Genomic DNA, 144,179 nt, shown 5'->3' with positions numbered 1-144,179 from the left:
CTAAGACACCCATGTGCCCCCCCACAGACTTATTGATGGGGCACAACTGAGGAGAGAGACACCCTCTGGCTCCAATGACACAGCCAAGAATGGCATATCAGTGGGGGGGGGGGCAATCCTGACCTGTTTGCAGGGTCCTTCATAAAGACGAAGCCCCTTGGCTCGCAGATCCTACCATTAACCTTTCCACATGGGGGTTCAACAACACTGTTACAGACGGGGGGGATAAACTTTACACTTTGGATTAAAGCGTTCGAGGTGCTCTGAAGGAAGTGCCAAATGACATCATGGTGGGGGTGCTTTTGAATGTGCCCCCATTCAGTTCCTCACCTCTTGCCTTGGCCAATCTTCACGCTCCGTGCCAAGTGAGGAGGACTTCCTTTCTCTGTTTGAATACTGAAGCAGGTGTTTGTACAGGAGGAGACACACACACAGTAGCAGCTGTACAGTTATCAGGTCATCTGTGGGATCATTAGCCCTCTGCAGGATGTAGCTCTTGTTGCTTTTTGTGCAGACGTCTGTAAAGCTGACCAATCAGTGCTGTGATTAAGCAGAGTCCACAGAGCTTTATGCTCATCTGAAGTCCACTGCTGTGCTGGGACCCTTCTTCTTTACCAAGTGAAGCATCGTGCACAGGGGAGCCGTTTTAAAACTGACGAGCAGGTGGCGGAACATAGTTCTTTATTTGGTGTGTAAAGCAGAGTTCCCGTTAGAATATGTTTTCGCCGGTCAACATGTCCGTTAAAGTTTAAATCTTCCGGACAAAATTAGAAAAGTGCCGGTCAAAGGTCTTCTTGTTATGTATTGAGCTTTAAAACAAATTGATATGATTCGATATTAAACAAACTAATTATAGTAGATTAACTACATTATTCAAAGGTGTTCAGTAATTTACAATAACACGGGAATATAAACGGAGCGCTCTCCCTCTCCTGACAGCCCGTCAGTATCATGCAGCTCTCGCGGAATCCAGTAATGAAGTGACCCGACAGTAACACTAACATATCTATAACTAGTTTAGGTTAGTTTGAGAGGTCATTAAAATAGCTACGGTGTGATATTCTTAACCTGAAGTGTGTGTTTTTGTCCGCTCACCGGCTGCATGTGATCATGCGAGCTGCGTGTCGACTCGTCAGCAGCAGCTGATCTCTCTCTCCCTTCAGATTAGACTTCACTCGCGTTTATGTCCATATCGATCAGATCCAGCTAGTTCTAGCTAATGATATGACTACCTGCTTATTAAAAGACACCATAAACAATAAGTGTCGCTATGGAACCGGGTGAGGTCACAAAGTTATAGCGCAGCAGTATGCATTTGTTTACATGCCCACCGGAACCCCGAGGCATTACCAACAGATCAACGCCACAATCAACCCATACAGGAACATCTCTTTCTCCACATTAAGTGTTTTAGACATTAGAATGGACTATTCTTGTCTGTCACATAAATGGTGCACTGATGCGGTATTGCACTAAAGGGAAATTATTTTTGACCGGGACACTTTGACCGGAGAGATTCAGATTTGTCGGTCTTTCAGCATATTTTACCGGTCCATAGTCCGGTAATTACCGGGCTAACGGGGAACTCTGGTGTAAAGGTGGTTAAACAATAAGTCCGTCAATCAGAAACTAGCCTTCTGTGAATAGGACATTTTGAGCTCCCGTTTTTAAAGAGCTAGCTCAACTTTTTAGAGCTGCTTTGCTTTTTCAAAGTAAAAAATATAAGAATTGCATGTAGCAAACAAAAAATAGCTTTGTCTGAAAGGGAAATGAATCAGGAATAGTTTCAGCACTGATGCAGACTTGTGTTGAATCATAGAGCCAGACCAGGTGTTCTGCAGCTGTTTCTACCTGGAGCATTCCTCCAGCTCTGAACGCGGGCCAGGTCTGGGTCCACGTCTGGATCCACGTCTGGGTCCACGTCTTGGTCCACGTCTGGGTCCACGTCTGGATCCACGCCTGGATCCACGTCTGAGTCCACGTCTGGGTCCACGTCTGGGTCCATGTCTGGGCCGGAGCCTGATGACATTTAGAAATACAGAGCAGACCAGTGTGCGACACACTCAGATTTGTGTCAGATCTGCCCAACTGTTTGGTTGAACACATACCAACTGTAAGGGACTGTATGACAATGATTTGTAGTAGCTCTTTAAGGATCGTCTTTTTTCTAGCTGTTTTAGTCAAATACTTCTCTCATTTTCTCATGTCATTTTCTCAAAGCAAAGACTATCTATAATTTATTTAAGATATATTGTTTGATGTTTTCTCTTTTTAATCATATCTTCTAAATGTAAAGGTACACAGTCCTAAATGATTCTGTTTGTAATGCTAAATCCAGTTGAAGGAATTGAAGTTGAATGAGTTGAAGGAATGTCTGTTACAGACATTTAACAAAAAGAGTGTTTTACTTTTTGTTTTAAAGCCCACACCGATCCAATCATTTTCTCACACTCCCTAACAGTAGAGGAACTCCCTGAGGGCAGTTGTGTATATTTCTGGTGAGTATTCAAGCTGCCTGTGGCCACACATGTAGCCTACTGTACACACACTCACACTCACAGGTAAATGTGGACGGCAGATCGCAAAATAAAAAACTAAATTTCAGTTTGAGATTTCCTCCCTGTGTCCAATTTAATCGCTTATTTCCTCAATTCTATCATATCGTTTTCCTCTTTCATGGTGAAAGTGCTCTCTAACAGCACTTATAACTCTAAGTGCTGTTAGAGTTATAAAGTAACCTGTGGGGACTGGGAGCGAGGGAACATGTGCCAAATCTTATCAAATCCTGGATTTCTTGTTTTAATGATGATCAGTAGTTTCTGTTAGTTTTATTAATTTTGTATTTTTTTGTCATACAAACAGCAGAGAAAATGAGCCAGCATAATATTGTTTATTAAAATGAGAAAGGGCAACGGGAATGTTGATTTCAAATGTGACTTCAATACTGTGTGTGTGTGTGTGTGTGTGTGTGTGTGTGTGTGTGTGTGTGTGTGTGTGTGTGTGTGTGTGTGTGTGTGGTTGTGTGTGTGTGGTGTGTGTGTGTGTGTGTGTGTGTGTGTGTGTGTGTGTGTGACAATATGAATCCAATAGAGAGGTGCAGGGATGACGTATTTACCCGGAAATAAGCTGCGCTTGGGTTCACTTGACAAAAAGCAATGGGATTTCTCCATAGGATTTTGGAAAATATCAAAAATTGATAAATGCACATTTTGTTCAGCCAGATAATCTCAACATGTCTACCCTACTTTTATAATTTTTGAATCATATATCTTATAGCCAAAAGCAAAATGCTAACGTTATGCTATAAAAGCACAACTTCAACGTCACGCCAACTTAAGATCCATATTCAAACACACAGATTGTAAATGGTACAAGTTGAAGCGCTTGTTTGAACAGTTTGCAGGAGGCAGGTACTTGCTTTCAAGCAGAACAGGGCAAACACACTTAGCTGGAGTGTTTACGTGTTCGGCGTAATGACGTACAACGGCCTGGACAACTTCTGTAGTCCTATTCAGCCACTTGGTAACAACCATCGTTTTTCAGACACGTAAACTCTTCATAAATCACCAGCGGGGTCACTGCTGATGGATTTAATGTCGTAGAACAAAACGTGATCCGTCTCTTCAAGTTGTGTCAAACACAGACCTTATTTGGAGCTATTTTCCAAATCCTATGGAGAAATCCCATTAGCTCTGAGACGAGGGAACCGGAAGTGGTAAAATGCTGACTCACTTCCTGTTTTAGGACTCGTCACTGCACCACTCTATTGAAGTCTATTGTCTGCTGTTATGTTACCCCCCCCCAGATGTCAACCAGCAGTGCTCAGAGACAGGTGGATATGATTCTGATGATTCTACTGTTATCATTATTATTGATATTCTCTTGTGGGGTGACTTTAGGAGGGGACCCGCCCTCTGATGTTCAATATATAGACACACATTTGGAATAAAAAACAGTCAATGTGTACACAATGCTGATGGTGTTTCATTTTATTCACGTTTTTAAATTAGGTTTTAGGTTTGCTGCATACATTTTACAACGCAGCTTAAAGGATAAGACAGAAATAAAGTCACAGGCAGTTATTGTACATACATGTCATTAAAGTCAGATCTACTCATGATATTTTCCCTTGGGTGAATTATGACGTGTGTGACATTGTTGTAGCCTTATTCTCTCAGCTGCAACCCTGGCAGTGAAATTAAAACATATTTCACTGTTGTAAAAAGTTAAATTCATATTTTGTGATCATCTAAGGGAGTAAGGGATTACATCATGTAACAGGATTAGATAATCAGGGTAGAAAAAACGATTCCCTTACAGTTACATCAAAAAGACGCAATCAGATTACATTTGTAGCCTATACATTGAGGATTACTGGCAGGATTACAATGTTACACTATTGATCATCCTGTAGGCCTACTTTAGTTTACAGAACGCTTCCCCTGGCATTTTTTGTTTGCTCTGATTTTCTGTTTTTTTAAACGTTACTTTTACTGTTAGTCTAATGCAGGGGTCTCCAACGGTAGCTCGCGGGCAGCTTTTCAGTAGCTCGCAGCTCGATTATCGATTATAGCGTAGTAAGGTTGCTTCTTGATCTTTCGGCAGTGGCTGGACAATAAAGTTTTTTTATTTTAGAACTGTTACACGAATATAAAATTGGTCGGTGACGCAGTGATCAAGGAACAGACGTGACAGCGGCAGAGCGACACCACACACGGAGCAGTCTGCTTTCTCCACCAACACCAGTCCAGAACCAACAGCAGAATGACCCGCTCTGAATCAGTCCGTGTCGCTGCGGCTCAGAGACACACAGGGAGGGATTTGTGTTTTTGAAAAACACTCGTTATCATCATGTCAGGTTTTTGGTGGATTTAATCAAGTCTTGGATTGCAGAGTATGAATGTCCTCTTGCTATTTTCAGTTGATAAATACTTGCCTTAAGTTTTACAAAATATAAGTTTGTGAAGGCAGGAAGAAAGCTTCCGCGATCACCGTCTCCTCCGTTCCTCCAAACCCCGCCCCCTCCCTGAAAATAATGAGTGACAGGCTGATAGTGACCCGATAGAAACTTTATCATTCACTTAATCACTGATTGAGATGATGAAGCTAATTTACTCTCATACATTCATGGGATTTATGTAACAGTAAGATAGAGAATAAGTGTGCACCCACATGCACTATTTTTGTTTTTATAATGCTGTTGTACTCCTGTTGTCTGCTGTGTTCAGACTTAAATCCTGTGTGTGATGCCACATTCAGGACATTCAGTGTCCTTTCTTTAACAGAAGACCGTTGCTAGAAGCTGAAGCTAGACTGCAGAAGCATTAGTTTTTTGTTTTTGAGGATGGAACAATTTCACACACAGATATAGGGAGGCTAGACCCAGAGACGTGCACACATAGACTCTAGGTAGTGCTTGAGCACCTGCCCGTTTTGCCCTCTGGACAGCAATTTGTGCCCTTTTGAAAGTTCGTTTTTTACAGTTTAAAAAAATAAATAATTACAGTGTACTGTATGTGGCTCATGGTAACATCGATCAATTCTGGATTAAAAGCTTCTAATATATACAACAATGCCCCAAATGCGCGTTGTAATGTTATCAGACATCCCCACGCGTGCCCCGTGGCACTCCCGTACTCCCTGGCTGCAGCCCCTCCCTTCCCTGCTCTCAACGTGAACGCGCAGCGCGCAGAGCTGACAGTCAGTCAGACAGGCCACGGCGGGTGTGTGGTGCAGCAGCACGCAGCAACACGATTAAAAGTGCCCTAGTGACGACCAAGTAAGTAACCACCAGGTAACAAATACAACGAGTGTATTGTTTAATCCCCTAAATCAGATGCCAAACTAAACTATACAGGGTTCGTACCGTACGGTCATTGAAAACCTGGAAAAGTCATGGAAATTCAAAATGCAAATTCCAGGCCCTGGAAAAGTTATGGAAAACAATATTTTTCCCAAAGTTTTGGAAAAGTCATGGAAATGTAACTAAAGTTGCGTCAAATATAATTTACATTTTATCTAATCGCCTAAATAATCTGCGGTCGCGAGCTGTTATGTGCCATCATGACGCGCATGGTGTTATTTTTTAATATATGAAGCGCGAGCTGTGTGCTCGAGTCTTCTTGCCTGTCGGGCCGGCTGAACTCTGCTGCTCCGGGATGAGCGTCAGCTACATTAGCTACGGTGCGTTCGTTAACTGTGCGGAGTCACTGTGGCACAGACTGCACCGCTGGTGAACAGCTGTTAGAACGGGCCGTTCAGGTGTTCAGAGCAGAGCGACAGAGCGTGATGTGAACTGAAAAGTTGGTTATTGAAATAAATATATATGCAATTACGACATACAAGATGTGCCTTTAATAAATCTCACACTACTAAGGCAGCCGGCGGTTCCACCAGGGGCGTCAATCCCGGGGGGGGGGGGTTCAGATTGGACCCCCCTAAGTCATTTAGAATAATAAAAATAAATGTTAAAATAATAAAAATGTTGATAATAAATCAGTAAAATCAGGCAAAAATAAGAATTAAATAACATAACCCTAACCCTAAAACCGTAATAGAGTAACCAAAAACCAAAAAGAAACTTAACAAAATACGCCATTATCCGGCAAATTTTTGCGCACAATTTCGGAGCGCACAATTTCGGCACGACCGCCACAACGACTCAGAAGGTGCCCCTTTTTTTCTCTTGAGCACCTGCCCCTATAAATGTCTGTGCACGCCACTGCCTAGACCTATACAATTGATTTATTATGGTTTATAATTTCATGTCAAGACGAAGAAGAAGAAAAATATGTTCAGTGTCAATCCTGTGGAGATGGAGGTTATAAATCTCCAAAATCATGCTCAGCTTAAGTCTCGGCAACACTCACAACATTTCTGGAGCCTTGTAGACCCAGAAAACTATAAGAACATCACCAAGCAGCACTGAACAAGTCTGCTTTATTTGGCTCTACAGACCTTTGTGAAGCAGCTTTTTCTGACATGAATGACATCTAAATACAGAACAAGACTGACTGATGAACATTTAAATGACTCTATTAGAGTGAACCTAAGTGGGTCCAGCATACACCTGTATGGTAGACTCCATGCAGTGCCATTCATCTCACTAACTGTAAAAGAGTGAATGCACTTATTTTATACATGTGCCATAAGATGTTTGTACGGTGGTGATTAAGGTGATGTATTTACTATGTGGGCCATAATAATATGTGAGAAATTTTCGTTTTCTTGGACCTTGATGTGAAGTTAAGATTTTTGATAAGCTTTGGGTATTGATTTCACACGTGTACAAAAGTAGCATAATTCAACTGATGAGTGCTATGTAAATAAATGTAAGCGATACGATGCAAGTAGCTTTTGGCCACTTTAATTTTTTCAAAGTAGCTCTCAGATGGAGAAAGGTTGGAGACCCCTGCTCTAATGTGTTATTTGCTTGATTTTGCCCAGAGGACATATTTGTATACTAAAGATCTTGGTTTCTTCTCTTCTAAAGTGAGATCATTTTTTTGACCTAAATAATACACTTTTCAAATGTTTGTATACATATTATTTTGTAATCTGTAATCAGGTTACATTACTTTTATACTGTGATACTCAGGTTAGGCTGCTGATTACATGTGTCCACAGGTAACCAGTAAATGTAACAGAATACCTTTTTAAAGTAACCCTCCCCACCCTGCACACTGCATACTAAGGGTTGAATGACCAAGGCCTGTACCTTTTATTCTGTTTCATGGGAAGACATGGAAGCAAAACATTAACTAATTGGAAAACACGCATTTAATTAAAGTCAGAGGTCGTAGTGTTCTGTAGGAATGATCAGGAGGCAGCCACTGTCTGTAAGAGTTTCATATAATTAGTTCTGCAACAACACACCGTAGACTGGTCTTTAAACACACACCAAAGCATAAGATAGTTCTGGGCATTACCAAAACATGACTGACGTCACACACGTATCCCTACGCCTTGTATATTACAAAATAGTAGCATTACAGCACAGAGGTTTGTTTTTTGTTTATTTGTTTAATTTGAGTTTTGGATTGGATTGAATGAAGTGGAAAGAAAGTCTGAGGTAAGGAGTGTGTGGGCAGCAGAGAGCGCTGCAGGCCAGAGGAGCATCAGCACTGCACAGAGAGGACAAAGAGTGATGGTCAGACACTCAGCTTCACTTTATCATTATATCCATCATCATGTTGACTTTACTCTGCAAAATGTGATTCTAGGAGAAACTTGCAGAGAATGACAGATGATATCTTTGGATAAAAATATGTTCATTCTGAAATCTGGTTCCCAAAACATTTCTCAAAGTCACTTACATAAAATGGTGTGTCTTTTATTATTTATCCTGTTTTATATGTTTCCTTTGCAGACATTTCATTCTAAGAACTTCTGGAAATAAATGAAAGCAGTGCAAAAAAGGAACTGTTCACATTCAAATGCTTTTTGGAGAGATATTCTAACGATGATTTTCCTTTTTCAGGGCAATGCTTAAAGAGAATAACATAAAACTATTTATAGTACTTCCTCCTGTTTTATTATTATTTCTTAAAACACTGAGTAAAGCTTTTTCACATGATTCATTTATGTTTCACTACAAGCTAATGTTGCCCAGCTTGTCACATAAAAAATTAAGACTAAAATCCATCATCCAGTTAAAATGTTGAGTCAAAAACAACCAGGATGTAAAAAGTTAATTATAACAAAACAATAGACTGTTTAAAGGGCAATTGATGTCAGCCTGTGGCGGTCTCTACCTACCCTGGTGACAAATGTGTACAGGGTACGAGTCAATGTTCACTTAAATAATGGGATGCTACTGAAACACAATTATATAATTGACCTAGTAACATGTCTTTAATTGTTTTACAGATGAGAGGAATAACTTGGTGATAAAAGCAACCTTTTCTGAGACGGTGCCCGTTTGCTCGTGGAGAGCTTTGGGGGTACACTTTAGTATTTTGTTACCAATTATATGAAGTTTTCCATTATCCTTTCTCAGCACATTATCCTTTCTCAGCACATGGGACACATCACTATTCTCTATCCACAAAGAAATGATTTGCTGTGATCAATTTGCAGGAAGAAGGAACGCTTCGCCCCTCCTGAACCAGTAAGGAGTAACCTAAATTAAAAGTATTCAATGCAAAATGTGCACCTTTCTTTACCAAGCCTTGGTAATGCAGCAGACATTGTGAGGGCACTATATAAAAGGAAATATGAACTTGACATACAAATAAAGTCCCCTCAAATGTAATATAAATGATAATATCAGATTGTGATTGTGTAGTGCAAAGCTCTCAAGCATTCAGTTCGCTCTTGCCCCTATTTTGGCTCTGCCCGGTGTTGACCCTGCCTGCCTGGTTTTGGACCTCCAGTTTCCCGCCAAGTAAAGTACAAGATTTCCATGTTATGCTCCTTTGTACTTCTACCCAGGGCCGCCCCTCCCTACACGCAGGTCACGTAGTGTAGGGACCTGGGGGCCTCATCTTGCGGAGGGGGCCTCATTTTATGCGCAATTACTTGTGTTGGGCCTTGCGTAATTACGCAAGGCCCAACATCTTGCGTAGGGCCTCACGCTGGTCAGGGGCAGCCCTACTTCTACTCCACTACAGTTCAGAGGTACATGGTGTACTTTTCCTCCACGACATGTATTTAATACCTTTAGTTACTTCACAGATGTGGATGAATGATGTGAAATATAACCAAGTGTTAAATCAGACTTTAGTTCCACCTGGAGTAAATCCACAAGCTACCCTGCAGTATACAAAGTCATTCAAACTAGCTGCACCTTTACCAGCTTTGAGAACACTTTGATGATCAATCATTATAAAACATATCATTTCAATCAGGAGAGATGGTTTTCATGTAAGAATACATATTTATTGCCAGGAATACACAAATGAATGTACTGGAGTTTTGGCGAATAGGCCCGTTGTGTATCATTCGGGAGGGGAGAACCGATCCAATGAAACCCCCCGGGGTCTAGACACTGTTGGTGGTGGATGGATAGTTGGGTTTGGTCTGAAGGGGAGTGGCTTGGCTTGAGCCTGGATTCAGAGGGACAGGAGGTGAAAAGGGGGGAGGAGGGTTGTGTCGAGTCACCTGAAATGACAGCTGTCAGAGGGGAGAGCAGATTTAAAAGGTTTAGCGGAGCTCTATGATAGGCTTGTGAGAATAGAGCGAAGTGTTTGGTTAAGCTGGGGAGTGACACCCCCGATCACTTATTGAGAGGAGAGAGAGTAGTAACATGGAAATAGTAAATGAATGAGTAAAGAAGGTCTTCCTGGTTGAACTTGTGCTGAGCATCATTTCAATCAGGAGAGACGGTTTTAATGTAAGAATACATATGTATTGCCAGGAATACACAAATGAATGTACTGGAGTTTTGGCGATTAGGCCCCGTTGTGCAGGAGTATCATTCGGGAGGGGGGAACCGATCCGATGAAACCCCCAAAAGAGGTGAAGTATAATGAAATGAGATGTACTGGGTTTCTTACCTTACGAGCTGGCTGCGGTGATCTATGGATATAATGAGAGAATTGTACAGGGATGGAGAAGACGTGTTATTGAATAGCGTATAATTAAAGAGTGGAGTTGCTCTTAGGGAGCGGGCCTTCAGCTTGTTAAAGCTGAACAATAACACGTGAATTATAGCCTGATTCAACACAGGGTTAGGTTAGGGTACGATAATGACTCACACGAGCCTGTTAATGCATGGACAATCATATCCTGGCTCACACGAGCCTGAGACCCCTCGGTCATGAATGCGCATGGGTGACATGGGACCGTGACTTGAAATAAAACATGGACATGATCTTAGATTCAGTGATACAGTTAATTCAGATAAGATCATGATAAAAGATATGTGTGCTGATATGTTATTTAATACCACCACCATTATATAATTACCAGAGTTTAAGGTGGAGAGATCTTTGGATTGCCAGCACGGCGCTGATGTCCGGGCGAATGAAGGAGGTGTAGGCAGCGTAATGCACACGAGCTGTTAGCTTGAGTACAGTGATGCATGGATATCATATCCTGGTTTATCAGCAAGCCTGAGATGCAGACTCTTCTTGGGTCGCACCATGATATGTAATTATCAGAAATGGGTCACAGATAGGCGATGTCGTGACTGCAATAATAATAATACATTTTTAATGTAGGCGCCTTTAAACACCCGAGGACACCGTACAGTCTGGGCCGCCTTAATGCACAGGCTGACCTGGGCTGAAGCCAAGGGGCCTACGGAGATCAGGGGCCTATCATGAGCCAAAAAAAAAGAAAAGGGTTAGGGTTAGGGTTAGGGTAAACATTTTTTTTTTTAAATAAACAAAGTCTTGGCTTTCAGAATATGAAACGTTTATTTCCAAAATCACACGATAAATACATTTTTGAAGCTTGTAAAGGGAAGAAGACAGCTCTCCCTCGCCACTCTGCTGTTCCCCTCCCTCCGCTGACATTATGAATGTAAGCGTATAGTAATCATAGATAACACGGCAGGGTCCGTTACAGTTTGTTTTCATCTGATTTCAATTAAACAAAGTCTTGGCTTGTCCTAGCTGCACCTACTCTAAAGGTTTGCCCCCAATGTTTGGGGAGAATTCACTTTTTTACAATTACTTGCTTAAGTAATTATAGACTGTTTTTTTTCCAATATCAGCTGAAATGAGAATGATGGAGGGAGAGCTAGTGGTAGATCCAAACGAGGTATGATTATGAATGTGTAAGGCAGGGGCGGACTGGCCATCTGTAGAATCTGGAGAAACACAGAGCGGCCGGTCGTCAAGGGCCGTTGACGGCCGGCCGGCCCTTTAAAAAATAATTGTTTAACGTCATCCTTTAAGTTGCGCTGACGGCCGACAGAGGGCGACAGTGGCCGCTAATGCAGTTGTGTGGTTCTTATCTGTCAAATAATCACACACGAAGAAGAAAAAAGACCGGCCACACGAAGAGAAGGGATTAGATGCAAGCCCCAGGAAGTGCGCCGGAGTCTGATGAGAATATTCGTTGTGGCCAAACGGCGGTACTACACTTCCTTTAGGTTGCTGGGCCCGGAAACACTTTTTCCCATTGACTTACATGGGGAAAGAGTGGTCTGTACTAAATAAACAACCCAGTATGAACACTTGTATAGCCCTTATTAAAAAACATTCGTTCCTCAAGTTGTACAAATGTGCTAATAATGTTATTCTGAGAGTTATTTCCCTCCACATTATGAACGCGCATCTAACCCACGGGACCGCGCCCCCCTGCACATTCATGTTACGTGTTCAGCAATACATGCGTTTATCTTTACCCATGGATGCACAATAAGAACGGACCCATATCGCCTTACTGCCATCCCACGGAGCTGTAATAATGGATATATTGCACATGTTTGCTGTAGTTCATCATTTGTATAATATTATACTACATGGACTGTATGATGTAAATACATCTTGTACCGTAAATGTTGTATTAAATAAAGTTAATATTACCGACGTTAGATTAACGTCCCTGTAGCTTATTATTGCACTAAGAAGCTTATTGCACTGTATATATATATACAGTGCAATAATTATTTCATGCTAAATGAAGCTCTGTTGGATATCACTAGATCCTGTTACAGCGTAATATAAGTACATAACGATTGATGTGAACATTAGCATAATGACTAGCTAGCCGCTAGCTGCTAACTGCCGCCTCGTTAATATCAAATCCATCATAATAACAATCCATTACCATGCTGTCATGAACACACGGTGCTATTCCGTGTACGCAAATTGACGTGCTTGATGTGAACGAGCATTTTCGTTAAAGTTGCGCATGCTCTATGAGTGCACATACAGGTACTTCTCAGGCATGCCGGGTAATCTGTGACATTTCACTCTCTCAAAAAATGGGCCATTTTATCATCATGCGCAGCAACTCTCATAGGAATGAATGAGGCCCCGCCTCCCACGCTGTATCCAGTTCTTATTATACATCCATGATTAGACGCCGCGGCAGACAGGGGCCGTTTCTCAATGTCGAGTATACCTGCTTCAGAGCCACTAGAGCAGGGGTGGGGAACCTCCGGCCCCCGGGCCGTATACGGCCCGCGAGACCATTTGGTGTGGCTCTCAAGGTAATTTTATAAACACACGCAAAAAAGAATACAATTTAAGAAATCTAGACCGCAAACAAATTAAACAAAGCGAGTGCCTGTTTTTCCTGGCCAAGGTCAGGGTCCTTGAACACAACACGAGCCTTACGTGTCATCACGTGGTATATGTCTTATCTGACAGGAGTGCAGTTCTGACGGAGAGCACCAGAACGCCGCTCCGGCACTTCCAAGCAGTACCCATAAGGAGCCGTACACATGCTGCAGTTTCTGCGTGGCTGTGTCTTTAGTTGAAAGCCTAATGGCAATCTGCTCATCTGTCATACTGATCATACTGTAACGTTCACAAGGTGAGTCGGAAACAGGCTTCTCGTTATTAGGCTTTAATAACTCTTGTTCTTTACAGATGATCACAGGTACATGTACACTTTGTGGGTTCTACCTCACACTAACCTAACTCCTACCCCATCACATATATATATAGCCGTGTCTACGTCAAAACTCCCCGCCCTCCCCCGTCCGCTCCCCCAACCACAGGCCCGCACCTCAACCAGCATCACTGTGCAGCTCTAGGATTGGCAGAGAGACGGGGGATGCCTGAGTGACACCCTGGACATCCTATGCAGGGTCGCTACACTACCCCCCCACTACAAAGTTCCTCGCCCACGAGGAACAAATAAACACAGCACAACACTACATCTACACACTGTACTTTGACTAGGAAGGTCTGGGTGGACTACCATCCCTTCCAGTGAGACCAGGGCGCATTCTTGCCCTCTACAGGAACTGAGGGGTCTCACTATAACTTTTCTACCAAACAAAGTCTCTGAAGCGACCCGGGGGTCGTGTCTGCCTTCTCGGCAGGGGGACTGGGGTCAGGAGGACCGGGGTTGCCGGATCTGTCCCAGGCGGTGAAAAAATGGGGGGACTCTCAGTCCCTGATGGGGGACTGCTGCTCGGTTCGCCGGGGGGCCTGAGTGGGGATGTCAAGGGGACGGCTGTGGGCCCCGATGTTCCTTGGGTCTGTGGGGAAGCGACTCCTCTGTACGGAGCCAACCTGTCTCTGTGGAGCACCACTTTTCTCCCCTTTGGTGGCAGCTGCACCCTGTAGACCACTTCCCCCACCCTCTCCAGTACTCTGCAGGGACCAACCCACTGACTGTCCAGTTTTGGGCACCGGCCTTTCTTTCATTGTGGACTGTAGACCCAAACCAGCTCCCCAGCCCGGAAATGCTGCCCTCTGGTCCTGGTGTTGTAGTTCCGCTTCTGTCTCACCGCAGCACTTTTCTGCTGATCGCGGGCAAAGGCGTGAGCGGAATCAAGGCGGTCCTGAAGTCTCCTGGCGTACTCAGGACCTGGAGGCGTGTCTAGGGAATCTGGTGGCCGACCAAACGCCAACACAGCAGGGGTTCGAAGCTCTCTCCCCAACATGAGGAGGGCAGGCGAACAGGCTGAGGACTCCTGGACTGCAGACCGACATGCCATGAGCACAAGGGGCAGATGCTCGTCCCAGTCGCGCTAAAGCTGAGACGTGAGGATGGCCAGCTGCTGTCCCATGGTGCGATGGAATCTCTCGACTAGTCCGTCGCTCTGTGGTCGCAAGGGGGAGGTGCGTGTTTTGTGCATGCCCAGTTGTGAGCACATGGAGGCGAACACCCGGGACTCTAAATTTCTCCCCTGGTCACTGTGCAGGGTCTCCGGCACTCCAAAACGGCTGAACATGCCGGCCACCAAGGCATCTGCGACTGTCTCTGCTTCTTGATCAGGGAGAGCATACGCCTCCGGCCACTTTGTGAAGTAGTCTATGGCCGTGAGAACGTAGCAGTTACCCCTGTTTGACAAGGGTAGAGGCCCCACCACATCAACCGCTACTCTCTCCATCGGGGCCCCGACGGGAAACTGTTGCAGCGGAGCATGGGAACGACCAGGGGGGCCCTTCCGCGCCATACACGGATCACAGCGGCGACAGAAGTCTTCGACATCCCTCCTGCACTGCCCCCAGTAGCAGCCCTGATGAAGGCGCCGGAGAGTCTTAGTGACGCCAAAGTGCCCAGAGCCTGCCGTTCCATGCATGGCCTTGAGTACGACCTCTTGCAGACCCCTCGGGACCACCACTTGCCACCTCTTCTCCCCCGTTGTTGGCTCCTTCCACGCCCGCTGTAGTACGCCCTGATACAGACGTAGAGTCTCAAACTGAGACCACAGCCCCTTGGTTGCTTTGGAGAGCACTGCCACTTCCTCCCACGGTGGCCGCTGCTGCGACTCAACCCACTGCAGTACAGGCTGTAGAACGGCGTCCCGCTCTTGCTGTTTCTTCCACTCTGTCACATCCACTGTCTGGAGCTCCAGGCAGATAACCTCTTCCACTTGCTACGCTGCCGCACAGACGATGTCCTCCTCCAGCAGCTCCTTTTCACAAGTCTCTCTCTTCTCGCAGTAGTGGCATCCGCCGGCGGCACACGGGCGGCGGGAGAGAGCGTCTGCATTTGTGTGGCGCACCCCAGCCCGATGCTCCACCCTGAAGTCGAAAGCTTGGAGCTCTTCTAGCCACCTGGCGACCTGTCCTTCTGGCTCTTTGAACGTCATGAGCCACTGTAATGAAGAGTGATCCGTCCTCACCGTGAACACCTGCCAGCACAGGTAGTACTTAAAGTGCCTGATGGACAGCACCACTGCCAAAAGTTCCCTGCGGGTGACGCAGTATCGTCGCTCCGCTTTGTTGAACGCCCGGCTGAAGTATGCCACCACCCGCTCCCCCTCTGGTGTAGTCTGGGAGAGCACTCCGCCTACCCCAACGCCGCTAGCGTGTGTCTCCAGGGTGAACGGCAGCCTGGGGTTGGCTGGGGCGAGAACCGGGGATTCACTCAAGGCACGCCGAATGCCGTCAAACGCTGCTTGACATTGCTCAGACCACAGGAAATCCCTGTCCTTCTGCAGCAGCCGGAACAGGGGTGCGGCAGTGCAAGCAAAACCCCGTACAAACTTCCCGTAGTACGAGGCCAGGCCCAGGAAACTCTTCAGCTGTTTCTGGTTGCGAGGATTTGGCCAGCCTGTGACCGCCTGCACTTTCTCGTGCAGGGTGCCGATGCCCTCCCCCCCCACTTTGTGGCCCAGGAAAGTGACCTCTCTCTGCAGGAAATGACACTTATCTGGATGTAGCTTCAAACCAGCAGCTCTGATCCTCTCCAGCACCACTCTCAGAGATCCCAGGGCCGCCTCAAACGAGCTGCCATGCACCAGGATGTCGTCCAGGTAAACCAAACACTGTTGGCGGGGAATCCCTGACAGCACCCTGTCCATCAATCGCACAAAGGTGGCCGGGGCATTACATAGCCCAAAACTGAGGACCCTGAACTGCCATAGTCCCCGGCCGGTGCAGAAAGCCGTTTTTGGTCTGGCCTCTGGGGCAAGAGGGACTTGGTAATACCCGCTGCGGAGGTCCAAGGAAGAGAACCACGACGACCCTGCAACCAGGTCCAGGGACTCATCAATGTGGGGAAGGGGGTATGAATCCTTCTTGGTGACCCCGTTCACCGGTCTGTAGTCTGAGCACAGCCGCCAGCCACCTGTCTTCTTCGGGACCATGACTACAGGTGCTGCCGGAGGGCTCGATAATGTCTGCCTGCAGCATGCTCTGCACTGCCTCGCCGCAAGCCTGCTGACGAGCCAGGGGAAGTCGGCGCGGGCGACACCTGATGGGACGCGAGTCCCCCGTATCAATCTTGTGTTCCACCAGATGCGTTCGGCCCACCTCCTCCTCCTTCATGGCAAAACTGCCCTGGAACTCTAGCAGAAGCTGCCCCAATTGCTCTTGCTGCTCGGGATTTAGGCCGCCACAGTTCTTCCTCCACACCTCCAAAACTGCAGACTGAGCCTCTTCTACCTCCGTCTGGGGTAACTGGGGGGGGGCTGTGCTCGGGTGGCGCAGTCCGGGGGTGACAGGTGGGGAATTCTCCTGAGTGGGCGTCACCGGGGATACCGGAACGGAGGGAGGGTTTTCCTCGGTTTCTAGGGTACTCACGGTGGGTGTAGGGGGTCTCCCCGCGGGCTCAGCAGGGTTGTGAATACGGGTCATAGTAATCACAGGCCCCCCCGGAAACTCACTGTGCCTGCTTGAAGATCCAGGAGGCAGCCCGTCGCCTTCAAAAAGTCCAAACCCAGAATACACGGGTCCTGTACATCCGCTATCCACACGGGGTGCCGCACTTCAACTCCCCCCACCGACACAGACAGCACGCCTCTTCCTTTCATAGCCGCCAACTCTCCTGTGAGTGTGCGTGGACGCACCGATGTCGGCTCGAACATAGTCCCACTGGGCAACACATCTGCTCTCACCAGGGTTACTGTAGATCCTGTGTCCACCAGTGCAGCGCAGGGCACCCCTTCCACATCGACAGGGACATAGCAGGAGTCCCCACCAGCATGGCCCACCAGCATGGCCCACCGCGACGACAGGCTCCACGCCTGTGCTGTCATCTTCTTCAGGAGAGCGTAGAGTCTGGCTCCCCCGGCTGTGCTGTCGGGCTCCTTCCTCGGATGTCTGAGTCAGTGGCAATAGAGCTGTGGTTTGGTTGGGGAGTCTTTGGGCTTGGTTCCACATATTCTCCTTTATGCGGGCCCCCCGTCGTTTCCCTGGGCCCGGGGTGCCTTGGGGCAGTCTCCGGGCCAAATGTCCTGGCTGACCACACCCCCAGCAGACCCTGGTACTTGGTCTGTGTGTTGGCTGCAGAGAAACAGCCCTTATCATTTCCGTCATCTCGGTAACCCATGCAGGCTTCTCCTCATCCCTGCAGCTCCTCACAGCCGGTGCTGCCGGCACTCCGCTGCTCCTAGCAGCTCCACTCCACACGTTCTCTCTCTCCACAGCCATCTCCAAGGCCGCCTGCAAGGACTGTGGAAGCTGCAGCTGTACCTCGACCCTCAAGTCTGCAGGGCGGAGAGCCCTGATGAATTGATCACGTGCCAGCTCACTCTGCACTCCGGGTGGCATGTGTGCATACGCCAACGCATGCAGTGTCTCTCCACACTCCCTACAGCGGTTACTCAACTCGTTCCGGAGCAGCTCTGGCGGGAAACACTGTCCAAACCGCCTCTTCAAAGCCCCCGCTGACGCTTCATAGCTGAGTCGGTCCACAGGGCTAAGCAGTAGCAGACATGAAAGAGCCTCGTCTGTGAGGCACAAAGCTAGCTGTAGTGCTTTAGTCTCTATTGACCACCCCCCGGCATGTGCAAGTATTTCAAATTGGGCATGGAAAGCCTCCCAGTCTGCCTTACCCGAGTATTTGGGTGTTTTCACGGACCCGGCGGCGGCTGCTGCTGGTTGATGGGCGCCGCCATTGTTGTTTACATCCAGCTTGGAAATGGCGCGAAATGCCGCTGACGACGGCGACATTCCCGCGTCTCTAGCCATCTTCACCGCCGACTCTCTCAGGCGCTCTCTCGCCTCCTGTGCACTCATGAACTCTCTACTCATGTCCTTCGACCACCCGCATGCTCCATCTTCCTCTTCATCACTACTTTCCTGCTTCACTCCCATCTTGCTGAACTTTTCCATCTCCGCTAGCTTCCCGGCTAGCTCCGTGACGCAGTTACGGACTCCCGTCAGGATAGACGTCCTCCGTTCGAAAAGTCACTTCTGACACCAATGTAACGTTCACAAGATGAGTCGGAAACAGGCTTCTCGTTATTAGGCTTTAATAACTCTTGTTCTTTACAGATGATCACAGGTACATGTACACTTTGTGGGTTCTACCTCAACCTAAATCCTACCCCTACACATATATATATAGCCGTGTCTACGTCACAACTCCCCGCCCTCCCCCGTCCGCTCCCCCAACCACAGGCCCGCACCTCAACCAGCATCACTGTGCAGCTCTAGGATTGGCAGAGAGACGGGGGATGCCTGAGTGACACCCTGGACATCCTATGCAGGGTCGCTACAATACTGTCAATAACTTTGTTGTTATTAGCATCTGGTTAGCTAGCTATGCTAACGAATATAAGAAGCTTTTTCTACAACCAGTGAGGTAAAGGCACATCTTTATATGATCATTATAGCTATCAAAAAATAAGAGAATAAAGTAAACGGGTATAAAATACAATATGACAGTAAAAAAAAGTTGTTATTAATAAACAAGAATACAGTTTAAAAGAGGAGTGATTTGTAAAATATCCATAAAGAAAAATAAATCTGCTTACAGTTCTGTTTCATATGGGTGTTGAGAGATGTTTCCATATATCTCCTAATGTTGCTCTCAAAGTGCACCAGATTAATGCTTTTAACTTCAACATTTAAAAAAGCATCCCCCCGGATCCCCTAGAGGAGGTTAGGTCCCCCCCCCCCCCATTTAAATCACGTCCACATGGATAGGAAACTAAATACATTTGCACACATCTTGTGTCCATATCTTTCTGTTTGGGTGGTCATGCCACAACCGTGCACGTGCATGCGTGAGTCATGGCAAGATATCTGGATTAAGAGGTTGCTTTTTCTTTGCACAGCATGAAAGAAAGGTGAAATGAATGGGCTGTGATTTTAGTATTTTTAAGCTGAGGTCAATAATTTGTACGGCCCTCGGAGGATGTTGTAAAAATTGAAATGGCCCTTGAGAGGAAAAAGGTTCCCCACCCCTGCACTAGAGGCTTCTCAATTCTTAAATTTCCCCTCCTCGACTCCCCTCCTCGACTCCCATCCTCGATGCTTAGTTCCGCCCACAGGAGATGCAAGCCGAGGAGTCGAGGAGGGGAACCGAGGAGAGAGGAGGGGAAGCAGCAGGCGGTTAGAGAAATGAGAACTCCTCTCCTCTGAGCGGTCATTTTAAAGAGATGTCCATTAATGATGACAGGAGGCACAGCAGCCCTCTGTCTGATGGACAGATGTGTTCATGATGACTTATATATTTACTTTTAATTCATTCACAGTGCGGTATAATGAGACAATAACAGGCTACAGATGCGGACACACACACACATATATTTATATAAATATATACAATTTAAAGTATGAGAGCACTCTGTGACGGCCCCAGAGCCTGGGGCCCGTGAGGGTGTGAATGTTGTTGCAGGTCCAATCAACGTGATCGGGGACACCTGGCCGGAGGTGCTACTTAAAGCCCAGCTGCCCAGAGTTACACCCCGTCATGACTCTTTCCAAGCCTGCTGCGGAGGAACTGACCGTGATCCTTTCCTCTCGTCCACACTCTGCTGTTTTTTGGTGTTGCCGAATAAAGTGCGGAGATTGTTGGAAACTTTGAGCGTCTCTCCTGGTTTTTCTGTTGTGGCCAACGGGCCGGTCATAACAACTCTCATAATAACGTAACACAATCAGAGACTGGAGATATCCCCCCCTCTCTCTGGTCGCTGAAATGGGGAATTGAAATTACGGGCCAAAAGTTGTATTTACAAGTATTAAATGTAAGCAGAGGACACCAAACCGACTGAGACCCGTCTGTCCGCCGCATCTACGCACTGTACCACCAACCCAGTCTCACGGCATTTCGTGTTATAGTCACGACATTCAATCTATTGATTCGTGTTCACCAACACGATTTTCCCCTTTTTTTCGTGTCACACAGAACGCTTTTAAAAGCAATGTATTTCTATTGGTAGTATGTTTCGTGCCTGCAACACGTCTTTTTGTCCGGTCGGGTCTTGGAAGACCGGAAGCTGTGGGGTTCATAAAAACATGTTCTTACTCAATATCAAGCCACAATTATTGCTTTTATTTAAAATCGTATAATGCCGGACTTTTTTTGTCGTCTGTGAGGAAAATAAATGGGGCTCAGAGCCTCAGAATACTGAGATCTGTATTTTTTAAATATTTTTTTCCTTCTAATTTGTTATTCTTTTCTAAATAACACACAATTATCCATGTTTTTATTTATTTGTTTAATTCCATAATCTCTGGCTTTTTTGGCGTCCGTCAGGAACTGAATTTCAAAATAAGAATAACCGGAAACAGACGTAGGCCTATAAGGGACATTTCGAGCATCATTGCGATACACAGCCACTGAACTGATTACCCAAGATCCTCAGCTATGGTTTAAGCTCGCTGATTGGATATTTTAGCCGCAATGCATGTAGGGATATGGTGTTAATGCGATATGAAATCCGAAAAACCGAGTTTAGGATGGCCGAAGACACTACACTACCCATAATGCCCAGCTATCGTTTAGGACTACAGTCCCTGTGATTAATCTTCAAGCTCTGGGATTGGATGTTGGAGTGGCAGTGCGCCAAGGTTACGCCGAGCGTCAAACAGCTGTTTGAAATGGAACGAAACCACGCCAGACTTTTCCAAAACTGGAATCGAACGCCCCCCCAGAACTACACATGCTGGCTATTGTGTTTCGCAAAATGTTCTATGGGACGTCTCTACTGAACGTTTTTCCCACAATTAGAAGTTGCCAGTATTAAACACATTGGTGTTATCAAATGTAAAACATAATTAATAAATGGGTGAAAATCGCTTGTGTCCATAATGTGCAGCATTAATATATACCCACATGACAGCTCATTGTTACTTTGTAATTCTACTCCACTACAATTCAGAGGTTAACCTGGTATTTTTACTCCACTACATTTATTTGAGTTACTTTGCAGATTCTGATTAATGATGTGAAATATAAACAACCCTTAAATCAGACTTTAGTTACACCTGAGTAAAATTTAGGTAAGGTGATTGTCAAGTGCCAACAATCAGGAGAGATATTTGATAGTTGGTGCTTGAGAAGACTAAACATTTATCTGCAGATCTCTATAAAGTATATTCATTACTCGTTATTCTCTACTAATAGTTAATTAAAGACTGTATATTATGGCTATTTTGCACATCCCTTTCAAGATTTCAAGATTTTCTAAGGTTTATTGACATATCATATACACAACTAGTGTAGTTATGCAATGAATGAAAAACGTGGGTCACAGGTTCCTCAACAGCGCATTACAAGACATCTATCAATATGTGTGTACCTCCACCATTAAACTGTCAAATTCTGCACATTTCTTATACTATCTACATACATAAGAGTATAATTAATGTGTATCAGTTAAAATAAGTGCTTCAACATAGTTAACATTGCAGGAAAGCAATATATTAGACATTAAGTACTTTGTCAGGCTTAATATTTATCTGTAGATAGATACCCCCAAAGCTTTTTTCTTATTTGAAAGAAGACCTTAATCTAAAGTATTATTTAATGTTTAAATAAAGGTTAATTCGTTTTTCTGTTTTGCACATCCTCATATTAATATCTTTGTACATCCTGCACTAAACTGTTTTATTGTAGAGATCACTTATAGTATCTTCTTGATTTTTTATATTCTATATTTCTATCACAGACCTTCTACTTTCCCCCTATGAAAGTATGTACTCTTAATATTTTTTTCATCAAATATAACATAAAAACAATAATTCAATAATGTGCTTTAACCACTAGGCGGTGCACAAAAGGTACACACAGCCATAATAACTTTGTATTATTAGTGTAGGACACCCATGTATGTACAACATCTGAAGATGTGTAGTTTTATTCATGCTTTCACATAATTTTACAGCATATTGCTATATTATTTCAGACTCAGTATTTACATTCTTACATTCAAAGAAAATCGTCCTTTTATATCAGCTGTGCACCGTTATGGTGTAAATATAACCTATCTACGAATTAGATCAAATGTAAAAGTCAGCCGAATTAGTGTTGATACTGCAAGGAGACGTATTGTGTGAAGAGAAATTGAAGATGTTGTTTAATTGATGATATATTTATGATCCACGTCAAGTATTCAGTTTTGGCGGCATTTCTTCAGTTTTTCCAAAGGTCTTCTCATCAGGGCTCTATAAATAAAGAACTACGGCAGATCTGTAATATGTAATGCAGCCGAACCGTGTATTACAATGCCATTATGTGATGACTTTCAAAGAGAAAAGCAAGAAAAGTATTATTTTCTTTTAAAAAAAAAGTTTTTCGGATTTCATATCGCATTAACACCATATCCCTACATGCATTACGGCTAAAACATCCATCAGCGAGCTTAAACCATAGCTGAGGATCTTGGGTAATCAGTTCAGTGGCTGTGTATCGCAATGATGCTCGAAATGTCCCTTATAGGCCTACGTCTGTTTCCGGTTATTTTTATTTTGAAATTCAGTTCCTGACGGACGCCAAAAAAGCCAAAGATTATGGAATTAAACAAATAAATAAAAGCAAGGATAATTGTGTGTTATTGGTGAGTAAATAACAGTGTGTTATTTAGAAAAGAATAACAAATTAGAAGGAAACAAATATTTAAAAAATACAGATTTCAATATTCTGAGGCTCTGAGCCCCATTTATTTTCCTCACAGACGGCAAAAAAAGTCCGACATTATACGATTTAAAATAAAAACAATAATCATGGCTTGATATTGAGTAAGAACATGTTTTTATGAACCCCACAGCTTCCGGTCTTCCAAGACCCGACCGGACAAAAAGACGTGTTGCAGGCACGAAACATACTACCAATAGAAATACATTGCTTTTAAAAGCGTTCTGTGTGACACGAAAAAAAGGGGAAAATCGTGTTGGTGAAGACGAATCAATAGATTAAATGTCGTGACTATAACACGAAATGCCGTGAGACTGGGTTGGTACCACACACACCTACTGTACAGCTCCTAAAGCATATAATCAGGCTACAGCCGTTGTGTATTTTATTATGTGAAGCACTAAATGGTTTTAGACAAATATCGACTCTTTGTTTGTAGATATCTACTAAACTACAGCAAATAAAAAGAGAGTAGGCCTGTTATACTGAGAGATATATTATACACACTGCTCTGCTTTCTGCACGGACCTCACAGCTGTTCTCTCTGGAAACATCGCAACGCGATAAAAGCAGTTTCTAAAATAATATCCAGGGGATGCATGCAGAGCTGTCATTGGCTGAGATAAGTCCGGCCGTGCGTCAAGCCTCCACCATTCCCAGAAATGCATCCGCGGAGGAGCCGTGGAGGACCCATCAGTGTCTCCTCGGTTAGAGCTCCTCCAGAGAGCCTCCTCGATGCTCGATGCTCGATGTGCATTTAGAGAAATTAGATGTCCTTCAAAATGGCGCGCTGAAATCCATTTCCGGGTCACTACCGGAGGACCGAGGAGTCGAGGAGGGGAAATTTAAGAATTGAGAAGCCTCTACTATTTCAAGTATACTACGTCATCGAGTGGCGCCGAATGCTGGGCATTTAACATGCATTTCGGCCCATTCCCAAACCCCCCCTACACCCTACCCCTCCGTTTGCGCGTTCACGCGGAGGGTCCGCCATATTGAGGGCTGTTCCAAAGCAACGAGTGTGGAGCGGTGTGGAGGGGGAGTGGGCTATCAAGCCCTCAAACAGCGAGTCTGCACCGGTGCTGACTTGAGACCGGTCTCTACCTGACCGGAGTCACGCTGTGTGTGTCCGTCGGGAAACAAGCTGTTAACAAGTAGTTCCAGCAAACATCCACTGATAAACTGCGATGTTAACAACCTCATGATAACCTCATATGTTTTTAACTTAGGATCATACCTGTGTTTAGTCTAGAAAAAGGTAAATGTGTGCATTTTATTATAAAGTTGTGTATATTTACAGACCGTTGCAAAAACTAAGAAGCTTATAAACATCAGGTTTAAAACTAAAAGAGCTTTGAAACACAATGAAAGATGTTTGGAGTTTTATTTGAGTTATTCATTTAAACTTTTTGTCTAAGAGATGCTGATTTGAAACCGTTGTTACATACAGTTACGGCATTTCCTGTTTCTGCCGGAGAGAGGGGAGGCCGTCCCAAAGCTTGCTGCTGTATTTACTCCCTCCATCTGACAGGAGGGAGCCTCGTTGAGCTGCGAGTGTGGCTACACAGGGGACGGGTGGCGCAGTGGTCTGTGCATCTGATCATCAGATCAAGGGGGGTGCTGGGGAACTCCAGTTCGAAACCCGCTCCTGCCGCCACTGCGTCAGGCCGTTGGGTCCTTGGGCAAGACACTTCACCCGGATTTGCTCCTGTGGGTATTGTCCACAGTACATGTATGATATCAATGTGTACTTGTAAAAGCGCCTCGATGAATTCGAGGCGTGAAGATGGACGGTGTTGCGCAGTGCGCTGTGCAATGATCATCAGATCAAGGGGTGAAACCCGCCACTGCTGCGTCTGTAAAGCCGTTGTGTCCTTGGGCAAGACACTTCACCTGAACTTGCTCCTGTGGGTATTGTCCACAGTGGTGACCATTGCATGTATGATATGTGTAATGTGTATTTGTAAAGCGCTTTGAGCATCTGGAAAAGCACTATAATAAATGTAAGGTATTATTATTACAGACCGAGTTCACTCCGTCACGGAGGGGTACGGTCGAGGGAGTGGTTTGGGATTGGGCCTTAAACAGTCCTTCGGCGCCACTCGATGACGTAGTATACTTGAAATAGTGGCTCTGCAGCAGGTGTACTCGACATTGAGAAACGGCCAGGGAGAATGAAAAAACATGGATACAAATCAAAGAAAACGAAAAGAAAAAGGTGGGGCCGAGAGGGCAAGAGAAAAAAAGGTGAAGTCACTCGCAGGTGAAGCATATCAATGTCGCAAATGTTGCCATTTGACAGACCTTTTTGGCAGCAGCGCTGCTACAAGCATTATCAGCAGCATCTTAGAACACGTGCAAGATGATGAAGAGAATGATGAGGGTGCGAGTTCAGATATACAGCCAGCCTCCTGCGTTCATGATGAGGGACAGAGTTGAGCTGGTGGAAGAACCAGCTCAACTGGCACACGTGCAGGGCAAGAGCAAGAGGTGGGTGATAATTATCCCTTGAACTGCAGCCTAATAAACAGCTGATTTCTAATAACTAATAACAAATAGTATTGTATGTGTGTGTGTTTAATGTTTTATGACGTCCCATGTGTTCAGGGGCAGTTCTAGGGGGGGGGGGGCAGTGCCCCCCTAACACTGACCTCTGACCCCCCTGTGGCCCCCCTAAAAATGAAAAGTGAAAAAAGTGAAAAAAATGAAAAATGTATAATTTATTACACGATTTATTGAATGACGAAATAGGCGGAACTAACGTTATTCGTCATTCTAGTCGGACCCATTAGAGCGGTGTACTCAGGACCCATTAGAGCGGTGCACTCACTTTCACTGTCCGGCTGAAGCGTGCGAAAAACAAACACTTTTCATCTTGGATCATCAGAGGCTGTTGCGTCCAAGAAAGACTGATTGAAACCTACGTTTCGAGAGACTACCACGATAATTGAAGGTGAGTTAAACTATTGTCAGGACTGCACAGCGCAGGTGCGCATGCGCACCTCCGCCAAAAAAAGAGCACCGGGTCATTTGAAAAAAGGCGCATTTGCGTACCAAAATTGAGAGAGGGAGAGGGAGGGAGAGGGAGAGAGAGAGAAGAGAGAGAATGGAGAAAAGAAAAGAGAGGAGAGAGGAGAGAGGAGAGAAAGAGAAAGATATTTGCGAGTTGCATATGAACTCAGGGCCGGCCCGTAGCGCTGGCGTTATAGATGTTCACCTAGGGTGCCAGATCTGTGGAGGTGCTGCGCTGACAGCTCTGGGAGGGAAAACACATTTTTTGACCGTTGGGGCTCATCCTAATTTTCGGCCTTGATGTAACAATATTCATAATTAAGTAAATGTAACACCCTTTTCACCCCGGTTACACTTTTCATTTGCCCTGTACGATGGGCGCTGTAAGTGATGAAAATGGGGGATGTTGGCTTATCTGGCAACCGCAGCTCACAGCCAAAATGCGAGTGAGCGAGGGAGAGAGAGAAGGGCGCACCGCCCGGTGTTGTTATTAGAATCTGGTGCTAGCTGCTCTAACGGATATAAGAAGAAGATGTGTCTACAATAATGTGGAGGGAGAGTCCTCTCCAGTCAGACTGAGAGGCTGATAACCAGTGTTGGGACTAACGCGTTACAAGTAACTAGTACTCGAACGCATTACTTTTTAAATTCAGTAACTCAGTTACCGTTACTACATGGTGCGTTACTGCGTTAGTTTTTTTATATAGTCAACAGCCAGGCGAACAGAGATGAGAACTGTACTTAAGTACAGTACTTGAGTAAATGTACTTAGATACTTCCTGTGTCACATGCGGAGAGTCGGGCTGTGAGCGTGTTTGTGTTGTTTACTAACAAGACTATCATGGCGGCGGCGGAGCTCAAGTCTAGTTTCTCCACCTGGAGATATTCTCACTATTTCACTTTTGTCGAGCACAAAGAAAAGAACGTTTTAGTTAAATGTAAGTTGTGTCCTGGCGGGTCAAAGATCCTATCTACTGCCCAAACCAGTCATTCAAATATCTTAAAACATCTGCAAAAACAACATGCTGAGACGAAGCTAGTAGCTAAGACCACAGAGACTCAGCCGACGCCACTCCACCTCCACCTAAGCAACAGCGGCTGGATTGTAACCAAGGGACTGCTAGCCAGGGAAACGTCGATAAAGCCATTGCACGGTATGTTGTAGAACACATGCAGGCTATTGCTACAGTGGAGTCACCCGCATGATAGCATGTCCGGGCGGCACACGGCATATGGGACGGAACACTTTTTCCAACTACCTGGAGAAAGAATATACAAAAATGGAAAGCCAGCTAATATCGATGCAATCCAGATTGCATATAATGCATGTCAAGTTGATCAACAGATTGTATTATTCTCCAATGCAATAACAGTACTGAAATGAAGGCTATAAGGGCATTAATGGGAGCCCTTTTCACAGTAACGCATTACTTTTGGGTGTAAGTAACTAGTAAAGTAACTGAGTTACTTTTGACATGAAGTAACTAGTAATGGTAACTAGTTACTGGTTTTCAGTAACTAGCACAACACTGCTGATAACTACAGCTCAGTGAGGTAAAGGACTCTGAGTGTTTAGATAGTTCACTTTAGTCTAAATTCAAACAGTTTGGTCACAATTTATGTAAACACATATTTCCAAGACACTCCTTTATAATTATTGGGATAAACAGCTTTGAAATAATTCCAATGTATACTATAGGACAGTAACCAAAAATATCCTTTAAAACTGGAGAGATAAAAAATAAATGCATAAATAAATAAATGTTAAGGTAAAATAAGATATGAATGAACAACACAAATATTTATTGGCTATGGTAGGTTATTGGTTATGTTTAAGACATCTGAGGAGTGCCCTAAGAGAATTATCCCTGGAACTGCATAAATAGTAAACATGCAGCCTAATAAACAGCTGATTTCTAATAACTAATAGTAGGCCACTGTATTTTTTTTTCTGATGAATTGTGCTCAAATGCATTGCAATGACTTTGTTGACAATTTGAACACTAGATGGCATAAAGGGGCAACGCATGAGAGGATCTCATGCGCTTGCAGTCCTTTTAGCTGCCTCCTTCAGATCTCTCTCTCTGCTTCAGTCTCCTCTTGAAGGCATTCTTAAGCACAGAAATGTAACATTAGGCTATGCATAAAATAACCAAACGATTATCACATTAACTAATTTGAACAGTAATTCACATCTTCATCTCATAACAAAATAAGCTAAGGCGACTACTTGCATTCAGTGACTTGATTTTTTAAATGAAAACAAGGGACATTTTTAGTTTTTTATCTCATTAAAATATGTAATGTTATAACTATTAAACAAATGGGGACAATTCTGTTTCAATGTAGTTTGACCATTGTAACTGCTGTGCAGACATACTGATAAAATAGGGCTTCTAACTAATTACCTTAAATAAACTCACTAATTAATGAAACCAGTTCAATAGGCATTATTCTTATTCTTATCATTCTTTATGAGTGCAGTAACGGTAAGGTATCTAATTACTTATCTATCAAGTATTCCATCACTTAATAACAGAGATGGTCAAACTGAAGTAGAGACATTGCAGAAATCCTACAATGAAGCGGGACAGTGAAGTGTTCTCCGTGAGAGGGCGATCAAGAAAAGAGAGCGAGCGGTGAGGGAGTTTACAGATGAAACGACACAGAAAGACAGAAGCACAACAAGAAGTATATTTAGGTGTTTTTTTCTAAATAACCGACGGTGTCAAGAGGAAGATAAGTCCCCTGGTTGGTCCCCTATACTCTAACTGCCATGAGAAAACTCAAAATCAATTTTCCAAAATCCGACACTAGGTGACTTCCGGTGTGTTTCCCGCAGCGCGACGCTACAATACTAATTGTGGGCTTAGGCCTATCATGTTTATTCGGCCACAACAGAAAATAAACTCTCTCCAGAGGGGCAGGTCAGACAAAAATGGCAAACGGGCCGTTGCCCGGGCAACATTAGCCCGTACCTGTGCACGTCCCTTGTCCGTGCGTAGAAAGGGGGAACATTGTACGTTGTCGTGGCGGCTCCCGGACCGTAGTCGAGGAAAAGGGGGGTGAGTCTCTGCAGACTTCCGGGGCCGGAGCAAAACGGCTTTGGTTGATACACGATGAATAAGGCAGGCAGGTGAGCTCTTCCGTTTAGAATGGTAAAGTTAAACTGCGGTATTTAACTAATTTCCACTACAGCGCGGTTTAAGCGTGCCGTGCCCGGCCCGGCCCGTTTTTGGTTGCGTTTCCACTTGGTGTAGTTCCGGCTAGCAGGTACTTTTTCAGTTTTCTGGCTCTCCAAAATCGAGGTTCTTTCCGGGCCAACAACCGGGCTTAGTATGATAAACTAGTGAGAGAATCGCTGGCAACTACAACAAAATGAACATATTTGACCGTGATTTAATTGTAATACACGTTTCTAAATGATGCCGAAGTAACAACATACCTGTTAGTAAAAACCATGAATTAATGCTTTGACAAGTCTGCAGACAGACGGCAGGCGAAAAACCTTAAAATGCGTGTTTTCTGAATGGAGATCGGCTAAGCTAACGCAGTATATGCTCCGACCGTCCACACTCACAACAACGGCCTATACAGACATAAATAAACCAGCGACTGTATTCGCCATGACACAGACAGTCTGTGGTTTGTACTTGTTTAACTTTTGTCTAGTTTCTGAACAGATATGAAGAGCTGTGAGCTAAGAGCTAACGGCTGATGTTGGTTTTGTGTTTTGCATTGAAGATGACGTCACGGCTCCGCCTACGCTGCGTTACTATAGTTACTACCCAAGTTCCTAAACTACGGTGGCCAGCAGGTGCAAACGCGGAACAACGGCCAAAAACGCATACATAAGCTGGAAACAGCTGCAAATAATGAAATGAAAAACAAACCCCGAAAACAAACGCAACAGGAAAACGCTGCAAATACAAAAACACATACAAACCCAAAAACACACAGTGCCCCAGGCCTCTAGGGGGTGCCCTACATGGAACAGATTGACCAGACGGAGAGAACGAACGAGAGTGATGGAAATTGAAGCCGGAGCAAACAAAGTTGTTTAAAGTGGACAAAGTCGATATATAAGAAGGTAAGTTTTGTTTTGTTTTGATACAAAGAGCGTCATATTTACCCAGCTAGTGTTAGCGTGCCTACAGTAACTACTACACCAGCTGAGGAGAGGAGAGCTTCACGTGAAGAGAAGATACAGTGAGGGAAGAACATTGTTAAAAGAGATGACAGATCAAGTGCAGGTAAATAACACGGGCCATAGTGAGTACCGCGGAAACATTTGAAGAGAGAGAGAGAGACATCCTTTGCAGTTTGTTTATATGTATGTATTTGTGTATAGATGTTGCAACTATACAGAGCTTTAGCAATACTATATATAACTATGGTCGGTGGAGAAGCGATAAAATGTGAAGAAGGACAAAGTAATGACAGGATAGTAGTGTGCATTAGACATGCTCAAGAACAAATATAGAGAAGACATTCAAGGAGAGAGAGACAGAACACAGATTCAACGGTAAACATGTATCTTTCTATTTATTCAGCAAACCACTATTTAGACTGTGTTTTTGATTGACTTGATTAAAGGTGGGGTAGGTAAGTTTGAGAAACCGGCTCGAGATACACTTGTTGTATTCCATGGAATGCTCTTAACATCCCGATAGCAATGAATATCTGAAGTGCTTTGACAAAAAATCCATAAAAAAACAGTCATCTGTGGAACCCGTGGCGCTGTAAAAAGCACGACCAATCATCTGAGCCGGCCCGGCTAAAATAACTGGATGGCCTACCTGCCTGTCAGCCTTCCATCTGTGCACAAACTTATCTCGTGCCCTCATTGGTCATGTGTGCGTGCGTGTGTGTTGGAGGAGGGGCTCTGGAAGGAAGTCTGAAGGAAGTGGCAGATTTATTTCGGCTGTGTATTTTCAAATTCTAGCGCACTCGAGCTGGTTTCTCCAAAATTACCTACCCCACCTTTAATTGGATTTACTACATCAATGTATGTCTTTTCAGGCCGCCATGTTTTGTCCTTTCTGTGGCCAGCATCTGGGGACAGTTCAAGTGTTCTGTGGCTCCTGTGGTTGAACACAACAGTAAGTTCACTTTTTTGATTGTATCTGTTTCAAATGCAAGAAATAAGGATTCAACACACTGCTCTGTTTAGAATACTAATTGCAGATGCATACACTAGTTATCAGCATGAAGGACACATTTTTTCATTGTCTGTTTATGTGAAATATGTAGAAGCCATCATTACATTGTAGACCAATGCATGATTAAATACACAAAACATGTGTATTATATTATACATGAATAATTGTGTATTAGTTGTATCTTTATAGAGAACATTATACATTTAGAATCAGATTTTGAGACAGTGAGCGGCAGGAAAGTCACACTGCCATGGGGCACAAACAGTTGCTGACATGATGTTTTCTTCATTCTCAGGCGTTCCATAAGGAGGGTCAGGAACTCACGCTTGGGACCAACAGTGTCCCCTCCATCCTCAGTGTGTCCCTCATCATCAGTGAACTAACTGATGTCTCATGAGAGGGGTCGAACGAGGCACCTTTGAAGCCATGGATTGCTCCATCCCACACATTGGCTCTATTCATATTGAACCTGCTGCAAGATGTATTTGTTCTTGTTGCAGAGAGTTCTGCAACAATTTCCTCCGCAGTCAGGTATTCTGTGCTGGGAAAGACAAAGTGATGTATTGTAATATTAAATGATGAAGCTATAATAAGATTTACAGTATAGAATAGAACAATTAAGTGTTAAAGTAACAATATACCGTTGCTCCATTTTGTCTTCTGGCTCAGACTGGCTATCAATAGTGAGAAGTGCATACACAGTTGTGTAGTTGCTGCAGTGAGAAGACAGTTGAATAATTACTTTCAAATACATAATATATGCATGACAGTCATATTTACAAAAGGATGTCGATCCTCTTCCTGTTTTCTCAATACATTGGGTTCTAAACTGACAACAGTACTTTTGTCATACTCCTGCACAATCCTTGTAAACATTTGAAATGGATGCAAGAAACAATATCTGATCTTTGAAAAATATCTGTGGGTGTTTTTTGTATCGTCTTCAGTAAGATGTCAGATGTTGTGGGTGTCATTTGGAAATGTATGAAAGTATAATTGTTCTGCTTCCTGGCAATGTTACCCACTGTGATTGGAGGCTATACAAACAAACAAATGTAAAATAAAGATACACAACAAACAACTGTGTCACGATGCAACTGTCAACCTCGTTTACCTATAGAAGTGGTTCTGACCCGGGGCAGACTGGACCTCTTCCTGGAATGGGGTTGGTGCTCCATCCTATTTTTACCCAGGAAATAAGTGCACACAAAGGTATTTATTGATTTCATGTTCACAAATTCAAACCTGCATTGGTATAATTACATGTTTAATTAGTCTTACCCGATCAGACGCTGGTTGTGGGTGCCTGAGAGGTCTGATAAAGGTAAACAACAAATATATTCAAACTACTGTACTGTTAAAACATTCTGCTTCTTGTGGCACAAAATAATATGTTGACAATGTTTTGTTTTACCCTGGCAAACTGTTGTCCATTCGTGGAGTGCCCACTTTAGGAACATTTGGAATGTCCCACAACTGCATACACACAAATGAGTGACTGAAACATCTCCCTAAATCCATTAGCGTAGCTAGCTAGCACCAGATGCTAACAACAACAATAAAAGTAATCGGTGCGCACGCTCTCTCTTTTTCTCTCGCTCGCTCGCGCCACGGGAAACCTCCCGGTCCCGGTTCAAATTGTGTGTTATTGGTGAGTAAATAACAGTGTGTTATTTTGAAAAGAATAACAAATTAGAAGGAAAAAAAGATTTTAAAAATACAGATTTCAGTAGGCTATTCTGAGGCTCTGGGCCCCATTTATTTTCCTCACAGACGGCAACAAAAGTCAGAAATTATACGATTTAAAATAAAAGCAATAATTGTGGCTTGATATTGAGTAAGAACCAAGGGGCAAACTCTGAGGAATAGCCGGGACGCCAATACGGAAGTGCCACACACTGCAGTTCATATATTGGCCGATAGGCGATGGCTGCAGAAAGGAGCAATTTCCATAGACCCCCATGTTAAAATGCCCAATTTTACAGCAGAAAAAAACATGTTTCTACCCCTGGCTCCATACATTTTATTATTGATATAGTTAGATTCCACCTTCATGATTATGGATCTGTGAGTGAATTGTTTTCTAACACGACCCTTTTATTTATATTAGGTCTTAACGTTTTTGCATAAATTAGGGCGTGGTCACATTGAGTGACGGCTCTGTCAAGTGACTGCTGCTGCTAGCTTCTCGTCTCTCTGCTAGCTGCTCCGTGAAGCTAGCTACAGGGACTCTGTCTGGTCAGTTCATCCAGGAAACACAACTTGAAGCCGGCCGTGGTTGTTTGTTCTTCATGCTTATATATCGGACTATTGTGACTCGCTCTGCGGTTGAAACAGACGGTGGATGAATGCGGTTTTGCGGTAAGTGAAATTCGAGTGCATTATTTATGTGTTAATGATTTCAATCAGCTATGTAATGAATGTTAAGGCTTGGGTTAGCTTGTAGCGAGTGGTAGCTACATCGGTGCTAACAATGCTAATCGTAGCCTCCAAGTTAAAATAATAGACTGTATATATAAAGGTTAAAACGAAATAGACGTTAAGTGGGATAATACTGTTGAACAAACGGCTTCTGTTTGAGGTTGATAAAATAAGGTCATCCTTGTAACGTAGAGATATTTTATTATGTAGGTAGGAACTGTATGCATCGCTAAGGTTAATTTAAATTGGCTATGCTCAAGTATGTAGACAAGTTAACGTCGAAGTAGTGTATGTGAAATCAACCTCACAATAAGATGTGTGTATATTACAATTATTAATGTCATATTTCAAGATGATTACTTAGATATTACAATATGGTTGGTTGAGCTGGAGTTCATTATTGAGCTTACACGTTAACGTCACAGTCATCTGAAGAACGAACCCAAACCTTGTTGTTTTTATTAATTGCATTACCAAATGGGTATCAAATAAACAGTAAGCATTGGTGTGAGCCTCTCCGCTCACACAGGGTTCAAATATGGACGGAAAGAGCAGGTTCGTGTAACACAGGCGTTTATTAGCTCCACACAAAAGTATCCACGGGTCTCCAACGTTGCCCGTGTGGCAACCCTTTTGCCACCTTCCAGGATCCCGTCTACTGCAAAACAGCCCAGAACCAGGTTACGACATGCTTTTTTTCCGGCACTGATTACCTGATTCCGATCAGCTGTCTGGTCTCCGGCCGAGCACCTCCCTTCACTCCAGCAGCCGGCGCCCTAACCACACCCCGCTGCCACAATTGGTAACACAACTTCCAAAGTTACAGTAAAATAAAAAGGACCCTGACTCGGACAATACACAATCCAACATGTTCAACAGAAGAGAATCAGTTATATTGTTTGTACACATGGTACTTTACATATATATCTGTTTGTTTAAGGCGTCCAGGTGATGCAGACAGGCTGGACCAGAGAGTGAGAGACAGAACTGGACTCCTCACAGCAGTGAACTTTAGCACAGGTACAAAGACTGTTTTTTCCATACTGTACAAAGAATCAAGAAAGATATTGGTTTAAATAAATGAAGTATTGACTTTAATACACTGATATACGTTCCATTAAACAATACTAAATACTAGATCACCTACACATCAGTTAAGTTGAGGGTTTTTTCCATGCAAAAAGTTACATTTAGATGTTAACAAGCAATATGACTTTGTCAGCTTTCTAATTGAATGTATTGAAGGTAAAGCTATTTAACACATTGTGAGAAATCTCTCAATATTGTCTGTAAAAAACGTGGTAAAAGTTATTCTTTCAGTGAGACAACAGAGCAAGCTTCTACAGTTGCACTACGTTTTGTAACAGTTAAATATTATTTTGATAATAACATATATTTCAATGTTGATTAAATTCATACTGTTCATTCATAATCTGATTGTCTTTGTAGCTCACTGTTGAAATAAAAAAAAAACATTACAATTACAAAATAATTATATCTACAGCCCCTAAACACACAAACACACCGCTTTCATAAATAACACACTTGTTCTGCAATAATATGTTTTATGTTTCCTGTCATTTTTGTTAGGAAAGGACATGCCTGAAAGACACAATATGTTCTCCTTCTCTGAGGGTCAAGAAGAACATCCAAGAGGAACATTAAAAGCTGATGTTATGAGATTGTAAGACCAGTACAGGAAACTACTTTTATTGTGAAAACAGTCAGCTGATCGAATGCAGCTATTTCCACATCTACACTCCATCAGCTGATTATTTATATTTGCCTCACTTTATGAGCTTCACATCACTTGTGCCTTGTACCGCAGTTTGCAACGTCACAAATAAATGGGGCCAATCTTCAGTCAGATGTGAATGTGTAATCTAAAACTTTCAGTAAGAATAATGGACAAAAGGAGTGCAAATACAAATACAATTTACTGAAATGTGAACCAAAAGTTAATCAAATGTTTTAAATAAAAAGCACATATGGACAGAAGGTGTAAACCTATTAAATGTATAAGTAAACATATTTAGTCAAATAAAGTGACAGACTAGGCCTGTGCAGTTGGTATCAGCTTTGCCCAGCGTGGGCTCCTCCATCAGGCCTGGTCCTCCTCGCAGAGGAAATACCCTCAGTCCTCTCCAAACCAACAGACAGGACGTCCACGGAGGTTTTTCCCTGAAGTCTCTGCTGCTCTCTGGACACCATGCTGTCTCAATCCGTCCACACTGAATATGAGAGGGGAAAAATGAAAATAATAAATGCTTTAGACAATAAGAAACATAAAGTTGACTGTTGAGTTGCTCAGTTTTTTTAGATTGTCAATACTATTACTGTATAACTATATATCAGGTTAAGAGGCACATTAAAATAAAGATTGGTCTTTAAATACATGTTGTCTTTTGAATTGTATGTCTAAAGTCAAGGATCTAGAACTGGTACTTAGTTTTAATGATACAGTCTGGTTATTATGCTGTTTGGAGGAGGCCTCACAGGTAAGAGCACTAATTAGCTATCCATCACATGTACCTTAGCTTGACTTAAATGTATTAAACGTATAATTAAGTGATATCAAAATACAAATAACTAATGCCATGCAAACATATTAATATTTGCTTGATTCCAGTGTTGAATTTAGCACAATTGCATACAAACATTAAGAGGTTTTAAGATTCTGAAGTATTATGCTAAAAACTCAATAACTTAGATTATTATTTATAGTTTTGCTGAATAGTTTCATGTCCGCTTACCTTAGAAACGTAAAATGCGACCGCAGATGGGGAGCATGTTAGCTTAGCTTGGTAGCTTCAGCTAGCTCTGGAACTTCCAGCTCGGTGGCAGCAGGTCCCGCCTCGGCTCCGCCTCTTTGCCCTTATTTGGAGCAGGCTGGAGTAGGCGGGAGTTGAACTCTGACGTCACTGTCGAGCCGTTAGTGGCCGACTCCGCCTACTAAGGGCTTCTCTGCAACTCTGCAGAATCCTATGGGTGACGTCACGGACCCTACGTCCATTTGTATATACAGTCTATGGTAAGAACATGTTTTTATGAACCACACAGCTTCCGGTCTTCCACGACCTGACCGGAGAAAAATACGTGCTGCAGGCACAAAACACATTACCAGTAGAAATACATTGCTTTTATAATCGAGCTGTGCAACACGAAAAAAAGGGGAAAATCGTGTTGGTGAACACGAATCAATAGATAAAAAATCGTGTTGGTGAACACGAATCAATAGATTAAAAATCGTGTTGGTGAACACGAAATGTCATGAGACTGGGTTGAATAGACAGACAAGACGTGAAGTAACATGAAAACCTGACTCTACATAGAAACCTGACTAGACTTGGAATGACATAAATACCTGACTAAACATGAAATGACAGACATAAAACAAACACAACTAACACGATTGACGAGACACCACAAATAGAAAGAAAAGAAAATAGAAAATATACGTGTTGAAATAGAAAATATACATATATATTATATATGCAAATATATATATTCAAAAATATATGACATATGGAATATTAAATATTGAACAGATTATATAGGTGTAAAATGTACAGCGAGGTTTTATTCCAAGAGAAACTGGAGCAGAGAGTTCTCTTCCAGCCAGAGGTGATTTATTGTACAGAGTTATTGCAGTGGGCAGGAATGTGTTCCTGTATCGGTCCTTGTGACAGCGGAGCTGCAGCAGTCTGTTGATGGAGCTCCGCTGACTGTCCAGCTGCAGGTGGAGAGGATGGGTGGGGTTATCCATCATGGACAACAGCCTGTTCAGTGTCCTCCTCTCCACCACAGCTTCAAAGGGGTCCAGCTTGATGCTGATGACAGACCCAGCTTTCCTGATCAGTTTATTGATCCTGCTGGTGTCACCAGCTCTTATGCTGCCCCCCCCCCCCCCCAGCAGACCGCAGCAAAGAAGAGTGCACTGGCCACAACAGACTGGTAGAAGATCTCCAACATCTTGCTGCACACGTGGAAGGATCTCAGCTTCCTCAGAAAATAGAGTCTGCTCATCCCCTTCTTGTGCACAGCGTCAGTGGTGATCCTCCAGTTCAGCCCATTGTCTAAGTGCACTCCCAAGTACTTGTAGTCTTCCACAACAGCCACATTCTAGGAGAGGATGTGGCTGTTGTTGTGCCAGACGGCAGCAGTCATTTGTCACCTAGGCACTCGCGTGAGGCAGTCGCAATTTCTACAGGCTCGTACTACCTGTTAGCATCTGGCATCTGTTAGCATCTAGCTCTCCTGCGTACAAACATTTAGCCATCCCTGCTTATACAAGTAGTAGTTTTAGTTGTCTGCGATCTGCGGAGGCCTACTCCCACCTGTCGAGTACGGCTGTACTGAGGTGTTTTTCCTCCGGAGACGTCGCGAAGAGACGGAGCGGCTCCACCTGTTGCTGCATGCGATCTGCGATCTACGGAGGCCTGCTCGTCGCGAAGAGACGGAGCGGCTCCACCTGTTGCTGCCTGCGATCTGCGATTTACGGAGGCCTGCTCCCATCTGTAGAGTACGGCTGTACTGAGGTGTTTTTCCTCCGGAGACGTCGCGAAGAGACGGAGCGGCTCCACCTGTTGCTGCATGCGATCTGCGATCTACGGAGGCCTGCTCGTCGCGAAGAGACGGAGCGGCTCCACCTGTTGCTGCCTGCGATCTGCGATTTACGGAGGCCTGCTCCCATCTGTAGAGTACGGCTGTACTGAGGTGTTTTTTCCCCCGGAGACGTCGCGAAGAGACGGAGCGGCTCCACCTGTTGCTGCCTGCGATCCTCGATTTACGGAGGCCTGCTCCCACCTGTAGAATACGGCTGTACTGGAGAGGTTTTTACCCCGGAGTCGGCGCGGAGAGACGGAGTGGATCCACGCTTCGGGCTTGGCCTGCTTCCACCGGGTGTGTGCTGCTGTGCGGAGGAGGATTTTACCACGGCTGGGGCCTGCTTTCCACCTGTCCTGGTTCTGCTGTTGCAGAGGCCTGCTTTCACCCCGGGGATACCACGGAGGGACCGGAGCGCTTCCACGCTGCTGCTTTCGCCTGCCCTTTGCTGCTGTGCTGATTTTGCTCCAAGAACATCGTGGATACTGTGTGCTGGTCTGGGAAAAAGGCCAATATCGGGATTCTGATGTGCCTGTTAACTGTTTTGGATATGAAAAGATCTCTAGTCTTTCTGAGAAGTCTACTGGATTCAGGTCTGTTCTGCCACCCGCAGTGGGCATCCCCTGCAAAGGTTCGGATGTGTTACACAAACAATTACCGGTTGCCTTTTCACAGACAATCTGCTCGACAAAATATGTTTGTCTTTTTGTTTTCCTGCGATGATGGTTCTTCAGGACTGCTTCTTAAGCTCAAATCACACTCTCGCAGTCTTTTCCGGTGTTTCTAAATGAGATGACAATGTATGTGTGTCGTTTAAGAGGAAAAGATGCCTGTTTTTTTTTGTTATTACTGTCAGGAAATGTACAACCTAACCCTGGTCCGCCCAGTAGTAGTAGTCAGATCGCTACTCCTGCTGATTTTAAAGCTAGGTCTGGGTTGGGTTTCATCCACTTGAATGTGCGCAGTCTGTTAGGTAAACTAGATTTTGGGCGAGCTCGACTGACGCTGACGTTATTGTTTTTATCAGAAACATGCCTAAATAAATCTATTTTGGCCTCTGACATTGCCTTAAATGGTTTTAATGTGTATCGTTCCGACCGGTCTAATAAAGGTGGTGGCGTTGCCATTTATGTTAAGAATAAGTTCAGTGTATCCACATTAGTTTCCAAATCGATCAGTAAGCAATTGGAATTTTTAGCCTTAAATATAGAAGTGGCAAAGGGGCAACAGGTCATGGTGGTGGACTGTTACAGACCCCCCTCAGCTGGCAAGGACTCCTTGTCTTTGCTAGCAAATCTTTTATCGCAGCTAGACTACAAGGAAATAGTGCTACTTGGAGATTTTAACTGGGACTGGTTAACTGCAGTATCAGAGGATTTTAAAAACCTTTGTATCTCTTTAAATGTTACTCAGATTATAGACAGTCCTACTCGCCCTAACATTAAGTCCCCAAATAAATCCTCCCTAATTGATCTCATTTTAACTAATGTTCCCTATAAATACTCATCTGTGGGGGTATTTGCGAATGATCTGAGTGATCACTGTGTTGTAGCCACAATTAGGGACACTAAGGTTCAAAAGGTTAAACCTCGTATTATTATTAAGAGAGACATAAAACATTTTGTGGAGCAGGGTTTTGTTCATGATCTGTTTGATTTTGATTGGGGAAAAATTGATCTGTGTGCTGAAGTAGAAACTGCATGGTCTTATTTTTATCTTGGTTTTATGGAGATAATTTATAGACATCCACCCCTGCGTAAATTTAGAGTGAAGGGATGAGACAATCCTTGGTTTTCTGCTGAACTGTCCAGTCTCCTTCATGAGAGAAACAAGGCCTGGGCAAAGGCTAGGAAATCAGGCTCCGAGGTAGAATGGCTGCGTTTTAGGCAGCTAAGGAATAGCTTCCCTTCACATGTCAAAAGTGCTAAGTCGAAGTACTATCTGTCAGTTACCACAGAAAACCTAAATAATCCTAGGACATTTTGGAAAGCCATAAAATCGATATCCACCGGTGAGATCCGTAATGAGCTACCTCCGTGCCTTACCACAGCATCTGGCTCTATATCGGACAGGGCCAGTATGTTAAATTGTTTTAATAAGCATTTTGTGTCCTGTGGCTCTTTGTTTGATTCTGTTTCTAACTCTGTTTCTGTGAACACTACAGTATGTGACTCTGAACAATGTGGTCTGGAAAACCCTTTCAGTTTTACTCCTTTTACTGTTGATGTTGTTCGTGAAGCTTTAACCAAGTTAGATCCTAAGAAACCGGCTGGCCCGGACAACGTAGAACCTTTCTTTTTAAAGATAGCTGCAGATTGTATTGCTCTTCCTCTTACTACTCTTTTTAACCTCTCCCTCAACACAAATGCAATTCCAAAAGTATGGAAGTCAGCGTATGTCCTGCCACTACTAAAAGGAGGGGAGGCAACTATTTTAAATAACTATAGGCCAATCTCAAAATGATCAGTTCTGGCGAAGGTGCTCGAACGCCTAGTGAGTGAACAGGTAAAGGAGTTTTTATGTAAAAATAATATCCTGTCTAAACATCAGTCTGGCTTCAGAAAGCAACATAGCACCATCACTGCCACAATGAAAGTGGTGAATGATGTGGCGAGTATTTTAGATAATAAGCAGAGTTGTGCAGCTCTATTTATTGACCTGTCCAAAGCGTTTGATACCGTCGATCATCGCATCTTAAAGCAGAGGCTACTCAGTATTGGCATATCCAGCCATGCAGTGGATTGGTTTGTGAACTACCTCTCTGAAAGGTCCCAATGTGTTCACTTTGATGGGCTGTCTTCTGAGTGGTTAAACATTGCTTCACTAGCAGGAACCACGCCACAACAGTGTGATGTTTGTACGTTTATTGAAGTAACATGTGAATGATATGAGGGGGGTGAAGGGATGATCTGGGAGGACGAGCTATGGTCTGTGCAGTGGGAGACTCAGAGTGGGGGTTCCGTCTCCGGCATGATCGGCGTGGGCTGATTACGGGCCCCCAGACAATACCTGGAATTAAGGTGTTAGTATACACAGTATATAAACATGCACCGTTTAAATATAAATGGTGACGGGCAGAGGATGTTGGGATGAAGGGATGAGGGATGTAGGGATAGGGATAGAGGGATGAAGGGATGAGGGATGTAGGGATGAGGGATGAAGGGATGTAGGGATGAGGGATGAAGGGATGGAGGGATGAAGGGATGTAGGGATGAGGGATGAATGGATGTAGGGATGAGGGATGTGGGGATGAGGGATGTTGAGGGGAGGGAGGGATGTAGGGATGAGGGATGGAGGGATGGAGGGATGTAGGGATGAGGGATCAAGGGATGAGGGATGGAGGGATGGAGGGATGAAGGGATGAGGGATGTAGGGATGAGGGATGAAGGGATGTAGGGATGAGGGATGGAGGGATGAAGGGATGTAGGGATGAGGGATGAATGGATGTAGGGATGTGGGGATGAGGGATGTTGAGGGGAGGGAGGGATGTAGGGATGGAGGATGAAGGATATAGGGATGAATGGATGTAGGGATGAGGGATGTTGAGGAGAGGGAGGGATGTAGGGATGAGGGATGAATGGATGTAGGGATGAGGGATGTGGGGATGAGGCATGTTGAGGGGAGGGAGGGATGTAGGGATGAGGGATGGAGGGATGTAGGGATGAGGGATCAAGGGATGTAGGGATGAGGGATGGAGGGATGTAGGGAAGGGAGATGTAGGGATGAGGGATGAAGGGATGAAGGGATGTAGGGATGAGGGATGGAGGGATGAGGGATGGAGGGATGAGGGATGTAGGGATGTGGGGATGAGGGATGAAGGGATGAGGGATGGAGGGATATAGGGATGTTGAGGGGAGGGAGGGAAGAAGGGATGGATGGATGAGGGATGTAGGGATGTATGGATGAGGGATGTGGGGATGAGGGATGTGGGGATGAGGGATGTAGGGATGTTGAGAGGAGGGAGGGAAGAAGGGATGGATGGATGAGGGATGTAGGGATGTATGGATGAGGGATGTGGGGATGAGGGATGGGGGGCTGTAGGGATATAGGCATGTTGAGGGGAGGGAGGGAAGAAGGGATGGATGGATGTATCGCTCGGTGTGAGTCGGAAGGGGAACTGTATGGGTAGAAGGGAGAGGGAGGGTGGGTTGAAAGGATGGAGACGAGCAGTGGCCGGAAGTTTTGCCGGATATAAATAGGGGTGGCCGTGGTTCGAGGCGGAGTTTTAGGCGTGGCCATGCTCCTGAACCTATGTTAACAATTTAACCTCATTTCACAAGCAGGAACCACGCCACAACAATGTGATGTTTGTAAGTTTATTGAAGTAACATGTGAATGATATGAGGGGGGTGGAGGGATGATCTGGGAGGACGAGCTGTGGTCCGTGCAGTGGAAGACTCAGAGTGGGGGTTCCGTCTCCGGCATGATCTGCGTGGGCTGATTACGGGGCCCCAAAAGAGTCGGATTAAAGCAGCTGACTTAAGCGTGTGCATGTCTGACGTCGTTTAGATTGTTGCGGATGTAAGCGTGATACGCTTGGGATGACGAGCGGCCGAGGGCCTAGATGGTTGGATAAGAGATGCCCGGTCTAGCTGCTGTGGACGCTGCGCCGATGCGGGAGAAATGGCTCTAATAATGTTCTGAGAATGCCCCCAAAATGTGCGGGATGTTCTGAAAGTGTTTCTGGACGAGAAACGTGTAGCTTGAAAATAACATGCCCGGAACGAATGACTACATCTTCACTTCTAAATCCAACTAAACATTACCTTGAGGAGTTAGAATGATGCGCGCGCGGTTTGCCCAGCACCAGGCCTCCGTTACACTCTAAAGGGAAAATACGTTTATGCCGTAAATGTTAGGTTGGGTTGTGGGGGCAGGTTCTCCTGGTATGAGCGACGCTGCGGAAAGAGCAGATGTGAATTAGGCGGCAGTTAGAGAGAAAGCAGCCTAGTTCATTGAAATTGTTGCACACCATCCTGCCTCCCTGCGGGTGATCGACGGTTAAAGTCTGAGGCGTTGCATGATAGAGAGGAAAGTGAGTGAGGTGTTTGAGATGGTGGAGTGCTGACTAAGCATGCTGAGGCCGGGTGGGAGGGGGCTCCGCATAATTGGCAAGAGAGGGATGCGCGTGCTGCGAATATGCAGCAGTAACGCTCGGAGTCCGGAGCTCCCCGGTATGTTCCCTGGTTGAACTGCTTGATGCGGCCGGCGGCTTGGCTAGCGAAGTTTATTTTATTATTTTTATTATTTTTTCCAGAGAGAGAGACCGGAGCGTCTACTCACGCGAGGATCAGAGAGAGAGACCGGAGCATCTGCTCGCGGCGAGGGTCGGAGAGAGAGAGACCGGAGCGTCTGCTCACTGCGAGGGTCAAAGAGAGAAAGAGACCGGAGCGTCTGCTCACTGCGAGGGTCGAAGAGAGAGAGAGACCGGAGCGTCTGCTCACTGCAAGGGTCAGAGAGAGAGACCGGAGCGTCTGCTCACAGCGAGGGTCAGAGAGAGAGAGACCGGAGCGTCTGCTCACTGCGAGGTTCAGAAAGGGAGAGACCGGAGCGTCTGCTCGCTGCGAGGGTCAGAGAGAGAGACCGGAGCGTCTGCGAGGGTCAGAGAGAGAGACCGGAGCGTCTGCGAGGGTCAGAGAGAGAGAGAGACCGGAGCGTCTGCTCGCTGTGAGGGTCAGAGAGAGAGAGACCGGAGCGTCTGCTCACTGCGAGGGTCAGAGAGAGAGAGACCGGAGCGTCTACTCGCTGCGAGGGTCGGAGAGAGAGAGACCGGAGCGTCTGCTCGCTGCGAGGGTCAGAGATAGAGAGACCGGAGCGTCTGCTCACTGCGAGGGTCAGAAAGAGAGAGACCGGAGCGTCTGCTCACTGCGAGGGTCACTGAAGGTAGAGAAGAAGAAGGGATGGAGGGATGAAGGGATGTATATGCAAGGGGATCTTTGTGAAGCCTGTGAGCACAGGGATGAGAGAAAGGTTGACATGAGCTGCGACATGTCAGACACAGAGAGCGGCACGGAGGGCGATACTACCTGGCCCCCACCAGGGGGTGCTGGTGAGTCGGGCTGTGTCCGTGGAGGAGGACCAAGGCCTGTGACGTCACGACCCGTGGTGCACGCGCGCCGCGCGGTGGTTAGCTCTGGAGCGGGAAGAGCTGTGTGTCTCGTTGTTCTTGCCGTTGTGCTCCGTTTCGGAGCGCGGCTCCGTCCGAGAGGCGTGTCGAGTGCGCCGCTGCGAGTGGCCGGGGGCTGCGAGTGAGGCAGGCTGCCGGTGGTGGGGTGATTGGAGCTAGCTGTGCCTGTTGTGGCCCCGGCTGTTAGCCCTCGCTGGCGGAGTAGACGAAGCCTGGGACCTGTCTGGAGTTGGAAGTATCTCGTTAGGGGAGCTTGAGTGGGAGCGGTGGCGGCTGGTGTGTTGGACACTGATTGCCGAGCGCACGCGGCTCCGTTCGGATGCTTGGCTTAGATCCGACTGCTGACCCGAGGATGGCGGGTAGCCGATGTCGAAGAGATCTTCATCTGACTCCGGCGAGTTGATCAGCAGTTTGGGATCCATGGTAAGTAGAATGTTCTCGTGGTAGTGTTTAGCTTGTTTGAACCGTGAAGACTCGCGGCGTGGATCACGGTCTGCCTGTCAGTCTTTGAAAGGATGGAGACGAGCAGTGGCCGGAAGTTTTGCCGGATATAAATAGGGGTGGCCGTGGTTCGAGGTGGAGTTTTAGGCATGGCCATGCTCCTGAACCTATGTTAACATTTTAACCTCATTAATGGTGTTCCTAAAGGTTCTGTTTTAGGTCCACTTTTATTCTCCATATATATCAACAGTTTAGGTGAAAATGTGAATGAAGCTACTTTACATTTGTATGCGGATGATACCGTGATGTACTGTGCAGGTCCCTCCATTAAGGAGGCTGGTGTTAAATTACAGGCTGTTTTTAACATTATTCAGACTCAGCTCGCTGAGTTTAAGCTTCTTTTAAATGTTGATAAAACCAAGGTAATGCTCTTTTCTAAAGCTAACAAGACTACAGACACTGCTTTGGATATTGTTACTATGCAAGGACAAGTACTTGAAGTAGTTACCTGTTATAAATACCTAGGTATCTGGCTTGATGATTGTCTTACTTTTAAACTTCAGGTCATTAATCTGCTTAATAAGCTGAGGGTTAGACTAGGTTTCTTTTTCAGAAACAAGTCCTGTTTCTCTTTTGAAGCCAGGAAAAGGCTAGTCACTGTGACCTTTTTACCTGTGCTGGACTATGGTGATTTGATCTATATGAATGCACCTGCCCATTGCCTGGAAAAGTTAGATGCCGCCTATCACAGTGCCCTGAGATTTGTTACTAACTGTAAAGCACTTACTCATCACTGTACCCTGTATGCCAAGGCAGGTCTGCCTTCACTAACTGTACGGAGGCTCAGTCATTGGTACATGTTCATTTATAAAGCCATGTTGGGTAAACTACCTTTTTATATCTGCTCTCTGATCTCTCGACAAATGTAAAGTACTTATTGCCTGAGATCTCATGATGTTGTTTTATTCAATGTGCCAAGTGCTAGGACTGTCTTAGGGAAGAAAGCTTTTAGTTGAGCAGCTCCACTAACTTGGAACAGTCTGCAAACATGTTTAAAACTGAGCACTTTGGTTCCCCTGTATCATTTTAAAACTCAGCTGGGTGACATGCTGTTTGATACTCATGGTACCTGTCTCTGTAAATAGAGTTTGTAAACTGTACCCTGTACATTATGTTGTATGTCATCCTTATTGTTGTTCTGTTGTTTTTATGTTACATGTGTAACTAATGTGCTGTAGGTCACCCTTGAAAAAGAGATATTTTGATCTCAAGGGGCTTTCACCTGGTTAAATAAAGGCTACAAACCACCCAAACAGAACAGTTTGTGGCTGGGGTGATGGGGGTATTTTATAATCCTGAGGGCTTTCTTTAAGGTTAACCTGGTATTTTTACTCCACTACATTTATTTTAGTTACTTTGCAGATTCTGATTAATGATGTGAAATATAAACAACCCTTAAATCAGACTTTAGTTACACCTGAGTAAAATGTAGGGAAGGTCAAGTGCCAACAATCAGGAGAGATATTTGATAGTTGGTGCTTGAGAAGACTAAACTTGTATCTGCTATATCCCTATATATATTATCCCTATAAAGTATATGAATTACTCGTTATTCTCTACTTAGTTAATTAAAGACTGTATATTATGGCTATTTTGCACATCCCTTTCAAGATTTCAAGATTTTCAAAGGTTTATTGACATATCATATACACAACTACGGTGTAGTTATGCAATGAATGAAAAACTTGGGTCACAGGTTCCTCAACAGCGCATTACAATACATCTATCAATATGTGTGCATACCTCCACCATTAAACTGTCATGTTCTGCACATTTCTTATACTATCTACATACATCTTATAAGAGTATAATTAATGTGTATAATATCAGTTCAAATAAGTGCTTCAACATAGTTAACATTGCAGGAAAGTTGATTGTCAAGTTCCAAAACAAACCATGCAATATATTAGACGTTAAGTACTTTGTCAGGCTTAATATTTATCAGATACCCCCAAAGCTTTTTTCTTATTTAAAAGAAGACCTTAACCTAAAGTATTCTTTAATGTTTAAATAAAGCCTTATTAGTGTGTCTGTTTTGCACATCCTCCTATCAGGCACTAAACTGTTTTATTGTAGAGATCACTTACAGTATCTTCTTGATATTTTCTATTCTATATTTATATCATTGACCTTCTACTTTCCCACTATTTTGTATGTACTCTTAATATTTAAATGTTTTCATCAAATATAACACATTCAAAAGTGCTTTACAAAAATGAAAGACATTAAGAAAAAGGCATTTTAAACAGTCATTAAAAAGCAACACAATCTACATGCATTGCATTACTCTAAACGTGTAATAACGTGCTTTAACCAGTAGGTGGTTTGGGTTAAAAAGCTGTCAAGTTTACAGTGTTAACAAAATAAAATATACTGCTGTTTCTGGTTTAGTTTACGACGGATATATTCTGTTATTGTTTTGATATTTGTAACAAAAGCGATGGAAAAACCCCACAGCAACACAGAAAAGATGGTCTTAACATGACCCAGCGGTCTAGTAGTTAATAAAAAACAATAATATCAAAACAAATTATTACTACTAACTTTATTGTGAAATTCAAACTGAACGGTAAAAGAATAGTTTCCGGTCTATTCTGAGCCCGATCTCTGTAGATAAATACAAATAAAGAACTACGACAGATGTGTAATATATTTAATGCAGCCGAACCATTTATTACAATGCATTCATGTGATGACTTTCAAAGAGTAAAGCAAGCACTGCTGAATAAAGTATGATTTTATCTTTTACTTTTTTTCATATGGAATGCAGTTGGAGGTCAACCAATCACAAAGCTTGAGGCAAAGCGGAACAATAGCTGAGGATTCTGGGTAGTGTAGTGTCTTCGGCCATCCTAAACTGAACAAATATTTGTTTCTCCGAATCGAAGGAGTTACATAAAATAACGATGACATAAGCTGTTTGCTTATATTACGTTTACAACAAAAATGTTATTAGACTGTCACCGTTATTTAATGGGGCTGTATTCTTGTTCTAACACTTTAGCCATCCTTAGATTATATATTGTATTACCTGAAGTATTTGATACACTCGTTTATTTTCCTCCCAGCTATCTCCGGGGTGGTGCACTTAGAGCTGCTGAATCATTGTGAGGCAACATCAACTAAACCAACAGAGTGTCTGTTGGCCAGGTTGGATTGCAGTAGAAAGGTGTCACCTCTTCGAATCATTCAATCACGAATGAACAGCTCTGGATGTTACCATTGTGGTGGCAGCATGGGGGGTCAGCAGCATCAATTATTCCCCACACGAGGACGAAAAAGGTCGTTTGCGTTACTGTTTAGTGTCATATAGACCGTTCGGCTACATGAGGACGACCGAATACGGCACTAAACGACTGCGGAAACGATAACTGGTCCCAAGGTGGATAGAACGGAATACGCAACGCTCTGGGGGGTCCAACGGCTCCGTGTGTACGCCCTATACGATCATTTTCTGATAATGATGAGGCAATAGCCCCGCCTCCCCACCTCTGCTGCTCACCCCGCGTCAAAGTAAACTGCACACTGAATTCAGATTATTTATCTTTCTCTCGATATGGACATAAACGCGAGTGAAGTCTAATCTGACAGGACGGAGACACCTCTCAAACTACCTAAACTAGTTATAAATATGTTTATTTTTACTGTCGGCCGGGTCACTCATTACTGGATCAGCTGCTGCATGAAACAGACACTGACGCTGTCCGAAGAGAGGGAGGAAAAAGCGAGGCTCCATGTATTTTATTATTATATTATATAGAGTCGTTATTCATTTGTTTTAAAGCTCAATAAAAAACAAAGAAGACCTTTGACCGGCACTTTTATAATTTTCTCCGGAAGATTTAAACTTTAATACACGTTGACTGGCGAAAAACTCTGCCCGGTTCCCTCGGCCCCCACCGCGGAGAATAAACAGAAGGGCAACCATGACAACCATGCTTCTTCGCTGCTTTTGTGGAGGATGTTACAGTGCCACGTACAGGCTCCTGCATATGTACTGCAGCTTCTCCAGCGGTTGGAGCTAAACGGAGCTGTCTCGTGTGGACAGACACTATCCGGTGAATATTGCGTGTGGACGGAAGCTTTTTTGCGATTGCGTTTGCGTTAATTCTATGCGTTTAGCCGTTTTCGTCCTCGTGTGGCCGGGGCCTAACCCTAATCCTGGTCAGGTCCTACATAATTCACACCTGCCAAAGACCCTTACCACTGACCCAGGGGCGGACAGGCCATCAGGAGACCCAGGACATTTCCCAGTGGCAGAGTGAGACAATAATTCAGACCGTGAGATTGACTCCATCCCAGGCCAACCTAGTTCTTCCTCATGATGCCTTGATAGTGTTCCCACAACGGCATGGCAGTTATGAAGCGTCTTCTAAAAAAGAACAACTTAGACACCTCATCGTACAGAATTATAGTCGATTTCGAATCTCCCATTTCTCCTCAGCTCATCACAGACCCGGCGCCAGAACAAATCTAAAGGATGGGCATATGATTTTCATGGGAGGGCACACAACACCGTCACGTGCTGCGGGCCTGCGGCACAACATATATGTGACCTGCTCTATCGAAATCAGTCGCATTGACCCGAAGACACATTTTGAGTTGTATACACTGCTGGAAAGAGGATATTCCTAGCTTTCTAATGATATCAGGATTGTTGTTGTACTCCAAATATTAAGCGAAATATGTCACATTATATAATGACTGTCACCGAGTCATCATTTTGAGAAAAAGGCCTTCAAAGTTTCCTCTTCTCTGGAATCCATCGATCTGATTGATTACTAACGGAGCAAATGATCAAAATACTACGGAGGGAAGATATTTTCGTTTGGATTACTGGTCTGGGGGAAGATCGCGAGTGTGTGTGTGTGTATACGTGTGTATACGTGTGTGTGCGTGTATACGTATGTGTGTGTGTGTGTTTGTGTAATTTTGCGTTTGTGTGTATTGCGTTTGTTTCCCGGGGAAAACCCTCACGAGAAACACCGGCTGTTGTTATGCCTGCTGTGACGTTAAATTACTCCGTTCTCCGCTTGTAAATATGCCGTTACAAGCTTCAAAGTTATATTTATCATCTGAATTTGCCGAAACAAGTTTAATATTCTGAAAGCCAAGACTTTGTTTAATTAAAATCAGATGAAAACAAACTGTAACGGACCCTGTCGTGTTATCTATGATTACTCTACGCTTACATTCATAATGTCAGCCGGAGGGAGGAGGGGCGGCGCTGCGGAAGAGCAGATTGCCGTTCATCTTCCCTTTACAAGCTTAAAGAATGTATTTATCGTGTGAGTTTGGAAATAAAAGTTTCATATTCTGAAAACCAAGACTTTGTTTGTTTAAAATCAAACAAAACACCCGAACCCAGAAAAAATAGTTTTTTACGCAAATCCACGTTTATTTTTAAATGAGCCGTTGCGACTTCCGATTGATTTCGATAGAGCGGGGCTGCTTCTCAGGTCGATTAAATGAAATCCTTGCTTCCCTCACTTGCGTCGTTTCCCTGCGTTTAGTCCCTCCCACCAGGGAAGCATGGAGGGACGCAAGGAAACCACGAGAAGCAGGGAAATGAGTTTTAAGAGCAATGGGACGTCCTTTCCTCCGGAGCGTCACGTGAAGCGACGTCCGTTTGTGATGACGCTGCACAGCTGTTCGTCTGGCAGCAGCCAGCTCTGTACCCATTATTTCCACAAACACCCCCGCCTCTGTTAGTGCACATTTACTGACATAAACATTAGTATCATCTGTTGTAGATCCAAATACATGAAATAAAATAAGAAGTCATTCTCAAAAAAGATAAACGCCATTCTTAAAATGTATAAACGAACAATAGTTTGATTAATATTGATTAGAGTGCACAATAGAAATAAAATAATTGAGAGAAGAAAAAGAGATATGTTATCTATCAAAACCCAGTTAGATTAACATGCATTGGATTGCACACTTTGTTTGTTTGTGTGGATATGTAGCACATTAACATTTTAATAGCACTTAATGACTGACTGAATGGAAATGACGATAAATGAAAATGTGAAACGAAAAAAGCGATCATGAAAATGTTTCCAATAAATGAATAAAATGATTTTTGACCACTTTGTTGTTCAGATATATCACATATTTGTAACTAAATGATACATGAATTGAAACAAAACACGGTATAAACTGAGGAGTGAGTCCCGTGAGGTTCATGTATTTTCTTCACTCCGCTGGGAAACTGCTCTCATGTCAAGAAGCATCAGATCAGTGCATGCACTGCCTCGTCCAATCAGTGAGCGATACACAGTAAGGGGGCGGGGCGAGTGTCTGAGGATTTCATCGGAGGATGGTCTGGTGGTTCCTCGGTTATCGCTCTTCCATGATCGCTCCTCGCTCCTCGATCCTCGGTCCTCCGGCAGAAATAAGAGCCATGGGACGGTACTCAAGATGGCGCGGGCAAATCAACTTCCGGTGAGACCGAGGACCGAGGAGCGAGGAAATGAAAATAGTCGACCTGAGAAGCAGCCCCGGGTCACATATCAAACAGCAAGGCCAACAGCATTGCGTAAAGACGCACACTTATCGCGAATACATACACAAATAAAGGGCAACATAGAAACCACTTTTGAAACATTGTGTGCGTGGCAGCACAAACACTGGTAAATCACGAGCAAGGCACACTGGTTAAGGATGGCAGCTTCCTCATCGCTGCACTCGGAGAGAAATAGTAGAGACGGAGACGATGAACTGTTTAGCCCGCCTTGGGCATGGTTTATTTTCCTATGCACTGCAGGTGCATCCTTTTACTCAGCCGAGCTAACTTAGAACATTATTTTGGCCAACTCTGCATCTTTGTACTGCAGCGTATACTCAAACAGCGACAGGAAGAGCCCACCGCCTGACTCGGACATGCTGTGGAGTGAATCGTGGTCACCTCTGAGAGGGAGTTGGTTGACAGCTAAAAAAGCTATAATATCAACGACAGCTGACACGTAATAACGGCTCCGTGCGAGCTGATCTGCACCAAAGTTCTAATTTCCTTATTTGTTTCCTCGCTTATCTGTCTCTCTCTCTCCACAAACTCTCACATGAAATGTGTTCTTTTGATGCGGCATGCCTTAGCAGTCCTTTATCAGTCTGTAATGCGTGTTTCCAGTCGCAAAAACCTTTGACAGTAAAAGCCGCATCAGATGAAGACGTATTGACTTTAAACTGTCTACAGGGGAAACAAAAGGCTGCGTCTGCTTTTAACAAATATTCAAGCCGTGGTCTGTTGTTGTACCATGCAGCGGCAAAAGTGCGCTTCTTTCCTGAAAACAATCTCCCTGATAACGATCCAGTTTCACCTGGTTGGGTTTATTAACCCCAAGATCATCTGGGGCTGTTGGTCTTTGAGCAGTTGCTGGCCCAATAGAACCTGTTGATGTGCTGCAAGGTAGCGTCTGTAGTGGAGGCACCGGCACGGAGGAGAAGGAGGAGGATGCTGGCGGGTGTGGTACAGGGTGTGGCAACGCAGGTGGTGATGGTAGGGCACAAGGAGCTGTGCCTCGGAGGACAGCGTTGGTGGCGGCCGCCTTGATGAGTCAGGGCTTGGGCTCGCTAACTCAGCCCCGGGGTTTGCCGAGGTCAAGCTTGTGACATTAAGGCGTGCTGCTGCAACGGCAGGTGCAGGGTCGCCAGCAGCTGCATCGGCTGCAGTTCTTTCATCGCTATTTCGTTGTAATAAATCCTTTTGAGCCAATTTCTGATGTCCATTGTGTAATTCAAACAGAAATGGGAGTCTACTGAATGCACAATAAACAATAAACAAATCCAGAATAGGCGGCAGAGTGTGACGCTGTGATTGCTCTAAATGTGGACGAATCACAAATCACAACAGACACATGAATTTATTTGACGTGGCCTGCGATTTTTTTGTTTTAGTTACTATCTGACATCACATGATCGTAGCATAAAAGTTCACAGTTTATTTATAACAAAACAAATTTAAAAAAAAATGTGTTAAATGTTTATAAATAATAAAAATCGTGTTTATTGGGGGAGGGCAAGAATGTCAAATGGGAGGGCCTGGCCCTCCCACGGCGCCGGGCATGGCTCATCACCTTCCTGGCATTAAATAAGCATTTTGATGCTCTCTAATCTGGATTCCGATCTGGATGAACTAACCCTAATCCTGGTCAGGTCCTACATTATTCACACCTGCCCAATCAATCAATCAATCAATCAATGTTTATTTATATAGCCCAATATCACAAATGTTACATTTGTCTCAGTGGACTTTACAGTTTGTACAAAATATCAGTATGACAATACGACACCCTCTGTCCTTAGACCCTCACATCGTACAAGGAAAAACTTCCGAAGAAAACCCACAGTTTAAAGGGAAAAATGGGAGAAACCTCAGGGAGAGCAACAGAGGAGGGATCCCTCTCCCAGGACGGACAGACGTGCAATAGATGCCGTGTGTAAATTGAAAAGATAATACATTTGCAACATAGGTAGTCCAAATGTTTGGAAATGCATGTGTGTATAATAGGAAGATGAATCCACGAGGATATCCATCCAGGACCTATGATCCAGGACCACAGCCACGACTCAAGATCCAGGGCTCGCGATCCAGGACAGAGGAGCGCAGGATCATCCATGACTCCGGATCCCGGCGTATATAGACACCAAAAAGAAAGACATTTGGGGAAGCTGGGTTAATCGGAACATGAGAGTACACAAGTATAGACAGAGAGAAGGAAGAAGTAAGATGTCCCCCGACAAACTAAGCCTATATCAGCAAAACTAGGGGCTGAATCTAATCAGCCCTAACTATAAGCTTTATCAAAAAGGAAGGTCTTAAGCGCACTCTTAAAAACGGATAGGGTGTCTGCCGCCCGAACACAAACTGGAAGCTGATTCCACAAATGTGGAGCTTGATAAGAAAAGGCTCTGGCTCCCATTGTACTTTTAGAGACTCTAGGAACAACCAACAACCCTGCATTCTTGGAACGCAATGCCCTAGTAGGACAGTAGGGTATAATGAGTTCTTTAAGGTAAGATGGTGCCTGCCCATTAAGGGCTTTGTAGGCGAGAAGAAGAATTTTAAATTCTATCCTGTGTTCTATAGGGAGCCAGTGTAAGGCAGCCAGAACAGGAGTAATGTGGTCCCTTTTCCTAACTCTGGTTAGTACACGAGCTGCAGCATTTTGAATCAGCTGAAGAGACTTGACTGACTTCTTGGTACACCCTGATAATAAAGAGTTACAATAATCCAGCCTTGAAGTAACAAATGCATGGACTAGTTTCTCTGTATCGTTTTGAGGCAAGATATGCCTGATTTTTGCAATGTTACGTAGATGGAAGTAGGCGGTCCTTGAAATTGATTTTATGTGGGCGTTAAAGGATAAATCCTGATCAAATATAACACCAAGATTCCTTACAGTCTCACTGGAGGCCAAATTAATGCCATCCATAGTTAGTATATCCTTAGATAATTTGTTTCGTAGATTCTTCGGGCCAAGTACAATAACTTCAGTTTTGGTCGTGTTTAACATCAAAAAGTTTAAGGTCATCCATGTTTTTAAGTCCTTAAGGCAGTCTTGAATTTTATTTAGATGATTAATTTCATCAGGCTTGATTGATAAATATAGTTGAGTATCATCCGCATAACAATGAACATTTACAGAATGATTCCTTATAATATTGCCTAACGGAAGCATATATAATGTGAACAAAATAGGTCCGAGCACTGAGCCCTGTGGCACTCCATGGCTAACTTTGGTTTGCGTGGAAGATTCATCATTGACACGTACAAACTGAGAGCGTTCAGATAGATAGGACCTAAACCAGCCTAAAGCAATTCCCTCTATGCCAACTAAGTGCTCTAGTCTTTGCAATAGGATATCATGGTCGATAGCATCAAATGCAGCACTGAGATCGAGCAAAACAAGAATAGAGACACGTCCCTTGTCAGAGGCTATTAGAATGTCATTTGTGACTTTAACCAGAGCTGTCTCTGTGCTATGATGTGTTCTAAAGCCAGACTGAAAATCTTCAAATAAATCATTGTTTTTTAAGTAATCACACAGCTGTTTTGCGACCGCTTTCTCAAGAATTTTTGAGAGGAACGGAAGATTAGAAATAGGTCTATAGTTGGCTAAAACCTCTGGATCGAGGTTGTGCTTTTTAAGAAGCGGTTTTATCACTGCTAGTTTGAATGATTGTGGAACATAGCCTGATAATAAAGACATATTCATAATATTTAATAAATAAGTGCTAATTAATGGAAACACTTCCTTAGTTGGAATTGGGTCTAACATACACGTTGATGGTTTAGAAGAGAGAATCATTGAATTTAATTGTTCAAGGTTTATGGCTGAAAAGCATTCTAGTTTACTATCTAGTGTAATATTAGAACTTACGTTTCCGGGAGCTGTTGATAACACTATACTGGTCAAAGGCAAGAGGTCATTAATTTTGTTTCTAAGAGTAACAATTTTATCATTAAAAAAGCACATAAAATCATTACTACTGAGTGCTATGGGAATAGAAGGCTCAATTGAGCTGTGGCTCTCTGTCAGCCTGGCTACAGTGCTGAAAAGAAATCTTGCATTATTCTTATTCTCATCTATTAATGAAGAGTAGTAGGCTGCTCTTGCTTTACGCAGTGCTTTCTTATATTCATCGAGAGTAATATGCCAAATTAAACGAGATTCTTCAAGTTTAGTGGAACGCCATATCCTTTCAAGTTGTCTCGACTTTTGCTTTATTTTGCGGGTTTCGGCATTATGCCATGGAGCTAATCTATGTTGTTTTATTTTCTTCTTTTTCAAAGGAGCAACAGACCCTTACCACGGCCCGAGGGGCGGACAGGCCACCAAGGAAATTTCCCTGTGGCCTGAGCAGTGGCAGACTGAAACAATAATTCAGGCTAACCTCTTCTTCCTCATGATGCTTTCACCTGCAGCACTTTGAAACCAATCTGAAACTAACCACATAGGATGTCACATAGAGCTGCACTTCTGACTAGCTTGTTGATAAAAAACATTGTGTGACAGATTGAGCAGGACAAAAAGAGAGATCTTGTCTTTACTCAAAGTGTGGCAAAATATGTCAAAACTGAATTAGCATCATTCTTGTAATTTTAGGACTCGATTGTCAAGATGCTGGGCTTGGGTACAAAGTCCTCCATTGTATCATGTTATTCAATCGGACACTTTGACCTGCTTGTTAAATGTTTCAATCCAAAACAAATAATTTCATGCATAGAGGTCACTACAGTGGCCAGCTATTAAAAAGGTGTTTTCTTGTATATGCATTGTTTTTTTTTGCATAGTTGCACCATCAGCCACTACATAGGACCCTATTGCATCATCCCATACACTGCTACTCAGTGCCAAGTCAGTGTAAGTGCATGATACATCTCTCTAAACCAAGATGGACGACAGACAGCCAGATGGACCAAGTCACCTGCCGATATCCTGCCAATCCTTTTATGGAAGCGCCCCCTGCAGGTATAAAAAATGTGGTGACATCAAGTAACAACTAAGGAATCATATAATTCATAAATTGTCGAAGTATTGATTTTCTGTTGGGAGGAAATTATGATTAACCACCTGTCCACTACAGTGGACGTCATGCATCACTGGCTATCAAATCAAATCAAGTTTTATTTATATAGCACATTTATAAACGATTTTTGGTCGAGCCAAAGTGCTGTACATAAAAATAGCCTAAACACTTTATAGCAAATACAACAGCACAGTTTGTTCAGAATATCAGTATGAGAAAAACAACACCCTCTGTCCTTAGACCCTCACATCGTACAAGGAAACACTTCCAGAGAAAACCCACAGTTTAAGGGGAAAAAATGGGAGAAACCTCAGGGAGAGCAACAGAGGAGGGATCCCTCTCCCAGGACGGACAGACGTACAATAGATGCCGGGTGTAAATCGAAGACATAATACATTTTACAGCATATAGACCGAATGTTAGGAAATGCATGTGTCTGTAATAAGAAGATGAATCCACGAGGATGTCAGCTACAATCCTGTGGAAGCCATCAGGGAAGCAGCATGACGAGACCCAAGGCAGGACCGCAGAGACAGGTTCAGCCACGACCCGAACGTCTTAATCCAGAACTCAGGATAGAGGATCCAAGACACAGGACTACAGCAAGAGGATCAGCCTCGACTCCGGATCCCGGCGTAGATATAGATACAAAACAAGAAAAAAGATTTGGCTGGGTTCATCGGAACAAGAGAATACACAGACACAGACAGAGACTATATTTCAACTACAATTCATACTGCTACTGCTACTGTTGTTCTTGAAAATATTTCATTTGCAATATCTTTTTGGGACTTAAATCAATATACTTGTTATTATAATGTCATTTTAAGATTGTGTATATCTTTATATTTTGTAGTGCTCAAAAGCAGACCGTGATAGAAAGGCCTACAAGATAGTGGAGGAAATACCATCTGACTCGAGTGAAGATGATTTTAGTGGCAGTGATGACGACATACTGCCAGAAAAAGGAGCTAATGAAACTGACAGCGCAGCTGAGGATGCTGAGGGAGTTGAGGTTGAGGAAGCTGAGGATGTGCCACCTACCAGAGCAAGCATCTGGAAAATAGGAGACAACCAGTTTGAGGGAGACTTGCCTCCTTTTTTAGGACAGTGGAAAGCAAATGTTCAGGGAACAGAACCAGTAGAGTTCTTTATGCATCTATTTCCCGAAGAGCTGATCAATGACATAGTGTTTAATACAAACTTGTATGCACTCCAAAAATGAAAAGAAAATCTGGCTGTGACCTCAAACAAAATGAAAACATTCCTAGGAATAAATATGGTCATGTCATACATCAGATACCCAAGATCAAGAATGTACTGGTCATCAGAGAAAGGGCTTCGTCTTGATTTGATAGCAGATGCCATGCCAGTAAACAGATTTGAGCAGATTCTGGGTGATAATTACTCACAGGCCCCTGGAAATGCTGATAAGCTCTTCAGAATCAGACCAGTGTTAGAAGCACTCAAGGAAACATTCCGTACAGCAGTCGATCCTGAAGAATTTCAATCGATCGATGAGCAGATGATTCCCTTCAAGGGCCGTCTGTCTATCAAGCAGTACATCCCCAAAAAACCCAAACCCTGGGGTGTAAAAGTGTGGGTGAGAGCAGGATCCTCTGGATACATGTACAGGTTTGAAGTCTATCAGGGTGCAGCTGTGCGTGATCAGATCAGTCAATTGGGAATGGCTGCAGATGTAGTAATACGCCTCTGTGACGACATACAGCAAAAAAATCACAAGGTATTTTTTGACAACTTCTTTACTACCATTCCACTCCTTCAGGAATTGAAAAGCCAGGGCATCTGTGGCACTAGTACATGCCAAAGAAACAGGCTCCATGGAGCACAACTGATACTCAAGAGTGAAAAGCAACTCAAGAAAGAAGGAAGAGGAGCTTGCTCTGTTGTTACCAATGCTCAAAACCTGAGTATTACACGTTGGCTCGACAGTTCAGTGATCCACATGGCCTCTACCTGCACCGGCCAGTCCCCATCAGATGTGGCCTAGAGATGGAGCAAGAAAGAAAAGAAGATGCTCAACATCCAAAGGCCATTTTCTGTGAAGCTCTACAATCAGCATATGGGAGGAGTGGATCTCATGGATCAATGTGTCGCGATGTATCCCCACAGACGCAAAAACAAACGGTGGTACATCAAAGTGTTCTTCCACTTCTTGGATGTGACCACTGTGAATGCCTGGCACCTATACAAAATGTCTGGTCTGGAACAGATGGATCTTCTGCACTTCAAGGCATCTGTAGCTCGTGCGCTCATAAATGCAGGATCCATCAAGATACGCGGAAGAGGAAGACCCAGTGCCACCCCACCTCGGAAGCACAGAGCAGTGTCCAAGGCACCCCCTGAGATCAGGTTAGGCTCTGGAAACCACTGGCCTCAGCTCACTGAAGCAAATCATGCAAACAGATGCCAGGATGTTGCATGCACACGAAGAACCAAGTACATCTGCATGCAGTGTCGCGTGGCTTTGTGCCCTGGGTGCTTTGCCAATTACCATGGTAGATAGAAAAGTGAAATAGAGTATTCCTAAATGGTGTTTTGGATATGTATGCAGATTTTCTTTATATTTACATATATCATTTTAAGTTTGCACATCTTTTTTTTACCATTTTATCCATATTTTTGTTAAATACACATTTCTTCAGTTTAAACCTAAACGCATACTGTCCACCTGAGTGGACATATAGATATATCTTTGAAAAAACTGTATAAAAAATAAATAAAGTTCAAATCTTGTTTTTCATGCCCCAAGAGCAATAAAAACACTTGGTAAAAAAATCCTGAGTGAGGCTTTCATAATTCATGCATGAAAGGGTTAAATAGAAAAAGTGTCTCCCCCAAAAACCTCCATACCAGACGGTTCTGAACCGAACCCTTTTCATGCACTTTCTGAATGAGTTCTGATTAAGGCTGGTTAAAATGGTGAAGTGCTTTATTGAAAAAATAAAAATGCATATATACAGCACAGGCTTGGATAGTAATGGATTACATCATTATTGGGGCGGGAGTGGTTCAGTGTGTAGGAGATTGGACTTTGGACCGAAGGGTTGCCAGTTCACCTCCCCGATCGGTCCAAAAAATACGGAGTGTGGACTGGTACTGGAGAGGGGTCTGTTCACCTCCTGGACCACTGCCGAAGTGCCCTTGAGCAAGGCACCTAATCCCCAACTGGCGCTGGCTAGACTGGCTGCCTCTGCTCTGACCTCTCAACTGCATGTGCATATAACTGTGTGTGTATTTGTATATGTATGTGAGTGTTCTAAAAAGTGTGTACTGTGTGGACTGTATGACCTGTATAAAAACGCATGTGTGTGTACAACAGAGTGGAAACTGAATTTTTAATAAATTAATAAAGGTCAATTTTCTCTTCTCTCTTCTCATTCATTACGTGATCAGGATACCATAAAAGGTAACTGTATTCTTTACAGTTACATAAATGAAAAGACAGTAAATTACTGATTCTTGGGATATGGGACAAAACAGGTCCTTCATTGGATAGTCTTCTTTATGTCTAAAATCAATAAATTAATAATAAAAAAATACTTAATCTAAAAGACTCTTAACATTTAACTTTTTTTCTAATTATTTCATAGGTTCAAATGTGGGCATTTTACACAGAGGTTCATGTAACCTGCCCTCGGCAAGACTACCAAAGAAAAGTGTTTATAAATGCTACAAATGCATAAATATAGAAATACAATGAAAGTAATGGCTAAATAACATATCACATAATAAAACATTTTTATCAGCCCTGATTAATCAGCAAATGTCCTGTTCAGCTATAACTTTGTAAACCCCTTCTCCATTTCCTGCTCTAACTTGGTCTGGTACATTTTCCATTTGATGATATTTTAAACAAACCATCTTGACTTCACTGCAGTCACAGCTTTAACATGTCAACACCGTCAGAGTTATTTCATTTATCTTGTTTTATTTGCATTGCATTTCATATTGAGGTAATCCAAAAGTTACTGTAAATTATCAGGTTATTTTGATACTCAGACTAGGTTGCATCACTCTTGTAATTGTAACGAAATACAGTGTCAAAGTAACCCTGCATATACCTAATACTAGAAAATAACTTCTGAGCAGCCTGGCAGGAGCAGTGTGTCCGGCTCAGGTCACCACCCCCCCCCCCCCCCCCCGGAGGCAGGGGGGGGGGGGGGGTGGCCAGCAGCGCTCTGTTTAAGTGAGCATCAATCATGTCTCCGAGGCTGACCCTCCCTCTCTCTTCCCTGCAGCGCTGCTATTGGCTGGCAGCAGAGCGACCTGCTCTATCAGTGTCCATTCGGGGACAACAATGAGGCTGAATCTCAAATGACCCCGTCCTGGCTGAAGGGTCTTCCTCTTCCATTCTCACAGCAGCTTTGGACGTGACCAGCAGCCTTCCAGGGGCCGAACACTGGACCTAAGGGACCGCAATGCTTTGAGAAAAACTGTTCAAATTAAAGCTTTATCACCAAAGAACATCCAGGAGGAGACCGCCACTGTTCCATTGGGATTACTTTGTGATCTATCTGATTTGTTTTAAGGTTCCAAGGATAGGAACCTCTGATGTCAATAGGTTTTGAGAAAAGAAAAACCAAAATGAAGCCAAGACTCTTCCTCTCCACCCTGACAACTTTCTATATTTTGAGTAAGTATAGTTTATATTTTGCTCTCTGCAGCTGTGTGAGGGTGCATGGAGAGAACTTTGCCCAGCCTCCAGAGTTGTGTTGTACTTTGAATTTGACATTTGATAGAACTAAAACCTTTGTCACTTAAGTTATTAATAATCAGTTAATACATTGAAATCCATAATCATCATCATAACAGTAACTTGTTGAGATCAAGCTGTTCTCCATAGAACCTTAGTCAGTTAGATAAACAGGTGTAACAGCAGTGGTGTATCACCCTGGTGTTTTAGACGACTTGACTTGTTGTCAATTGGAAACACTCTGCTGTGTCCTCTTTGCTACCAAATATGACCCGTCCTGACCCATGACTTCCACTCTTGTGAACTGATTCTCACTGATCTCCTGCACAAAAAAGCAAGAAATTAAAACTCAGAAGGAGTGTTAGTGTCTGCATATAGACTGGAACTAAGCCTTACGTTCAACAAGAGCTGTAGACCTGATCATATAGAAGTCAAAAAGACTAAACGTGTCATCACATTATTTACTTGGTGCTTCTTCACAGCCACATCTCCTGGCCTTCCAGGCTGCAGGAAAACCAATTCAACCTGAAATGTCCATGACCAGGGATGGATATACAAAGTGGTAAATAAATGAAGCCTATCTATAATCTATGAAGGGGTCTCCTCCAAACAATTCCTTAAAAGATTAGGACCTAAATACCTTGGTGATAAGATGTCATTATTATTAAACATCTTTATATCTTGAGGAAAAAATACATGATTCAAGTTGAAGGCCATCGAACACAATACAACACAAGGCATTTGGTCAAATTAGATGCACAACATACATAAATACAAAGCAAATAAACATATGTTATAATAATCAACATTTTCGGGTGACACAAAATATTTAAAACAATTCTGTGTCTAGAATTATTTTATTCACCCAGGACTAATTTATTCCAAACATTTATTTAAAAAAAGATAAAACCTAAAGGTCAGGTATCTTGATTTTCAGTTACATTTTGGATCATGTCTGTAAACTAACCCAAAAGTTGAGGAAAATCTGTTTTATTGGAGGAGAATCGGAGCAGCTTAGCATAAGAAAGGAAGCCGTGCAGACGGTAGTGGAGACCCTGTCTTCAGGTCACACCACAGAAAGGGGTTAGAGTCTGTGACCTCTGACCTCTGGGAGGGGGTTTGGCTCTGGATCGTCCCGGTCAGTGGAGCAGTCAGCTGGGGGACCTTTTGTTTCTGTGCCCACCCCCCCAAGACCTCAGTCTCCTAAACTGACCTTCACACCCTCATCTCCATAACACTGCCCTCAGATTGAGACCTTGTTAAAAATATGTGTAGAAGGTAATCCCCCTACAGCTGCCCATGACCGTGTCCTCGACAACCCCCCACCGTCCCCGTCCCCGTCCCCACTCCTCATTCCGACTCACATGCCGGCAGGAACACCCCTCCGTTTAAAATTCCCAGCGGGGCACAAAGGGCCTGTGGTGGCCGGCGTGTCACAGAATAGAGTCCAACATCTCAATCTGTGCAGAGTTTAGGCTCCTGCTAACAGGATTTACACCATCTAAAGGTGGAGTTGTAAAGGCCTTCATGTAATGTTGACTTACTATGTGAGGTGTTCATTTTTTATTTAACCAGATAAAAGCATTGAGATCAAATCTAATTTACAATGCTGACCTGGCCAAGAAGGCAGCAACGTTACACATTATTACACATAACACAGACATATCAAATACAGAGAACATAACTAAGTAAACAAAAAGAGGAAAAGCAGTCACTACATTGTGCACATTAGGACAGTAAGAAAGGGGCTACTTGTTATGACTGCAAGAGCAGCTGGTGGTAAGGACTTCAGACAACTTCAATTTAAAACAGGCTATAGGGACAAGTGCCCTCAGTTTGAGGCTTGATTGAAGGTCATTCCAAGACCAAGGACCATAATGAAAAAGACTCCTTTTCCCAGCCTCAGTCCGCACAGCAGGAACCTGGACCCGTATCCAGGCACTGGATCTGAGGTTGTGAGAGTCACAAACTGGAGCAATTCTGGCACATATGTACAGTGGAAGCTTACCTGAAATGGCTTTATACATTAATAAAAACCAATGCTGCATCCTACGCACACTAAGTGAGAAGTTGAAAAACAACATTTAAGTCTGTAAAGGAAGCCAAGATAATAAGCACACACTGCTTTAGTGAATTTGAATGCCACGCACCTTCAGTGGTTTTATTTAAGTTTCAGTCGGTGTGGAATCTGTAATGCTTCATACTTGCAGTTTGAACTCTAAAATCCTAGTGTCAGCAATTATGTGCAGTGTCACTGAGACAACCTTCCCTCATCCAGCACCAGTCACTTGTCTGCCCATCTCCGCTGCTACTGCACTGAAACTGTACTTTGAACATTTTAAATATATTATTAACCAGCACTTATTAAAACTATTGTTTTATGTATACAGTATATGTCTGTTTTATGTATATATGTCACACTATGGGACTGCGGGTAACGGTATCTCGAGATTTCTGGATGTATAATACATGTAGTCATTTTGACAATAAAGCTGACATTGACTTTTGACTTTGACTTTTGACTTTGACTTTTGACTATGGAAACATGATTGGCAGCTTCTGGTGACAGTAGACCAGAAGGCATAAACCTCTGCTTAGTTTGAATCCAAAGGTCCTGGTCATCAGGCCACTGGTCCTGATGTTATATAATTCAAAGTCAAAGTCAACTTTATTGTACATTTATCTGTGTGTGTGTGTGTGTGTGTGTGTGTGTGTGTGTGTGTGTGTGTGTGTGTGTGTGTGTGTGTGTGTGTGTGTGTGTGTGTGTGTGTGTGTGTGTGTGTGTGTGTGTGTGTGTGTGTGTGTGTGTGTGTGTGTGTGTAGGTGATACAAACAGGGATATCCAATAGCCCTTTCTCACCATCCCCAAGAATAACAATATATAAATTCCACTGGGGTAAACTGCTTCTTAGGTTTAGTGACCATGTCAACATTCCTGGTGTAAGTAATTTTGATTATTATAAAACATAAATTCAGAGGCCCACGTAATTCATAGGAATAGAAGGCAATGGAAAACCCCTTTGCTTGTAGTCAAGGGATCTCTTGTGATGCTAACATCCTCGTGGACCTCCGTCACCACTGCACCACCACATGGAATAGTCAGTCTGTAACTGAAAGTGGTGTTGATGCTGCTTGTTATTTCTCCCATTAGATTACAGTCTCCAGGCCAGCAGTACTTCCAGGGCTATCAGGAGCCGCTCTATCCTTGTGTTTTGTAAGGTCTAAAGCCCCTGACACACCAACCCGATTTTGGGAGTCAGAGGCCGTCAGAGGCAGTTGGGCATTCGCGTCGCCCTACTCAGGTTGGTGTGTCCCGCACCGTCGTCTCTTTACGGCACATTTTCACACCTCCCGCGGCCATGTTGAATCGGCCGCGGGAGTTCAGAGAAAGTCGGGACAAAGAAATCACTCAGATTGGCTGTTCAGCTTAGCGAGTAAGTGCATGAGAAGCAAAGCGGAAGTGAGGGACCAAAACAAACGATTAAGAAGGCACACCATACTTGCCAACCTTGAGACCTCAGAAATCGGGAGGATTTCAAAACCACCGCGGGGGCAATAACATGCTTATTGTAGTGGTAAGTGCACTGCCTTGCGGCCTGTAGCACCATCCTTGATGGAGCATATGTGTGGGCTGGACCTGTATTTTACAGGAAAGGAGTGAGCAGAGGGTCAAGTTGTCCATTCTTGTTCTGTTTTCTGTGACTCTCTCCCTCACCCTCTCAGACTTTCAGTTGCGTGCGGTACTAAAGAGACGCGCTACCATGGAAACCAAACAATGGTGTAGCTGTAGTCCGAGTAGAAACAGTCCTGAGTAAATCTGATTTGGTCAGAAATCGGGAGAAATGCGGGAGAAATATGACCCCGGGAGGAAACCGGGAGAGGGCAATGAAATCGGGAGTCTCCCGCGAAAATCGGGAGGGTTGGCAAGTATGAGGCACACACAGACGGTTAATCTTTTTCATTTTCATCTCACCCGGACGCAAGAGTTTATTTTTTATGTTTACATGTTTTCGATTGACGAGAGAGAGTGAAAATGGAACCCAGATGCTATTTGTTGTTTGTTTATATCACGCAGCCTGTTCTTCTTCTCTCTGTGTATAACACAGTCTGTCTTCCTGTTGTTGCCTCTTTTCAATGATGAATACACACTACGGCTGCCTGCTGGTAAGGACAGTTATTGCCACTCGTCGACTGAAGTCTTTGCGGTGTGTTCGTAGGCGGGCGGCTTAGCCGACGCAGGCGACGTAGCGGACGTTAAAGGAGACATGTCATGCTTTTCCGGTTATTACCCGTCCCCTTGTGTGTTATGAAGGTTTTTATGCATGTAAACGGTGTGCAGTCAAAACCCTCAAAGTACACCATGTAGCGAGTAAAACTCTAACACAGAAAATACCTCCCCAAAACGCCTCGTTGGTGAAACGTCATTGTCCATTTTTTACTTCCTGGGTGCTGTGTCGTAGAAGCACCCAGTAGCCACGCCCAGAACTATGACGTGATACGGTCATGCGGTACCCGGAACCAAATGGGCCAATCCGTGGAGCCGTTACGTTATGTCCGCGGAGCCGTTACGTTAAGCCTCCGCTGATTGGTCCAAATTGACCAATCCACGGACTTCCTCACACACTCAGTGCATGCAGCTCTGCTGATCTCTCCTCCCTGGCTGATAACAGACAGTTGGGATCGCGGCGAAATTCTCTCTGCAGACCCATTTTCACACCGTTTATCAACCTTTTTCTTACTCAATATCAAGCCACACTTATTGTTTTTACTTCGGCTGTGACTTTGTGTGTGCTCAGGGTGAGTTTGGCTGTGTTTCGCTGTGTATCGCTAAACAAGGAAATCACACCTCCACGGAGCTCAGCGCGATTCACAACGTCCCGACTGGTCCCGACCAATCGGAGCACACTCGGCTCAGAGGGGGAGGGGGGGGGGGGGCAAGAGCTGCAACGAGCCGTTTAGTGGAGAGAGTGAATACTGCTGAATACACATACTTTACAGAGATGCTGTATGCGAAACCAATGTGAGTTTGGAAAATTGCACAGTATTTTTCTATTTTAGTAGACCTCAACAATGGAATTATGATCGGTGGAAATGGCCATGACACCTCTCCTTTAAAGTCGGGACGCCTTCGGTACGCGTTCTTTGGTCTCAGGTTGGTGTGTAGCGGCCTTTAGTGTCCTACCAGGACACTAAGACCTTACAACTTATTCCCCAATAAATGATCCCACCCCCCCTGTGTGAGTGACACCTCACTGATTAAAACTGCAGGAAAAACAGAAGCCTCCTCTCAATCACATCAGATAGATGCGTATTGATCCACCAGGCTGGTGGGTAGCATGTTTTTGGCCAGGCTTTTTAATTCTGCACTGACCATTACTAAATCAATCCCCAAATGCAGATGGGGCACCCCTATCCCAGGGCCCCATGGGGCCAATATCAGTTTATGCAGGTTACCAGTCATCAATAGGTCAGGAAACTGAGATTGAGAAGTTGCTGTTGGAAGACTGATTTCAAACTGCATTAGCATTATATTATTAAAATAATTTACACTGCCACTCTTCATATTTTATGATATAAATCTGGTATGTTTCACCGTAGAGCTAATTACAAAATAAAGTTAAGTTCTGAGAAAACGCTTCGAGTAGGGCTTGGAAGCTAAATGCTAGGGAGCGATAATTCAATGCTTCCCTTCTCATCTCCCTCAGCATGAGATACACTGTAAACATCTGTTACCCTGTGCTCTCCCACAATTCTTTGCTGCCCTTGGGTGCATGGTGGCTGCAATTTCTTTAGCTTTTGGAGCCAACATTAAGTAGCCACTTAACAAACTGCAGTTTTGACTCCGTTTGTTCAACGGGTATAAAAAAGGTTTTTCAGGAAGAAGGTTTCAAATAAGGTTTTTACACCAAAATGTAGGTCATTTAACACTGAAAATATAAAAAGACTACCCCTACTATTTGGAAACCAATTTTCTCCACAGTAGTTTCGTTGAGTTGTTGAAAAAGTAAATGAATAGTTCAAGCTGTCCTAATGCCTATGTCTGTAATCTATTTAAAACTGCAATTTCAGACACAGAAATAAGCTAGCGAGATAGCGTTTAGACATTGAACTTGGCATATGACAAAATGACCAAAAGGCCTGGGTAAGCCCGCTACAGCCTAACCCTAAGCCACTACAATAGTTTGAGAGTTTCACTCCCATGAGGAGGACAAAGGATGAAGATCAAGGCCAGATCACAGCTGGCCCTGCCTACATTTTCCCATCTTCACATTCACTGTTGAACTGCATCCTCTTGTAAAACAGATATAATATAGAAACACAGGGGCAAGGGGAAATAACAAAGGGAAATATTACAAAATATATATATTGTTTTCATGTTTAATCTTCTCTGATTTGTTCATATTAAACTCATGAATCAAACATGTTAATGGTATGTCTCAAGATTGAAACCATTCAATATGAAGCTGCAAGTCCAACCCAACTTTTAAACCACTAATCATCCTTAACTTCATATTTCTTATTTCCATTCTTGTCATTCCTAGCTCAAATCTATTTAGCCCTCCAAATGTGCCTTGAAAGCGAGGGAGAGAGCGGGCAGAGGAAAATAAATGAGTGCAAGGATCTCAGGACTCCCTTCACTTTCTCTGTCTCTTGTCATTGGGGGGGGGGGGGGGGGCAGAGATCTGTGAACTTCATTCCAGCTGAACAATAGCAGTGGAGGCTGAGAGAGTCGCTCAGGCTGGACACAGACTGCCACCCCCCCCACCCTCATCTGCAAATCCATCCTCCTCACCTCTGACTCATGACCCCAGAGGGGGAGGGGGGTTCCAAACACAGGGTGCAAGTGTGGGGGTTGCTGATCATCCCCCACACTTAAATAAATCTCATTATGGAACCAGCCATCTATATTGAAAATAGTGCACTCTCAACGCTGTGCTCCTAATCCACCTCATAGAGTCAGCTTGTGGGAACTAGAAAAGGCAACATTTAACTAGTCTGAAGTGCCTCAAGGTTGTTTTCTAACACCCTTCATATATGCAAATGGTTATACATCCTTACAGTATGTTGCTTCATGTCTTGGATTTCTCTGATACACTGAAAAAACTGAACCGTTGACTTTAATTAAATGTTTTATGTCAACAAATTTCACATGAATGTATTAGGATAGTTGAAAGCAATATTATTAAGTTCAACTTAATGGACGTAAAACATTGAATTAAAGTCAATGTTCAAGTTGTTTCAGTGTAGCACATCTTGAGTTGTGATTTCTTTTACAAGACAATATCTAAACAACAAGCAATATAAACGTTATAATCAAGCAGTTCATCCTGCAGTGAGTTCTCAACCTGCGACTGACTTGTAGAATGGGGGTTGATCGATAAGAAGAAAACAGAGACAGATATTAAATGGTCATCTTAATTTTATAGAGCAATGCCTTTAAATAGTCGACTATGACATAACCTTGTTTAAATACTAGGCTCTGCTCGGCCTCACAGGTTGCAACACCCTGTTTCCAATAACCGTGGCCACAGAACGCAAAGCAGGTTCCCCCTTGGGAGTCCTGAACGTCATTACCAGGCCTGAGGGATGGGAGGCTCAGGGGGAGGGGGGGGGGGGAGGATTATATCAGCCCAGAACCAGCATCCTCTCTGCTGCTGGCTGCATCTGCTGGTGGAAGATCTCTCATTGGGAATAAGGCAGATGCTCAAATCTAAATGTCAGGACGATGGCAAAGATCATGAAGGGGGGGGGGGCAGTTCTGCTGTATGTCCAATATGTGTGGAAGGCTGTGTTTTATAAGTGAAAAGGCATACAACAATGTCATGTTAAAATGTGTGACTTTGTGGTAATGGTATGTCACATCAGTCCATACCCCTCCTTGTGTTTAGCCAACAGGAAGAGGTTATGTTAAATGTAGCTAATGTGGAAGATATTTTAGCAGTTCTAACAAAGAACAAAAAGTCATATTTTCCTCACACTCTGGCATTTAAGATGTCTTTATTTATGGAACATGTTTTGGTCCAACTTGTCCAAGTTTGGAGATACCATTGAAACACAACATTTAAAAAAACGTAACAGTGGCATCTGTTTCTAGAATCAGTGTCCTTGATACTGCCTTTTCTAATCAGTGACAGGACTCTGGAAAGTCATGTTCTGTTGAAATATGTTGTGTAATATCTCATTGTAAAGCCTGTTGTGTTGGTGTAGAGGTTGAAATCCCAGAGACAGAGTTTTCTGCTGCTTTTTTCAAACTGGTATCTGCATTTTCACCACTAAACTAAGTGAGACTCGTTATTTTTTTAGTTTTGAAGAAAGATTTAAAATCAATGATAAAAGAAATGTGTACTGATTTGTTCATTGTATCAGCAAAAAGCCTTCAGAGTGAAAAGGACTGTCACTAGAAACAGACACGCAGGGGCCAAGTTCAGCTGCAAGTCTGTGTGTGAGACAGCTCATGTTGAGTGGACCGGCCGGGGATAAACAGATGCAGAACTGCAGAGTGACATTGATTAGGAGTTGTGCAGGTTCAAGTGCAACGGCCATTGTCAATGCCTTACAGCTGGGAAGGAAAGCGGCTTTATCAAGGGCTCGCTTTGCATATGAGGACATTACCACCAAAAAAGACGTAGACTGCAAATGTCACCAAGGTCACACAGGGGAGGGGACAAGGGTGAGGCAGAGGGCTCTGGTGGCATGGGAAAGTCACCTCGGAGATGGATCTGAAAGGATGGGAGAGGCGGGGGGTGGAGGGATGCATTAGAAGGGGCAGATGGTGCCCTTGGGTGCATGGTGGCTGACTGGAGTTGTTACAGAGGTTGCTGTGGGAGAGGTGCAAATCAGCATAGTCACAACACTATTGTCACACTCGGCCCCGCTTCAATAAGGGTCTCCTAACTTGACCCTGGCCAGTGTTCTCCCCCCGCTCGGGTATTGTTGTTGCCCTCTCTGGCTGGTTGGCTCTCTGGCATCCAGCCTCTATTGTGGCTCGCCTTTCCTAAAGCAGTTCAGGCCGCAAAACCAAGTGCACTATCAATCAGTGAGATCGCTCCCGATGTAGAGTGAGGGTTTTCAAGCCGTTTGGATGGGTTTCTCTGGGGCTCGGTGTCCGACAGAGAAGCCCCCTCTTGTGCTATTGTCTCTGGAACCATAAGATGATTGTGCGTTTGGGATGAAAGATAGGTACAATATCCCATTAGCGACCAAATCCTCCCAACGCCTTTAAACAAATCCGTCCCGCAGTTAGAAGATTCTGTTCCAGGAACAACTCATTCTGTGTTAGAGCAGAAAGTTATACTGTTCTCAAAGACTGGTTTCTTCAGCTGTGGATTCAACAAGTTTGTGCAGTTCAGATTTATTTGCAAAAAACAGCCAATGCAACAAGTGTAGAGCTTAATGCTGTGTTACTGCAAGTATGCAGAGACTCCTGGGTCTATTTATACTTTAAGTGAACTAAAGTTGATCCATGACAACATCTACAGTACATACATTAGCAACGTTTTAAACTAGCTAGCAACACGTGTGTTGTATAGTTGTGTGTGTTTGTAGGACAAATAGGTTATACTGTTAGTGATCTCAAGATACACTGAAAAAACTGAAATATTAACTTTAATTAAATGTATAATGTCAACAGATTACACATAATTGTATTACAAAGTGGTTCAACTTAATATTATTGCTATCAACTACCCTAATATTAAAGTAATCTGTTGAAATAATACAATAATACAAGTCAACGTTTCAATTTCCAAATGTTTTTCAATTCTAAGAGACGAAGGTCTTGGTCTTTAATGCGCCTTCCTTCACTTCCCTAATGTTCCGGAAGGTTTAAAGGGAGTATGAGCCTGATTACATTTGTGGGTTTGAATATTACTCTGGATTCTGGACTCTGGATGGTCAAGTAAGCAGACATGTATCATTCAGTGTCTCCCTCTCTGATGATTCTTCTCCCCCCCTCAGATGTGTGTCTGGCCTCAGAGCTGTCCTTCCTGCTGGAGCCCAGCGATGTGATCGCAGTGAGGGACCGCCTGCTCCTGCTGGACTGTGGGGTGACGGGCGAGGAGCCCATCATGGTGACGTGGCGAAAAAACGGGGTTCCTTTCCCCGCCAGCCAGCGGGTCCAGGTGCTGGCCAATGGCACGCTGTTCATCCAGAGCTTCCAGAAACGCAGAGAGGGAAGCGACGCGGACATGGGCGAGTACGAGTGCGCCGCTCAGAACCGCTACGGCATGATCGTCAGCCGCAAGGCCAAGGTCCACTTGGCATGTAAGTGTTTGATGCTGCAACCCAGCAAGTGAATGTTACATTCTGAATTTAGATGTCATACAATTAATATTTCATTTTACACAACATGTTCTTGACCAGCGATTGTTTTTTGCAATGTTGTTGCAATGACAGTAACCATTCAAATCACATTCCCAGGCTAGCTATTAAATGAAGAGAACCTGAGAAGAAAAGTGTCAGGACCTCGACTGATGAACCCAAATGCACGACCCAGAGACAAAGTCTTGAATATAATAAAAAGTATATTTATTATCACAGTTCAGGTAATCCCTCTTAACAGAGTAGGTGGTGGAAATAACAAAAAGTGCTCACAAGGAGGAAAAAACTAGCATAACAAAAAGAGGACTTAATAAAAAATTAAGCCAACAAAATAAAGAAAATAACAAAACCTGACACGAGAGAAACAAACATTCGAGGAAACAAACAAGACGAACTGACACAGGACAGGGGAGAGACAGGACTATTTAAACATGAGGTGAGTGGGAACAGGTGGAAACAATCAGGGGCGGGGCAGACACTGATGATGGCGGGAAAAACAAACAAGGGGAGGAAGAAACAGGGTCTGAAATGAAAGACAAGAGGTAAGTACAAAATAAAACAGGAAATGACAGACAAAATACATAAACATAACCAACACATTTGACGAGACACAACAAAAAGGCAGCTACATTTAGCCGGTTTACACATTATTTTCTGGTTAATACGCACATAGAAGAATATGGAGGGATGAAACCCTCTTTAATGGTCACACATGCAGAGCACACAGTGACATTTGGCCTCTGCATTTAACCCATCCTAGCACCAGGAGTCTAGCACTAGGAGCAGTGGGCAGCTGGTGTACAGCGGGGATCAATGGGGGAAGGGGGTTGTCCGGTGCCTTGCTCAAGGGCACCACGGCAGGGCAGGAGGTGAACTGGGACCTCTCCAAATAGTAGTCCACACTCCATATTTGTTTAGGTCTGGTCGGGGACTTGAACCGGCGACCCTAAAGCTCCCAGTCCAAGCCCTTACTTTTTAAAAAAAAAAATGTTTTATCTTTTATTATCGAAAATAGACATTTAACATCTCATCACAACTACATAAAGCATTGCTCATAATACACACATTCAATATTTCATACCACTAGCTTAAAGGTAGTGTGCCTTAAGTTTTCCGTTCAAAGTTGAAGCACAATGCTCCCTCCTCATCCAGCTCAACTAGCCTGCTGCCATCCACAAAATCCTCGCAAAATGTGTCCTTTTCCACATGTATTAGCACAAGGTTAATGTCCCTTTTTACTGTCCTCTTCATTATATGCCACACCTCTGACATTTTACCCTCGAAATGGGCAATGTTCCTCCTTATTTGGACGGTACGCCTTGCATGGCTCAGAACATAATTTAAAAGATTCACATTGCATTCATCCTTCTTCTCAATCACACCAAACAGCCACAGCTCCTTCCATTCCATTTCTCTCACATACCATTCATTCCAACATCTACCAATTAACTCTTTCATCCTTCCAAAAAAAACAACAAGCTCTTTACATTCAACAAACTCATGCAAACACGTTTCAACCTGATCCCTACACACATCACACTCTCTCTCAACAGTTGCATCAAAATGGCTAATGATCAGGTTGTTAAACACCCTATTATGCCTCAACACAAAATCAAAGTGCTCACGTTCAATACTGTTCCACTTAATTTTCACATTCTCCTGCCAGTCATACCATTCACAACACTCATCCACACTTTTTCTGATGCAGGTCTTCTAATCACATCCCCTTTTAACCACCCCTCTAGCACCCACACTCCCATTATTTACATACATTTCTCCCATCCATTCTTCCCTTACATCCTCCACACACCTTTCATCCCAATGTGTCTCTTGCAAGCAAATAATGTCTGAGTCACATATCATTAAGGCCTGATCTCTCCTGTCCTTGGACCTCAGCCCATTTCCATTGAAAGAGGAAATTGTCACCATTACAAGTGTTATTAAGGTTATTATTGTTTTCATTCTATTTATTTTTTGTCCGGACACTTTGCAACTCTTCCTGTCACTTTCACCCGTCTTCTCTCCACCGCTTTCTCCTTATCGGCTTTCCTCTTTGCATTTAGCCTGCTGGATTCTCTCCTCATTCCTCTGCTCTTTAACCCAGCATTCGCCTCGCCAAAGATCTTCTCCTCTATGGGTCCTTTCATCTCCACCTCCTCGTCCTCATACTCGTTCTCCTCGTCGTCCCCTCCCTCCTCCATGTCCGACACAACCGAGCTGACCTCCATTCCCTCAGCCGTCTGTCCTCCACCTCCTTCTCCTTCTCCTCCTTCTCCTTCTCCTCCTTCTCCTCCTCTCCTCCCACCGACAGCTCCTCCTCCAGCCTCAGGATCAGGTTCAACTTCAACGTCCGCTTCAGCCTCGGTATCAGTTTCTGCCCCCAGAATTACATCCACCACAGCCTCTACTTCAGTCTCAGCCAAACCTTCACCACTCCTCGCATTCTGTCCATCATCCGCAGCAGCCGGAACAGCAGCAGTATTGGCTCTGCTACTACACATCTTTCCTTCGTCTGCTTTCCCCTTCTTCCTCCTTCCGTCTCCTCCACCATCCATGGCAGCCGCGTCAGCTTCTCTCTTTGCAGCAGCCGCCACAAACACCGCCGCGAAAGCAGCCACAGCTTCCCCGTTTATCCTGCTCCCAGCCTTATCACGTATATCCTCTTCTTCACTCTCTTCCTGACTTCCACCCTCCTCTTCCTCCATTCCATTCTCCACTGTGTTTTCTGCCTGGGCACTTTCTCTCCCCCTGGCTCCGCTCGCCCCCTTCTCCCGAGTCACACAGTCCCGGGCATAGTGTCCCTGCTTGGCACATTTATAGCATTTAAACTCAGGGCATTCTCTGTATAAATGCCCTGGCCTTATGCACATCTTGCAGACCGGTACTTGCTTGTCATGAATCACCCTAAAGTATTCCGGCCCCTCTAGAGTCTCGAACCTTGTGGAGTACGGAAGTGACCGCACTTCCTTATTGAATTCCACTCTCAGAAACCTCGTCCCATCAACCACATCAGTGCCGGGCCACATTCTTCTCTTTATTGCCGAGACAGGCAGAACCCCCCACATTGCCAATCTGCCTTTAATTGTAGTGTCCAATATATACGAAGGTATATTTAGGAATGACACCGTGAGTTCTTTTGCCATGCAGTCTCTGCCCCGCACCAAAGCCCCATTGATTCTTATTCCATCCAACAGTTTATTTTTTCCTTTTTCTTCAGCCATTGTCACTTCATATAGCCCATTTCCTTTCACCCGACATCCCATCACAATCCCACATTCTTTCTTAACTCCTTTTAGCAGATCCATAACAGTTACCACTGCTTTCCCACCACCACTGTCAGCTCCTTTTTATATTTCTCCTCCTCCACAATCAACTCAAACTCCTCTCTCACCTCCTTTTGCTTTCCTACTCCTGTTTTTTCATTTTGTCCATTCGCATTTTCGTTGTCATTGTCCTTTCCTTTTCCATTCACAGATGACCCGTCCTTCTCCGCACTCTGCTGTAGTGTGTCAATGTCCGTGATCCGTGACGCAGTTAATAAATCCATTCCCGTTTTCTTTGCCAGTTTATCCATCCGATCGAAAATACACACAGGTCGGGGGAAACCCCCAGCCAGCAAGGCTGTTTGGGGGGCACTCAGAACAAAAAAAACACAACTATAAGTTTGACGAAACAAAAACGATCCACAAAACAAACAATTCACTTCTTTCCTCCTGAGACCAAAGTCACGCACGTCCTCTCACAGTCCAAGCCCCTACTGACTGAGCCACTGCCGGATAGGTGTGCCTATTTCAGTATTTCTTCATAGTCTCTGTCTCAGACACAGTACACATTCCTCGGGACGTCTTTGGAGTTTTAGTAGTCATTTACAATAGACTTCGAAGCAGCCAGTCTGCCACCAGGTGACCACATTACTGATACTGGTCCAAAAGTGACACACCACTGGCAAGGACAAAGCTAGTCTCTGCTGGTGCTGTGGGGTTGCTTGAGTTTTCAGTGAGCAAGGGTGCTTTGAAATGTAGGGTTTCCCACTAATGTCCAGTCCACCACAACCAAATGTGTTCTGCAACACCACTGACATACACGAGCACACAGCTACGCAGTTATAATAATGATCAGATTTATATAGCGCCTTTCATGAAACCCAAAGACGCTTTACAATAGGAAGAGGCGGCTAAAAGGAAAAACAGTCACACAACAGGGACGAGTAAATAACAGTAACAGTACACCCTGTTACAATGTCCCTCTGTGTTAAACACAAGGTGACATACATAGCTGAAGGGAGAGATAAGGTTCACAAACCAGCCTACATACCTCTGGATACAAAATGTGTTTCTATGGGCATCCCCCTGCAGCACAAATGCTCTGATTAATAAATGTTAATGTTATAAATAAACCACAGAGCTTTCTTGGGGGTGATGGTAGGGACACTATGGCTATTCGGGGGAGCTTAAGTACCCCCAAGCCCCTCCCTGGCCTATGGCCCAAAGGGATCTTCCCATAATAGTGACCTTCACTACAGTGATGTAACAGTCATTGGTCACTCTCTAGTCCTACTAACTTGAACATCACACCGTCCTTGCTTTGTTCAGGGTTCTTGTTTTATGGATGCAGGATAGGAGGTAGATTGTATTTATTAAATAACCAAAAAGAAAATTCCTGACGTATTTTAATATACAAATACCTTCATTCACCACGGGCCGAACCCTAAAGCAAGGGGGATGTCCCACAGATAGTCGCCGCATGTTGCCTTTTTCCTGTCAAAACATCCAATAGTCCTCGTGATAAATGATGCTTCACATGGTGCACACCTCTGCATCATACTTAGAAACCAAAGCCCCCCCAGGCTCTTTAATCCTTTATTTTCAGAGGAACAGGCGCCTGGTTACAAACCCCTCAGCAAACATACCAGCTCTCATTATAAAAAACTATAAATTACACTGACCAGCACATGTAGATCTACATTACTGTACTTGCCTACATGTGCTCAACACACACACACACACACACACACACACACACACACACACACACACACACACACACACACACACACACACACACACACACACACACACATACACACACACACACACACACACACACCTGCACTGCATACAACCTTTTGCTTCCTACCCCCACTCCCTTCAATCACACCATAAAACTGTGTGTGGTTTATGGTTAATCCTGGAGAATTATGGGTATCTTGAGGTGGTCTTACTTCAATGCAATGAGTTGCCATGGTGCTGCTGTCTCACTTGCAGAACACTCCTCTATTGTACACACCTTATTGATTAAGGCCAGCAGGTCATTAGAAACCTTTTGTGTGTGTGTGTGTGTGTGTGTGTGTGTGTGTGTGTGTGTGTGTGTGTGTGTGTGTGTGTGTGTGTGTGTGTGTGTGTGTGTGTGTGTGTGTGTGTGTGTGTGTGTGTGTGTGTGTGTGTGTGTGTGTGTGTGTGTGTGTGTGTGTGTGTGTGTGTGCGTGCGTGCGTGTGTGTGTGTGTGTGGTTCTCTATGTACTGAAGGGTCACAGGGTAGAAGAAAACATATTCTTGTAAACTGTGCAGAATGCTACATGAGCTCTGACTCATCCTCTTAAGCTACATAAGACCAGGGTTGGGAGGGTTACTTTAAAAATGTAATCCGTTACAGTAACTAGTTACATGTCCAAAGATGTATCAAAATATAAAGTAATGTAACCTGATTACTTTCAGTTACTTTTGGATAACCTCAATATTGAATGCAAGATAATAAAAAAAGGACAAATAGATGTTTTTAGCTTTATGCGACAATGTAACCTTAGAAAAGAAGAAACCAAGATATTTCATATCGGAAATGTACTTTACACATGCTGTTTAAGCTTAATACATTCATCAAAAGCATAGACTGTATTTGTATGTAATACATCCACCTGGTGTCCACCTACTGCATTAACAAATACATGTATTTAAAAGAAAGAAGAATTTAAGTAGCCTAAATATAAACCATAAAGAACATTCCTTCAGGAAGTCTATGTATAACATATCCATCTTCCTTTTAAAATGTATTGAAACGCTGTAATCCTGCTAGCAATCTCTATTTTTGAAAAATGTAACAGTAATCTGATAACTAAATTTGTATCCTGATTACATCTTCTCGTTACATGTAATCTGTTTCCCCTGTTAACCTGCATTATGGACATTATACTAAAGATATAAACAGTTTTTATGGGAGAACTAAGGGTAATCACGACGAGTGGTCAACCCATCTGAATTGATAGTATGCCCTGTCAATGTTTCTAGAGTATCCAGGCTCATTAGACTGATGTGTGTGTGTTTTGCCCTGCAGCTCTTCCCAAGTTCCACACCCACCCTCTGTCCATGTCTGTGGACGATGGAGGCGTAGCTCGCTTCCAGTGTCAGATCAACGGGGTTCCTGAGGCCAACATCAGCTGGGAGAGGGACCGAGAGGCCCTCAACACCACCGACAACAGGTAGAACAATGACAGCTGCTGCTTCTACTGCTACTGTACTCACTCAAATACAACTAGGACAAAGACAAGAACAGACATTTACAAGATTACAATCGCTGATACGTTAAGTTTAAGACCTTTTATTGTACATTATATGGAATAAAACCCTACTTTTAAGGTTAAGATTGAATGGTGCATGAAGGATTTCAAACCTTATTAAATAGTGGGAACCTTTATCTCCAATTTGATAGGACATGGTTGGTAATTATGGTCTGTTTATTCATATCATTTATCAGGGGTTAGTGTTAAACCTACAATCTTTGAACATGTCAACATGTATCATAAAGTACATATATACGAATTAGGGCGGGGCAAACCATCACGAAACTCTAGGAAACAACCAAGACAGAAAGTGAAACAAGACATGACACAAAGAGAGTGTTGTGCAACTAAATCAGGGAACACAAAAAGCAAGATCAAGACAACACCGTGCTGTAACAGGTGTCCTGTGTGTTACATTGTGTTACACCACATTAGTGTATTCAAGTACAAAACATACATAACTATACAAATGTGTTTCCTGCGCCTCACCTGCCTGCCCACCTCTCCCTACACAGATACACTCTCCTGCCCATGGGTGTTCTTCAGGTGTCAGGCGTGAGGCAGCAGGATGCCGGAGTGTTCCGCTGTGTTGCCACCAACATAGCTAACACCCGCTACAGCCACGAGGCCATGCTCAACATCACTGGTGGGTGGACACACATGAAGCATGATATACTTGTTAAGTTAAGAATGTGTGGAGTGACCAAGGATAAAGAGTTCTATTCCCTCTGGCTCTGTACTTGTAAGGATATATTTAACGTTTCTATGTACATATACATGGAGTTATCTTCACTTAAGGGATAATATAGGGTTAGCTCGTCCTCATGAACCAGTCTCAATCACAGCCAGAGCCCATACAGTGTTCCCATAGAGTTTACTTCCTGTCTGTGGTCTTCTGCTGTTTCCTTTAGTGTTTAATTCCTGTCTGTCTTCTTCTGCTGTTCCCTTTAGTGTTTACTTCCTGTCTGTCATTCTTCTTCTGCTGTTCCCTTTAGTGTTTACTTCCTGTCTGTCTTCTTCTGCTGTTCCCTTTAGTGTTTACTTCCTATCTGTCTTCTTCTGCTGTTCCCTTTAGTGTTTACTTCCTGTCTGTCTTCTTCTGATGTTCCCTTTAGTGTTTACTTCCTGTCTGTGTTCTTCTGCTGTTCCCTTTAGTGTTTACTTCCTGTCTGTCTTATTATGCTGTTCCCTTTAGTGTTTACTTCCTGTCTGTCTACTTCTGCTGTTCCCTTTAGTGTTGACTTCCTGTCTGTCTTCTTCTGATGTTCCCTTTAGTGTTTACTTCATGTCTGTCTTCTTTTGCTGTTCCCTTTAGTGTTTATTTCCTGTCTGTCTTATTCTGCTGTTCCCTTTAGTGTTTACATCCTGTCTGTCTTCTTCTGATGTTCCCTTTAGTGTTTCCTTCCTGTCTGTCTTATTCTGCTGTTCCCTTTAGTGTTTACTTCCTGTCTGTCTTATTCTGCTGTTCCCTTTAGTGTTTACTTCCTGTATGTCTTCTTCTGCTGTTCCCTTTAGTGTTTACTTCCTGTCTGTCTTCGTCTGCTGTTCCCTTTAGTGTTTACTTCCTGTCTGTCTTCTTCTGCTGTTCCCTTTAGTGTTTACTTCCTGTTGGTCTTCTTCTGCTGTTCCCTTTAGTGCTTACTTCCTGTCTGTCTTCTTCTGCTGTTCCCTTTAGTGTTCACTTCCTGTCTGTCTTCTTCTGCTGTTCCCTTTAGTGTTTACTTCCTGCCTGTCTTCTTCTGCTGTTCCCTTTGGTTTTTACTTCCTGTCTGTGTTATTCTGCTGTTCCCTTTAGTGTTTACTTCCTGTCTGTCTTATTCTGCTGTTCCCTTTAGTGTTTACTTCCTGGCTGTCTTCTTCTGCTGTTCCCTTTAGTGTTTACTTCCTGTCTGTCTTCTTCTGCTGTTCCCTTTAGTGTTTACTTCCTGACTGTCTTCTTCTGCTGTTCCCTTTAGTGTTTACCTCCTGTATGTCTTATTATGCTGTTCCCTTTAGTGTTTACATCCTGTCTGTCTTCTTCTGATGTTCCCTTCAGTGTTTACTTCCTGTCTCTCTTCTTCTGCTCTTCCCTTTAGTGTTTACTTCCTATCTGTCTTATTATGCTGTTCCCTTTAGTGTTTACTTCCTGTATGTCTTCTTCTGCTGTTCCCTTTAGTGTTTACTTCCTGTTGGTCTTCTTCTGCTGTTCCCTTTAGTGCTTACTTCCTGTCTGTCTTCTTCTGCTGTTCCCTTTAGTGTTCACTTCCTGTCTGTCTTCTTCTGCTGTTCCCTTTAGTGTTTACTTCCTGTTGGTCTTCTTCTGCTGTTCCCTTTAGTGCTTACTTCCTGTCTGTCTTCTTCTGCTGTTCCCTTTAGTGTTTACTTCCTGTCTGTCTTCTTCTGCTGTTCCCTTTAGTGTTTACTTCCTGTCTGTCTTCTTCTGCTGTTCCCTTTAGTGTTTACTTCCTGTCTGTCTTCTTTTTGTTGTTGTCCAGCACTCTCTGTCTTTTAACCTCTTTCCACCTCTTTTTCTCTTTTTCTTTTATTTTTCTGGGGACAGTTTAGCCATCATGAATCCAAAGTATTCCATGGTGTTTTCTGAGAAAGAAAAATTGATTGATATTGATATAACTGCACATAGTCCCGTGATCAGAGCGTCCTTAGCAACAGTATATTATCGAAAAAAGAGCAGTTCACTAAATATCCAAATTGACCAATCAGAATCAAGTAATAAACAGTAAAAGTACACTGTGTAACACTGCAATAAATCTTAGAATGGATTGTCAGTACCAGAGTTGGGTGTAACGCGTTACAAAGTAATAATATATCAAATAAATAATAAATAAATAATAATAAATAAATAATCACACTCACTGACAGACTAGAGGGGTTTCCGCCGCAGGTTTATATACATGTAGGCCTATGTAATCTGCGCGACTTGCGAGACCACATCTCCGCGTGCAGTGCTGCATAAACATGGCATCTGTAAACTCCCTCAACGGGGCCGCTCGCTCTCTTTTGTTGATCGCCCTCTCACGGGTGAACAGTTCAATGTCCCGCTTCATTGTAGGAATTCTGCCATGTCTCTACCACTTTAGTTTGACCATCTCTGTTACTAAGTTATGGAATACTAAATACATAAGTAATTAGATACCTTACCGTTACTGCGCTCATAAAGAATGATACGAATAATGCGTGTTGAACTGGTTTCATTAATTAGTGTCTTGACGTTTCACAGACTGTTAGCTTGTTGTGTGGCTGGTAGCCTATTTTAGAGCATATCAAAAGAAAGACTTGTGTTATGTCTTCCTTAATGCAATAGTAATTGGGGGTGCAAGTGGAGTCTCGCAGAGGCAAAACTGTGGCGCGCACACTGTAGGTGCGCCGCAGTCTGCGTGATCTGCCTGTAGGGAGGGGCGGGCCGGCCCTGCGAGTAAAGTAACGAGTAAAGTAACGAGTAAAGTAACGAGTAAAGTAACGAGTAAAGTAACGAGTTACTTTATGTAGAGAGTAACGAAGTAGTGTAATATATTACTTTTTTTTAAAGTAATATGTAATATGTAATATATTACTTTTTTTTAGTAACGACCCCATCTCTGGTCAGTACAACTTCAGATATTCCTCTACAACAGTCAACAAAGATTCCTTAACTGAATTCTCTATATTCACTCTTTGTTTTTCCTATATTCCAGGTGGGGCTCCCCGAACCTACAAAGAGCCGTTCATCCTGTCCGGACCCCAGAATCTGACCATCACTGTCCATCAGACGGCCATCTTGGAGTGCATCGCCTCAGGAAACCCCAGGCCCATTGTTTCCTGGAGCAGGCTAGGTACCATTGGACATTTATAATAGAGTGTGTAGAGGAATATAAGCAAGATTAGGTAATAACAGCTTTTATTAAACAAACATCGTTGGTGTCTCCATCAGACGGGCGCTCCATCGGGGTGGAGGGGATCCAGGTCCTGGGAACTGGGAACCTGATGATCTCAGATGTTTCCCTGCAGCACTCCGGGGTGTATGTGTGTGCTGCCAATCGGCCCGGCACCAGGATGAGGCGTACTGCCCTCGGTCGACTCGTGGTACAAGGTAAGGCCATAAACAGGGGTGCACGACTCTGTCGTCCGGTGATCTAACCGCCTTCCGGAAAAGCTTCACAAGTAGGCTACGTCGGTACTCAAATGCGCTTTGTGACACAAGTGATGGTACGCATTTCAGATTGTTGCCGCGCATGCGTACCTGCGTACCAGTTATGTGCACCCCTGGCCATAAAGATATACTGCTTTAGTGTTCTTCTTCTAGAGCTCCTTACTAGACATCACTACTGACCACTGGTGTTATACTAACTCACATGCAAGGCACTTTGTTAACAAGTAACTTTCTTATATTATGGGAAATATTTGTTACCATGTCTACATCGGTTGAGGAGATTGTTTGCAAAAAAATCGTTGTTCATTGTTAAAATGTCTGCTTATTTTGAAGGCTGTCTTTAAACATCCAGAATTACAAATATAATGGAAAAACTGTATAATTCAAATACCAGCTCTGACATATTGTGGACTATTCACTTTTATTATTATTACTTTATTATTTTATTATTAAGAATATAGAAGAAGAATTATGGGCTCAGAACAGTCTCATAATACACACATGCACACAGAAGGATTCACACTTGTATTTCATGATCCGCAAAAGGATTCACACTTGCATATGTCAATGCACACTCAAATGTGTTCCGTTTCATATACATGTAAATAAAATGTTACTTATGTATTTTTGATAGACTTCTTGCGTTCATGACTACGCATTTTGCGCCGTCCGGAGCTGACAGGCCCATGGAGCCTGCCTGCAGGCGCTAATCTCAGGACACCTCCACTCTCAGTACATTGCCACTTTCCGAACAGGAAATGCACGCAAATACAAGCCTTTATATTATTAAGGTACAGCGCCACTTTCCGAACCATTGATGAATGCTTGTGTACACAAAAACGGCAGGCAAAACCGTTTTAAATGTGTGTTTCCTGTATGGCGAATACAGCTGCTTTATTTATGTCTGTATGCAGGGCCGGCCCTAGACTTTTGGGGGCCCTAAGTGAGCTTTGGCTTGGGGGCCCCCCTCACTCTAGCGCGTTCTCACTACACACAACACGGAACCAACTTTTGTCTTATGATGTTAGCATAAGCATACATATTGTATGAATAAGCATGTAAACACTGTGAACCTAGCCTCCTCTAGGGGGGTCCGGGGGTATGCTCCCCCGGAAAGATTTTTCTTTTAAATATTGAAGTTAAAAGCATCAATCTGGTGCACTTTGAGAGCAAAATTAAGAGATCTATGGATACATCTCTCAACACCCATATGAAACAGAACTGTAAACAGATTTTTCTTTATGGATATTTTACAAATCACTTAAACTGTATTCTTGTTTTGTCATATAGTATTTCATAACTGTTTTTCATTTATTCTCTCTGGCTGTCCATCTCATAATGTTCACATAGAAACTAGCTGTCAATAGGAATATCATTCAGAAGAATTATAATTTCTTGCAAAAATCTGTCACAAAAAGAGGTTGCACATTTAAATTCAGGTGTTGTTATGGCAACGTCAGTGGCCAAACAGCCACATTTACTGCTGCAAATATGTTCAAACATGCTGTTGACACGTAAAGCAGTGGCAACTATGCCACCATTTCAGCTGACTTTTTCTCAGAAATACTGTCACATAATATCCATATATTTCAGTGCTAGGTTGATGCTTAGCTAAGCTAACTATGAAACACCTGAACTGACAGGACTCCGGATCAACTGTGTACTGTAAGGCAGCTTCTAGCTTCATGTTGAACAGTAAGTCAACATTTCCCAGGGAGCTTTCTTTGAAATCACCAGATAACGCTAAAAAACATTACAATTAGATTGTATGACAAAGTGTTTATTTAATATATCTGGCTAGCTATAGCTACTTGCTAACGGTTTAGCTTACCCCGTGATTCAAAGTAACGTCAACGTAGCTGTAATTTATGCTTTGCTTACATGTTCGCATAACTTGGAAGTTTACCGACATTTACATACCTTGTTTACCTGGCTCAAGTGGTGGCTCTGGGGTTGTGAGCCACCACTTGAGAATTGTCGTATTTGTTAAGAAAATGTTTTCTTGTGTCCATCTTCAAAAACTCTGAGTCCGACTGACAGTTTATTTTAAACATTGTCACAGCTCACAGGATAGGTATACCTTTCAGCCAATAAGACAGATGTTTATTTCCATTCAACTCTCTGGTTGGTCTGGTGTCTTGCCTCTGTTGCATTCACTGAACACGGGAAATTACAATCGTGCCGTCCTCTCTTGTGTCATGATGAGGTTCAGGTAAAGCACGGTTAATGTATTATATTATTGACTCAATAATATAATACATGACTTTGAGAGTAGGCAATCCAGGCATATTAACACAATTAATTAAACATACTTATCACGGCGACGGTGTACTGAGATTATTTTTTTTATTGCTTAGTGGCTGCGGGGCCCTAACCCCCTGATCCCACCGGAAGCGTCTGCGCTGCGGCTGCGCCGCGCTGTGACCTCCTCCTGCGTCATAACCCACCAGGCGCGTTTCAAAACATTGCGGAAGCGGAGCGTCGTGTGTGCAGCCTCGCAGTTGTTGGATGAACGTTCCACTTCCTGCCTGCGCCGCGTCAAAAATAGGATTCATCCTGTATTTTAGAAATTCCTTGCGGCGAGGAGCTTCTGGGACGCTTCGAGCCGGGTCTGGTGGAATAGCACCCATTGACTAGAGTGGCCGCGATCGCTAAAAATGCCGCAGCCGCAGCGCAACGCAGCGCAACGCAGCGCAACGCAGCGCAACGCAGCGCAGACGCTCCTGGTGGGATTAGGGGGTAAGCGGTCGCTTATGTCGCTTAATGGGTCGGGCCGGCTCTGTCTGTATGAAGTTGTTGTGAGTGTGGAGGGAGCAGCTACAGGTTATCTTAGCCTAATCGATCAGTGCACTACGAAGCCAGTGCTAGACAGTGAACTGTCAATGGGGGGAGTCCCGCCGGTCATTATCGGCCGATTCACTCTTAATATTTTGATCGGTGCTCTCTATAAAGGCCGATCAGGAGAGCTGGATCTGATCGATATGGACATAAACGAGAGTGAAGTGTAACTGGACGCGAGAGAGAGATCAGATCAGCTGCTGAGTCTGACGGAGACACGCAGCTCTGCATAATCACCTGATGCTCCGCCCTCTGTTTAGCGAGCTGACCGGACAGCGCAAAATGCGTACATGAAGGCCCAATCCCAAACCACTCCCTCGACCCTACCCCTCCGTGATGGAGTGAACTCCGTCTGTAGCCACACTCGCAGCTCAACGAGGCTCCTCCTGTCAGATGGAGGGAGTAAATACAGCGGCAAGCTTTGGGACGGCGGTTTGGGAATGGGCCAAAGTGTCATGAACGCAATAAATCATACCCTCGTGAGGGCGCGCTCATGTGATTGGCTTACTGTAGAATGGAGGAGACATCTGATTGGCTATAGATAGAACAAATTACAATTACGAATCTGCTGACCGTCAGGGGAGTCTCAAAAAACCCACACACGAATGCACAGCGATCCATGCACAGAAAGTGGTTTGTGTTTGCAGGTTCAGGGGATTTAAACGGAAAACAAATATGTGAGGATCAAAAATACATATGTAAAACTTTTTTCTGTATTTTGATTTTATTTACATGTATATGAAACGGAACACATTTGAGTGTGCATTGACAAACACAAGTGTGGATCCGGAAATACAAGTGTGAATAATTTTGCGGATCATGAAATACAGACTGGGTTGGTAATGCTGCCCATTATGGCTACAAGCGATGTTCACCCATTTAGTAATTATATGTTTTAAATGTAATACTGGCAACTTCTAATTGTGGGAAAAACGAAAACGTTCCCAGTAGAGACGTCCCATAGTACATGTTGCGAAACACAATAGCCAGCATGTGTAGTTCTGGGGGGGGGGGGGGCTGGTCCCGTTCGATTCCAGTTTTGAATAGTCTGCCATGGTTTCGTTCCATTTCAAACAGCTGTTTGACGCTCAGCGTAACCTTGGCGCACTGCCACTCCAACATCCAATCCCAGAGCTTGAAGATTAATCACGGGGACTGTAGTCCTAAACGATAGCTGGGGATTATGGGTAGTGTAGTGTCTTCGGCCATCCTAAACTCCGAAATGTTTTTCGGATTTCATATTGCATTAATACCATATCCCAACGTGCATTGCGGCTAAAACATCCAATCACCAAGCTTAAACCATAGCTGAGGATCTTGGGTAATCAGTTCAGTGGGTGTGTATCGCAATGATGTCTGTTTCCGGTTATTTTATTTTGAAATTCAGTTCCTGACGGACGCCAACAAATTATATTATTATAGAATTAAACAAATAAATAAAAACAAGGATAATTGTGTGTTATTGGTGAGTAAATAACAGTGTGTTATTTAGAAAAGAATAACAAATTAGAAGGAAAAAAAGATTTAAAAAAATACAGATTTCAGTATCCTGAGGCTCTGAGCCCCATTTATTTTCCTCACAGACGACAAAAAAAGGCCGGCATTATACGATTTAAAATAAAAACAATGATCGTGGCTTGATATTGAGTAAGAACATGTTTTTATGAACCCCACAGCTTCCGGTCTTCCAAGAGCCGAACGGAGAAAAAGACGTGTTGCAGGCACGAAACATACTACCAATAGAAATACATTGCTTTTAAAATCGTTCTGTGTGACACGAAAAAAAGGGGAAAATCGTGTTGGTGAACACGAATCAATAGATTAAATGTCGTGACTATAACACGAAAAGCAGTGAGACTGGGTTGAATGACGAGTGTTACAGTGCTGAAGCTCTCATTAGCAGGAGGAATCTCTCTGGAGTGAGTTAATGTCACTGGAGGTCATCTGATCTGCAGCCAGGATTAAGCTCTGTGAAAAAGCCTTAAAAGCATCATGCACTTCCTCTATCCTCTACAGGTTACTGCACACAGACATGTGTATTCATCTGACATCGGTAGTTCCATGCAGATGAAGATTATATTACAAAACAAATGACAACACCTTTACATTGAGCGTCTTTGTAGTTAATTAAGTGAAGGATATGAATACTTGTAGAACAATGCAATTCTACAGGCAGTCACAAGAACACTAAGGCGGTACAACGTCCATTTCACTTCCTTGTGAGAGTCAATAGTAGGTGCAGCAGAGGCCAATATTTCCACTCATTTATGGCGCTTTTCCACTGCAGGACCTAGCACGGCTTAGTACGGTATGGTTAGGCCTTGGTAGGCCAGGCTCACTTTATGGTGCGTTTCCATTACAGTTTAGTAACAGGGGTAGTAACTATAGTAACACAGTGTAGGCGGGGTGATCGGCTGTTAAGCAGGCGGAGCGACGCTGTGTAAAACTGCCGTGACGTCATCTTCAATGCGAACCACAAAACCAACATCAGCCGTTAGCTGTTAGCCCTCAGAGCTCACAGCTCCTCATATCTGTTCAGAAACTAGACAAAAGTTAAACAAGTACAAACCACAGACTGTCTGTGTCATGGCGAATACAGTCGCTGCTTTATTTATGTCTGTAAGCCGTTGTTATGAGTGTGGACGGAGCAGCTACAATGTTAGCTTAGCCTGATGGATCCGATCTCCATTCAGAAAACACACATTTTAAAAGGTTTTTCGCCTGCCGTCTGTCTGCAGACAAGTATCAGTATGTTGTTACTTCGGCATCATTTTGAAACGTGTATTACAATTAAATCACGGTAAAATATGTTCATGTTGTTGTAGTTGTAGCCCCCTTACCAGCGATTCTCTCTGACCATTCAGTAATCGAGAGTGTTTACGTCACTAGTTTAGCATATTCAGCCCGGTTGTTGGCCTGGTAAGAACCTCGATTTTGGAGGGCCAGAAAAAAGGTGAAAAAGTAACCCCTAGTGGAAAAGCAAAAAAAAGCGGGCCTGGTTTGGCCCGGCCCGCTTAAACCGTGCTACGTGCTGCAGTGGAAAAGCGCCATTAGACCCCAGAATGAGTCTAGCACCAAAACATTTATATAATGCCCTATTAGCATCATTTTATTATACCCACTATGTTGTGTACATTTGAATACTACAGAATGATATTTCTAATTTAGGTGCTGGCTTGTTTTCATATCTCTCCTGTACAGTGGTGAGCCGTGACTTTTATACCTAGGCCCTCTGACCCCCACCCCTTCCCTCGAGTTAATACATCACAGCGTATACTTCAGCGGAATATCAAAACAACGGCCCGGGGTGCAAAACGCATCAATGAAAGCGACCCTCTACCACACAAAACAACACCTGTAAATAACCCTATTTGTGTTCTATGAAATTGAAAAGGATATTGCATTGAGTTTGTTACTTTCGTTGCAGTTGTGTCTTAAGTGTAATTTGGCACGTTTTTATTTTGAAGGCGAGTTAACGCTGTTGACAGGAAGTTGTTGTTGCTATGGAAACAAGAAAAGTTTCACAGCGGGCGGAACTTGTCATAAAGTCCGCGATAATAACACCCACCCATTTAGAGGGAAGATATGATTGGTCAATTGTACTGTCATTTGACATTACTCTCTCGTTCAGTTACTATAGCGGGGCCCTCTGTGAATTCATAGCTGGACCGCCTGGACGTCCAACAGCTCCTCTCTTCACAGTACATCCACACTGCAGCTTTAAACAAATCTTCAACCGCTTCCAACGCTTCTCTGCCCATTGACTTTGAATGGGGATGACGTCACTTTGCCTCGCTTGTCGCCGAACTGCATTGTGGGGGAGCGAAGCGAAGATTTCCAGGATTTCCAGGATTTTCAGGATTGAAAAGTTGAGTAATGTTCTACTTTTGAAGCTGAGCTGGAAGCGTCAGCCAATCAAATACCGTTTATGCAAATCTGACAGTAGAAGCGCTAGCCAATCAAACCGCGTGTAAGCAGGGAGAGCCAGACCGCAGTTCATTTCCTCATATTCCAAACGAAAAATTACGGTAGCAAATCACCCGGTTCTTTACGACCAGAACTATTAACGGGATACAAACCGGAGGAACCAGGCATGGAGGGAGGTGGCAGAGACAGTGGGTGAAACTGGTAGGTTTTCGCCTGTTTGGGGAGTTTATATATATATTGCTCGCATAAAATCCCCGGGGTTTTTTGCTTTGTATGTCGGGGGCGGGAGATTCATGTGATTGGTTGTTGGTCTCGTTGCTCGCAAAAAATCCCCAAGCTTTCAGACACGCCCAGCTCCAAGATTTTCAAGATTTTTGAAAAGCTGCAGTGTGGACGTACCGTAACTCGCAGAGACGAGCTTCTTTCATTTAACCCTTCACATTCTAACATAAACTGAATAGGCAGATTCGAAGTATTTATTTCTTTGGAAATGTTATTTAAATACAATTAAATCAAGTTATTTTGATAAAACTAATGAAAAATATAACAACAAAAAAATATATAAAAAATATTTTAAAAAATATATATTTTTAATGTTTTTAAATATTATTTTGTAGAATATCTTAGGCCCTCACAGAGGGCCTAGAGGGCCCTGACGGCTCGCCACTGCTCCTGTATGTCCTCAGCCTGAGAGAGTCCACATGCCCAGCTGCAGTTAAAGACATGACGGTCACAGAAAGAGATCAAATATAAAGAAATCTGACAATATTTAGTTTGGTTCTGTAGTTTATACTTTGCAAACTGCAGACTATTGACAAACGAATGCAGGAAAAACATTTAAATGTAGCAACAAAAAACCGCACTTAAAGTGAAACTGATGCAGCAGCACTAACAATGATCTTGCTTGTTTAAAGTGTCATCACTGTTCTTGTTGTCCTTAGTTTGAATCTTTATGGTTTATTGCACTTATTGTAAGTTATTTTGGATAAAAGCGTCATGTAAAAATGTAACTGTATGAACAGCATACATGAGCAGTTAAATAAAACATTGTATAACAGTATGTTTAAAGACAATAGCTCATGATCTGTATCATCATGCTCTTGACTGTGGGTGCTGTAGGGTGCACAGATAAAGGGGGTGTATTTAGTATCATTCAATGATTTGAGAGAATTAAAGTGGATAATCTGTACTATACCTTTAAACAATGCCTAGCAGTTGAAATCAAAACAGCTGAAGCACACTGCTTTAGAGTTATTTAATCTCCACTACACACATCAATATTCATAAAATGTAGCTTGGCCTTCATCTATCCATGTCAATGTTGCTGTTGTCAGACTCTCTGACCGGACCAATCAATACTAACCCCCTCTAATATAGATGAAGGGAGAAGGGGCTGATCTATAATATATTCATTCATTTATTGATCAGTTTCATGAAGATACCAAACAGCTTTTGGCTTTTGTTCTGCAGTGGTGCCTCCAAAATGACATTATTAAAAAAACTGTATTAGTGAGAGCTGAGATTACATCAAGCTATAATCACAGTTAAAACGGGCTCATTTGACTGAATACTGCTCTGTTTAAGTAAGTGTGGACATCGTAGCTCATTCTTCATATGCAGATGATGTGATGATGTGTCTCAGATAAAGCATGTTTGAGAGAAAACTTTGCAATAAGGATGTGTGTGCTGGGGAGTGTGTTTAACATGTATGCACTCAGCTCAGTGTCACTTAGATGTTGTGAAATGATGCTTCTGAAAGTGCAGGAAGAAGTTGTATTCATAGAGAAAAGGGAGATTGCTTTAATTGACATGCAGAATTAGAACAGTTAGGTTTCACAAAGACTGAGAAAAACAAAGTGCTTATGTTAAATTCTACACACCATACTGTGTTGGTCCTGTTTCTTTAGACAGAATGAGCCGAGAACATTTCAAATTATTCTGACACAAAATGAAGGCAGCACAAATGCCCTGTCTAGCAATATATATGAAAGTGTAACATAATGTGTGTATTATCCCTGTGATTCGGATCCACTCCAATATGTAAGTGCTCTTTTCTTTGGCCTACGCCCTTCCAAATGGAATGCACTCTTATTTAGTCGTGTAGTAGAAGAACAGAGAAATGTTCAAATGTATCATGTACATTTTGAAGTATTTAGAAATAGGTTTCCATATCTTGGCAAAAAGCTTGACCTGATGAGAAATTAGAAATGTTTCTGCTCTGCATTTGTGTTTTGTAACAACTCAAATAATACAGCATGACGGTGCAGAGACTTTGTGCTGAGTTAAGGCGAACCTTAGTTTCCATCTGAAGTGTGTGTGTGTGTGTGTGTGTGTGTGTGTGTGTGTGTGTGTGTGTGTGTGTGTGTGTGTGTGTGTGTGTGTGTGTGTGTGTGTGTGTGTGTGTGTGTGTGTGTGTGTGTGTGTGTGTGTGTGTGTGTGTGTGTGTGTGTGTGTGTGTGTGTGTGTGTGTGTGTGTGTGTGTGTGTGTGTGTGTGTGTGTGTGTGTGTGTGTCCATGGTCATGGTCAGGCCGAGGGGACAAAGAAGACAACAAACAAAGAGACAAAGAAGTGGCAGACAGCTAGATGGTCAATGCTGGGTGCAAGGTGCATGGGGGGGGGGATTGATGACCTGTGACCTGACCCCTGCCCCTGACAGGAGGACTGTCTGTGGAAACGGTTGAGGTGAGGGAGGAGGGGGTGGAGTCAGGATGGACAGATAGGGAAGTGGAGAGAGGGGGGTGTGGTCTCAGAGTTAATTAGGGAAAACTGGGGGTGAATAGCGACCCGGCGGAGGGGTCAGGGCAGCCGGGATGTCACCTCGGAGGGGGTACACAAAGGATGGACGGCCATATTGGAGGTTCCTGTGTTACACCCCTCCCTGTTCTGCACACCAGATGAGCCGCACAGCTTTTGTCATGCAGATCCCGCTGAGCGCCTCAAAACATTTCTCACGTTCAATATGCAACAAAATCTTTCCCACACTAGAGATGGAGCATCACACGCTGGCACACATTCATTATTGCCCACATGTGTTGAAAATAATCAAATAATTCAAAAAGAATACAATGATGTTGCCCCTGTGATGAAAATGGGTTCAAAATCTGAATAAAGTTAGAATATTATTGCAATAAGCTGCAAAGAGTCTTTTATTGGGTTGCGTTAGGAAATGTGTTCAGTTCTATGAGGACAATGACACAGGATGGCTCACATATGTAAAGGGTTTATGTTCAGTGCCTGTCTGAACAGTAACAGATGATTGGCTGCTGCAAACAAAACAAAAAGGAAATAAACGTGTGTATGGGAGAGGGTAAACCACAAGGTCAACAGAATCACGGATCAATATTATGGATCCACTGACGGACGCTCAGACTGACACTTTCTAACGGTGACGGGACAATGATAATGACCACACACACACACACACACACACACACGCACACACACACACACACACACACACACACACACACACACACACACACACACACACACACACACACACACACACACACACAGAGACCTGATAACAAAGGAAACACAGTCTGAAACGTCATCCTTTATTTCATAAAATAGTGCTTTTGCAAGTTGTGAGTCAATTTGCTACAGATCAAATGAACATCACATTAGTGCAGACCAAAGCTGCGTTACTATGATAACAACATTAAACATGGCCACCAAAAACACTATTTAATGTGTGATTGGCAGGAGTTCATATATCACGTTATGTGTTACTGATATCATGTGACATGAACTCTGTCTTACTGTGCCTGCAGCGGCCCATCTTAACCCCAGTCTGTAATCCTGTATATGATGGGTCTTCATTTGTTAGTCTGCCCTTGTCTCTATGCTCTCCATCTGTGAGTGCTTCCAATGTGTAGCAATACATTCTAAATAAGTGAAAACCAAATACGTGAAAACCTCGATAATGTTTTTCTCCCCTCCATAACCTGATGTTTGGAGCTACACAGTGCTCTCGATATGTTATCAACATATCCAAATCTAGATCTACTTATTGAAACCTCACAGCTGACACCATCTCTTCTTCACCCCACCATGTAAACAACCTCACACACCTGCAGGGTGACATCCTCACTTCTGCCTTATGGGATAGTTTTGAGAGCTGTGACTGATATAATAAAGAATCCCCTGGCTGCAGTGATAGGAGAGTTCTTATGGAAATTGTCATCTTAAAACACACCCCCCTCGGCCCATATTTAGGGGCTGGGGGGGTCACACAGGCTGTTAAGGTCAAAAGATGATTGAGGTGCTGAGCGTTGGGGGGGGCTTTAGGGCTTTGTTGGCTACCACCCCGCATTTATATGCATGTTCATTGTGTCTCTAATATTGAACTGGGGGGTCAGGAGGAGCAGTCACCCTGCATCTGGACAGCTGAGAGAGTGTGTGTGTGTGTGTGTGTGTGTGTGTGTGTGTGTGTGTGTGTGTGTGTGTGTGTGTGTGTGTGTGTGTGTGTGTGTGTGTGTGTGTGTGTGTGTGTGTGTGTGTGTGTGTGTGTGTGTGTGTGACAAAGATTGATTAACTGATGTTCAATGTATTTCTGAAGGAAAGGATTTCAAAGTATAGGTTCCATATAGATCCCATTGTTGCAAGTCAAAAGCTATTTCTCATGAATTGTCTCCACCAGGACTTTTTTAACTATTTTCTTAAATAAAAAGTACGTGGCTTTCCAAGTTAACATTGTTGATATGACTGCGATTAAATCAGCATATACTTCAAAAGATGTGTTCAATGGCATTAAAACGAGAAAAAACGCGGCTGAATCGGTTAATCCATAGGTTTTTAACGTCTCTGTATAAAAAAATTATTTCATTTATAATCCATAATTCAATTTTTATGTAAAGATCGCAGAGCAAAGTTAGCTGCTAATGGTAGCCACAGGAGTGGCTGCTGCTTCCGGTCTTGGCTATGCGGCAGTCTCACCCCCTGATCCCACCGGAAGCGTCTGCGCTGCGGCTGCGCCGCGCTGCGACCTCCTCCTACGTCATCACCCACCAGGCGCGTTTCAAAACGTTGCGGAAGCGGAGCGTCTTGTGTGCAGCCTCGCAGTTGTTGGATGAACGTTCCACTTCCTGCCTGCCCCGCGCTGGCGCCGTGTCAAAAATAGGATTCATCCTATATTTTAGAAATTCCTTGCGGCGAGGAGCTTCTGGGACGCGGGTCTGGTGGAATAGCACCCATTGACTAGAGTGGCCGCGATCGCTAAAAACGCCGCAGCCGGAGCGCAGCGCAACGCAGCGCAACGCAACGCAGCGCAGCGCAACGCAACGCAGCGCAACGCAACGCAGCGCAACGCAACGCAGCGCAGCGCAACGCAGCGCAGCGCAACGCAACGCAACGCAGCGCAACGCAACGCAGCGCAACGCAACGCAGCGCAGCGCAACGCAGCGCAGCGCAACGCGACGCAACGCAGCGCAGCGCAACGCAACGCAACGCAGCGCAGGGCAACGCAGCGCAGCGCAACGCAACGCAGCGCAACGCAACGCAGCGCAACGCAGCGCAGACACTCCTGGTGGGATTAGGGGGTAACACACACACATTACCAAATAAGGACTAGGTGGGAGTTCCCCTCGATTCCATTGGCTCTGACGGTCAGAAAGAGATGTCACATGTCAAAATCCAGCAAGGGGGGCCAGAGATATGGAAAATCCACCCAAATGGCCCCAGAAGAAGTTTTTTTTGCTAAATCTGTCTAAAAAGGTCAAATATCACTTGTTTTGCATCAATCTTGATACAGGGTACTTAGTATATGTTGTACTTTGGATTCCTAAAGCTTTTAGTCTAACCCATCATCCAAGGTTAGTTTTCACTATAAGTACAAAATATGTTTTGGACGGACACTATAATTTACAGTTTTTTACCATGTTCAATCTGAATTTTCTTTAAAATAGAAAACATCTATATTGATTCTGACTTTTCTACATCCAACTCACAGGTTTATCATTACTTTGAGAAAAAAGATTATTAATTTAACCCTTTTAGAAGAGAAGTTATAGTCATTTGTTCTGGGAATGTCATTTTCGAGCCTGAGACCTGAAAAACAGGCTCGGGGTTTAACAGGAAAATGTCCGTGCGGAACAATAGATCCCGCTGCAATAAGTACATTAATTAACTGTCTCATCGATGTTTGTCTGTATGAATATGATAATATTAACAATCATTTTATTCCTATCAGCTGTCAATTTCATTTCATTTCAAACCTTTATTTATACAGATAAATCCCATTGAGATCATTGATCTCTTTTTCAAGGGAGACCTGCTCAAGTAGTTCCGCATGAAACATAGAAACATAAACAGAACAACAAAAGGACATCATACAGCATCATTTACATAATTATCCACATAAACAGGTACCAATAGCTTCCGATTGAGTAGCATCCAACCGAGCTTTAAAAACATTTAGTGGCACCAGATTGTTCAGTTTCCATTTCATTTGCAGACTATTCCAAGACAGAGGAGCTGCGCATCTAAAATCTGTCTTCCCTAAGACAGTCCTAGCAGTTGGCACATTTAATAAAACCACAGCATGCGATCTCAGGCAGTAGCCACTTACAATTTTCCGTGAGATCAGGGAGCAGATATAAGATGGAAGTTTCCCTAACATGGCTTTGTATATAAAAATGTACCAGTGACTGAGCCTCCGTACAGTTAGTGAAAGCAAACCAGCCCTTGCATACAGGGTACAGTGATGGGTTAATGCTTTACAGTTAGTAACACATCTCAGTGCACTGTGATACGCAGCATCTAACTTGACCAGGCAATTGGCAGGTGCATTCATATACATCAAATCACCATAGTCCAGCACAGGTAAAAAGGTCACAGAGCCTTTTCCTGGCCTCAAGCGAGAAACAGGACTTGTTCCTGTAGAAGAAACCTAGCCTAACCCTCAGCTTTTTAAGCAGGTTATTGACATGAAGTTTAAAAGTGAGACAATCATCAAGCCAGATACCAAGGTATTTGTAACAGGTAACCACTTCAAGTTTTATTCCTTGCGTAGTTACAATATCTAAAACAGGCTCTGGTGTCTTTTTAGCTTTAGAAAAGAGCATTACCTTGGTTTTATCAACATTTAAAAGAAGCTTTAGTTCAGAGAGCTGAGTCTGAATAATGTTAAAAACAGCCTGTAATTTAACACCAGCCTCCTGAATGGAGGGACCTGCACAGTACATCACGATATCATCCGCATAAAAATGTAAAGGTACTTCATACACATTTTCACCTAAACTGTTGATGTAGATGGAGAATAAAAGTGGACCTAAAACAGAACCTTGAGGAACACCATTAGCAATGTTCAACCACTCAGAAGACAGCCCATCAAAATGAACACTGGGACCTTTCAGAGAGGTAGTTTACAAACCACCCACTGCATGGCTGGACATGCCGATACTGACCAGCCTCTGCTTTAAAATGCGATGATCGACGGTATCAAACGCTTTTGAAAGGTCAATAAATAGAGCTGCACAACTCTGCTTATTATCTAAAATACTCGCCACATCATTCACCACTTTCATTGTGGCAGTGATGGTGCTGTGTTGCTTTCTGAAGCCTGACTGATGTTTAGACAGGATGTCATTTGTACATAAAAACACCTTTACCTGTTCACTCACTAGGCGTTCAAGAACCTTAGCCAGAACTGACAACTTAGAGATTGGTCTAAAGTTATTTAATAAGGTGGCCTCCCCTCCTTTTAGCAAAGGCAGGACATACGCTGACTTCCACAATTTTGGAATTGTGTTAGTGCTGAGGGAGAGGTTAAAAAGAGTAGTGAGAGGTGGAGCAATACAATCTGCAGCTATCTTTAAAAAGAAAGGTTCTACGTGGATAACGATTTAATGGCTTTCCAAAGTTTTCCAGGATTATTCAGATTCTTTGTGGTTACTGACAGATAGTACTTTGATTTAGCACTTTTGATTTGCGATGTGAAGCTATTTCTTAGCTGCCTAAAACGCAGCCATTCTACCTCTGAGCCTGATTTCCTAGCCTTTGCCCAGGCCTTGTTTCTCTCATGAAGGAGACTAGACAGCTCAGCAGAAAACCAAGGATTGTCTCGTCCCTTTACTCTAAATTTACGCAGGGGTGCATGTCTATCAATGATCTCCATAAAACCAAGATAAAAATAAGACCATGCGGTTTCCACATCAGCACACCGATCGATTTTACCCCAATCAAAATCAAACAGATCATGCACAAAACCCTGCTCAACAAAATGTTTTTTGTCTCTCTTAATGATAATGCGAGGTTTAACCTTTTGGACCTTAGTGTCCCTAATTGTGGCTACAACACAGTGATCACTCAGATCATTTGCAAATACTCCCACAGATGAGTATTTATAGGGAACATTAGTTAAAAGGAGATCAATTAGGGAGGATTTATTAGGGGACTTAATGTTAGGGCGAGTAGGACTGTCTATAATCTGAGTAACATTTAAAGAGATACAAAGGTTTTTTAAATCCTCTGACACTGTAGTTAACCAGTCCCAGTTAAAATCTCCAAGTAGCACTATTTCCTTGTAGTCTAGTTGTGATAAAAGATTTGCTAGTGAAGACAAGGAGTCTTTGACAGCTGAAGGGGGTCTGTAACAGCCCACCACCATGACCTGTTGCCCCTTTACCACTTCTATATTTATGGCTAAAAATTCAAATTGCTGACTGATCGATTTGGAAACTACAGCGGTTACACTGAACTTATTCTTAACATAAATGGCAACGCCACCACCTTTATTAGGCCGGTCGGTACGATACACATTAAAACCATTTAAGGCAATGTCAGAGGCCAAAATAGATTTATTTAGCCATGTTTCTGATAAGACAATGACGTCAGCGTCAGTTGAGCTCGCCCAGATACGGACAAAATCTAGTTTACCTAACAGACTGCAACCCAGACCTAGCTTTAAAATCAGCAGGAGTAGCGATCTGACTACTACTACTGGGCGGACCAGGGTTAGGTTGTACATTTCCTGACAGTAATAACAACAACAAAAACCAGGCATCTTTTCCTCTTAAGCGACACACATACATTGTCATCTAATTTAGAAACACCGGAAAAGTCTGCGAGAGTGTGATTTGAGCTTTAGAAGCAGTCCTGAAGAACCATCATCGCAGGAAAACAACAAAGACAAACATATTTTGTCGAGCAGATTGACTGTGACAAGGCAACCGGTAATTGTTTGAGCAACACATCCGAACCTTTGCAGGGGATGCCCACTGCGGGTGGCAGAACAGACCTGAATCCAGTAGACTTCTCAGAATGACTAGAGATCTTCTCATAGTCCAAAACAGTTAACAGGCACAGCAGAATCCCGATATGGGCCATTTTCCCAGACCAGCACACAGTATCCGCGATGTTCCTGGAGCAAAATCAGCACAGCAGCAAAGGACAGGCGAAAACAGCAGCGTGGAAGCGCTCCGGTCCCTCCGTGGTATCCCCGGGGTGAAAGCAGGCCTCTGCAACAGCAGAACCAGGACAGGTGGAAAGCAGGCCCCAGCGGTGGTAAAATCCTCCTCCGTACAGCAGCACACGCCCGGTGGAAGCAGGCCAAGCCCGAAGCGTGGATCCACTCTTTTCACATATTCAGTGTTATTATTAAATAAACTATATTTTTTGGAGGAGTTAATGATGAATGTTCCTCAAGATGCTTGCTCACCCTCCTTCAAATTTGAAAGACAAGTAATTACTATCATATATCAAAAGATCCAAAAGAACAGTTCAGCGCCCCACAACTTCATTGCAAACAGTTACAACCTTGACTTTACATCAGAAAGAACAAACATTAAAGAAGTGACTAACTGCATCAGTTAGGGTTAAAAAACGTGTATTCAGCTAAAACATAAACATCGCTGCAGTTATTATCCAGTGGAAAGTCCTTACCTACTGGCCTAGTTCAATCAAAGTGGTTACTTTCTTTTGGCTGGGCAGTGTAGTTTTACACACCGTCTTATTTGACTTTCTCAGGACTTGAAACAGTTTTTTGGGGGCAGACCCCCTCAAAGAAGAACATATATTATACACACGTAAGGTCATCATCTTAACAGTTTGTTATTCTCATCGACTCATCCGTGAGCAGAGCATCAAGTTGGCTATAACAGCTGAATGTGGCGAATACCATCTTGATCAGCAAAAGGCCTCACAAACTGATTAAGATTTAAAGCTATGGTGCGTTTTGATTCAATGCTGAGTACAGCCAAACTTGACAGGCTCTTCTCTGTCATTGTAGACCGCAAACAGTGGCGGCGCCAGAGTATTTGTGTTGGGTAATCTATGGTAGGGCTAACCCATACAGTGGTGGGGCTCAAGTCAGTATTTGCAATGTAATTACATACACGCTCCCCTTGACAGTGAAACGCCACGCGTGAGGTTTAGATTATTTCCCTGTCTCAATCCAAATTGAACTGTATGAAATAAAAAGGCACATTTGTCTTGTAGTAAATAAAAAGGGCGACCTGGAGGCAATCCTGCCATTTCCCCACAGGTGAAAGAGTTGACATGCTGAAAACCCAACCCCTGCAGGGGGGTCTGGGAGATTTTTTGAAATACTAACATAAAATACATATTCTGGTACTCTCTTGAGAAGAAAAATTAATACATCTATTACTACATGTAATAGTGAAATAGTGAAACTGACAGTTTCAACAGTCACATTAAAACAGTTACTAAAACAGCCTACTATCACCTAAAGAATATATCTAGGATTAAAAGACTAATGTCACAGCAGGATTTGGAAAAACTTGTCCATGCTTTTATCTTCAGTAGACTGGACTACTGTAATGGTGTCTTCACAGGTCTCACTAAAAAATCTATTAGAAAGCTGCAGCTGATTCAGAACGCTGCTGCTCGAGTCCTCACTAACACTAAGAAAGTGGATCACATCACTCCTGTTCTGAAGTCTTTACACTGGCTTCCTGTGTGTCAAAGAATAGATTTCAAAATACTGCTGCTGGTTTATAAAGCACTGAATGGTTTAGGCCCAAAATACATTACTGACCTCCTGCTAAATTATGAACCATCCAGATCTCTCAGGTCTTCAGGGACTGGTCAGCTTTCTGTCCCCAGAGTCAGAACTAAACATGGTAAAGCAGCGTTCAGTTATTATGCTCCAAATATCTGGAACAAACTCCCAGAAACCTGCAGGTCTGCTGCAACTCTGACTACTTTTAAATCCAGGCTGAAGACTTTTCTTTTTGTCGCTGCTTTTAATTGAACTATTCATATCTTAGACTGCACTGTAACTTTTATCCATGTATTTTTTCTTTTAATGTTTATTTTATTATCTTTTCTTTTTAATGACTGATTTTAAATGCCTTTTTCTTAATGTCTTTCATTTTTTTTGTAAAGCACTTTGAATTGCCTTGTGTTGAAAAGTGCTATATAAATAAACTTGCCTTGCCTTGCCTTACATGTAGAGTATTCGCATTTGGTCTCTTTTTGGCTGTAGGGATCTACAGGCGGCATTCGAGTAGTGTTGTGATAACTGACATGTGTATGTAATGTTGCTCCGTCACTATTAAGGTTATTAAACCAAGTTCTATAATAAACATGACTCGTTTATGAGAACATCAAACACTACACTACATATTAAAAAAATGAATGCCATTTTAGTTTTGTGTTACTTTGTTCTGAAAGCTGAACCTGCTGCTCCTCACAGAGAGAAGAGGGAAGAGGCTGTGTGAATTACTTTACATTGTGGATAAGGGTGGATAGCCCCCATTGTTCTGTGTGTCAAAATGAAAGACAGCCCACAAACATTGTATATTCCAATGGAGTTAAAACGAATGTGATTTTTGGCAAAAGCTGAAGTTAAATGGACCGGACTTCTTTGAGCGAATTGATATATATGGGGATAAGTGCTTCCTCCCTAGCTCGCCTGCAGATGGTGCAAAATGCAGCAGCACGGCTACTAACTGGCACACGCAAATACGAGCACATTTCCCCCATGTTATCTTCACTCCACTGGCTGCCCGTTCATTCGAGGATTCATTTTAAAACTCTTTTATTTACTTTTAAAGCCCTCAATGGCCCCGCCCTACCTCTCTGAGCTGTTACACAGCTACATGCCCACTCGCACTCTCAGGTCAGCTGATCAGTTGCTCCTGAAGGTGCCAAAAACAAAGTCTAAGCGTAGAGGGGACCGTGCTTTCTCTGCTGCCGCCCCTAAACTGTGGAACGACCTGCCCTTGCTCATCAGACAGGCTCCCACACTGTCTGCTTTTAAATCCCGTCTTAAAACCCACTTCTTCTCCTTGGCATTCAGAAACAAGTAGATTGTTGCTTTTATTTGCTTTCAGTGGTCTATTGTTTTTTATTATATGGCTGTTATTTATTTTTTAATTATTACGTTTATTCTGGTTTGTTTTGTGTTTGTATCTTGTATTTTAAATGTATTTATATTATGTTGTGTGAGCTTATCCCTCTGTACAGCACTTTGGTCTGAAGGTTTTTAAAGTGCTATATAAATAAAGTTGGATTGGATTTGATTGGATATGGCTGCACCAGTCGTGTAATTAAGCTACATAAATGAACTCTTGGTATGTTTCAGTTATGTTAACAAAGATTGTTTTAGTTGTATATTGTGATGGTGTGTGACTCTGCTCCTTGTCTCATGTCCCTATGTCTCCTCAGCTCCTCCTGAGTTCCTGCAGTGGCCACAGTCTGTGTCCCGACCAGCAGGGGGCAGCGCTGTGTTCACCTGCGTGGCCCAGGGGGTCCCGGAGCCCCACCTCATCTGGCTGAAGAACGGCAAGGTGCTGGTGACCGGGAACAACGTCAAGCTGACCAACAACAACAGGTAGGTGGCAGTGATGTCATCACATTACTTGTATTACTTTTATTAACTTTTATTTAGGAAAACTACTTGACACATAGGACTCATTTGCAATGGTGCACTGGTTACATATTAAACATATAATATTTTTGTTGTGACCAATTCTTTAGTTGTTTTCACAAGATGGCATAAACAGATTCTATAGTATTCAATGAATGAAAGGTGGGAAAATGTATCTTATAGTTTTCGAAAATCTGAAATACACATGTGTAAAGATATCTTCTAAACTGGTAGCAGTTGTATTCTCAGATGTTTTCATTACTCACAGACGGCAGAGCTTCACGTAGTCCTGCATCTCAGAGCTGTGCCACATGGTGGCAGCGCTGCACAGAGTGTGTGCTCACTGTGAATGTGATCAGTGTGAGCTCTTCAAAACATGTCATGTTAAATTTAATCAATACAATATTTGTATTAGCCTATATCCCAAATATATTGGTTTCCTCCATGTGTTTTGCTTTCAAATATTTCATGCACCATACACACATGTTTTGGTGTTGATTTGATCATTGATGTTGGTTTCTCACTAACAAGCTAGTATCAACAGGACACTCTAAAGCAGATTTTTAAAATATTTTTTTAATTAAATAACTGAGTTTCTTCCACTATCATTGAATTCTGTATGTATCCTGTATGTGTGTACTGGACCTAGTTTGCAACAGATCACACAAGCTTTATTGTATTGTACCTAGAAAACAATCATTCTCTATAGAAAACTACCCTCATCAAGGTTTGTTTAGTGATTAAATACATATGTAAATTGGAATATGCAACATGTAACACATTATGCACATAATAAGGTATTAAACCAAGATGTTGATACTGGGTCCTGTAAAGACAAACAACGTAATGCATGAGCCCTTCACTAGGTCCTATTGTAATCCATAGTGTGTTTAAGATCATATTTGCAACAAAAAAAGCCCTTTTAAAACGACTTAACCCTTGTGTTGTGTTCAAAATCTGTTACCGTTCATGGTGTTCGCGGGTCAATTTGTTCGGTGGGGCAGAGGGAGGGGAGACCAGGTGCATGTTGCCAACAATTATTGTTACAGTGGCTGAAGGGGGTGGGGTGTCTAAAGTCAAAGATGAATCTTGATTGGGCCAAATTTGAACCCGAGTCACCTACAACAATTCTGCTGGGTCTTCCCAGACCCGAACACCAAATTATACACTTTATTTTGGCTAAAATGGTCAAAATCAGTTTTGTAGTGTTTATATAGCTGTTGTGGAGGATATCATGAAGCCTTGTTCCGTTAAAAAAAACTAGAGCGTAGTTATTATTACATTTTAACTTGAAACGGGTCACGGGAGACCCAAATACAACATAAGGGTTGCATTGGAAGTAGTAGTAGTAGTAGTAGTAGTAGTAGTAGTAGTAGTAGTAGTAGTAGTAGTAGTAGTAGTAGTAGTAGCAGGATAGCAGGAGCAGGAGTGAACTGACTCTCTGTGTTCTGAGCAGCACCCTGGCTCTGACCCGGATCAGTTCTGAGGACGAAGCCATCTACCAGTGCATCGCAGAGAACAGTGCCGGCACCAACCAGGCCAGCGCCCGGCTGGCCGTGGCGCAGCCCAAAGACCTGCCCAGCGCCCCCCAGGGCCTGAAGGCCAGCCCACTGACCACCAGCAGCCTGCAGATCTCCTGGATCCAGCCCCCCCCCAACGTCACCGACAGCATCATCGGATACGTCCTGCATATCCGCAAGATAGGAGGTGAGTGTCAGCACCATCAGAGCAGGAGAAGTTTAGAAACACACCATCTGTACTTAGTAGTCAAATCTATATGTGCTTCAGAGCCGGACAGCCTGGAGCTGCAGGAGGCCATCAGTAAAGAAACCTTCCAGCATGACGTGGCCAACCTGGAGCCCGCCACCACCTACTCCCTGTACCTGAAGGCCTACTCTCCTCTGGGGGCCAGCCAGCAGTCCCTCTCTGTGGGGGCTACAACTCTAGGGGGCGGTGAGAACAAGAAACCTGACACATATGGACTATTGGTGCTTTGACAAAATAATAACACAAAGAGAGTATAATGAATGAATAATAAATGCTACATGTTTAGTGTGTCTAACTCTATTTCACTTACTAAATCAATAATTTAAATGGCATAATGAAAAAACTGTAAGAACAAAAACTAGTCCATACGGCATCAGAGTGTTTTTCCAATGAAGTAAATGCTGTTCTAATGCAATACAAGTACCTAAACATGCTGCATGCTACATTAACAGGAAAAGACACTTGTGCGATATTACAGTATCAGACATCTAAGAAGGTACCTAGCCTCATATCACGATATCCATAAAATACCCATATATTGCCCAGCCCTACAGAGGGGGTCCATTATTGCTTTCTCTTTGTTTGGTATTATTTCACACCACAGTGAAGCAAATAGGTTATAACAAAACCAGGTGCCGTGCTGCTGGATATCTTTGTTCAATCTGTAAAAGAGCCTGTGAGGACAGTTAGAGCTGTCTTTGTTCTCGACTGTTATCAGCTCCCCTCTCATCCCTCCCTCTCCTTCTCCTCTCTCCCTTCAGTGCCCACACCCCCCACCTTCTTCACCAAGGTGGTGAACTCCACGGCCGTGCAGGTTCTCTGGGAGCTGCCCAGCAAGGCCGGCAAGGCTGAGGGCTTCAGGCTGTCCTACCGCAGGGTCCCCCACGCTGACTTCCAGGGGCCCATCCAGCTGTCCTGTCACATCAATGCCCACACCATCTCTGAGCTGGGTGAGTGTGTGTGTGAGCGAGTGTCTACCTAACACTGACTCTGATCCTGCATACAAATATAATATAATTTATCCAGTAGGTCTACTCATCTCCTGTTAGACTGAGGCTTAAATAAAGCCAAGGCAGCAGCACTTTACATTAGCTTTCAAGATTTGTTAAAAAGCTATTTTACTTGTGTGTGTGCTGTTCTGAGTTTGTATCTTAATGGTTGATTTTACTTATTGTGTCATGTAACTTTAACCTATTGCACTTATCTTAATAATAATGTAATGTATTTTTTGACCATGGCTCTGGCACCACCACCACCTGGTGCTGACTCTCACAGCTGCAGCACGTTAAAGTAAATAAGTCTAAACCTCTGTTCCAGCTCACGTTCATTACTATGTTCTCTACCTGCTGATGGAAAAAGAAATTAAGATTTGCACATCAAAGCACTAAGATGTCATGCACATGTCTGAGCAGCATCTATTACTCGCTCATCTTCGTTTACATGACAACTCCACGCTCAATGCCTGTTACCATAACAACTAGGGCTGTGCATCTTCACTGGTCTCACGATTCGATTTGATTACAATTATCCTGTCAACGATTCGATTCAATTCGATATCCCCGATGCATCACGATTCATACCAATGCGTTGCATCCTCAATTTTCTATATTACTGCACATGGCTTATTTTTCATCAATGCATACATGCAGTAAATACATATGAACTCTCTTTTTATTATTTAGAAAGTGCTTCAGAAATCAATAACATAAATGTCTTGACATTCATTTATAAACAAAAATAAATGAATTGTATAGGTCTAGCCTCCCTATATCTGTGTGTGAAGTTGTTCCATCCTCAAAAACAAAAAAATAATGCTTCTGCAGTCTAGCTGCAGCTTCTAGCAACGGTCTTCTGTTAAAGAAAGGACACTGAATGTCCTGAATGTGGCATCACACACAGGACTTGAGTCTGAACACAGCAGACAACAGGAGTGTTTACAACAGCATATAACAACTAAAATAGTGCATGTGGGTGCACACTTACATTCTCTGTCTTACTGTTACATAAATCCCATGAATGTATGAGATTAAATTAGCTTCATTATATCTCAGTGATTAAGTGACTAATAAAGTTTCTATCGGGTCACTATCAGCCTGTCACTCATTATTTTCAGGGAGGGGGCGGGGTTTGGAGGAACGGAGAGGAGACGGTGATCGCGGAAGCTTTTTTCCTCCTGCCTTCACAAACTTTACACACGTATCGTCTGAAAATTGCTAGAGGACATTCATACTCTGCAATCCAAGACTTAATTAAATCCACCAAAAACCTGACATGATTGTAACGCGATTATTTTTGAAAAACATAAATCCCTGTGCCGCAGCGACACGGAGTGATTCAGAGCGGGTCCTTCTGCTGTTGGTTCTGGACTGGTGTTCTTGTGTTGGTGGATAAAGCAAATGCTCCGTGTTTGGTGTTGCTGTGCCGCTGTCACGTCTGTTCCCTGATCTCTGCGCCACCGACCGATTTGATATTAAAGTGACAGAAAAAAAAAAACGTTATAGTAAAGCCGCGGCCGGAAAATCAGGAAGCAACGTTACTACGCTATAACCGATTATCTTCCGTCACTGCATCGATACCGAATCGTCCACGTCCGCATCGCAATGCATCGTAGAAACGATTATTTTCAACACCCCTAATAACAACACACCTCCAAAACAATATGGTTGAATGATTATACAAGACATCAGCTGCACTAAGCTGCTCCTTTTATTGGATTATATTTCAAAGGATACAAGACCTCTGAGACGTTTGAACAGACCAGTGACCAGTGACTGTCAATAGAGTAGTGCAGTGACGAGTCCTAAAACAGGAAGTGAGTTAGCATTTGACCACTTCCTGTTCCCTCGTCTCAGAGCCAATGGGATTTATCCATAGGATTTTGGAAAATAGCTGTAAATAAGGTCTGTGGTTGAGACATGTTGAAGAGACGGATCACGTTTTGTTCTACGACATTAAATCCATCAGCAGGGACCCCACTGGTGATTTCTGAAGAGTTGACGTGTCTGAAAAACGATGGTTGTTACCAAGTGGCTGAATAGGACTACAGAAGCTGTGGAGGCCGTTGTACGTCATTACGCCGAACACGTAAACACTCCTCTAAGTTTGTTTGCCCTGTTCTGCTTGAAAGCAAGTACCTGCCTCCTGCAAACTGTTAAAACAAACGCTTCAACTCGTACAATTTACAATCTGTATGTTTGAATATGGATCTTAAGTTCGTTCCTGCTGTAGTTCATTTATAGCATAACGTTAGCATTTTGCTTCTGACGATTAGGTTTATGATTAGAAAATGATAAAAGTAGGGTAGACATGTGGATATTATCCGGCTGAACAAAACGTGCATTTATCAAACAGGTTCGTTTTCCACACACCTTATTTCCAGCTATTTTCCTAAATCCTATGGAGAAATCCCATTGCTTTCTGTCGAGGGTACCAGCAGCTTACTTCCGGGTAAATACGTCATCCCTGCACCTCTCTATTCCTGTGGAGCTTTTCCTTTATCATTAATAGGTCTATTCATTGTCAGATGTGGACTGTAAATAATTATCCGAACGTTTGTCTTTTATGCTGCTCCGTCTAACAGGATGGTTACATTTTCTGTGACACAAATGGGTATGAAACCAGCAGGGTGACGAAGTGCAGCTTTAAAGGTCCCACAGTTTTCTACAATTTCCTATAAAGCTGTAGATTGTCACAATATATACAGACTGAGAGTAGAGAGTTTTCAGTCAGTACACAGCGGTTCAGCTGAACATGCATCAGTCTATCATTTCCATCAATGATCAATATGCTTGGGTTCAAATTCCTCTTGAAATCCCTCATGGTCTGCCTTCAAAATATAATTCATTTTCTTTTAAAATGCTTTTCTAATCTTGCCTTTATTAAATCAAGACAAATAAAAAGGAAATAATCATGATTTATAAATGGCCATGAGAAGATATTTCTCCCTGTTTAGCTGCAATTTGGTTCTGTCTATCATCATTGATCCTTATAGTGTTTCTGACTGCCTCTACGCTGACAGCTCATTGAACAGTGCTGTCAATGACAATCATGTGTCATGAGTCGTAACCTCAGGAGCTCATTATCTGACTGCAGGGGGATTGCAGGTGCTCCAACAGGCACCATACACAGCGTTTAGAAATAAATGCAAAAGGCTGTTTCTCTGATTGAATTGGGAAATGAGATGGCACCAATTATGGATTAAACCAGTTCAAGTCAGAGCAATTAAACAGTGGCGCAGTGATGATGTGTTGTTGTAAGCCGACCCCAGGATCTAGCAATGCTCCCTCAACAAAAAGCAATGAGATTTCTTTCTTGGATTCTGGTATATTGCAGATTATAATATATGTGGCAAACACATGTGTGTGATTCTTACACGTTTTGTTCAGCAGGATAATCTCCCAATTTGAACACCACTGTCTGATTTTTGAAACTCAAATGCAATTGGCAGAAGTGAAAAGCTCACGTTGGGTAATAAAGGAACTTCATCAAAGTCACATGACTTCACGTCACCACCGCTAAGCTAAAGGCGGCTAATGGTCGGCGTGATGACATTAAATAGTTTCATTGAGTCACTTGTTAGCAACCACCTTATTTCCAAAAACATGTAAAAAAAACATCGACTTTAGGAAGATGTAACCAGTATTGCTAAAATGCTACTACTTTCCAGGTTTTATGACTAATTTCTGCATCAATGTTCAATAACCAGCGTCCTTGACCTCATGTGTTGATCTAATGGGTATAAGTCATGGTCTCAAACTCCTGACTCACTCTGTTTGGTTGCTGTGTTTCAGAATCAGGTGCAGTGTATGAAGTGAAGTTGGTGGCCTACAACGGAAACGGGGAGAGCGACTGCTCCAAGAGACTGGTGTCTCTGGCAGAGGAGGCCAAGAGCGCCCCGAGCCCCGGTGAGTCTCACACAGCGGATTCAATGAGGAATCCCATAGTACCCAAACCTATACACACCTTTAAACCTTGCTTAGGTGTTCAAATTAGACTTTATCAAGAACAGACTAGCATTTTTGTAAATACATATTACTTTGAAAAAGAGATTTCAAGACAATACATATATGAAGGATAAGAACTGAATTTAATTATTGCAATATAAGATGCATACATGATATTAGACAACAGATATATTATATCCCAATGATCAAACTCCAGAAATGACGCTACAAACTTTATCCAAAATAAATAAGACAATAATGCATGACATATCTGAGTTAGATAACATGGGTAAATCAGAAGGCACCAACTCAAGCCTTTATTAAGGGATATGTTGAAAAAAACATGGAAACATACATTTAACATTGTATTTGGTTTAATATCATGATAAACTCCAAAACAAAGCATGTTGGCATGTAAGGACATAAGTTGTAAAATGCAGAATATTTAGATTGGTGATTCAGTGAACAGCCAAATGGTGCGCCACAAGGAATTGTGGGACAGCCTTATCTCCTTTCCTTTCATAAAGAATAGTCCATAGTTTCCTAAACTAAATGAGATAAAATAATGTTTGAAGCTCCTTTCCTATCATCTAGACAATTCAAACAGCTCGTATCCTGGCTGACACTTCTGGGTCGTATAATTGCTAGTTGAAGAGCTCATGTTTCCCATTGTGTGTGTGTGTGTGTGTGTGTGTGTGTGTGTGTGTGTGTGTGTGTGTGTGTGTGTGTGTGTGTGTGTGTGTGTGTGTGTGTGTGTGTGTGTGTGTGTGTGTGTGTGTGTGTGTGTGTGTGTGTGTGTGTGTGTGTGTGTGTGTGTGTGTGTGTGTGTGTGTGTGTCCAGCAGAGAACAGCCTGTGTCAGTGCAGGGGGGGGGAGGCCTCACTCGGCAGCATCGTCATTGGCATCCACATCGGCACCGCCTGCATCATCTTCTGCGTCCTCTTCCTGCTGTTCGGGTACCGACGCAGGTCAGTCCTGCTGTGCTAACTTTACACTGATATGTATTTATACATCATATTCTGGGGAATTAGGCAGTCGTGTTTACCGTCAGTGGTGAAATGTAATGAAGTACATATTGTACATATTCATATTGTGAATGAACACATTTATTCATCTGTAATCATAAAACACTAATTTAATATATGATTCTGAAATGGGCCATTAGGCATAACAACTACTTTTGGTACTTTTTGTATATGTTGATGCCTTTTGTACTTTTACTCAAGTAAGAATTTGAAAGCACTACTTTTACTTGTAACAGATTATTTAAAATGACAGTATTGCGACTCTTACTTCATTGATCATCAAAATTCTGCAGCTTTTATGAAGGAGTGTTAAGCTATGCTAATGTAGCGTTAGCAGAACCGGCACTCACAGCTGGACCCTGTTTACAGTCTGTTCTGCAGTAAAGGGACTCAGGACAACTGGTCTGTACCGAGGGACAGCAGAGGACACAATAGGGTCCCTAAAGACGGAGCACACCGGCCCCAAGTGGAGCCCCCGCCACAGGTAGACCCTTTTCCTCTTGATCCAATCACTGTATCAGTTAACCTCCTAAACTTCAGTGGTATCTGATTCCTGTCTTTGTTCTCTCCTCTCTCCTTCTCTTCCTGTGAGCAGGTGGTCTGTCCGGCGCAGTACCAGGTGGTCATCGAGCAGCACGGTTCAGGTTTGCCTGTCACAGACACTGGCTAACACTGGTCTTTAATATCAACACCCATATCCCCCCCTCCTACTCACTTAGCATCCCACCAATGAGCTCCTTCTGGGCCCAGTGTCAGGGTTACTTTCCCCATGACCGGCTGCTTCAAACCTTACATTAGTCTCTGCAAAAATGTGACAATATTCTCAAAGAGCTAGGAGACATCCTGGTCCTTGGCCACCCCAACCCTAACCCTAACTCTCAAACCAAAGCTTTATTGCCTTTATTGCCTGTGCACATTCTCATGTGCATGTAGAAAAAGCCTTCAAAATGCATTGCCAGATCAGTCCGTCACATTCCTTCAGTTTGTACTCCACACACACATGTCACTTTTCCAGTAGGGGTCTGTTCCATAACCAAAATATATAGTATTCCTCAGATCCCCCTGGTAAGCTGACATGTTAAGTTGTGGTCTTAAAACCCAAATGAAGCCATTCTTAGTCTGTGGTGATGGAACTCTTTGCCTTCAGTTCCTCTGCAGTAAGAAATGGAAGAAACAGTGGCCTTTGCAAACGCCTTATGAGAGTGAAAGTGATAGGAAGTGATTGTCTATCACCGTATGAGCCATTTAGAGGAACCGTGTTAACAGTTTACTCAACTCCTCTTCCCCCTAAACGCTGCACGCCTCCAAAGAAAGCTACCTCAGTCTGACAGGAATGTCTGAGCCATAGTGCAGGCCGGTTTTAGCCTGATAATGCTACCTTTGCTAGCCTACCTCAACCGAAAACTACTGAAACCCTTTCGATTCAGAAACTACTTCCTCCACCAGTGTCAGTGTACTGTGCCAATCGCCAACTAGTCCAGAGAGTGCTCCTCAGGATGACTTCCAGGGAGTGTATAACCGTGGCATGGCCTGAGCTCCACCGCCACAGCCCTGCCTAACCTCTCCAGGGATCGACCAGAGCCTTAACCACTTCCTGTTCAAGCCATGTCATCTTTCCATCTACAGGTCCAGTTTTGGAAATCTTTAACTTTCAGCGCTCCCTCCTTGATCAACGTTGACCTCTACATGGCTTTCCAGTGTCCATCTCCAAAGACTTATTTGTGCAGAGGAAGTAGCTCATGGAACATATAAACCTCAAAGAGTGCCTCGAGAACATTTAAAGCATTCCTTTCTTTCTTTTAGTCCATTAGAGGAAGTTCAACATGATGCTTGCTTGTTCTGCACAACCCTGATGGAAAAGAAAGACAAAAAGTGTTTGAGGCCATGCTGCCAAGTTAACTCTCCAGATGCCAAATGTGTCACCCTGGGACCTCAATGACACTGAGTTGGCAGCAAATAATTTTAAAAGGTGACACTCGCCTGAAGGCACGGACAGCGCCGTGTCTCCAGCGTCAGCCTATCCAAAAAGTTCTTCTATGAAAACCAAGCTGAATGATACCCAAAGATGTAAACATTTTGATGGTTTTCCTTATTTTCCTTTAAAGAATTATTTTAAGAGAGACATTTACTTAAATGTTTGGATTGTTCCAATTTGAAAGGGGTCACCTGTGTATACAGTGCTTTAACCTAACCCAAACCAAAACAAATCTCATGATTTCCTTAGCATTTTCTTTGTAATTTTTTCATAACCTTTTGTTTGGTCATTCCAGGTGCACCCCTTCAACACGGAACTCTTTATTTTGTTGATTCTAACTTGTACCTTTTTGAAGAGTAACCAAATGAAGATGTCAGATATTTTCTAATACTTGCTATATTGTTACTGCTGTTTAAGGAATACTTGCTTTCTGTTTTTAGTAGTTCAATTCTTGCCAAATATTTATGTATTTTAACAAACTATGTAACCTCTATAAATGTAACATTCCAAGGGTTTAACTTTGCACTTCGTCACAACCAAAGCTCAGGATCATGCTTGTGAGCGTGATAATTTCCACGAGTGTGTGAACGGTTAACACAAGGTGAACCTTGAGGGCAGCAGCTGTGAGAAGAAACCTCTTCCTTAAACCTAACCCAAAAAGTAGCTTTTTGACCTAAGTGGTTTAAACAAAGAGTTGAATGGTTGTATTTTAAAGGAAAAAACAAGTGCCCAAAAAGGAAATGTATCTTTATTTTCATTAACGGCTGTCACTGCTTTATTACAACAGCCATTAAACGGGTCTGACAAAACACAACAGCTTTATACGGTCATCAACAACCCATATTAGCTCACTAGCTAATGTTTCTTTCTTATCTTCAAATGAGTACACATCATATTTAGCTGCTCTGGTTACTAAATTGCACTGTTAACATCCGTTTTTGCATGCTAGCTTGATGTAGCTATAGCACATTAAGAAGCTTAAATACTCACTTGTTAAAGCCAACAATGGTTAGCTTGGATCCTAAATTGTGTGCAATCCTCATTTTTCACCATCGCTAACAAAACAATAGTTCAATGTTACGATAGTTAATGTTCCAAACAAAAAAATGCTTTAAACGAATATATCATTAACCAAAAGTGTGTGTTGTCACTTGAGCTGTTATGTTCCTCAAGGTTCACCTCAACCCTTTAGGAGTGTTTTAGGTTTCCTCAAAGAATACAGTATTAAAGGATGAGGGCTTTTCTCCTCATCTACCACTGAAGCTGTTAGAGCAACACAATACCAAAAAGTGTTTCTGATTTAGACCTAAAAGTCAATGTGATTTTTGTAGTGCGAATTGTCTAGTGGTTAAGCTAGTTTTTAAATAGAACGCATTTGTTGCTTCTGTTTGGAACCATTTCATTTCTCTGCCTCTTTTCATTTGAGTCTTTTGTTCTTCCTGCTGTGCACAGGAACATGTGCCAAAGCAAATGTTTGCTTTTTCTTATTGTTGATATTATTATTAGATTTGATTACATGAATTAAGGTTTTTTTGTTACATGTGTAAGGATGGTATGAAAATGATTTTTAGGTTATGGTCTTTGAGGAAGTGATGTGAATGAGAATGTATGGCTGGAAGTTTTAGAAGCCGAACTCACATTTTGCCCTTAAGAGCCTACTACTAGATAAAAAAACACCACAAAAAAGTTTTACAAAATGTAGGAGAGTAGAAACTGTCTGCTAGTACCAAGGAGAAACAATGCTTTAAGGATTATAAGTGCTTCTCTTTTCACTAAAGCTTTCCACTGTAATGTAGCCAACTGAATCCTAAAGCTTTACCCTGCTGTGACCGAGGTCCCTCCTCCGTCTGTAGCCAACATGAGAAAGGTTGGGAGGTAAGGACTGACTGCAGACACACTGGAGACCGAGCTGTGACTGGAAGGCTTTCACTGTAAGTTAAATGCAGAATTCACACAAAAAGGGTGTCAGTTCACACAATTTACAAAAAATGTTTTCATAGTTCATCTTTATTTTTCTAAGGTTTGTCTTTCACGAACCTGGCATTCTGTAAGAGAACAGGTAACTTTTTAAATAACAAGTTAGGGAGTAGTTAAAGACATCTCAAAGTGTGTACTTTATCACAAAATGACAACATTAGTATTCGTTTTAAAGGGCCAAACAACTTCCACTGTTACCACCAAGGTAAACAATACAAGTTAATGTTTCCATAAAACTTAGAGCCTTAGCTAACATGAGGTAGCTACGCCAATGTCAATACACTGTGCAATACAATGAAGCATATAATTAGAGTTGTTATTGATAAGTAAGTGTAATAAATAACACATGTCATTTTCCACCTTAACACACATGATGACACAGGTGACTTCCACCCTAATATATGTGATATTACGTATGACTTTTCACATTAATTAACATTAAAACACGAATTTTCTCATTTTATTCTGTAAATACCTTTTGTGGTGATTTTTCGTGATTTGTGTGAACTGACCCTTTAATGTTATTTATTTATTTATTCAGCCGGAGGGCACCTGTTGTGCGTCTTTCAGATATGAAGGTAATTACAAGACAACACCAGTATTTAACTGCAGAAACTGTGGCGCTCAATGACAACATCCTAATAATTGACATATTCATCATCAGGTGATATCCTGGTCACTCAGTGTACATAAGCTATTCTTCTTTAGGCAAAACATTGATCTATAGCTGCACATTTACCAATATAATGTTTTAAATTACACATTAACCATGATAGCTGGTGTAAATGTTTACCTTTCTAAATAATTATTAAAGTGTGATGAAATATTAAAGGGAGAGCTATTAGCATTGGCTAGTGTGTTAGCCTAACCACAGCTTGGTCTCTGTCTGTAGACTGATCCTGAATGTCTCACCGCTGCCTTTTCTCCTCCCTTGATCACATACCAACATGCCTAAAACCAAATAAAGAAATGTGGATGAAATAACGTTTCTCTATGTATTTTATTTGTGTAGCATACAACAAATATAGTTACCCATGTCATTGGTGGTTATTATTAGGGATGCACCGAATATTCGGCCACCGAAAATTATCGGCCGAAAATGGTTAAAAAGGCCCTTTCGGCTTTTGGCCGAAAGGGTTTTAGCACCGAAAAAATATCACCGAATGTCAGAACAGGCTTACGTTGGTAACGTGTTGTTGTGATGACGTAATAAAGACGCGGCGACCATGCTCGCGGCTGGCTCACAGGGGGGGGAACATTGACCTTTGTCATCGAGATTGCCCTGAGCCTTTAACAAATCGTATTAAATAATCTGATGACAGACTGTAAACAGAATAGCTGAAATGTTAACAAACTAAATAACTCAGTTTCCTCTAATCATTAACCCATGTTTGTATCATGTAGTTAACTCCGTGTGTTGCTGCTAGCATACATAACACCTGACGTGGAAACGTTACTCGTGATGGAGCTACAGAGCTGCTAGAAAGACGGTCGAACCCGGTACATTCCTCCGTCTGCATGCGGTGCACTTTTGCTAAATGTTTAGACAAATTGCTCGTGCTTACATGCTAAACTCTTATTGCACTTATGGTAACAAGTATTCTCCACATCGAGACGGGTAAAGTTTAACCACACCTCGAAGCGCGTTCTCTCCGCCATCTCCGCAGTGTGCTCCGCTGCATGTAGCAGCTGCGTGTGTGTAAACTGCCCCGCCCCCTCGCACACAGACGGGGGGGAGAGATCTCGTCTGATCGAAAATACATCAGACGCATTTGTTGTCTTTGCATATTAGAAACGAGTTGGCGACACTAAGACTGCGATATAATGTTTTTTAGCAATAATACATGACATATATAAATGTACTGTATGCATTCAAAAGTGCTGAATAAATGTTTTATGGACCCATAATAGTGATTATTATGTAAGTTAAGTTTTGCCATAATCATGTCTATTTCCATAATCAGGTAGCTGAACAACATTGGTAAAAAATGTATACATTATATATATATATATATATATATATATATATATATATATATATATATATATATATATATTTCTATTAATCATTTTCGGCCTTTCGGCATTCGGTTTTCGCCAACTGTTTCCTATTTTCGGTTTCGGCCAAGAATTTCCCATTCGGTGCACCCCTAGTTATTATGCTTTTGAAAATGATTCACATTCCAGGTTTTAACACTGGACTCTGCTGAGGTGAGTTGCTGATTTACTTTGAGCAAAGAAATATACGTAGCTCCCCTAACCAATCATGAATGTTATCAAAAATGTTGTGATATGATTTGTTTGGCTATCCTTAAAAATAAACTGTGCAATACATACAAGATACTAATACGTAACTATGAGGGTGAACACTCCCAACCCGGCACATGTTGACGGGCGGTCAGGGCCCCTCCCCGTCACTCTATTACGGACAGGGTACCCCTTGAGAGTCAGTTTTCAACGGGCAGGGCGTCCCATTGACTTGCATAGAGCTCCCTGAACGTTGGTAATCTCTCTCTAGGTCGTCCTCAGACGAGCCCTCCATCGTTGCTTCCAGTCATCCCGGTTCTCCATACATCTGGCCAGTTCATTGGTACTTTGTGCTCCTACGTCATTCTTGAGTACGTCCACGTATGTTAGTGCGGGACATCCTCGTGACCGATGCCCGTGTGTTGGTTCCCACAGCACCAATTTGCCAGCTGGCAGCTCTTGATGCCTTTGGCAATGTTCTGCTAGTCTCATTCTCCTGGCTGCAATTTTCTCGCTCACCCTTGGTATTCCCTCGTACAGGATCTTGTTGGTTACATGTACACTCTTGCTGATGTTAAGTACTGCTCGCAACATTCTGGTGTAGCATCCGTCAAGAGACTTTTGCAGGGTTGGCTTCAGGGTCCAGCATTCACTGCCATAGAGGAGAACAGACTCTACCGTTGCATAGAAGAAGCTGAGTTTGATTTGACGGGGGAGGTTGGAGTTCCATACACTTGTCATGCCGTTCAGGGCCCTCCATGCAAGTGCCTTCCTCACCTTAAGATCTTGCTCGGTTGAGTTGACCCATGAGCCCAGGTACTTGAAGTCCTTGACTTCTTTAAGCACAGTGCCTTCTGTTGTTGTCAGAGGTGGATGTTCTGTTAAGATGTTATAGGTGATAATCTCAGTTTTCTTGGCGTTTAGCCTAAGGCAACCTTGGCACACTCTGACTCCACTCTGTTCAGGAGTTCCTGTGCTTGTTCCACGCTGTCGGAGAGCAGGCTGATGTCGTCCGCATAGTCCAGGTCTGTCAGGACTACTGTGGGGTGTCGTCTCAACCTCCTTGGTGTGAGAGTGAAGCCAAGATCCTGCTCAAGATCCCCAGCCAGGATGTCAAACTCCTCGCTGTTGCCGTCTGGGGTCACCACCCTGGCCCTTGTTCCTGCGTACATGGTCTCTATTGCCCGGAGTAGGTTGGGAGGGACAAGGATCAAGGATCTTCACCATTGTGCTTCTGTGGATCGAGTCAAATGCTTTTTTGAAGTCGATAAAGCACAGTACAGCAGTCAGGTTATCCTTTTTATGCTATCTTTAGATGCGGATTTTGTTAAACTAATATGTTTGCGCTGTGGACCAACACTATTCATTGATGGGGAAGGGGGTAGCAATAAAGATAACACTATTAAACAGTTACACAACATAACAGAAATAATATCGATAGCAGCGTCCCTAGCAACCACCTTGGTAACAATGAAAACGTCGCAATTTCCTGAAGTAATCTTCATAATAACTAGCAAACTAAAGATCATGTACATCCACTGCACACATAATCTGAAATAACAACTCATATTTCTCGCATCAAATGACATCAAAACGCATTTTAATGGCCAAACTAACTTTAAAATAGGCATTTTCCACCGAGAATAAAACGAAGTTCGGCCATGTTTTCTTTTTCTGCAGGGAGAAATTTGAAGATCACGTGACATAGATGCCAGCCATTGGAATGAATGGTGAAAAAAAAAGGGGTTTGTCAAACAGAGCACATGGTGTAGTCCAAACGATAGCTGGGGATTCTGGGTAGTGTAGTGTCTTCTGCCATCCTTTACTCCGAAAAAATATTTGTTTCTCCGAATCGAAGGGGAAAAATACAAAAGCATTGCACACAATTTAAACCAATCAATGTTGTGTAATTATCAAGGATAATCTGGTGTTTTTTAGTCGATGAGTAGTGCAGATATCACTGTAAAATCAATCGACAGTAAGAGGAATACTTACTTCCGGGTGTACAATTCTCCGTTATCCAATGGGAATGGACGCTCACATTGCCTTTAAGGGCAGCCGACACAAACGAATGCCGTGCTTCCATGAGCGTCAAATCCCGCCGCAGATGGGAATACATTGCAATCAGTTGAAAGCTATTTGCGTCCCTTTATGACGCTGAAGGAGCCTAGGAGCGTCACAACTGGACGCCACGGACACTGACCAAACGTCGTTCCTGGACGCTTAGGGAGTGAGAGTGTGTTGGTAAATCAGTCCACCGACCACAGCTACAGCAAAGGGCCTGAGTCTGCAGGCACTGACCCCGAACTCTCCAGCATGCAATCCTCAGACACCAACGCCGAACCTGGACCCTGCAGCTTGCAGTCCAGTTGTTCCACAGACCTGGCAGGGGATAATTGTAAGAGAATGGCAAAAATATTCAGCAACAGGTTTACCTGATGATGTCATCCGAATGGAAACAGGGCTTCCTGATCAGGCCATGTTTAAAAGGGTGGCGGGGTTGGTGGAGCGCTTTGAGGGCTCCATTGTGTATTTCGCTGGATGGAAAGTGGAAGGCATCCTGCTGGCAGACCAGGTCTTAATAATGAAAACATTTGATCAACAACAAAAAAAGGATGGTCAGGATCTAGACTCAGTGTGTAGTTTATTAATTAAATCAACACTCTACATTAGGAAAACACATACCAGTGTACCAGAGGGAGTCACACACAGCTGTGCCTAGATAACCAAACAAATTGACAAGATAACCAAAATCCTTGAATCTACACACAGCAAATAAACTCAAATGACACAACGAGAAAAAGGAGATCACACATACAGTATAGTCGATATAAAACTGGCCGCTTCAATCTGAAGAGCAACTAAAACAAAACACGGGAGTGTACCTTGTTCTTGTGAACACTAATGTTATCCACAGCATACACAGAGACCACGAAGTTCTTAACGAGAAAACTAGTTGCTAAAACAAAACACGTTAGTGTACCTTGTTAGCTAATGTTAGCTAGCTGACATTAACGTTACACATTACACTCATGTTACTCACCGAAACTTTGTAAAGCCGGTCCCGCATGCTGGCTCCTACAGAACCGACTAACTCCCCTTTTGTGTATGTACAGCTCTCAACATGCCCAGACTTGTAGTGATTTTCACCTCGTTCTGAAAGAAAGAGGTAAAATGTGCTAACGTGACAGCCATCTTTGTGATGGTGACGCGTATTGTGCGAGACCAGAGATGTAGTTCATTAGGCGTTTCACACAAACAAATGTGTTACTTCACAGTTTTACGACACATTCTTATTTTTTTGAATTGCAAAATGTTCTTTTAAATTGACAAACATCATATGTGTAATTCGTGGCACAATCCAATCGGGATCAAAAGATAATCTTTCTCTCTCCATTGACTTCAATACATAATTTTTCCGAAATAAGGTCCCATGGAGCTCGACCAGAAGGGGAGGGACTTCGCCTCTCTATAGAGTGGCGAAGTCCCTCCCCTTTGCAAGTCAAATAAATAAAGTGTTGTAAAACTGTGAAGTAACACATTTTTTTGTGTGAAACGCTCAATGAACTACATCTCTGGTCTCGCAAAACAACACACGTCACCAAGATGGCCGTCACTATTGTCTTGTCAAAAAAACGATTGACTACCCTCACTATCACCACAATGAAACACGTCCAGAAGAATGTCATGCAAAGCTCCCTGCCTGCCTTCCTTTGATTCTCTCTGAACTGCCTGGTCTTTTTAATGTTTAATGCATAGACTGTATATATAAATGGACGTAGTGTCCGTGACGTCACCCATAGGATTCTGCAGTTGCCGTGAAGCCCTTAGTAGGCGGAGTCGGCCACTAACGGCTCGACTGTTACGTCAGAGTCTAATCCCGCCTGCTCCAAATAAGGGCAAAGAGGCGGAGCCGAGGCGGGACCTGCTGCCTCCGAACTGGAAGTAAACAGAGGTAGCTCAGGCTAAGAAGCTAAGCTAACATGAAATACATGCATACCAAGTTACTGCTAACAGTGTAGTTCCCCTATATAAACGTTACATTCATAATCAAATGAGACAATCTGCAAGAGAATTAGCTATATTTTGTTATTCTTAATGCTTGTCATTCACACGTTGAGAAAAGACGGACTGCACCGCCCGGACCTAACGGAGCCGCAGTGGGCTAGCTCCGGGACGCCAGCTGGAGCTAGCCCCCTGTGGCTCCGTTAGCTCCGGCGGCCACCACTGGGATAATTGGGTCCCCTAATAACATTTGCTCCCGTTTAGCATTATGGGCGTCATAGCCATAGACTATAAAAGTCTTACCCAAGGCTGAATCATAAACTAAAATGTATATGTATGCATAAAGGGTTACATCCTTAGCTGGCTAATAAGTAACAAGCTAAGCTACCAAGCACACAAACACCTGCAAACGGGGTTAACATGTATAATATTATCATTTTAGACTTCTTGGAAGTTCTGTTAGTACATGCAAGCGCACAGCACAACATTTTAATTGTCTGGTATTTGTAACAATATTCCCTAAAAGGCACAATCACCACGAACATGGCTAAAGCTAAAGGGTCAAGTACAGTACTATGACTAACTAACGTTGTAGCCTCTATGGTTGTAGCCTAGCAGAGTGGACAAGTTGCTGTTAGCTGACAGTGAGGCATGTACGTGTCCATCAACGTGACCACGCCCTAATTTATGCAAAAACGTTAAGACCTAATATAAATAAAAGGGTTGTGTTAGAAAACAATTCACTCACAGATTCATAATCATGAAGGTGGAATCTAACTATATCGATAATAATATTTATTGCATCCATGGGTAGAAACATGTTTTTTTCTGCTGTAAAGTTGGGCATTTTAACATGGGGGTCTATGGAAATGTCTCCTTTCTGCAGCCAGTCCCTAGCGGCCCATGTATGAACTGCAGTGTGTGGCACTTCCGTATTGGCTTCCCGGCTGTTCCCCAGAGTTTGCCGCTTGGTTTAATGTCAACCATTTGTGCAGATAGTATGAAGTAGAACAGATCGCAGATGCTAATGTAGCGTTAGCATTTCTCCCCCAGGCTTAAATTGTGTATTATAGAATGATCACACCGGTGTGACAGTACTCTTCAAAGGGTTCACGAAATATGACTACTACTCTTACTGTTTAACATTTTGGGTTACTTGATGTTACTTCATGTTAAGGCTTATAAAAATGACAAGGCTAAGACTGTAATGCTAACTAACGTGCTTGCTACTAGCTAGGTAGCTAACTTGATCCAGCCACTTCTGGTCCTTTTATCAGACGGGAAGCGAAAGAACGAGCAAGACCCATTGCTGGTATGATAACAACCTGGTAGTAAGCACATAGGCATCTAGTTAAAGTTATCTTATCTTAGCTATCTCTTATATTTAGCGGAGGAAAACAATTGTGACATCAGTTATGACATCACTTACGCGACTCTAGGATTTGTAGTCTTTCTAGTTGCGTATTTTTCATAGTCTTATATTTCAACAGTTTTACGACAAACTGTGACTTTTTTGACATGGAAATACATTTTTTAAGATTGTCAAACATCATATGTGTAATTCGTGGCACCATTTAAACGGGATCGAAAGATAAGTTTTCTCTCTCCATTGACTTCAATACATAATTTTTCCGAAATAAGGTCCAATGGACCGGAAGTAGATGGGCGTGACTTTGCCACTCTATAGAGGCCTGATGGGAAGACTTCTAGACAAACAGGAACAACTGCTGCCGAAACTGAATATGTGACGTGGATCATAAATATATCAATTAAACAAAATCTTAAATTTCTCTTCACAATATAAGTCTCCTTGCAGTATCAATACTAATTCGGCTGACTTTTATATTTGATCCAATCGGTATATTGGTATATTTACACCATAACGGCGCACAGCTGATAGAAAGGGACACCTGGTGGTTAAAGCACGTTATTGAAATGTATTATTTTTATTATTAGATATTAATAGGAGACACAGACAGACAAACTAATAAGGCTTTATTTAAATATTAAAGAATACTTTAGGTTAAGGTCTTATTTTAAATAAGAAAAAAGCTTTGGGGGTATAAATATTAAGCCTGACAAAGTACTAATATATTGCTTTCCTGCAATGTTAACTACTGTATGTTTAAGCACTTATTTTAACTGATATTATACATATGTATTATACTCTTATAAGATGTATGTAGATAGTATAAGAAATGTGCAGAATACGACAGTTTAATGGTGGAGGTATACACACATATTGATAGATGTCTTGTAATGCACTGTTGAGGAACCTGCGACCCAAGTTTTTCATCTCCGACCTTGTCAGGTATTGAACATTCAATAAATAAAGAACACAGAATTATTCAATATAAAACACAGAATTTGTGTGATTATACTAAATGATTTACAAATAAGCACCACTGCATATTTACAACTGTTACACATGCTGATGTAACGCAAATGTTTCCAACTCGGGATCTCGGGGTGGACCCGTTCAAATCCAGTTTTGGACAGTCTGCCGTGGTTCCATCCCATTTCAAGTGCTGTTCGAGAATCGGCGTAACCCTCGGAGCACACTCTCCAATCACAGAGCTTGAGGACTATCACGGGTTTTTTTAAACAGAGCACATGGTGTAGTCCAAACGATAGCTGGGGATTATGGGTAGTGTAGTGTCTTCTGCCATCCTTTACTCCGAAAAAATATTTGTTTCTCCGAATCGAAGGGGAAAAATACAAAAGCATTGCACACAATTTAAACCAATCAATGTTGTGTAATTAACAAGGATAATCTGGTGTTTTTTAGTCGATGAGTAGTGCAGATTAGGGCTGTGCAATTAATCATATTTTAATCGCGATTACGATTATGGCTTGCGACGATTATGAAAACAGCATAATTGACTAAATACGATTATTTTGCTGGGTGCGCTTTCGCCTCTCCCTAAAAGCCCACTCGGCCACGTGGGAGTGACATGTGTTGTGAGTGTTCAGCGAGAGCGAAGATGTCAGAACAAGAGCAGCAACTCGTTAAAAAGAAGGGTAAAACTATTTCCACTATTTGCAAGTACTTTGCCATTACATTTCACATCGCTAAAGATATGTGCACTGTTAGCAACCAGGGCTTTAAGCAACTTGTCAACACGTTGGACAAGCGTTACGCGATGCCGTCTCGGTATTATTTCAGCAGGTCTGCGCTGCCTGCACTATATGACAAATGCCGTGGGGAAGTTGAGAGAGATGTGGCTTCAGCTGACTACTTTGCTACCACAACAGACCTATGGTCTAGCCCAGGGGTGCCCAACCAGTCGATCGCGAGATGTGTCTACAAATAGAACAACAATATTCTGTTTTATCGTTAATGTCCTGTAACATAATCTTCCTGTGCCAAAATAATGCACTTCAACGCATCAAAGCTTTGTGATTGGCCGGCGTCACATGTGTCGGAGCGTGGCTGAGGGTCTTCAGTACAGGTGGCAATATCGTCACCTGCCTGCGCTCATCTCTGAAACCAGACCATGTAAACAGGCTGTTGTTTCTTGCAAAACATCTTTAAGAGATGACATGAGCAGCCCTACCAGCATTTGCCATGGTGGCCTACATTTTTTTTATTTGGTCTTAAATTGTAGTTCAACATTTATTTCCTATTACTTCTGGACCATGACGGTTGGCCAGCCTGAGTGGAATATGTTGAATATGTTTTACCAACATGTTGGCTATATGTTAAGGAGTTTTCAGTAGGTTGTGACAGTGCACTGCATCATATTTGATTTAATTTATTTTGGTCCAATTTATTTTTATTTATCATATTAATAATATATGTTTAGTATGGTTTTGGAAGTGCGCTCCAACATATTTGTTCTTGTTTATTGGTAAAATATTATTTGTTTTAAAGTTCAATAAATGGTCAATGAATAATCGTCAAAATAATCGTGATATCAATTATTGACCCAAATAATCGTGATTATGATTTTTGCCATAATCGCACAGCCCTAGTGCAGATATCACTGTAAAATCAATCGACAGTAAGAGGAATACTTACTTCCGGGTGTACAATTATCCGTTATCCAATGGGAATGGACGCTCACATTGCCTTTAAGGGCAGCCGACACAAACGAATGCCGTGCTTCCATGAGCGTCAAATCCCGCTGCAGATGGGAATACATTGCAATCAGTTGAAAGCTATTTACGTCCCTTTATGACGCTGAAGGAGCCTAGGAGCGTCACAACTGGACGCCACGGAAACTGACCAAACGTCGCTCCTGGACGCTTAGGGAGTGAGAGTGTGTTGGATTTAAAGCTAAGCTCCCTTTCTCTTTTGTCCACTCAAATAAACTTGGCCCTTTGTCTTTTCCATGTGGAAAATGGCAGCTGCATATTCTGCATTTCTCATCTGGCTCCCTGTCTGCTCGTCTACAATGAGAAAATGATATAATTACTAATAATCATTTAAACCTGCCAAATAGTCCCCCTACCCATAGTTTAAACAGTCTGCACTCATCTATTTATCTTGTGAAGCACTTTTAACATTCAGCTTGTGTGTGTTTTGGTTGTCTTTAATTCCAGGTAGAAGAGGACCAAGAGCGAGGAAGTAAGAGAGAGCTCTTAATGTGTGACACATATATGTAGTGATAAATGGCTTCACCTGACCACTGTTCCTAAATAAAACAAGTTTTCTGCATAATTTTTTTCAAATAATTACCAATATTTCACAAATTCTTCATGTAAACTTAAGAGCACAGCTGTATGTTGAGTATGTCAACTTTGCTTGGTTCATCTTACTGGGGGGCAGCTACATGGATGTCGGTGCAGTCCACAATCATTGTGCAGTTGAAGGCAGAATGAATGACAGCGTTGTTTTCCCCCAAAAGTGGGCGGGGCCGTAATGTTTGCCCGGAAGTGACTACGGCAGATATGTAATATTTAATGCAGCCGAACCGTGTATTACAATGCCGTTATGTGATGACCTCCAAAGAGAAAAGCAAGCACACTCGGAATAAAGTATTATTTAATTCTTTTTAAATGTTTTCGGATTTCACATCAACAGGAAGTCCGGAACCTGTTAAACCCCAAGGTCCCCGCCGGCGGGGACCCTGTTTTTTTTGTTCACGACACTGTGTCTCAGGGGATCTTAATATTTAAGAACCTATTAATGTGTTATACCAGATTAACGGGAATAATCTCAGCTAACTGACGATAAACCATTTTTACCAAAACAAAACACAAGTCACATAAGAAGACCCCTTAGCGAAAAATGATAACGGACATTGGCTCAGAACTCAAGATAAAAGTACCCTTATTACTTATCGTAGCTGCACATACAAGATAGCCGATTAAAGCTGAGGTTCCACAGATTATTTAGGTATATAGTATCATCACTGAATGATCCGAACTCGCGACAGGGGAACAGTGGCGGTTCTACGGGGTGGCACGGGGTGGCAGCTGCCACCTCAGAAAAAGGCCTTGCCACCCCAGCTGCCACCCCATTTGGCAGCTTTGTTTTGAAAGAAAAGTTGTTTCTCATCGGATATTTATGAGAGAAAATCTCTAATGTCCGAGTGCAAGTGAATGTAACCCCTCCCCGGCCCTGGCGCGAGCGTGGAAATGGCTTAGCCCCACCTTAGCCCCACCATGAAAAATGATGTTAAAGTAAGCTAAAGACAGCAGTTAGTACGATTGATTTCAGTAGCCACTTGTCTGGAAATACCGAAGACTAGAAACGGTTTTGAAAACTTTTGTCACGTAGTGATCGTCTTCTCAATAGAACATCTTTGATAATGTCTTCTGGCCAATCAGAATCAAGATAACGGCGTGGTATTGTTGCAGGAAGTCCCGACGGAGAATACTTTTGCTGTAGTACATCTCTATATACATCGATACAACATTACGTGTTGATAGAAATCAACACGTAATGAAATAAGACCCCACGGTTTGATGATCCGTGGGTTAGTAATGTCAATCACCACATTACACACATCCCTTCACATTTAAATTTCAATTTACATTAAAGTATTTCGTGAGGCCTTCTAAAATGTTTTTAAATATAATTAGGGTTGTAGTTGAAGAGTTTGTAAATTATTAACGGCACGTCCATTAATTCCACAACCACACACATGGATTAACATCGATGTAATACATTGATGTAGCCTTTGTTTCTGCTAAAAGAGGTGTGGACCAGCTGGGGCAACAAGAAAATCGGCGAAATCGAGTGTGACTATTACAAAATAAATAATTAATTTATATTTAAATAAATATTGACAATAACAACCGTCGGGGAGCGTTCTCATGGCGTCTATTACCAATGCTATGGGAGGTCTATGAAGGTCTATGGAACGCCCTGCCCATTGAAAACTGACTCTCAAGCAGTGGTGTAGTGGGGATTTTTTTACTGGGGGGACGCTATTTTAATTAGGTAATCCCAAACAATGCCACACAAGTGCGCACGCGCGAAGTGCACTCACAACACGGGCAGACAGGTCCACAGAAACTACCGGCATGCTTAGTCCTATAGTTGCTGTACTGCAAAAAGTAGACGGCGCTGCACTCAACACACACACAGACTCAAAACCATGGACACACTGGCATATAAATTACATAAACAATTTATAGGCCTAAATTGCATAAACTACAGTATTGCAACTAAGCAGACGATGATCTGGACTTGAAATTATTCTGATTAGGCCTAGCCTCCATTGCAAATAAGCAGACAGAGCACACACACACACACACACACACACACACACACACACACACACACACACACACACACACACCAAGTTTATTTATATAGCACTTTTCAACACAAGGCAATTCAAAGTGCTTTACAAAAAATGAAAGACATTAAGAAAAAGGCATTTAAAATCAGTCATTAAAAAGAAAAGCTAATAAAATAAACATTAAAAGAAAAAATACATGGATAAAAGTTTCAGTGCAGTCTAAGATATGAATAGTTCAATTAAACATTAAAAGAAAAAGTACATGGATAAAAGTTACAGTGCAGTCTAAGATATGAATAGTTCAATTAAAAGCAGCGACAAAAAGAAAAGTCACACACACCTTGCGTTTTGAAGACTGATAAATCCGAAATGGATGAACAAACTTTGCAGCCCAGTTTCTCAGCTTTGCAGTCTCCACGGGTATTCCTCTTGTTTCCTCCGCCACATCTCCTCCGTCCATACTGTTAACTGTGATGGTTATTCTCGCGTCCAGGAAAGAGAAGCTTAAAAAGGAGTCTAAATGGAGTCTCTGAGATGTTTTCAAATTGGTACTTGAATTAATAAAAAAGGCGCAGTGAAGTCACAAACAGGATATTTTCTGACAGAAAAGCAGCTGCCTCTGGCTCCCCGCTAGCAGAGAAAAGAGGCCGAACCCCTCAGGTTTCGTTGTTTATATAGCCTCTCCTGGCTCCTCCCTGGGGGCCGGCTCTCCGCGTATTTAATGTCCGTTGTTACGCATATCACAGGATACAGACATTGTACATTCCCAATATATATCTAAACACGCCTTTTCTCCTCCTTAACTCTTTCATGACTTTTCATTTAACACATTCTAAACGCTGTAATCAATACTCCAAAAAATACAGGAAATCCTTCACAGCAATTTGATTTCCGGTCGTTCCGAATGTTGTGACATGCTACCCACATCTGTAAACGATAACGTACTCAAATAAACTGTACCTTCATTTAATATCCAACAATAATAATATCTCGACGTCTATAGTTGTAGTGTTGAAATCAGTAGGTTTCGGTGTGCAACATCATATCATATCGCTGCTAAATTCACCTCTATAGGAAACGGTATATTAGCCTCATTCTAAATGCTAACCGGAGGTGAAGGATTTTCAGAATAAAAGCTTAACTGGTTTTTCAGTATAAAACAGCATTTAAACTAAAGGTACATTTAAGGTACATTATGCCATCAAAACATTGATTTTAATTTCTAACAGTCCCTCCTTACACACCTAAAAGGTGTGTATAATACTGAAATCAATGAGTTATTCATCTGAACTCTGCATAGTACATAACTCATATCAAAAACATACAATCAAAATGAAATGGTTCAAATAGCCTCAATTTTACAAAAATACAACTGTGTTCAAACATAAAAGTTTTCCCTTTTGCATAACTTCTAGTGTTAACATTCAATATGGCTCTTTAAAATAGCAGCAATGGCTTGGTATTAGAACATTTCTTCCTCCCTCCTTTCACAGAAACCGTTCTCATACCACGCTCAGTGTTAAGGCACTTGTTTTTACAAAGTGAAAAGAAACGACCCATTTTAAAATAGCAATGATTTATAAAACATGGGATCCATCATATTAGAACAGTATAGAATAAAATATCTTGTACCAGTGTAATGTAATAATAAAAAATGAAAATACACTATCTTGGAATAGTATAATAATGAATAAAATAAACTATCTTGGAATAGCATAAGTAAATTGAAATGGATTCACTCCATTTTAGCATTTTTCTTCTTCACATGATTTCATCATTTAAAGAATCACCTCGGCTGGACATTCATTGAACATTCTCATCTCTGAACATCCATATCATTTAACATCATTCAAACTAACTCATCATTTTCATTCATCAAATGTACCCTCCCTCCTTTCATATCATTTAAGGTATGAAAGTAATATGTTCTCTAGAAGAGGCCGTTGTAATCAATTGGTGTTTCAGGACATGGAATTAGTGCAACATCTAGGCCTCCCCTGGGCGCCCCTATGTTATCCTTGTACCCTGGAGCCTAAACTCCCCCTGGGACTGGTCTCTTAGCCCTACTGGCTTTGGGGTGTTCTGTTCTAATACAGTGATAAAGTCCCTGAAATGGTGTGAAAACCGGTGGAATATCAATAACTCATTATACTAATTTATTTTCATTTCTGGTCTACTTAAATAACTATGCTAACCTCCTTAACAGTGTGTGGAACCTTGGGTGCTTTAACAAGGACTTTAAAAACAGAAGTCATTTCATTAATGGTTTGTAGTTCAATTCAGGAATTTTCACTCATGGCAGATATGTTTCTCCTTTTAAATAACATCTCTAAATGTCAGGTCATCACTGATTAAATGGATGAGCATTAGGAGGTGGTGGCACTTGTCTTTTAAAACTCATACTCTGGTGCCGTGCGCTCCCTCTGAAGCTGCAAGTAAGATTTAAAACAACTGCAGGGTGGGTTGAGCAACCCCTTCTCCCTGAACGATATTTGTTGTTGCAAATATGCACCATTAAAATGAGTGATCCAAAGCCCTGCATGTATTATTCCCAATTATACTAGTTTTTTCAAAATTAAAATCTTCAATCACTCTTTGCCTAGTGTCTTTTTAAAACTCTACATTTTGGACGACAAACAAATGTTGTTTCCACCTTAACAGTTCTCCTATGGTAATAACCATGCTACAATGGTGAAACCAATACCCTAGATTGAAATACTTTCTTTGGCTTGGTACTATTTTCCATTCAAATAAAGATTTGCCTGCTATCTATATTGTAACAAATTAAATCTTCCCCAAATGCTCACATGAATAACAATCTCTATAAGAATAATTTGTTTATATTATGAAAAGATTGAATAATATGTTCTACCCTCAGTGTGTTTTTAGGATTATTTTCTAATAAGTGTGTTTATGTGTAAACTCACTCACTCCTGTGTTCCTTCTCTCCCCCTCTGGTTCTGTCTTCTCCTCCATCCTGTCTTCTCCTCAGTCCATCCGCACTTGGATCTTCCCGCTGTAATTCTTTTCAGTGGCCCAACTGCTTTGCATTTCATCTCCTCCTTTTCAGTCTCTACGCTGTTGCATGGAGTGGTGTATTCTGCTCTCATGTCCCACACTCTGCTATTGTGCCAAATCTCGCGGCTCAGTTTGGAACTTCATGTCCTGTTTGAGGGACCGATGAGAGTTTGCCTCTTTGTCAGCATGCTGGTTTGGTTCTGGATGCCTCAGGTGGAGATGGTTCTGGATGCCTCAGGTCGTTGTTGTTTCTGGATGCCTCAGGTTGGTTCAGCTCGGGTTCTCCGTCTGTTCGATGGAGGAGGAGGAGTCTCCTGTGGTGCGGTCATTTGTCTGAAGATGGGGTCGTAGCAGTCTGACAGGCAGAGAGAGAGAGAGAGAGAGATCTCGGGACGCATTACCTATAGTTAATTCTAACACACTGAGGTAAAATATATCCAATCCTTTCCACTCTATTTTCCTAATCTTACTATCTGTCTTAGATGTTAAATGTGATCTAAACCCAATTCATGTCTACTAATGGTTGTGCCATATCCCTAAACATTGTTTCCACCCACTGTAACATGGCTACTCCAAATAACTCTTTCAGGAAACCATTTTCTTCTATAAATTAAAAATACCTACATGTTTCAAGCACCACATATTTCACACACTATAAAAGAACGTCCCCATATTTTCTCCATTACTTTAAATCTCACTGTTATTTAGAACATAAGTAACTTTTGTGACTGGACATATCTGCAATGTCGCCACAATCTGCTGGGGAATTTTGTTCAAAGAGTTTGTACGTACAAAGCTGTACTTGTGGGTTAGTAGCCTGTTTCTACTGTAATCATTTTCAATAATTGTGCTCAGGTCACCGGTCGGTTGTCCATAAACTTAACAGGGGTGTTTCTGGCACAGACTAAAACATGGATCCAGTGTATTTTTAGATTCCCCTAATCTGTAAATTCCCATCACCTACATATCCCAATCACTTAAACCCATCTCATCATTTGATACAAGAACTGCATATATGGGGGGTGAATCATCTTGATTGTAATCGCCTCACCTTTGGGACCGAGTATTTCTAACTCCTCCTCTTGTTGCTCAGCTGATCTTTTGGCTCTAGGGATAAGTGAAACTCTCTGAAACACAGCTGGAGTTTTGTTAGTGATGTGGGCATTCTCTATGAGTGGACTAATGGATCCATGTCTTACTTGATATTGTACTCCCCATCCAACCAGAAAGGTGCCAAGTGTAATGAGCACAATCAACAATGCTATTCTGACTCTTATCCCTAGGGGACCCCACAATAGCTTTGGCTTTGTTCTTGACATCATCTCTATTTTCTCCGTTGGTGTCAGTTACAGAATTTAAATAATGAGTACTATAATAACGTATACAAAAATCGGACTCTTTTTCAGATGTAAAACAAAAATAGGTTTTCACTTTAGTGTACTATCTATAAAAATCTATAGACAATTCGTCTTTTGAGCTGTTTCTATCTTTATCTTATTTCTATTTATTGTTTTGTTCCAGCTCTGCCAAATCAGTCCTAACTCCCAATAATGTTCTGGAAGTTGCCAGTGAAGGGTGACAATGTGTGAGGTGGTGTCAATTTGCTCCTTTTTCTTTACCTTTAAACCGGAGCGCGTGTGAAGTTCGTTACAACTTCTCACTGTTCCGTCCACCGGGATCAGCTCACTGTCTTTTGTGAACTTTCACCCTCACCCAATCACCTGGCCGAACAGGAGTCTCTTCTGGTGTCTCGTCTTGTATCTCTGTAGCTTTCTTAGCCTGTGTAGACAAAACTTGGATAATATTACTCAGAGTTCTGACATATTCATTACTTTTATTCGTCTAATATCTAAAACTGGACCACTTCCTCCTTGGAGGAGGCCCAAGCTTTGGCATACCTTTTGTCGTTATGAGACCTATTATTAACTACATGTTATTATTTATTAACTACAACGTCACTGAAATCAACATATCTGTATAATCATGACACTCCCTCCTTTGAGCAGAACATGCTCAATTAATATTGCAATGATTACCCTATTCCGAACAGGACATGTAAAACCCATAACGTTGCATTAAATAAATATAACTTCTCCGTGTACCCATAAGGCGTACAAAATATCGTATGATGTATGGCTTTCTGATGGTATAAAAACATATTCACTAAAATCTGCCATTAGCACAAAAAATGGTTTACTTGTTGCAATAATGGCTTTTGTCCTGGTATTATGCATCATTGTTGCTGCGAAAAACAATACCCCTGGTGTCGCTAATGCATCTCAATCATTCTAGGATTAGAGGATTGTTTGATACTGCTGAACAAAGCTATAATAAAATAATATTTCTCTAAACTAGAGGGAAACATACGAACCATTCTCACAGAGGGTGACATGCATGAAGGGCTGGTGCCCCTCACTCAAAATGAGATAGTGCCTTACGCACTACATTATAAATCAGTAAAATTACTCAAGAATAAATAAATAAAAACTGATTCTTGAAACTGTTGTAAAAACCCTACAACTTCTTCATCCAAGCTCTCAATCAGTGTTATGTTATCTAATCTGCAGCTCATTGCCTTAAAACAGATACTTCAGACCGATTATAAAATTGTGTTTATGAGAAAAATGTAATCTGACTCCATAAATCACATAATTGTTTGACAAAAAAACTACACTTCCACTAACAATAAATGAAGTTCCCCTTTAAACACAGCCCCGGTCTTCTGACGGGGTCTATCTATGTACTGGCTGGAAAATGTTGTGCCAGTCTCTGTCGCTCTGTCACTGTTCTCCCGCTAACAGTCACTCTCTAGTTCTGCTGGGTTCTTGTTGACTTCTTCACTGGTTTGAGACAAGCGACCCTATCGGACACCTCCCTTTGTAGCCAGACTTCACCACAGCAGAAGCGAGTTTCTGTTTTTAGGTCTCAACAGCTCCACGTCAGGTGTATCACCGCCCCTTGAACTGCAGTCGGTGTAAACAGGAGGATTTGGTATGGATCCTCCGTCTTGGGCGAGTACTAGGTTTCCGTCTTCATATTTTTGGGTGGAAACCCCATCGTCTTGACCTCACTAGCTGTGTGAACACAATAGTTTTCTGTGTGGGGGAACAACATCACTCTTACTCTCTATCCTTCTCATAATTACAAAAATAGTCTGCTAAATGTTCTACTATGTTTTAATCTTCTACTAATCTGTGGATGCTTTATGTGTAAATGCAATATGCTACTCACTATCTCTTTAAATAACATTCAACTTCTCCCTCCTGTGGTGACAGATATGGCTCAATGTAGCTGGATTTCAAAATACCCTTGTGCTGAAGATGCATCACCTGGTGGTCTGGCCCTCTGAGCTTCCTCATTGTTGTGGTTGATACCAGGGTGTCAGTGGCATTTGGGTCATGTTTGGCAATGCTGTTCGTCTTTGACATCCCTGAGACCCCCTGCCTCCGTTGTCATCATGGAAACCTACCCGGGGTAACTGCATGGAGGGCCGTTGTTTGGTGCAATGTTCTGCGGACACTCTCTGGACCAATGTGTCAGCTGACCACATATGGAGCATCCTTCACCTTGGAAACCTTGTCCTGTTGATCGATTACCTCCTTGGAAACGCCCTCCTTCTCTGCCACTTTGTCTTCCTCGGAAACCTCCCCCCCCTCTTTGTTGACTCTGCACCTGAATCTCTGGCACTTCCTGAGCTTGAATTGTTGGAGGTGTCTGACCTGCCTTCTCTGGAAGTTTCCCCTCCCTTCTCCTTGTCTTGTTCCTATAAGCTACGGTGTCTTGTTTTTTCTGCTATGTCTTCCCTCACTGGCAGGTCTGCTACTCGGACCACATTTATGCTGTGTGCCAATAGGCTGGCATATTCCAGATGGAGTATCAGACTTGTAACTCTTATAAATCTTTCTTCATCTTCACTCCATATAGTTATTTTAATTGGAAAGGTTAAAGCATCTGATCAGATTATTACCCTTTCCTTGATATCTGCAGTTGAGCCTGGCTCTGCGTCTAGTCCCAGTTTAGTTTGTTTTGGTGACATGCTCTCTTCCTATTCGAATGAATATTATTAAGTTATCAAAGATTAAGCACCAATCCTCTGACTAGCACCGTCGTTCCTGATCAGTAATATCCTATGTCATCCGAACCTAACTTTAAATCTGGGCTTTTTTAAGTTGTTTTTTTTATTTTATAGATTTTTTATTTTATCTTATATGATTTTTTGAAATAATAAAGCTAATTAAAAGATACAAATTATGCAAATTTTTAAATCTGAAATGATAAAATAAAAAATTGTACCGTGTATGGTTTTGACTTTTAAAATATGAAAATTAGAAATCTGGTGAAAATCAAAATCTACCGTGTACAGTGCATACCAAAGTATATGAAATTATGTAAATGTCATAATTTGTGTTAGCTTTAATCAATTGGTGTTTGAATATTCTACAGCCTAGTTTGAAAGTTTCTCATCTTTTAATTAGAAACCACTTTGTAATTCTGTCCTGGCGATTTGCGCATGTGTTCATTCATAATACTCAAAATCAAGCTTCAAAATGTTATAGTATCTTTGTAATAATTCTGTATTACCAGCAGAGTGCGCTGTTGTAATTTCCAGCTCAATCCACTAGGGATAGCTGTTGCAAAACTGACCTCTTTTTAACAAGAAGAAGCTTATTTCCTTAAAAATGGGAAGAAAATTAGAATATGGTTAAACAACACAGCACATAACCGCCAAAACACATTTGCAAACAAGAATATCTCAAATAAACCGCCAATACGAACTTGCAAACAAGAATATCTCAAATACAGACTCCTACAAATACCAAACTTCCCACGGTAAGATAACCTGTCTATTTTATAGTTCCAACTCTGCCAAGAAATATGATTTGTCCTTCTCAAGATGGAGTGCCTAGGCTCATGTGAGTAGGACTGAGTACTTTCAAATTAGCATTTCACGAAATGGCGACTGCCATTGCTCATTGTAAACACGAGGACAAGACAAGATGGCAACTGATTTTCCAACCTTTGACCTGAAGAACAAAGGGATTTGAAAACACCTCGTGGCTCTCAGAGCGGAGTTGAAATAATGAGGGTGATCTTTTAATTCTCAACACAAAACAACACTGCAGTTTAAAATAACATTTCTATGTAATTTACAATTATAAATGGGCCTTATACCCTTACGTCACAGCCTTCAACCTGTGTACATAATGTTTTGACTTTAAGAGCCAGTATGGTTATCTCCTCTGTTTAAACACGCTATCATGGGACCAAGTAAGGCGCCAAGCAAACACTATCAGAAGAATATCGTCTATCTAACGCACGAATGTCGCACTCCTCGTCGTAATCCACGCGCAATGTCTGTTTGAAAACAGAAAAACAACCACTGAAAGCTTCAAACTTTTCAGGCCTTTTCCTCAAAAAGGACTTTTTTAATAAGAAAGCCCCTTGCTGTAATTAAAACACTCACTCAACTGTGTTCTTGTCTCAACCAGTCTCCACTGATTAATGGCCTAGAACCATTCACGTTTAAATTAGGACGTAACAAGAAACACTTTAAATGATTGCCATCATCACACAATATACTTTTAAAAAGAAAAACAGCCTCACACTGTCCTTAACACAAACACTCACTCAACTGTGTTCTTGTCTCAACCAGTCCCCACTGATTAATGGCCTAAAACCATTCACGTTTAAATTGAGACGTAACAAGAAACAATTGAAATGATTAGCCTCGCCGACATGTAATAACAGACAAACAAATAGCATGCAGGGTTAAATATAAGAAAAATAAGTAATTTGAACTCACCCTGCTTGTGAAAATGCAACGCCACGTGTTATGATTGTTATTGTTATAAATTTGGTTGTTTTAACATTAATTTCCCAGCTATTTTCAGGAACCGGAAGCAGCCGTCCAACACACAGTCCTAAGATTGTTCTGCATAAACTATTGAAGAATTTTGATGTAACAGGCTTCTTCTTTACCGTAGTTTGAGCTCTCTGTGTGTCGAACAGGTTTGCCAGCGGCTCCGGAGAACAGCCGCGTGTATAGTCTCTCCCGGTGCAACGAGAATCACGTCGGGGTCATTCCAATTGTTAACTGTGATGGTTATTCTCGCGTCCAGGAAAAAGAAGCTTAAAAAGGAGACTAAATGGAGTCTCTGAGATGTTTTCAAATTGGTACTTTAATTAATAAAAAAGGCGCGGTAAAGTCACAAACAGGATATTTTCTGACAGAAAAGCAGCTGCCTCTGGCTCCCCGCTAGCAGAGAAAAGAGGCCGAACCCCTCAGGTTTCGTTGTTTATATAGCCTCTCCTGGCTCCTCCCTGGGGGCCGGCTCTCCGCGTATTTAATGTCCGGTGTTACGCATATCACAAGATACAGACATTGTACATTCAATATATATCTAAACACGCCTTTTCTCCTCCTTAACTCTTTCATGACTTTTCATTTAACACATTCTAAACGCTGTAATCAATACTCCAAAAAATACAGGAAATCCTTCACAGCAATTTGATTTCCGGTCGTTCCGAATGTTGTGACATGCTACCCACATCTGTAAACGATAACGTACTCAAATAAACTGTACCTTCATTTAATATCCAACAATAATAATATCTCGACGTCTATAATTGTAGTGTTGAAATCAATAGGTTTCGGTGTGCAACATCATATCATATCGCTGCTAAATTCACCTCTATAGGAAATGGTATATTAGCCTCATGCTAAATGCTAACCGGAGGTGAAGGATTTTCAGAGTAAAAGCTTAACTGTTTTTTCAGTATAAAACAGCATTTAAACTAAAGGTACATTTAAGGTACATTATGCCATCAAAACATTGATTTTAATTTCTAACAATACCTCTGGGAAAGGTGAGCTTGAGCTAGCCAGGGGAATGTTGCTAGCGCAGCTAACGTTGACGTTAGTGCTAGCATTATTCACGTCTTTAGGCGGCTCTTCTGGTGACGTAGTACTAGCAACTTCACTTGTAGCTTCGGTGCTGCTAGCCTCTTTCTTCTTGTGAATGATATTCTTTTTAGAAAAGAAGTCAAGTAAAAAATGTTTGCCTGCCATTATAGAGCTTTTTCGTTAGCATTCTTGAGGGAAAGAGCTACCGCAAAATCGGCGGGCAGTGAGCTGGCTCGCCGTGGGTGTGTCAGTGACACACCCCCAGCTCGCCGTGGGGTCATGAGCGTGATGATGAATCATAATTCTTTAGGAAATCGTTTTTATTTTGTATTATAATTACTGTGAAATGTATTATGTTTTTGTCATTATTACAACAAATACACACTTGCAACTGATAACACTGGCAATGATTTTATATTTATTAGACTATTAAAAAAAAGATTGTGCTCCAAATAAGTGGGGGTACGGCGTACCCCCGCGTCCAACGCCCACTACACCACTGCTCTCAAGGAAGTGACGGGGAGGGGCCCTGACCGACCGTCAACATGTGACGGGTAGGGAGTGAGAACGTGTTGAGTTATGAGGTGTCTCAATTGGGGTACTTTCCTTAGTACACTGCAGTTCAACATCGTATGGTGGTATGTTATTTAAATCGTAAAAAAGAAATCACGGCAGGTCGCGTAACTACTGTTGCGTAGCCAAGATGGCGATTGTTAAATGCAAAAAGTGTCCACCATTCCACACTCAACTTTCTGTTTTGTGACAAGTACTTAAGAACAGTTTTGAGATACTTGTACTTTACTTGAGTATTTCCATTTCATGCTAGTACTTCTACTCCACTTCAGTTCAGAGGTAAATGGTGTACTTTTACTCCACTACATTTATACATACATACAACCCGCCTCGGCCGCCACTGTGTCAGGCCGTTGTGTCCTTGGGCAAGACACTTTACCTGCATTTGCTCCTGTGGGTAATGTCCACAGTAATGACCTTTACATGTCTAATATGTGTAATATGTAATTGTAAAGCGCTTTGAGCACCTGTAAAAGCGCTCTAATAAAAAATGTAATGCATTATTATTATTATTATTATTACATTTATTTAATACCTTTAGTTACTTTACTGTCGGGCAGTGGCTCAGTCAGTAGGGGCTTGGACTGGGAGCCATAGGGTCACGTCCCCGACCAGACCTAAAAATCTCCTGCCCTGCCGTTGTGCCCTTGAGCAAGGCACCGGACATCCCCCTTCCCCCCTCACTCCCATTGCTCCCCGGGCGCTGTACAATAGCTGCCCACTGCTCCTAATACTAGACTCCTGGTACTAGGATGGGTTAAAAGCAGAGAACACATTTCACTGTGTGTGCTGTGTGCTCTGCATGTGTGACCATTAAAGAGGGTTTCATCCTCCCAATATATTTACAGACTTGGATTAGTGATGTGAAATATAATCAAGTGTTAAATCAGACTTTAGTTCCACCTGGAGTAAATCCACAAGCTACCCTGCAGTATACAAAGTCATTCAAACTAGCTGCACCTTTACCAGCTTTGAGAACACTTTCATGACTACTTTTACTGTCGCTACTTTCACTATATTTTGATGATAATACTTTTCCATTTTTACTTGACTAATATTTTGAATGCAGGACTTTTACTGTAACAGAGTATTCCTACACTCTGGTACTTTTACTTTGACTTAAGTACAAGATCTCAGCACTTCTTCCACCTCTGCACAGTTGGCAGTTAAACAGCGGTATGGCTACGTTACTTAAATAGTAACGTAACTTTTGTTCGTATAGTGCTTTGTTTACAAGCATAACTGCATTTGTCTTCCGTTATGTTGCCAAGATGGCGGTTGTTTAGGGGGAGAAGTGTCCTGCTTTCCAAACTCATTTTATCTTTGTAAATATTCCCAGGTACTGCTAGTGCTCTGTATTTTGTCATAGTTTGCATATGTAACAGCACATGTAAGTACAGGAGTAGGCGATTTTAGCCTCAACTTTAGATTCCAAAACCTTTGAAATTCATTATTTTCATCTGTGTTGGGGAATATTTTCTTAGGTATCTAACCTTTAACCCAGTCCATCACTTTCTCCTTTCACTGTCTCCTTTCCCATGGCATAGGTGGTCTACGGCCTTGTGGTGTTGCTGCTATCTCTCTTAAGGAGCAGGCTTAATAAAGCATCAGTTCGACTCCATTGCTCCAGAAGTTTCCATCACAACAGTAAAAGAGGTAAAGCTCGCGCTGACTCCTGGTGTATGACCTTTGACCTTCATGGTGGATGCCCTTTGTTCTGGTCTGGTGTTCACTGACAGGTTGGTGTTCTCTGTTCCTGAAGTTCTTTCAGCTTCACACCATGATGATGGTGTTCCTCTCAGGGTGGGCTCCTGTCTTCAGGGGTCACGGCACAGATCTAGAGATTATTTGTTGGCTGACTGTCGGGACTTGAAGACTTGCCCCAGCTCTCAAAACATCCTCCTCTCCACCAAGACAGTTCCAGGGCCGTTCAGAGCCAGATTGCGAGTCAGTTGTTCTTTTCCACTGCAGAGGCCCTGCTTCTAAAAGGTTTGGAGCATTTCAATTTCCCTCCAGGTAGCATTAGGATCCTCCATTTCATTGAAAACTGTTTCCATTGAGGAGCTACTGAACATATTACCCCTCGAATAGAGAGAGGCGGTGTTAGGACATTGTCAAATACAATTTTATTATTCATTTCTCTGTGTGTGTGATACGAACAGGTAGACCGAAATGCTGTTTCTCACCATCCCCAAGAATACAAATATATATAAGAAATATATACATATGTGTATATACTGTATACACATACACACCTGAACACCCACTTGAATATATATATATATATATATATATATATATATATATATATATACACATACATACTCGTACTAATACAGATATATACATATTGTTGGAGAAAATACAAGGTGTCTTCTTTATTATGCGTTTTCTGATGGGCATGATACTGTGTGACTTTGCACTGTGTGACATTGCAGCTGCCTCTTTGGAGATAGGAGAAGGCAGGGCATCATTCATGTTGTTGATACCAACGAGAGCACACACACTTTGTCTCCTCTCCTCTTTGAGGGCCAAAGAGTAACACTGCCTTTCCAGAGATGTCCCGACGCCTTCCCGACACCTGATGACGACAAACCGATTTGCGACACTGTTTGGTGCCTCCTGACTTTAGACTTTAGACTTGATGTTACTTCCTGCTCCTTTGAGCAACATACCTCATGTGTGTGAGTTGAACCATATCCTTTGTATGTGACTTAACTCTGCTCCTTCTTGCAAGAATAAATTAGTACCTGACTATTGATTCTCAACCCGGTGTCGAGTGAACACTATACACACATTAAGAGGTAAAATAAATAAAATGATCATCAATTATGAAATGGATTAGGGTTAGGGTAGGCAACAGCCGTAATGTTAAAGTCATTATATATATAAAACGAATGAGAGAACTTTTCACTTTAACTGCCACTAACATGAACAGACTGATAGGCTACCCCACACCACCATGTAGTGAAAACCTAAATGTTAGATTCAGAAACCCTGTTGTAACACACAAGACTGAATTTCCGTCAGAACCATCAAGACGTTTATTGAGCATATACTAGATTGATACTTGCAATAACTGTTCATCATATATGTGCATACATACAACAGGCTATTATTGCTGACTGATCACAGTTCCACAGCGTCAGACTATTGTTCTAGAGGCTATAAGTTGTTCAATCCGTACTGATGGACGGGCATCAGACACTAAGATGGGGTATATTGCACCAATGAGTGGTTCCTCAGTGGGTCGTCAGCTGGGGTTCCCGCTGTGCTGGTTGGAGCTCAGGTCAGACTCCATCTCCACCGCGGCCCCCCCACTGCGGCGGGACAGACGGTCCACAGAGCGGGGGGAGGCGTTGTTGCCCCGGCGACGGCAGCAGCAGGCCATCACGTCGGCCAGGTCGGAGCGGAAGGACGGCGTGTAGAAGCTGTAGATGACCGGGTCGCAGCACGTGTTCAGGTTGCCAAACACAAACAAGATGTGGTGCACGTACTCCGGGGTGCGCTGGATGATCTTTGGCTGGAACCAGTACCAGATCCCCAGGAGGTAGTACGGTGTCCAACAGATGATGAAGGAGCTGACGATCACAACGGTCATCTTGAGGGTCTTAATCCGGGCTTTGGGTATCATGTCTGTGCCGCTGCGCCTCAGGCAGTGCTCTCCATCTGCAGGAACACAACCAGCAACAACTCAGATAGAGGAGGGCAACATTCCATTTGTATGTCTGTGAGCAGTACTCCCCAAGCTTCAGTTAGGATCAGGATTCTCTTTAGAGGAGTAAGAGGGATGCTGTTATATAGATTGCCAACATCAATTGTAAGCTAGTCGTTGAGTTTATTCTTATAAATGAGAGGAATAAGAAGTTGAAATGCCTGTTGAGACATTCCTTTTTTTAGTGTCATTTAGTTAATTTGGATTTTATGGACCCATGAGTGCACTGAAAAACTGAAACGTTGAATTAAATGTATTATGTCCACCAATGTCACATAACTGTATTAGGTTAGTTGAAAGCAATAATATTAATTCTAAATAAGAAATATTAGGTTCAACTTAATATTACTGCTTTCAACTAACCTAATACAGTTATGTGAAATGTGTTGACAGCTGAAATGCTCCCCTCTATTTCTTTGGAGCAGGTGGCTCGGAACTACACGATGCAGTATGGTTTTTATACTTATTCAAATAGTTACAAGGTATCACAACAACCAAACTAAAGATGCATTCACATGATACGAGATGTTCTCTTTGCTCACCGCAAGGTTGGACGTGAAGAAAATCAGTTAAGATTGGTTTCTATAGTTACCTCCCCTGCTAGCTTGCGCTTATACATACAGTTGTTATCTGATTTTCCACTTAACATCTGAATGCAGCTTACCTCAGCTATAGCCTATTCACCTGAGAGCATTCTTTATAACCTGTGTGACCACTCAAAAGTACTTTAGTGGAATCAGGCTTAGTGGACTTTGGCACATAGATGTTGCATCAATCACCAACAGAAATCTGTGTTGAGTGCTGACCTTTATGAGAACATGGAGCTAGAGAGCCCAAAACAGAGTTCACACACAATTGTGACAAACTAGCTCTAGCATGTTGCTGTTTTACTAGCATGTTAGCTTATAAGTAGTAGTACACATGCAGTTTCAATCACATTAGTATGCAAGAAAAGTGACAGGTGGACACGCCCCCAATTATGTTAATGAGCTACGTCCCGCCTCCCTTTGTTCGAGGTGGATGTACCACCTAGGTGTGAATTCACACGTAGGTGTGAGATCCTTTGATGTGAGGGGTGAGGTATCATCACACGTAGGTGTGAAATGCCCCCCTGTGTAGTGCTTTTGTAGTCTAGTCCTTTTGAAGTGTGTCATGTGATATAAGCCTCTGATGTTAATTTAGGTGTTGATTAAAGCAGTCTCTTTGAAGTTATGCTGTCTGGCCCCTGTCCCCTCAGAGTTGTATAATCTAATTATGAAGTCTAATCTATGAGGTGTTATAACAGGCCGGTGTGACTTCACAATGGTGTGTTATAAACCTCTGGTGTTAATTTAGGTGTCTCTTGAAGTTAGGTGAGACTGTCTACCAGCCCCCTCCCTTTTCTCCACCCCTTCCGGGCTATGACGCAGGCAGATAGTGGGGGGTGGAATTAGGTAGAAATATGCGCAAACTAAATAAAAAGACAGCAATTCCATTTACCCAGTCACCTTTTCAAAAAAGAAAAATGGCAAGAGAAGCCTCGAATGGGGTTTAATCAGTCTGTGACAGCTTACCGTCCGGAGCGTCAGTCAAGAAACGAATGCAGCAGCAGCAATGCGGGGGTCTGTGCACAAACTTATCTCGCGCCCTCTTTTGGTCATGCGCGCATTCATGTGTGTTGGAGGAGGGGCTCTGTGAGGAAGTGGCAGATTTTCCCCGGTTTGACTGCAAAATTCTCCAAATTATCTAACCCTTACCTTTAAGAACAATTCACACACACACACACACACACACACACAACCAGATGTGGGGGGTTGAGATAGCCTGGGTGTAAATGCCTATGTTAATTAAGACACTCTATGTGAGTTAGTTTTAAAAAAAGAAATAAACTCAAATTAAATAAAAACAGCCATTAATTTTCACTCACCAAGACATCTAAAAACGTTATTGTCCTCTCTAGATTTGATTCAGGGTTTGTTTTAAATGGTGTGTGCTGGCTAAGGATGTTTCTTTTCAAGTTTTTGTGAAACTGTTAAAGAAGTATCTGTTTTGCAAAGAGGTTATTTTCAAAATATCTTATTTAGGTTTTAATAGTGATACCTAAGGATATTCTCTTTTAGTTGTATGGATTTGTGAACTAATGTGTAATTACTTTTATTAACTATAATTGCACAGGATCATTCTAAGAAGAGTGAGAGGGCTAATGAGCCAGCACCATACCTCCTCTATGCATTTTCTTGACCTGTATCTGATCTTGAAAAACTTGACTCTTTTAAAAAAAGTTATTTTTCATCTATCATTTTCAACCATGCAGCAAGAGATCAAATTTAAGAATAAGTAATAGTTTGTCACGATTTTACGGGAAATAGTCAGTGCGCAATGTCACATCTTAAAGACAGCTTGAACTGGATAAATGGTTAGTCTTTTTTCAAACATACCGTACGTTCTGCATGTTAGTATATCTGGCCAATCGATTTAGACCCTACTGCCCTAGACGCATGCCCTCAATAGGGAAGTCACGCTTTGGGAAGAGGTGTTTCATTTCACAGATCCACCTTGATTGTTGCTGTAAGGGGTGAAGGAAGAGGGACGGGGGAGGACACATGACACACCATTGTGAAGTCACACCGGCCTGTTATAACACCTCATAGATTAGACTTCATAATTAGATTATACAACTCTGAGGGGACAGGGGCCAGACAGCATAACTTCAAAGAGACTGCTTTAATCAACACCTAAATTAACATCAGAGGCTTATATCACATGACACATTTCAAAAGGACTAGACTACAAAAGCACTACACAGGGGGGCATTTCACACCTACGTGTGATGATACCTCACCCCTCACATCAAAGGATCTCACACCTACGTGTGAATTCACACCTAGGTGGGACATCCACCTCGAACAAAGGGAGGCGGGACTTAGCTCATTAACATAATTGGGGGCGTGTCCATCTGCATTGTATTTGAAACAGCATGTGTACTACTACTCTTATAGTCACATGATTCTCCAGCCAGCCATGTCAGGAATCATTATGTTCAGTACTGAACATCAAAAGAAGGACATTAGTTGTGACTCTGGTGTGACTTTAAGTCCTGACTCCTTAAGGGACAATGTCACAGATGTACACAATGTACGCAAGTCAAACGTTGAACTTCAGTGCATGTAACTCTGTTCTGCAATATCCAAATCATCTTGTTTATTATTGGTTTTACAAGATTTTAGGACTTCAATTCACCCTGTGTTTCTCTGTCTCTGTATGTGGGTGTCCTCCTTATCAACAGTTGCAGTC

General features: G+C 42.7%; 3 protein-coding genes across 5 annotated transcripts in view; 2 read left to right on the top strand and 1 right to left on the bottom strand.

The window, feature by feature from the left end:
• LOC117551200 (glutamate receptor ionotropic, kainate 5-like) overlaps nucleotides 1-804 on the top strand; it is a gene marked incomplete at its 5' end in the record, with an annotated part of 57,458 nt that extends 56,654 nt beyond the window's left edge. Inside the window, 1 exon segment of the mRNA XM_034223953.1 lies at nucleotides 1-804. This exon segment is cut by the window's left edge and continues 31 nt beyond it. Within this exon segment, the coding sequence (XP_034079844.1) occupies nucleotides 1-50 (50 nt within the window).
• Nucleotides 805-26,222: 25,418 nt separating this feature from the next.
• LOC117551199 (immunoglobulin superfamily DCC subclass member 3-like) lies at nucleotides 26,223-114,733 on the top strand. 3 transcript variants are annotated; one of them, XM_034223951.1, is made up of 15 exons: nucleotides 26,223-26,338; nucleotides 61,011-61,405; nucleotides 71,423-71,728; nucleotides 78,113-78,257; nucleotides 78,854-78,984; nucleotides 82,010-82,147; nucleotides 82,246-82,404; nucleotides 101,861-102,026; nucleotides 103,519-103,769; nucleotides 103,851-104,015; nucleotides 104,591-104,779; nucleotides 108,620-108,733; nucleotides 109,617-109,740; nucleotides 110,167-110,281; nucleotides 110,393-114,733. In XM_034223951.1, the coding sequence occupies exons 2-15, from the start codon at nucleotides 61,324-61,326 to the stop codon at nucleotides 110,465-110,467; spliced, it is 2,160 nt and encodes a 719-aa protein (XP_034079842.1). In that variant the 5' UTR covers nucleotides 26,223-26,338; nucleotides 61,011-61,323; the 3' UTR covers nucleotides 110,468-114,733. The 3 variants fall into 3 exon arrangements, with proteins under 3 accessions (XP_034079842.1, XP_034079841.1, XP_034079843.1); XM_034223950.1 differs by having other exon boundaries at nucleotides 109,614-109,740; XM_034223952.1 differs by lacking the exons at nucleotides 26,223-26,338; nucleotides 61,011-61,405 and adding an exon at nucleotides 44,792-45,135 and having other exon boundaries at nucleotides 109,614-109,740.
• A 25,497-nt stretch (nucleotides 114,734-140,230) lies between these two features.
• The window catches only part of gnrhr1 (gonadotropin releasing hormone receptor 1), a 13,208-nt gene continuing 9,259 nt past the window's right edge, over nucleotides 140,231-144,179 (bottom strand). Inside the window, exon 4 of the mRNA XM_034223954.1 lies at nucleotides 140,231-140,860. Within this exon, the coding sequence (XP_034079845.1) occupies nucleotides 140,445-140,860 (416 nt within the window). The 3' untranslated portion in view covers nucleotides 140,231-140,444. The remainder of the gene's footprint in view (nucleotides 140,861-144,179) is intronic.

Source organism: Gymnodraco acuticeps, unplaced genomic scaffold, assembly GCF_902827175.1.
Source record: "Gymnodraco acuticeps unplaced genomic scaffold, fGymAcu1.1, whole genome shotgun sequence".
In the NCBI taxonomy this organism is placed as follows: domain Eukaryota; kingdom Metazoa; phylum Chordata; class Actinopteri; order Perciformes; family Bathydraconidae; genus Gymnodraco; species Gymnodraco acuticeps.
The sequence above is the reverse complement of the archived record's forward strand: the minus strand, read 5'-3'. Positions and strand labels throughout refer to the sequence as shown.

What these genes read in the sequence shown, in the direction of transcription:
- LOC117551199 (XM_034223950.1), top strand. Translation starts at nt 61,324, where the DNA reads ATGTCAATAGGTTTTGAGAAAAGAAAAACCAAAATGAAGCCAAGACTC. An exon ending in GGCCAAGGTCCACTTGGCAT is followed by an intron (nt 71,729 to 78,112) that starts GTAAGTGTTTGA and finishes TTTGCCCTGCAG; the next exon opens with CTCTTCCCAAGTTCCACACC. An exon ending in GCATATCCGCAAGATAGGAG is followed by an intron (nt 103,770 to 103,850) that starts GTGAGTGTCAGC and finishes TATGTGCTTCAG; the next exon opens with AGCCGGACAGCCTGGAGCTG.